General features: G+C 40.7%; 7 protein-coding genes across 7 annotated transcripts in view; 3 read left to right on the forward strand and 4 right to left on the reverse strand.

Moving 5' to 3' along the window:
- Positions 1–27,120: 27,120 nt before the first annotated feature.
- On the reverse strand, positions 27,121–66,239 carry hic2 (hypermethylated in cancer 2). The gene is made up of 2 exons (XM_034170737.1): positions 65,944–66,239; positions 27,121–35,240 (listed from the first exon to the last, which is right to left on the reverse strand). Exon 2 carries the CDS (start codon positions 35,225–35,227, stop codon positions 33,434–33,436), a length of 1,794 nt encoding a protein of 597 aa, XP_034026628.1. The 5' UTR covers positions 35,228–35,240; positions 65,944–66,239; the 3' UTR covers positions 27,121–33,433.
- Positions 66,240–71,535: 5,296 nt separating this feature from the next.
- LOC117509972 (D(1)-like dopamine receptor) lies at positions 71,536–72,813 on the reverse strand. The gene is made up of 2 exons (XM_034169580.1): positions 71,951–72,813; positions 71,536–71,598 (listed from the first exon to the last, which is right to left on the reverse strand). Exons 1-2 carry the CDS (start codon positions 72,811–72,813, stop codon positions 71,547–71,549), a joined length of 915 nt encoding a protein of 304 aa, XP_034025471.1. The 3' UTR covers positions 71,536–71,546.
- A 7,691-nt stretch (positions 72,814–80,504) lies between these two features.
- On the forward strand, positions 80,505–81,368 carry LOC117509973 (G-protein coupled receptor 183-like). The gene has a single exon (XM_034169581.1). It carries the CDS (start codon positions 80,505–80,507, stop codon positions 81,366–81,368), a length of 864 nt encoding a protein of 287 aa, XP_034025472.1.
- Positions 81,369–98,305: 16,937 nt separating this feature from the next.
- LOC117509974 (C5a anaphylatoxin chemotactic receptor 1-like) lies at positions 98,306–99,220 on the forward strand. The gene has a single exon (XM_034169582.1). The coding sequence runs from the start codon at positions 98,306–98,308 to the stop codon at positions 99,218–99,220; it is 915 nt and encodes a 304-aa protein (XP_034025473.1).
- Positions 99,221–106,630: 7,410 nt separating this feature from the next.
- On the forward strand, positions 106,631–107,518 carry LOC117509975 (C5a anaphylatoxin chemotactic receptor 1-like). Its single transcript, XM_034169584.1, has one exon. The coding sequence runs from the start codon at positions 106,631–106,633 to the stop codon at positions 107,516–107,518; it is 888 nt and encodes a 295-aa protein (XP_034025475.1).
- A 5,209-nt stretch (positions 107,519–112,727) lies between these two features.
- LOC117510849 (protease-associated domain-containing protein 1-like) lies at positions 112,728–121,523 on the reverse strand. The gene is made up of 5 exons (XM_034170738.1): positions 121,343–121,523; positions 119,332–119,432; positions 119,072–119,181; positions 113,289–113,456; positions 112,728–113,191 (listed from the first exon to the last, which is right to left on the reverse strand). The coding sequence occupies exons 1-5, from the start codon at positions 121,416–121,418 to the stop codon at positions 113,071–113,073; spliced, it is 576 nt and encodes a 191-aa protein (XP_034026629.1). The 5' UTR covers positions 121,419–121,523; the 3' UTR covers positions 112,728–113,070.
- Positions 121,524–129,573: 8,050 nt separating this feature from the next.
- The window catches only part of si:dkey-88e18.2 (interleukin-12 subunit beta), a 28,459-nt gene continuing 13,853 nt past the window's right edge, over positions 129,574–144,179 (reverse strand). Inside the window, exons 2-7 of the mRNA XM_034169585.1 lie at positions 135,724–135,984; positions 135,090–135,192; positions 134,792–134,982; positions 134,354–134,502; positions 133,468–133,578; positions 129,574–129,825 (exon numbers count right to left, since the gene is read on the reverse strand). Of these exons, the coding sequence (XP_034025476.1) occupies positions 129,706–129,825; positions 133,468–133,578; positions 134,354–134,502; positions 134,792–134,982; positions 135,090–135,192; positions 135,724–135,984 (935 nt within the window). The 3' untranslated portion in view covers positions 129,574–129,705. The remainder of the gene's footprint in view (positions 129,826–133,467; positions 133,579–134,353; positions 134,503–134,791; positions 134,983–135,089; positions 135,193–135,723; positions 135,985–144,179) is intronic.

Raw genomic sequence — 144,179 nt, forward strand, 5'->3', positions numbered from 1 at the left:
GCTCTTCAGCGCGCTCCTGCAGGTGTTCCACCTGCTGCATGTGCCTGATGTTTGGGAAAATGCGCAAGATGAGAGCCGCATGAAGCCACACATCTGGCTCTGTCCTCCTCCTCCTCCGCCTCTCTGCACCACTGTATGGCACAGAGCCCAACTACACATGTAGTCACAAAGTTCTTGTGAAAAACTGGAGCGATCTGAATTCGGATGGATGAATATGGGTGTGTGTGTGTGTGGAGACAATTCACCTCGTTCATAACGTGACAGAACCTAACGATGTGCTGTTACACGCAATAGCACGCAACAACGTGGAACACTATTCTTGACCGTGCGTAATGGTTCCTGATAATTCTCCAGCAACACGTGCCATTAATCGTAACATGTGGTAACAGGTTGCAGCAGTTCCTGAGGACACCTGACGCCTCTGCCCCGAATCATCACATTCGTGATCAGCGGCCAAGATTGTATACTTCGTGGCATTCGTGACTTGTCGCCGTTATGTGTAAATGCAGCATTAATCCTGTGTGCTTACATTCATCAAAGTGCCTGTTGATTGTAGACTTTAACTTATGTCTACATACCTATTCTAGAGTATTCTATACTTGGCTAGATGTTGTAAAGGGGTTTTTCTTCATCAAAGAAAGAATTATGTCATTATTCATTTTGTCAAAACACCATATTGGCCCAAATATAAGATGATCCTGTATTTTTCACATGCACTTCCAGAGGGATTGTCTTATTTGGTGATCTGAGAGTTTAATGTGACTCCCTTGAAGATGATGTAATTCTGTAGTCTGTGTCAAATGAAACAGCGCCACATTAAGGTGATCGTAATTACGATCACAGTGCCCGCCCACTGAAGGCCTATTTGTACAGCACATTAATGTATGTATAATGTCATATGTGAGAGATTAATGTTCATGAGTGATGATCAGGAGTAATTCATCAGCATGTTAATAAATCATTTGTAGTTACTTCCTTGTGTCTGAGCTGGAGCAGGAGTAGTCGAGGAAAATCATGAAATAAGGAGAATGGGGGGGTTGGCTGGATGTTGCTGTGGCAACACTAATGACAGCCATATTCTCTATCTGCTATGTACGTGTGCTGGTTGGTTCTCCAAGACGGCTGCTGCTGAGGTTTGATGATGCAAACTGATGGAAAAATGTTTGAAATACTGTATGTACATGGTTGTTCTGTTGTCTCTCAGCAGGAGAATCCCACCCTATTGTTTTCCAGTAACAGTTAACATTTTCCATCCTGAGGATGTCAGCCTTAAACACTGTAAAATGAGTGTTTTTTTTTCCTTTTACACTGCATTGTTAAAATAACAAAAATTCACTTTCATGGTAAAAATAAATAAATAACTAAATAAAACATACAAGCAGCGGTGGTTGATAAATCTGTAAAAAACAAACAAACAAAAAACCACACACACAGTAAAAAGAAGTGATGATGTTCCAGTGTTAATTTATTATTTTATTAATTTGTGCACTTCTGTGACCGCTCCCTAAATATACCCAATCAAATCAAACAGCTAGGCAGACTGCTGAAAAACAAAGTACTCATTTTTCTGAATGCTGTCATGAACTCAGTTCAATTATGAGCAGGATTTCCATCTAATAAATATATGTAGCCCCAACTCAAACAAAGGACATCGATGCAAGATAACGCAATTTAATTTAGTTGGGATTACATATATTTATTTGATGGAAATCCAATCCAGTGAGTCAGTTATAGGCAAAAACTCAAAAACTACATGGCTCTGCAAGAAATCAGCTTGTCAGGAAACCAAGAGAATCATGACAACGCTAAAGGAGCTATAGGCTTCTGCGGCTGTGACTGGATGACAATGTGCAAGGTGTAACTTATATCTTGTTGCACCACTTGTTGTACAGATTCATAGTGTAGAGGAGCAAAGGAGGATTTAACCAAACAAATGTCCAGCTACAGTGTGTCAGAACGCACATGGGAGACTTTGAACCTATATTTTCATGTACGAAAACAGGTCTTTTTACTTGAAACATAACTGTTTGCACAAAGGACCTAGGATCACATTTTAGGGGATGGATAGTCTCGTTTTCTTTGTACTTGCTAACATGGGCATGATGCATCAGACAGAAGCCACACTACACTATTTAAAGAACATTTCCTGTGAGTAGCGGGCAGATACAAAGACATCCACATCCTGTCTGACTGGGATGAGGTGACTGAGGGGACTGGGCTGTTGGTGTCTACAGAGGCTTAGACCTAGGCAGATTACTGATTACCACAGTTCTGCTGAGTGTGCTGAAGCATGCAGGCTCAAGGGGGGCTGGTTCATTATGATTAAAGGAAGGCAGGGAGGGTGTCATGGATGGGAGAGTGAAACGGGACAGAGCCTTTGAGACCCCACCAAGACTGCTGAGGTGGCCCAGGTACAACTAAGTCATCTCCTTCCTACTGTGGAGATGCCAAATCCCAGCTGCACAACAGGAACCAAGATGCAAAAATACTGTATGTATACCCTGTGACTCTTTGATTTATGTTGGTCCACTGTTTGATTCCTGTGAAGGTATAAGAAAAAAGAAATGCAGGAGCAAATCCTGCCAGTAAGTGTGGTGTCAGGGCGTCTGGTTTTGATGGGAAAATGTTCAAAATAAGACAACCTAAAAGAAAATGTGGTTTCAGATAGCATGAAAGCACATTTTGTTTTTACTTCAAGGTAGGCGCATATCCAGGGACGGGGCCAGAGGGGCATTGGCCCCAGCTGAAATCTAATTGGCCCCTGAACTGCCCCTGTCATCTCAAAATGCCAATAAATTCTTATATATTGTAAATGTACTAAGTGATTCCTAGTTGGGAGCAAAAGGTGGCAATAATGCACAATTAAGCTGGATGCCAACCACAGTAAAAGAAGAAGTATCACCAATAAAAATAATAGAAGAAGATGACTTAACCAAAGACTGGTATCGCAACCCGAATGGTCTGCCCTTTCTTAAGTCTGGACTTTCAAGACTTTCAAGTCCAGACTTAAAACACACTTATGTTCCCTTTCGTATGGCTAGCATACTGGTATAGTTTTGTTTTACGCTTTTTACTCTTTTAATTCATTTTATTAGGAAATGGAACGTGCCGCGGCCTCAACTTTATCTAAATTCTGTGTCTTTTAGTGAAGCTTAGGGCTAGTGGCCGGTGATCACCTTAGTATTTCCTGTTTTTCTTGTTGTTTAATGCTGACAAATTATACTGTATTTCTTGTCTTTCTGATGCCTGATTCTGTTTTTTCTCTCTGTTTAAGGTGCAGCTCCATCCAGAGATGGGTGTGGTATTTGTGCTGGTGACCCTCCTGTCCTGTGCACCAACAGCATTTCCTGTATTCGTTTTGTGAATTGTTTCTGTAATTTATGTCTGTAGCATGGCCCAAGCAGAGGGTCACCCCTTTGAGTCTGGTCTGCTTGAGGTTTCTTCATCAGAGGGAGTTTTTCCTTACCACTGCTGCTCTGGGGGTTAGTAAGGTTAGACCTTACTTGTGTGAAGCACCTTGAGGCAACTCTGTTGTGATTTGGTGCTATATAAATGAAAATAAATTGAAACTGAAATTGAATTCTGAAACTGTAGCCAACAGCAAATGAATAAATGGGCAAGGTGCAGGACCTTAAAGAAATGGGAATTGTGCATAGACGTTGGACATATACTAGGCCCCTCCCTCTGTGTAAAATGTGGCCACTTAATGGCCTCTGACTGTAGGAAAAATCCTAGATTCACCACTGTTTTACACAGAAAACACATGAAAAATGCTGCATCCACCTAAATCCTATGTGTGTGTGTGTGTGTGTGTGTGTGTGTGTGTGTGTGTGTGTGTGTGTGTGTGTGTGTGTGTGTGTGTGTGCAATGATACACAGGGAAGATAGTAAAATCTGTGTGCATGCGTGCAGTGTGTGCTGGCTGTTCTGTCCTCCAGCGGCAGCTCATAATTTTATTGCTCGTCGACTTATTGGTACCGTGTCCAGTAGCTACGAGTGACACCATAATGAAGCTGTTGTTTTATTCTGACAAAGTCGGAAAGTAGGTTCCAGCTTCACGGCACAGCAGAAGGCGACATAAAGGTTCTTTTCTGAACCTGTGCACAGTTGTGTGGAGCTGAAATGCTGGCTGGCACACAAACACATGCCCATCAGAATTTAAAAGACCATAAAGCCTTATACAAGCACAATCGCTCAAGAAAATTGCAGTATCAGATCGTTGCAAGTAATGAGCTGTAGAGGAAAGGTCACTAAAAGGCAGGAGACGCTGTTTTATGTCGACACCATTCAAAGGAAAGTGACCAATGACGTGACATGAGGAAATGCCATAGCATGGGATCTTATGACCAGCAGCCCTACTGCCACACTATAATCAATAATAATTAACTCTGTAGTCATGTTATGGTAATTACACAACATCTCCAAAGCTTTTCACAAAGTCATGCAAAAGAGGAGCTGCTCTAATCGACTGCACAGTCACTCTAGATGTAGCTCCTGTGCTGTAGAAAGGTGACGTCTGTGTGAAATCCACTCCCAGGTTCCAAATCCCAGCATTTTTTTTTACCCTCCTGTCTGCACAACACTCACACAAACACACAGAATCACTGCCAGGCAGGGTGGATTTACCAGAGATGTGCTTCAACTCGCCCGACAACATTCCCCAGAAACCATGGCAACCTTGCAACGTATAGTAAGAGCGTGCGGCGGTGTGTTTACTGGCCTTTAAGGGTCTGTGGTGCCCGTTTCTCACTGGAGCCACTCCACATCTTTCAGGAGCTGAATAGGGTCAAGCCTGCATGGCAACAATCTCCTTCTTCCTTTTGTGGGCCTTAAAAGAAAGCAGGAGGGCATAAGACTCATTCATCGACTCACCCACTTGCTTGTTCTCACACACATGCACGCACACACAGCTGCAGAATGTGTGGGTCTTCTGGGAATGGGAGCGTAAGAGCAATGCAAACCTTAGACTGACCCCAGCGTGAGTGAAGGTGCATGAATTTGTGCACACCTACGCATGCACACAAAGTAAAGATGGACTCAAATGCTGTGGTTTCAAAGGGCAAATCCCATTCTGCTGTTAACCCTTTCTAGTAACGATGGATGTTTGGAGCATCGACGCCTATATGTCGGTGTCTATATGTGCATGACTGTGGATTCCTGAGCAGCTAAGGGTCAGTTTACACATCATTCTCTCTCACTTTGACTCCTCAATTATTCATACCCCATAACATCCTCTGCTGCTCCCATCCAATCACCATAAGCTAAGAATACTAGGAGATGAGGTGTGGGGGAGGACACAGAGAAACTTGGGGGTGAAGATGAAACTGCTTTTGGCGCTGCCACTCACTCACTCACTCACGGCTCCATTATCTCCTGAAGGTATCATACACGGAAGTATCTGATTCCACAGTACACATATGCAAATGTGTCGGCTCATTACAACCAGCAGCTGCCCACCACTCTGCTGCGGCGGCTGTGTAAGCATTAGCATAGCAATGGCATCTCGACTACTCCAGGTCAAGCAAAGCTCTGAGGTTGTCAGAGCCACTCAAGGTGCATTAAAGATCACCCTATCCAGTGATGACTGCAGGGTTACTGTAGACTTCGATGCAACATGTTGGTTCTACACACCGGGGCCGCACCAGCTACTGGATATGAAGCACACGCTTGATATTCAGCTAGGCAAGGCAATCCCTGGGTCTCTTGTTAGACCTTATTGTCTCTACCCATGTGGTAATATTTGTCTATCTGTTTCTCTGCAGGGTACCATAATACATATTGAGTGAATTTCATCGAGATTTGGCAGAGAGGTACCTCTTGGGTCAAGAAAGAGTTCATTCCATTTGGAATCCAATGCAGCCCCTGAACTTCGGAGGCTGCATTGGATTGTTTGTTGTTTGTTTGTAGAATGTCTTCCACTGACTTCCATGTTAATGGTACTTTGGCAAAGCCACACCTCTACCTGTATTTTGACTAAGTTAGGGGCCTATAAGAAGAGGAATGTTTAACCTTGACATGAGTATGTGATCTCTCAGTGTCATCTAGATACTTTCTTCCCCAAGAAGAGAAAAAAGAATGTTCTCGACAAAATTTACAATTTTCTCCAGTAACTGTACTCAGACATAAAACACTTTTTTTAAATCAAGGTTTCAGTTTTATAATGAATGCACAGTCAGGTCCATAGTGACACAATATTTGTAAATTTGTTTCTGTGCACCACCACAGGGAAGTGAAAGCAAAACAAAGATGTGCTTGTAGTACAGACTTTCAACTTTAATTCAAGTGGTTTAACAAAAATATTGCATTAACCAATTATGAATTACAACTGTTTTTTATAATACACAGTCCCTCCATTTTCAGAGTAACTGGACAACCTAAACATAAGAATTATTGTAGTACAAATCATCACTTTTACTGCCAGTGTTCTTTAGACAAGTTGGGATGGATACATGAACATTTCTAAATCAGTGAATATGTGCCGGTGTCGCCAACTGAACAGAAGGGTCCCCCCTAAAAATTGGTCCCCTTGCCTTCACTGTGCATGCGTCATTAGCCGCGGTTCACCGATTATTACCTCGTTTCTGCTTCAAACTTCACTCCAGTCATTATCTATCTCAGCAACAGATATGTCAAGCTTTTGTACAATCATTTCCACATAAATTCAGCATTATTTCATCATAAAAGGCGGAGGAAGCGATCAGAGTGCCACAGCTACACGAGCTGCTAGCTAATGCGTTCACTACGCGTTGGTCATTTCAAAGTGTCACCAAGTATCGTCTCATTTATGCTTAAAATGGCCTCGTTTCTGCTTAAAACTGACTTTAGATTGATTTAGGAGGTTTTACCTTGTCATCTGATGGTTAATAATCCCATTAATCCATTTGATCGTTTTGGGTGAAGAAACTCTCTCTTACACATACGGCTGAGCTCCAAAATGACGCATGCGCAGTGGAGGCAGGGCGGACCAGTTTTTCGGGGCGGACTGTTCGATCTGCGACGCCAGACTTCATTTACATCAATGATTAAGAAATATAAACATTACTATACCAATTGGTAAACATGTCTGGAGTAGGCAATTCTAAAAAAAAACTGAGTGCAAGGAGAGCAGTGAGGGAAGCCACCAAGATACCTTGACAGCTATGAAGGAGCAGCCTAGTCTCACATTTTTTTTTTTTTTTGTGCTCCCGTGACGAAATGAGTCAAATTGTCGTGACGGAGCTTTTTTTAACTCACAATTCATAACCCTACTCCCACCCCCAACCCTAACATTAACCATAACCTAATCTTACTCCTTCCCCCCACCCTAACCATAACCACCCCGACCCGCCCCCCCCCCCACAATATACATATATATATATATATATATATATATATATATATATATATATATATATATATATATATATATTGCATGGTTTTCTCATAGACACCTGCAATATATATATATATATATATATATATATATATATATATATATAAATAATAAAAAACCAAATCTTGGACATCAAGCCTTCTAAACAATGGGACGGGAAATTAATCTGATTGGAGGGGAAAAACAAAACAAAGAACAGATTACACAAAGCAACGCATTCTAGGTTGATTTCTCTTAAATGCGGTGGATAGAATTCTGGGCTTCATACTCCCATCTGGCTTCTGGTGAAGTGTAGCTCAAATTTATCGTCTTTTTTTCTTAAGTCCTTAAACTTCAGAAAGTAGCTACCAATGTGCCAGGGCCACCTGTTGGTTTTGCGCAGTTGCTGGGGATCACAGTACTGAGGCATCTGTGCGCTGCACCACGCTCAGGAAAACACCACGGGACCACAGAGGCACAGTTGATGTTCCATCGTGATGCAACTAATACACCTTTGAGTCTGTCTAATGGTGTCCTGACACTTGCACGACTTTGATCCGCGCACTTGCACGCACTTTGTCGTGACGATCCCACCCGCTGTGTTTCCGGCTGGATGCCGCACTTTGTTTCACTGGCTGCCACACGCTGTGCGCTGGATACTGGGTATATAAAATAATTATTTCGTAGCGAATTAATCATTTTCTCTTGGAGTTGGCTTTTGAAAATGGCTCTAATCCCAGGGAGCCGTTCCAGCTGCAACTTTTCTCTCTTACATGCACATTAGCGAAGTGGAGAACGCATTTGGAATGGTCTAAAAAAGGTAATTATTTGTCATGTTTACATTGTAATGGCTTGGTAAAACAGCTGCATGTTCATTCCTTGTGAGTAGCTGTAAAAGTATATGATAGATTTAACATCACATTATAATCAATCAGACGAGCTGCGCTCTGATGTGGTGCGCTGACACAATCACTCGCACTCACGTAATGTTTTTGACTTGTTTTGTGCAATGTTCACTTGAAGTTCGCGTAATTAATGTGTGATGGAGATTTTGAACATTTCAAAATTTTCTTTGTGCACTTGCTTGCATGAAGCTGTGCACAGTTTTCAGTGGTTTACAACGAATTTGAGACGAGTTTACTCTCGTGCACAGCAGAGTGTGTGCACAGGAGACACAAAGTTAATAGAGCAGTACCCAAAGAATCTCTGATTAGAACTACTATTGAAGACATCCAGTCATCCCCTTACTTCTTTGGTTCATGTCTTTAGACATCTTCATCCAAGTCTTTAGAGTCTATATGATGCCAACATCATATGGATCTGTCACATGAGTTATGACACGAGTTTCCACAGAGCTTTGTGACCTGAGTCAAGTAGCTTTTTTATGTGACCATTTTATTGTAATCTTATGGTGTCTTCCCAAACAGAATAATCAGTAGTCCTTCCTGGGATGAGGTTGCAGACTGATCTCCTTCCCATAATGCACTCTGGTGGCTTCAGGGCATTGGGTGTAGCTCTCTACCACACAAGACCTTTGCTCCTGTCCTGTAACCAATAGCCTTTACCTTTATTTTACTGCTGCTTTCTTTTCTGTCTCTCTCTCTTGCTGCTTTGCTTTTCTCTGTCTTTGAAGAGAACATAAAACGTGAGCGAGGACAACCAAAAGAGAGAAAATGAGGAGGAAAGAAAGAAGAGCAGATCTAATGCTGTCCAATTACAGCAGGAGCTGAGGCGTAAAGGAAAGTGGGTATATAGGGGAAGAAGAAGAGGAGGAGGAGGAGGCGTCCCTGCTAATATGGCCGGAAGGAAAGGAAAGGAAAGGAAAGCATAGTTTCCCATGAAGGCACTATTGATATTCCTCCAGCATATATATTTTAATGAACATATATTTTTGAGACGACAGATGCCTGCACGCTGGTGTGGATAACTGGATTGCTGTGGGACTTCTTTAAAAACACTGCATTTCTTCAGTAATTTCCACAATAAAGAATTAAGGTATTTCCCAGACATCGTCTTCCAAAACAAGAATGTTTTATCATCAGGCTGTGACGATAAATCCAACTGAAACAACATAACAGGTCAGATTAAGACTTTATATTTACTCAGTGTGTGAAACAGTCAGAACACTATGAATGGTCACATCAGGACTGTAGCTTTAACTGCTGAGCCAGTCACTGGACAGCAGTGGGTTAGCGCTTGGTCCATTAGTTTGGTACCCCAGGCTTCGTTTGCGTGGGTGAGAGCAACACAACGTCGTATCTTTTAAAAACACACTGCTTCGCTTTAAATACACAAATAAGTCTATTTCAGGAGACCAGCGCAGACCCTCTTTCTCTTAAAAGGCTTTATTTTACTCAGTGTCCCTTTTTGAAAAGTTCTAGTTTCTACTGTCTGCTACAGTATACTCTATTGTCTTTGTCTGTTTTACAGCGCCACATACAGGTCTGGCATATGCAACGTTTTCAATGTCCCACAGCTGAAATGGAATGTTATTAACCGATTCGGACCATCAGTTTTTGGGGTGGAATCCAAAACCAAAAAAGTTAAAATACTGTTATTAGTTCTTCTTAGATCTGGAGCTGTATCAGGAAGTGGATCGAGTGTTAAATTTGTGCCAATTCAAGATGTGTATCCATTCCAGATCTACTGTGGGGACCCCGAGCAAACAAGAAGAAACTTAAGTAAAGAAAAAAACTGCTCATCAGGCCAACTTCAATGCAGTTACCAATACTGTGATAAAAAGTGGCCACATACTGTATTTTACTCATTTATATCTATTCATAAATATTATATAATTAACAGCTTTTTGTTCTTTTAGAACTTTTATGTCACTCAGTGCATAAATCTCTTTTAGAGAGCAAAGAAGAGAAGCTGGTTCGATGGGCACACTTCATCAAGCACAATGATTTATTGGTGCGTCTGACTATTGGTTTTCGGGAAAACCTCTACGGTGATATTTACTTTTCACATCTCATGTTTCTTTAATGTTCCTTTTAACGAGCAGTGAAAAGGAATTGATGAAGAATTCCTCTGAAATGTCTCTTCACAAAGTTACCGCTTGATCTTCCAAGATTCTTTCAAGCCGCCATCTTTATTCCTTGTTGAATATCCAACCCTGAACATCAAGGGCAAGGTTTGTAATTCTTCTAATTGTTAGCATGTAGGGTTAGACAGTAGTGATATTTATGTGAAACCCAGTTTTTATGTGAAACCTCACAATGTGAGTGCATGTATCATGTTTTAACCGGGTTTGTTTGACTGTGGTCGATATGTCACAATCAGCTCATTAAATAAACATTTATATTTCAGTGTGTGCAATCAGGGAGACTTATCTGATTGCTGTGAATTGCATGTAGGATTACATGTGTATTCAAAAGTTTTAATGCATCCATTATTACACTAATTAACTCTTTGGACAGGCAGCAGATAAATTGAGAGCAACTTTTAATTCACTCTCTTCTGAAAGGATTTTACACACACACACACACACACACACACACACACACACACACACACACACACACACACACACACACACACACACACACACACACACACACACACACACACACACACACACACACTGCAAAGGAGAGGAAATTACAGAGTGAGTGTATACACACAGCATGAGATAAATACATTTAAACTTCTACCTCTTATGGCCTGAAAGCACATTACAGAGATGAGGAGGTGTGCATTTGGGAGAACTGTTTTTAAATGTTCCCTTGCAGTGTAAAAGCTTGCGAAATATTTCAATTCGAGATCACCTCACATGATTTTAGTTGAGCGTTATGTTTCATTTAAATTCAGTAAAATGCACCTCTTGATATGTGTTGTATCAAATTTGACAGTTTAACATATTTGGGACTTACAAAAATCACTAATCCCTTATTTAAAACCACTAAGTTCTCAGCATTCAGGTTCTGGTACAAGTTTTCTAATCTCTGGGTTTCTGTACCTTCAAGTATTATCTTCTACATGTTATAGCTGTTAGTAGTGGTTTGTACTCCTCCTGATATCTCCTCTCGATTCACAAGTTCATGTTGGAGTGGAATAGTGAAAGATTTTAAAACAGGAAAACAGATCAAATCTAACCTCAGGTTTCCCATGTGTCTTCTGGCAAACTGCAGCTGACATTTAACATGTTACTTTTAAAGAACATCCTCCTTTACACATCATGAAGCTGTGTAACAGGTGATGCACCAGAAAAAAGTTGCACCATAGTTTCTCCCAGCACAACCACAGAAGCCTACAACTCCTTCAGAGTTGCCTGGCTGTTTTGGTGGCTTCCCTCACTGGTAGCCATTCAGCATAGTCAGTTTTGAAGAGCCACCTACTTTGCACAGATTTACCATACAGCATGTTCATGTGACCATCCCGACTTAAGAAAACTGGCTGTAAAAGTCATCATTTAAACCTTATATTTAGAATAAATTGCCCTTGTCCAGACTTTTTTTAACATCTCCCAACGAAGTTGGAGGAGGTTATGTTTTCGCCACTGTTTTTTGAGAACAGCCTAGAGCCCACAATTTTCCATATATCATTATGAAATTTAACTAGAGATTCATATCCTGATAGGCAAGAACTGATTAAATTTTCAAGGTCATAGGTCAAAGGGCAAAGCCAGGAAAAATCTTGGAAAATTGGAAAAATCTCTATCCTTTAACACTGAACCAAGTTTCAAAAATTCAGAACTCTGTCAAAAAGATCAAATTTATTTCATATTTGAGACTGTTATGTAGGATGGTAACCTTTAAAGTTTGATCCACATCTGATCCAGATCACAGATTTTGTGCCAATTTAAATTTACTGTAACATTGAAAAAACCCCATTTAATGTATATTTTATATCTTAATCAAACATGCTCCAATCACTATCATATTTGAACGTGAGGTGCAGACTGGTGCTCACTATGACCTGACAATTTTGTGGACATTTGAATTTAATATTCAACATGAGTTTAACTCAGTTCAGTTATGGCTTCAAGCTAACAAATTGCTTCTTAACAATAAAAAATCTCACTCAGTTATTCAAGAAAATATATCAGTAGGTGAGCTTATTCTTACTTCTTTGGATAATATCCCAGTTGTACCTGTTGAGCAGTGTAAATATTTAGGTCTTTGGCTTGATCCTTCTCTTTCTTTTATAAACCACATTCAGTCTGTCACAAATAAAATTACATATCAACTAAACTACTTTATCAGTCAATTAATTGTTTTAATTTTTCTGTAAGAAAGAGGATTGTCATGCAATTATTACTCCCCATTCTTGATTATAGTGATATAGTTTATCAGAATACTTCATCTTCTCATCTTAAACCACTTAATGTAGTTTACAACAGTTTGTGTAGGTTTTTTTTCTCTGCTGCCCCTTTATGACTCACCATTGTGACCTTTATAAGCAGTTGTCCTGGCTCACTCCATCCTCCAGATGAGAATTTCACTAGTTGATATTTATTTTTAAATGCATTAATCTCAGTTATCCAGAATATTTTAAAAAATATTTGACTCCTTTTGGTTCTTCTTATAGTCTGAGACATGCATCTCAATCTTTTTTTGTTGTCCCACGAATTTATAAGGAAATTGGAAAATTTTCATTTAAAAATAAAGCGCCCTATGTTTGGAACAGCCTTCCTTCCTCTATCTGCTCTACAACCTCTTTGTCTGTATTTTAAAGTGCCCTTGTACAACACCTTAAAAACATATGTAACTATTTTTGATTCCACTTGTCCAAAACAATTAATTGTATTCATTTTGTATGGTAGTTCTAATGGAAGAGTGTTGGAGAGCTTTGCGTGTTTGCGTGTGTGGTGTGATTGGTTGTGGGTGTGTGCGTGTAGACATGTTTGTGTGTAATTAAGTGTTTGTAGCTGTATTGTTGCCTCTGTTTGTATAATTTGTTATGTATGTACTGTTGCATCTGTCTTGCCCATTGGATGTTTTTGTTGTTATTATTGAGGACCCCCTTGAAAATGAGATTAGAAATCTCAATAGGGGTTTATCCTTTCAAGTTAAATAAAAATAAATATTGAAAATGGCATTATAGCTCAATCAGAAGTGCCTCAATCGCTCTCATTTGTGACAATGAGTTGCGAACTGGCACTCTCAGTGAATAGATTAAGTTTGATCCACATCTGATCCATACTGAGGATTTGCCGGATATTTGAATTGAACATTGAAAAGCCCTTTTGATCTATATTTTGTATTATATTTTAGCTTATGAAAAAGCCACTTCTAACAGGATTTTGACCTTGAACATTTTTTCCAAGGTAAAAATTTGTGGAATTGGAAACTAGTGTTGGTGGAGGTTTGTGTTCTACAAATGTGACACTCTAGTTTTGGAATGTGTTGCTTGCAAACCTGAGTCCTGTCCAGGCTGTAGCACGCCTCACGCCCCATGACTGCTGGGATAGGCTTCAGCTTCCCTGTGACCCTTGATTGGAGTAAGCCTGTATAGAAGATGGATGGATGGATGGAGACTTGAGATGCAGGAATTGATGTATATTAACAAATGAATTTAAGTTAACCACATATAACAATAAATATGTTGGGTTCATACTGTCTGCAATGAAACAGAACTCAAAGTAAATGTAAGGATCACTACATGTTCTTTTTATCTGCATGATCCATATTATCCCAACATTTTCTGATTTGGGGTTGTATAATACAAATCAATCAAATAAATTTTACATACTCAAAGTAATTTTAATCCTTGAATTATTTGTGTTAACTAAGCTCAAATGATTGAGTTGAAATAAGTGTTTTACAATGTAGATAAATGTTAGGATGTTTTGGCCAAAGAAGGGCTCTTTCAGATGCCTGATGACAATCTAGACATCAGATGCTGTTGGACCAGGCTGGAAAGAGCACAAAAACGTTTACAGATGACCTGAAAATGTTAACCACTGCTTTATCTGAAAGAAATCTGCAGTTTGCACCCAAAAAGATAAAATCTGAAAGAATAAAATGAAGCGAGTCAGCCACGTTGTAATTCTTTTTTAGCACTCAGATGGGATAATGATGATAATGAGTATGATTACTGAGCTGGGCGTCTTGGAGCACAATAATCTAAACTGTCCATCACAAAGAGAGAAAAGGATGTGTGCACTTTTTGTGTGTTCCAGCTTACAGTAGTACTCTGTAAATGAACTGGCATTAGCATGCTCTGAAAGGAGCAGAGCCGGGGTTGAAGGGAGCAGGTGAAAATCTCACTTTGAATCATTTCCCCTCCCAGTCTCTGCTATTGTTCCTGTCCTCACACATGGCAGAGGCAGAAAGAAAGGATCCTATTATTCCAGTCCAAGCCTGTTCCCCTCGTTTATGGTTTAAAGCGGGGGAAGAGAAGGGGAATATTCTGATGGAAAGCAGGGCCTCTGTGGCAGTCGAGCAGTTGTGTGCCAGCTGAAAAGAGTCGGCGGGTTGAAGCTGCGGCGGTGCCCACCACCTGCCGAGTCCTTTCTCCTTCATCTCTCTCTCGCTTTCTCCGTCTTTCACTGTCAAGCACTCGGTGACTCAGCAGACCAGGTTCAATTCAGAGCCAGGCCTTGCCAAATAAAGAGAGACAAGAGAACAGAAAAAGGAGAGAAAAGATTCATTTCTTCAGGAGGAGGATGAAAAGGATGCAAAGAAGCGCGGGCCCAGCAGATACCTAGATACTGTATTTATTTGTTCCACAATGTTCGCTTCAGCAAAAATTGCCTGAACTGCAGCTGGTTCGAGATTCTCAAGTGATTTTCACGGGTGTTGACGAAGGACAGACTATTGAAAACACACTTTTAATTATAGACTGTATTTATGCTGGACAAACCCTCCATCCGTGATGCCAGTTTTTCTAAAGGTTTGAAGCTCAAAAGGTCTCACAGTTTACCAAACAAGCTCAGGCCAATAGGCTAACTTTGGTTCAGGTGTCACACACACACACACAAAATTTAGAGTCACCAGTCCACCTAACCTGTATTTCTTTGGATGTGGGAAGACGAGGAGAACATGCAAACTTCACATGGAAAGGACCAGGTGAGAAGCGATCCCACGGCCTTGCTGGGAGGCAACAGTGCTAACCACTAAGCCACCGTGCTGCCCATTAGTCATTTAATATTATACAAATAATCAATGTTTATGAGTGCAACAATAAGAATATTTCATGTGTTGAAAGATGGAACATTTCATCTTTCACCGAATGAATATTCTTTCCATTGAACAATTTGATATAATTTTATACGAGGTCTGTCCAAAAAGTATCAGACCTTTTTATTTTTTCAAAAACCTTATGGATTTGAATCACGTGTGCTTGCATGAGCCAACCTTGAACCTTCGTGCGCATGCGTGAGTTTTTTCATGCCTGTCGGTTGCGTCATTCGCCTGTGAGTAGGCTTTGAGTGAGCACTGGTCCTCCCCCCTCATTGGATTTTCATTGCGAGGAAAATGTCTGAACAATTGGAGCAGCGCTGAATCAAATTTTTCCAGAAACTGTGAGAGACAGCCAGGTGGAAACCATTCGGAAGATTCAGACGGCTTTCGGTGGCTTTTCAGCTGAGTGAGTATCCGAGGAATTGTGTAAGAGCTGGACATGTCACAACATGTCCTGTGAGACTTCCAACTTCTGCACATCTTTCATTACAAAATCTCCTGTAACAGTGGAATGTGCCGGAAAAGTGCTCATGTCCACCTCTTCTGCAATTTCTCTGGTAGTCAGACGACGTCCTGGATCAACACAGCGTTCACTTTGGAAATGATCTGGTCGTTTCAGCCTGTCGATGGCTGCTCGGAGCGCGGCGCACCCTCCGCCATTGTGTGCCATCTTTAAACCGGTTGTAACACTCCTTAATCTGTGTGATGCCCATGCTATCGTCACGGAAAGCCATCTGAATCTTCCAAATGGTTTCCACCTGGCTGTCTCTCACAGTTTCCTGAAAATTTGATGCAACAAAGCTCCAAATGGTTCCACCTCACAATGAAAATCTAACGAGGGGGGTGGACCAGTGCTCACACAAAGCCTGCTCACAGGCGAATGATGCAACCGACAGGCGCCTAAAATAGATTCTTGTCATTTGATATGTTATTAATTCATAAACAAGACAAAAAGGACTTACTTTTTGGTGTGCTTCACTGGTCCTTTGATGTCAAGAGGTTCCAAACAGTCCAACACAAATGTTAAATAGGAGTCCAATCCAGCCCAAAACTGTTCTCAGTCAACTTGCTAAAATAGTCATACACTTCAAAAACTATCCTGTTGATGTAGTCCATATGTTCCCAAATGTGTCGAGCTCTTCAACCGACAGCGGTTCCACTTCACCTAGAGGCGTCCCAGCGAATACTGCAAATGCCTCCATATGGTTTACAGTGTACTGGGTTTGTTTTTTTAGTGTCAGAAGAATGACGCTGACGCCAGTAGTGTGACTGTGCATGGTGTCGGGGCGTGCAATAGCACGAATTGCATAGTACCAAAACTGCACACTAAATAGCAGGGTAAATTGAACACGATGGCAAATGGTATGAATAATCCATGTCATGTGACATACAAACCACCAAACAAATGACAAGAATCTATTCAGGCATTATATAAATAAATATTATGTATAATATTCTAACAAAATAGAAATAAATATTTTAACTGTCTGGGATACTTAATATCATAACAAGCAATGTAGTCGAAGCATACATAAAAATGTGACAGCAACAAACATTCATTTGCCTTGCCATTTAAAAAATTGCATCCCCCACACAGATGACAAGCAGAGGAAACTAGAGATCCAAACTCTTTTTTATACCAGACTGTAAACATGTTTATTTCTGTTGCAAGGTTGGGGATTTTAACATGGGGAGTCTATGGGGAGTGCAGCCAGCCTCAGGTGGCCATTCAAGGAATGGCATGAATTTTCACTTCCATGATGGCTTCATTTCTCAGTACAGGAGGTTGGAGCTTGGTTTTACTTTTGTATAAATTCATTGTTTTGTTTTCAGCTTGTATACAGAGAGGCTGGAGTTGGCTGCTTTGGCCTTGGACACTCTCCCTTAAACAGACCCAGGTATCGATGTGCTCAGCTGCCGTCAATACTGATGGCTTACTGATGAAGGAGAGAGCGCTGCACCATCAAGAGACCATCAGTGAAACATCTGTCTGTGATGAAATAAGCAGAGAAGAGGTGTTTTCATATAGTGTAGCAGTATACACTATATGTTTGCACATTCACAGGGTAAGAATCAATGAAATCCCACACAAATGAAGTATACATCTCCTGTAGCATTACACTTTTGTGCCAAGACACATGCCTTCCCAGTGGGACAGGATCCACTGCACTCTTCCCTGAGGAAGACGAAGGAGGAGGCCAGTATGGTTCTGCCCATGGACAGAGTTAACGGCCCCACAGGCACATTTCTTTCACCAAAACATCAAATCTAGGCTTGCATCTCGGATGTACCTTCTGGCAAATTGTAGCTGAACTTTCAGGTCTCTTCTATACCACTTCATCATGAAGCTGTATAACTAGTGATGCAAAATGGAAAACTTCTTCTGGGTTGTCTGGGTGTCTTTCTTCACTCTTCTCTTTCTTGCAGACTCCCTCAGGTTTTGAGAAGTGTCTACTCTATGCAAATTTACCATAGAGTGCCACACTGTTTGTATTTCTTCATAATTGCAGTAAATAAATTCCAAGACATATGCAGTGGCTAGGAAATTTTCTTGTATCCATTCCCTGACTTGTCTGAAGGAAACTGGCAATAAAGCTGATTATTTACAGGTATTATACCTTAAAGGGGCCCATTACTTATGGAACCATCATCATAGCTACTAAATTTTTTATTAATTTATATCAAGTTGTAGACATTTGTTTTCAGTTTGAGTTTAAGGAACATAATTTTCCAAATTTTTATATTGAGAAACCTGATTTACTTTTTGTATTTGAAATGGCATAAATTAAAATGCATGAAATATCAAGGGGCCAAATACTTTTGATATATATATATATATATATATATATATATATATATATATATATATATATATATATATATATATATATATATATATTCCCGTGCACATGTTACTGCGGTTACTGAGACATGGTTGAGGGATGAGCACATTGCCTGTTTTTGTTGCTTTCTATTCATTACTTGATAAAATTGACCATATTAACATTACAAACTTCACAAGGAAAATAACAAAGGAAACTATGGGAAATCTTAGAAGGGATTTAATACATCAAAACTGGAGTGACATTTGAGGATGTAGCTCAATCTTACGAACCATTCATTTCTATTGTTTCCAGTTGGAAATAAGCAAAACATTGAAAAACCTTGGATAGCTAAGGGACTTCAGAATGCATGTATAAAGAGAAAGTATTTGCAGTTTTTAAAGTTTAGAACAAATGAAGCTGAGAGAAGACATAAAAACAAACTAACATTATGCGATCTTGTAAAAGGCAGTACTGTAGTGATTTATTGAAAAAAATAAAACAAATATAAAGAGTACTTGGATGTTTTTAAATGAAATAATGAATAAAAAATATGTTAAAGAATATCCTGCTTATTTTTATACAAATACTGACACAACTGTTAAAGACAACAAAGCTATAGCAGATCATTTTAATGGTTATTTTGTTAACGTGGGTAAAAATTTGGCAGATTCAATTGTATCTTCTAAAATGAGCTCTTTGGATCACAGAAAATCAATTAATACAGTTCTGGATTCAATGTTCATTAAAGGAACGGATGAAAAATAAATTATTGATGTAGTTCATAAGGGGAAAAAAGCAACTGATAGTGACAATTTTGATATGTTTTTGGTTACAAATATTATAGATTTTATTGATTGTACTGTTAAGCCTTTATGGTATACCTGTAATTTGTCATTAATGACTGGGAAATTTCTTAAATCTGGTGACAAACTTTTTTTTTTTCAAATTTTCCCTCTTACCACATTTTTCTAAAATTTTGAAAATTTTTGTAATGATGTTAAATTATTTCTTTTTTGTAATGATTTTTTTGTAATGATGATAAATGATTTCTTAATTAAACAGCATATCGTTCGAGCAGCAATGCATTTTTAGAAAGAATCACACTACTTTATTGGCTGTAATGGATTTGGTTGAACCAATTTCCAACATGATTGATATCCCATCACACTTAGCCAGAATGAGGCAGAATGGTGTCAGAATGACGATTCGGCCCACATCCGAAAAATGACAGCCATCTGCGAGAGTCCAGACAGTTGGACAAAATCGGCTAGCGGCCCCAAGTGTGATGCACATGTTCAAAACCCTCTGGGCGCCATTGAGATGGGACACCTATCTGACGGCAGTTCATGTGCAATCTGAGCACTATCTGACCACAATTTACATGTTCTGATGACAGCAAAACAGGATCCGAAATGATTTGAGCGGGTATAAAGGAACATCGATATGGATCTGACACAGCACGTTGTTCTTTTTATGTGGTTTATTATCTTTGTTGTTGTTCATCTGTGTGCCAAAAAAAAAAATAAATTCATATATACACTCAACAAAAATATAAACGCAACACTTGGTTTTGCTCCCATTTTGTATGAGATGAACTCAAAGATCTAAAACTTTTTCCACATACACAATATCACCATTTCCCTCAAATATTGTTCACAAACCAGTCTAAATTTGTGACAGTGAGCACTTCTCCTTTGCTGAGATAATCCATCCCACCTCACAGGTGTGCCATATCAAGATGCTGATTAGAAACCATGATTAGTGCACAGGTGTGCCTTAGACTGTCCACAATAAAAGGCCACTCTGAAAGGTGCAGTTTTGTTTTATTGGGGGGGATACCAGTCAGTATCTGGTGTGACCACCATTTGCCTCATACAGTGCAACACATCTCCTTCGCATAGAGTTGATCAGGTTGTCAATTGTGGCCTGTGGAATGTTGGTCCACTCCTCTTCAATGGCTGTGCGAAGTTGCTGGATATTGGCAGGAACTGGTACACGCTGTCGTATACGCCGATCCAGAGCATCCCAAACATGCTCAATGGGTGACATGTCCGGTGAGTATGCCGGCCATGCAAGAACTGGGACATTTTTAGCTTCCAAGAATTGTGTACAGATCCTTGCAACATGGGGCCGTGCATTATCCTGCTGCAACATGAGGTGATGTTCTTGGATGTATGGCACAACAATGGGCCTCAGGATCTCGTCACGGTATCTCTGTGCATTCAAAATGCCATCAATAAAATGCACCAATAACAGACGCCTGCCCATACCATAACCCCACCGCCACCATGGGTCACTCGATCCACAACATTGACATCAGAAAACCGCTCACCCACACGACGCCACACACGCTGTCTGCCATCTGCCCTGAACAGTGTGAACTGGGATTCATCCGTGAAGAGAACACCTCTCCAACGTGCCAAACACCAGCGAATGTGAACATTTGCCCACTCAAGTCGGTTATGACGACGAACTGGAGTCAGGTCGAGACCCCGATGAGGACGACGGGCATGCAGATGAGCTTCCCTGAGACAGTTTGTGCAGAAATTCTTTGGTTATGCAAACCGATTGTTTCAGCAGCTGTCTGAGTGGCTGGTCTCAGACGATCTTGGAGGTGAACATGCTGGATGTGGAGGTCCTCTGGGCTGGTGTGGTTACACGTGGTCTGCAGTTGTGAGGCTGGCTGGATGTACTGCCAAATTCTCTGAAACGCTTTTGGAGACGGCTTATGGTAGAGAAATGAACATTCAATACACAAGCAACAGCTTTGGTTGACATTCCTGCTGTCAGCATGCCAATTGCACGCTCCCTCAAATCTTGCGACATCTGTGGCATTGTGCTGTGTGATAAAACTGCACCTTTCAGAGTGGCCTTTTATTGTGGACAGTCTAAGGCACACCTGTGCACTAATCATGGTGTCTAATCAGCATCTTGGTATGGCGCACCTGTGAGGTGGGATGGATTATCTCAGCAAAGGAGAAGTGCTCACTATCACAGATTTAGACTGGTTTGTGAACAATATTTGAGGGAAATGGTGATATTGTGTATGTGGAAAAAGTTTTAGATCTTTGAGTTCATCTCATACAAAATGGGAGCAAAACCAAAAGTGTTGCATTTATATTTTTGTTGAGTGTATATAAACTACACACACACACACACACGTTTGATAATACAGTGGCAACCTCATGTAGGTTGCCACTGAGGTGGCAGAGTTGCCAGAGGTGGGAGTAAGTCACTGTCAAGTCATTCTCAAGTCATCAATCTACAAGTCCCAAATCAGCTGTCAAACACTTTGTAGTCATTATGACTTGACTTGAGTCTTGCTGATTCATGACTTGATACCCACCTCTGGTGTATCCCACCTGTCACCCAATGATTGCTGGGATAGGTTCCAGGCCCTCTAGCGCCCTTGAAGAATGCCTTTTTGCATTTGTACCGTAGTTATTGTTTTTGTTTGTTTTATTATTTTGTACCTGGGTGATTCTTTAACTACAGGCACTATTGGCCTTGTAAATGTAGTTTCCACCACACCATTGCCTTACAATATAAAGCGCCTTGGGGCAACTGTTTGTTGTGATTTGGCGCTATATACATGTGCTCTGATGTCACTGTTTATCTCCATAGAAACTACCCAAACAATCTTTCATTCAAACTGTTTAGGGACATTACAGTGTTGTGGTGGAAATTACGGCAATAGTGTGGGACAACTACATTTTGTTTAAAAAAAATCACAACAGTTGTATGACATTGAATACCCCAATTATGTTTTGATTATTTTACTGATATTTTATTCAGAGATATTTTAAAACATTAGAAAAAACATTTCTTTACCATTCATTTTTATCATTGAAGATCAAAAGTCTGGGTGTGGGACAAGCACAAAACAGCAATACTTGCATATAATGATGCTGAAAAAAGGTGAAAAAGTCATCATAGACTACTAGAACAAATTTCTTAACACACTTTCATTGTAAAGATAACTATAAAAAAGTGTGAAATTTCCCCTTTTTTCTGTTTTTCATACAATATGATCAAAGGACATAAGAAGTGCCCGTAGTCTAAGAATCACCCACCTGTCTTTGTAAGTTATGTACGTTTTGTGATCTCTGTAATTCCTGCTGTAATGCCAAAATTTCCTCTAGGGGATGAATAAATTAAAACTATCTATCTAATGCAGTAGAAGACTTGGATGGTATTGGATGGATTTTCAATATCCATTGGCAATATCAGAGTTATATCGATCTAAATTATTGCTCGATCTAACTAACAGTAATAAACCTCATATCAGTATTGTGTTCGATGTTAAGCTCAATATAAAATATCATACTACCAAATAAAGTGATTCAAAATATTTTGTTCTAAAGTAAAGAAACAAATAAAGGGAGATCAAGAGTTTCAAATGTTTGAGTAGAACGGTGGACATTACGGACCGTCTGCTTAACACCATGCAGCCTGTAGGCATGAAGGTCATCTGGCAGTGCAGATAAAAGTGAATGTCGGTTGTTTGTGTAGCACTTAAGAGACATTGTCCAGCTCCCTCACCCATCGTGGGCAGGCCAGGCATCCCTCAGTCACATTCCTCAGATTATAGAAGCCATCCAGGCAAGCAAAGGCAAGCCTGGACCCACCTGGGCAGACCCTGGTAAATTCCACTCATGCACACAGACCCACAGGGATAAGAAACACTGGAGAGAAGTGGGGGCATGAGGCCATTTTTAGGAATTTCTTTTATCTCTTTGCCAGATTAAAGTGGCCTGGATTGTGGAGGCTCCTGCGTCTTTTCAAATAATTTAAACAGCCCTTGGCATGAATGACCCCTGGCAGGCATGGTGGTGGGTAATATCCATGCTGTACACACCTGACCCCCCTTCTCCGTGCTCTCACATTTGTGCTTCCATGGTGCTGATGTTATGGGGGGAGCAGAATAGGGCTATCGACACAAGGCCATTGTTTCTCTCCAACCCCCATTCAGGGTCACTTAGCATGTGACACCTCCAGGGGCACAGTGCTTTTGTAATGGCACAGAAGAGCAATAAATGTGCCAGCTCCCTACACTCAGACATGAACCAGGACTCCAAAAAAAAAAAAAAAAAAAAAAAAAAAAAAAAAAAAATCTGAGGAGAGAAAGAACAAAGGAGGCTGGCAGAGGGAAAGATTGCATATCCTTGTACCTTCTGATCAATCCTCCACTTTATAGATTAACACTTTTTCTTTTCTTTTATTTTTTTGGTACATCACCAGTAAAAATGGCCAACATGTTAGACTATTAGAAATCTTATAGGATAGTTTGAAAAGTCAAAATATTGATGCAAACCGTAGCTGATCTTGGACAAAGTTACTGTGACATGTTACTTAAACATTCAAACCAGCTTTGGAGATCCACATCATGCCCAGAGGAGTTTAACTACATACCTGAGAAAGGTGTGTGTTTACTGTATGTGACTTGTGGAGGTTTTTGCATATCTGTCTGGGCATCAAGGAGGAAAATCTGAGGGGAGGAGTCTCAAGACAGCTGAATGTTTTCTAGAAATTCCGAAATTCATCTTCTGCTGAGAGACTCAAATGTGACTGATTAGAAAAGTTAAAGAAGTTATACAAGGTAGCATAAGAGCCAGTAGCCGCAGTAAGGATCAGTGAAATTATGGTATGCAACCTCAACAATAATGGCTAAAAATATGTAATCAGCAAGGATTAGCTAAAGGGTCCCGCTGCAGAGTGGAGCTCCACTTAGACCAGAAACACTTGACCATTACTCACACTAGCTACACTTGGAGTCAGATGGAAGGTGTTGGGATTATAGTTAAGGTTTGTGGAAGTTTCTGGTCTAAAGTGGACTCTTCTCCATGTTGTACACTCGGATCCTTCTGAAGATTAGTGCCTCCCAAGGACAGCCAATATTACTGATAACAGGCCCGAAGGCCCATTGGTGCCTGTGCTTATCGCCACCTATGACTTCACTGAAATGGGGCAGCAGTCCATCACAGGTTATTGACCCAGCCAAGTTGGGTACCTCCAGTAGTGTTCAGAATAATAGTAGTGCTATGTGACTAAAAAGATTAATGCAGGTTTTGAGTATATTTCTTATTGTTACATGGGAAACAGTAGATTCAGTAGATTCTCACAAATCCAACAAGACCAAGCATTCATGATATGCACACTCTTAAGGCTATGAAATTGGGCTACTAGTAAAAAAAAAAAAAAAAAAGAAACAAAAAGTAGAAAAGGGAGTGTTCACAATAATAGTAGTGTGGCATTCAGTCTGTGAGTTCGTCAATTTTGTGGAACAAACAGGTATGAATCAGGTGTCCCCTGTTTAAGGATGAAGCCAGCACATGTTGAACATGCTTTTCTCTTTGAAAGCCTGAGGAAAATGGGACGTTCAAGACATTGTTCAGAAGAACAGCGTAGTTTGATTAAGTTGATTGGAGAAGGGAAAACTTATACGCAGGTGCAAAAAATTATAGGCTGTTTATCTACAATGATCTCCAATGCTTTAAAATGGACAAAAAACCAGAGATGTGTGAAAGAAAATGGAAAACAACCATCAAAATGGATAGAAGAATAACCAAAATGGCAAAGGCTCACCCATTGATCAGCTCCAGGATGATCAAAGACAGTCTGGAGTTACCTGTAAGTGCTGTGACAGTTGGAAGATGCCTGTGTGAAGCTAATTTATTTGTAAGAATCCCCCACAAAGTCCCTCTGTTAAATAAAAGACATGTGCAGAAGAGGTTACAATTTGCCAAAGAACACATCAACTGGCCTAAAGAGAAATGGAGGAATATTTTGTGGACCGATGAGAGAAAAATTGTTCTTTTTGGGTCCAAGGGCCGCAGACAGTTTGTGAGACAACCCCCAAACAAAAGACAGTGAAGCATGGTGGTGCAAGCATCATGATATGGGCATGTTTCTCCTACTATGTTGTTGGGCCTATATATCGCATACCAGGTATTATGGATCAGTTTGGATATGTCAAAATACTTTAAGAGGTCATGTTGCCTTATGCTGAAGAGGACATGCCCTTGAAATGGGTGTTTCAACAAGACAATGACCCCAAGCACACTAGTAAACGAGCAAAATCTTGGTTCCAAACCAACAAAATGAATGCCTCACAGATGTGAGGAAATCATGAAAAACTGTGGATATACAACTAAATACTAGTGTAGTGAGTCACTTGATTGCTAAAAAAGCAGTTTGAACGTAATAGTTGAGTGTGTAGCGTCAACAGCAGAAGCTACTATTATTGTGAACACCCCCTTTTCTTTTTTTTTTTACTAATAGCCCAATTTCATAGCCTCAGTGTGCATATCATGAATGCTTGGTCTTGTTGGATTTGTGAGAATCTACTGGTACCTTGTTTTCCATGTAACAATAAATAATATACTCAAAACCTGGATTAATCTTTTTTAGTCACATAGCACTATTATTCTGAACACTACTGTATTTGGGTGATTCTTAGACTACGGGCACTTATGTCCTTTGATCATATTGTATGAAAAGCAGAAAAAAGGGGAAATTTCACACTTTTATAGTTATCTTTACAATGAAAGTGTGTTAAGAAATTTGTTCTAGTAGTCTATGACTTTTTCACCTTTTTTCAGCATCAGTATATGCAAATATTGCCGTTTTGTGCTTGTCCCACACCCAGACTTTTGATCTTCAATGATAAAGAAACTTTTTCTAATGTTTTAAAATATCTCAATAAAATATCAGTAAAATAATCAAAACATAATTGGGGTATTCAATGTCATACAACTGTTGTGATTTTTTTTTAAACAAAATGTAGTTGTCCCACACTATTGCCTTAATTTCCACCACAACACTGTAATGTCCCTAAACAGTTTGTATGAAAGATTGTTTGGATAGTTTCTATGGAGATAAACAGTGACATCAGAGCACATGTATGTAGCGCCAAATCACAACAAACAGTTACCCCAAGGCGCTTTATATTGTAAGGCAATGGTGTGGTGGAAATTACATTTACAAGGCCAAACGTGCCCGTAGTTAAAGAATCACCCATCTATGATTTGTCTAATACAGTTCAGAATATTTAACTATGTCAGATGCAGCACATCCTGGTGTGTAAAGAAAAGCTGTAGTTACCACGAATAGTATGATGCATCTTATTGAATTAGTGTATTGGTGAAGTATGAGACCATACTGGTCCTCATAGAATAAAATATCTTCCAGACAGTAGTGAGGATTTATTGTGGATTAGTATCATGGTGCCAGTGATTTGTAGATTTTTAAATGTTTGTATTTTATATTTAAAGAGATTTTAGTATTTTTGCCAATCTCTGGTGGCTACAAACCATATTATCAGCCAAACAGCTTTCAGGAGAAAAGTTAATTTAACGCTAAGAGGAGTAGGGACATGAAAAAATTCTGAAATTTTGATTTTTCTTGCAACAATGGCATTTTCTCTGAAATTTAACTTATTCCTCAGAATTATTTTTCCCCCCTACATGTGGTACTATTCTCTTCCTTACTTTAAACCACTCAATGCTTCCTAAATACTGAAGGTGAATCACTGCCAGCTCATGAAACTCATCTGTTCCTCTGGACTTTTTTTGTTGGTCCATATGGATGTTGGCAGCAAGCATTTGCAAAAGCAATTTGTGACATCTACAAATGTGTGTTAACACATTCACATACTGTAACGACAAACAAGTCTGCATGTTTGCCAGAGACACATACCCCTGAGGCTTATTGCTCAAGACCAAAATGATTAAATGACAAACATCAAATCTGTCAGTTTGGAGATGGTCATCGCACATCACGATCACAAAAAATACAATAAAAAAACAAAAAACAAACTGTGGTTTTCAATCAAGCTTTTAATGAAAAGATCATAAAATAACAGTTTATTTTCCCTCACTGCTGTACATTAAGACTGCAAGGTTGTGAGTGCTGAGGTCAGCTGTATTACACTTTATGACACTTTTGAGTTTTGCGAGCCCCATCGCTGTGCACAGAGGTGGCTCTGACCTGAATACAAGCTCTCTGAAGAGGGGAGATAAAGAGAGCTCAGCCTGGGTGCTGCCAAATGCCACAGTGGGTCAAAAAAACCTCGTCTAACTAATGCCAATGTAGGGATGTATTTTGTTTTTCCTTCTAAAGTCCAGAATGTGGTGTGTGTGCATGTATGCATGTGTGGATGTGAGTACACATACACCTTTAGCATGTCGAGTGAGTCTGCAAACGGCCCTCAATTATTCACCAGCAGAGACCCTGCACGTCCATTCCAGAGACTCTTAGTCCGCAGATACTGATACATTATTAAGAGGCTGATCGGTGTGTGTGTGTGTGTGTGTGTGTGGGGGGGGGGGGTGTCGAGATGAGCAGAGTGTAAGGTCAATACACCCACACCGCAGTATGCTCCACAAATCAACGATTCGAGTACTTGTTCTTTAGCAGCTAATCGGGTCTTTCTATCAACATAGTGCACGCTAATGTGAAAGTGTGCCCTTTCAAAGCCAGTAAACACCTTACAAAAAAAAAAAAAAAAAATTCCAGTTACAGGTGGACGGTTACAAACTAGAAATGCTGAGGTGTCATGACGAAATAGCATGTTGCTGTAAACACAAACATTTTGAGGTAATGCGTTTTCCATTTTAGTCCACTCTGCACAGTATCAATGGACTAGCAACAAATTACATATAAAATTAAATGAAGGGTACCTGTGCAGTAAGATATCGGGAATGTCGAAGGGCTAAAGCGCAGGTTCAGATGTGTCTGAGATAAAGCCTGGGACAGTAAAGCTTCAGCAGGAGGTCATTTTAAAGTGAGCTTTGACTCAGTCTGCCGAGGTAACAACTAGACAGACCAGCCCCGTTACTATACGAAAACACCTGGAGATGAGTGTGGCACAGTAACTACAATGTTGAAAGTGTAACAAGGGGGGGGGAAAAAAAAAAATAACGATGAAAGCTTTAACACTTAAAAGATGAGTACAGTCTCCCGGCAGCAGGTTCTGCATTGTATATTCATTTTAAAGCTTTAGTAACACTGCATAATGATATATCTCAACAAACACGCAGAAACATCAATGAGGTAAGAAGACAAACAAACAGCTCGTTAAATGGTAACCGACATAAGAGTGCCCGGGTTCTCCCAAAGGCTTAAAAAATAAAAACATACAAAGTGCACTTAGTAAAGCTATCTCACGCCACATTTCTAAAACCCTCCAAGCATACAGCAAACTGACATGAAATCATGATGGAAAAGTGGTTTAAGACAAAATATACCAAAAAACAAAAGAATGCTCAAATTGTTGATTATGTGCTTGTTTGTGGTGTATTTTTTAGGTGTCAGAAGCGTGGCAACACCCAGGCAGAGCGGCTAGAAAAATACAGTAGCCTCCATTCTTCACGGGCAAGTCACAGCATCTTGCCACGTGTCCGCAAATGCACACGAAGAATTAAAGTTCATCATCTCTTGGTGTGCAGTCAGTTAGCGAGAACTCAGTGACACATGGGCACAAATGGCCACAGTGAATTACACAAATTAAGTTTGCAGAATGCTAGCTTTAGCTGATGCTAAAGTCTCTGTGATGGAAAGAGAGACAGAAAAAAAAAAAAAAATCAGCTTAACAGACCATGGTTAAAGGGGAGGCTTGACATTTTTAAACCTGCACTCTTTTTTTTAGAAGTTGTTAGGGTCGACTTTTCACTCCTCAAAGGTAACCAACTTATATAATGATGCCTCAGCAGGCAGCAGCACTGCTATAAGGCTAGGAAGCTAAGCTAAGCAGCTAATTGTATAAATCAGTCAAGAGAGGTTTGTGGTTTTTTGTTTTTCCATTTAAGCATTTAGGGAGGTAAACATGCACACATTTGCCTCTATTGGAATCCTACCAAACACTTGTGATAACATTTTTACCTTTTCAGTGCTGACAAGTAGTAGTTCCCAGAAAATGTTTATAGCTAGCCTGGTTCCATTACATTATATAGCCGGTTAGCTCATGACGGTGTTTCTGTTCTAAATTAAGCCTGATTCAATTTAAATTTATTTTTCTCCAAAGTAAGATGATGAACATCACACCTAAAAACAGAGCCCAGATTAAACAATGTCAAATTTCCCCTTTAATGGCTATGTTTTATGTCTTGATTTTCAGCTTGAAATTTTCCAAATGAAAAATTACCAAAAAACAAAAACAGAGTGGGTCCTGCCACCACCTCAGTCTCACACACTGAGCGAAGTCTCTGCAGAGGTGAGGACAGGACCAGAAATAAATACATTCATCACCGACAATAGACATTTGATATTTAAAAAAAAACAAAAACAAAAAAAAAAAAACACTGTCAAGTGTTTGCACCAACTTTAAATGAGGCCCGGCCAGCCAAAGATGTCGCTTTTAACCACAGAGAACAGGCGGTGGGGAAGCAAAATAATAATGAAAATCTTAAAATCAGAAATGCAGAAAAAACATTTACAGTTAAGACTACAAGATAAACCTGTCTGCATGCAGTTAAAAGCTACATTCTCCAGATTTCCCCAAGTACCACTCAAGCACTGTCCATCCACTCATACGTATTAAGAGACCCCAACAACACGGGCAGTCCTCAAGTGCATTTTGGGTAAACACAGACAACACTGAGCTGAAGACACCGGCGAACAATACCTCTTGATTAATATGTCAGAGACACGCTGCCCGACCCCCATCACTGCAGTCTCATCTGAAGACGGGCCAGAGGGCAGGGAGACCGGGGCGAAGGGTCACCCCAAAGCCAGCTGGCAGAGGAGGGGGGGACCCCAAAAAGCGCATACCCCTCCTCCTAATTGAATATGCAGCAGAACGCCGCGTGTTTGACACAGCTCCTTTGTTTTGGCAGCAAACCTCTGTGGAAAAGCATTTTAAAAAAATAAAACGCCTCTCTGCCTGGCCGAGCCTTGACTGAGGTCTGTAAAAAGTTTATGTAAACAATGAGATAAATACATGTTTATTATTTCCTTTCCTTTTTTTTTGAGAGCCACATATGGTTCTATAATCATTCAAATGTGCTTTGGTTTAAAAAATAGTTTGTGGATTTGGGTATGAGCTTTTTTTTTTTTTTCCTTTTTTTTTAATCTACTTAGTTCTTTGTACAACTTTGCAACAATTTGTGAACATACTGTTTTTATGAACTAAAATGTTGACGTGTTTCGAGCTGCCTCGCCTTTGTCAAGGCTCTTTGTGTTAGTTGTAAAATTGCCCGCCCACCCCGACACCCACCCACCCTGTTTAAATATGAAACTAGTGTTCTGCTTCTCCTGTGATTATAGTACAAAGAAACAACAAAAAAAGCTGATACAATACTATGTCTTACAAATGTAGCTGAGAGTCTGCATTCGCAGATGCAGAGCTATCCCTGAAGTATCTGAATAGTAGTAGTAGTACTAGTAGTAATAGTAGTGTGGTCACAGTTTGGAGTTCGTACATTTTCTTCTTTATGTCAAGCAAGCACTCAAATGTGGCTGCAAAACATTTGCAGTGATGGCTAGAAGTCTTGTTGTACCAAAAAAAAATAAAAAAAATAATAATAATAAAAACTGCCTGACAGACATTCTGCTGTACTGCAACCAAGTACTGACAAGTTCAATAATGTTTGAAGGCAAAGTACTGTGGACTCCCTCTGCGAGCAAGAAGAGTTCACAAGCAACAATACATCAGGCGATAAATAACACATTTGACATGTGGTGGGGGAGTGTGAACAATTCATAGATGTACCATGCAACCACGAAACAGAAACTGTCTAGAATGGCAAGACAACATTCACCAAAAACCAAGTGACAGGTGTGGGAGCCCAGGACGCAGGTACCTTATAAAACCATATTGTAACAGTAGCGGCATCCATATCTGAACAAATATTTCACACGCAGTGACATGAGGAATAAAAATCAAATGAAGACAGTACAGAGGAATGCCGATATAGAAAACTTGTAGTGAACGTTCGTGTTCCACAGTGTAACTTAAGAGACCATACATTGGACAAGCTTCAATTAAACTGCAGCGGGAACAGTCCCAACTTCTGATGAGGTAATTCTTTAAGCTTTGAAATAACTTAATGCTGTTTTGTGGTATGATGGAAAGCAATCTCAAAAGAAAGACAAAGATGCTGCATAACACATCACGTTCTCCAGCTGTCCAGTGCACCTCTACTTCTCCGTTATTACGTTTTCACAAGTCTGGCTCAAAAAAAAAAAAAAAAAAAAAAAAAACACAAACTTAACACTCAACTTCACATTAAAACTCTGATTATAATTCCTATCTTTTTCGGTTAGCTTTTTTTCTTTTCTTTTTTTTGGTCTGAACAAAACAATGTAATCAAGTCCTTTTTTTTTTAAAGTAAGAGAACATAAAGTGATAAAGACTCTGGATACAAACAGGAACTTACAAAAAAAAAAAAAAAAAAAAAAAAAAAAACATGGCCAGGGGAACAATCTTTCATCCTTACCCATGTATCTTTGTTGGTTAAAGTTTACATTATACCAGCCCACCAATCAGCACAAGCTTTCCTTGCAAACCACAAAAAGCTGCTTCGGTCATTGGCCAAAATGCCATCAAAACAGTGGATTTCTTTGTCTGGACTTAAAATATAATTCTTAATAAATTGTTTTTTATACAGGAAAAAAACAAAGAAACAAGATTGAAAAACTGAAATAATTTAGTATGCTATATATCTTCTTAAGTACATCTTTTTAAAACTTTGGTTATGAACTTGTCTAGCAATGTTTGTTAGTTAGCTTTGTTCTCAACATTCAAAAGATCTTTGGAACACTATACATCTAGACTAACAGCTATTTACTCCAGGCAGGATGCTACAGTACATTTTGAGGTGGGGGCGCGTTGAGCAGCACACCCGAAAAAGCTATACGTGACAAGTTAAAAAATAAAATGGCTAACAATGGTAAAAGTGTAACATCTATGGGCATTAAAAAAAAAAAACCTGTGTTGAGAGATGGGCAGGTTAAAGCATTTGGTGAAAAGTTACCGTCATCTACACATTTTGTTTTTACAATTAATTACATACAAACTTTCAACTAATCAACATAAGAGTTTGTAAGAGTAATCAGAGGTAGCTAGGTCATAAGCCTATATAAACAGACTTTTTTTTCTGAGGGGAGGAACGCTACACAGACAAAAAAAAAAAACGTACCCAACTGAACGCGTGTTCAGTATAAATCATCCTCTCCTTAGCCAAGAAAAATACCACCCAATACAATCCAAAACCCCTCTCCTACACAAGAAACAATCCTAGACCTTCCAGTTTAAAACATTCACAGAAACAGTAAAAGTTTTTTCTTAAGTAAAACAATTAGGTACCTCAAAGCGTTCATTTTTTGAAGCAGGATTCAACCCTGGCAACAATAGCAGGCAAAACCAACAAATATCCTCTTGGTACTACTGTACCCAGCTGTAAAGAGAGCTCTAAGTATTTGTTGTTTGTAATAAGTCAAATTTGATCCAAAGTCATCCCACCTGGAACCTTCTTTCGGGACTTGCAGATAAAGTGAGAAAATGGTTCCAAACCCCAGTTACCTTTCCTCATACGTCAAGATCCCCATCGTCAATATTCTAAAGGACATAAAGCTGTATGGGTAAAAATAATCTTTAGCGGATTTATTGCCAGTATCGTTTGCATTGGTTTTTGGTCAATATAGCACTGGACTACAAAGGGGATTCTTAACGTATATGTTTGGAAAACAATCAAATGCTCAAAAAGTAGTAGAGAGGAAGGCAACTGAAGAGTATGAGGTGAGAGGGTCTGACATTACATCAGTACTCACATTCACATTTTACAGACATTGACCAGTACTCATGTCGCTCCACCATGGCTTTGTGACTTTGGAGAGAGACAGCGGAGTAAAATGTCCCTCTAGAACTCCTGAGAGGTGAGCAGACATCATCTGATATAAATAAAACCAATCCTTTCATCAGCAAGGTCCAACCGTTACAAAGCACCAGCTACGGCTAACGGCTACATCATTCATTTAGCCTAGGCGCCATGAACTGGAATGCACATGGAACCATTTGTCTGCTTGTCAATGTGTACATGTGCGATTCTTTGCTTTTGAGATGGAAAAAGGTAGAGAAATTTGGGTGGGGGGGGATGTATTTCTTTTCCCAGAGTTCTTTGGCTTGATGCATTTCTAAGAGGGTGAGGTGTGCATTCTCAGGTGACTGATGAGGTTGCGCTGCTGGGTGAACTTCCCGCCACATAGTTGGCATTCATACGGTTTCTCCCCAGAGTGGACACGCATATGCTCCGTCAGGCGGTACTGACGTGTGAAACGCATGCCGCACTCTTCACATGCAAACGGCTTGAGGCCAAGGTGGCTGCGCATGTGACGTGTCATGGTGCCCCTCTGGGTGAACATTTTGCCACAGATGTTGCAGGGAAAGGGCCTGGTCAACCAGTGGCTCTTTTCATGTTGTCTTAGGGTTGCAGGGTCTTTGTAACTCTTACTGCAGACTGTACACTTATATGGGCGCATTTCAGACCCAAAGCTGGAGGGACCCACTGGAGTTGATAGATCCTCTGCCTCCTCCTCATCTTCTTCTTTGACAAAGTTGCTGCCCTCCTCTTTGATGTAGAGCTCATCCTCAGTGTGAGTCTCCACATGAGCGTTGAGCTGCTCAGAGCTGGGGAAGCCCTTACCACAGGGAATGCACACATAGAGGTTGTCCCCAAATGCAGGCTCAAAACCTTCCTGGCGATACACATAATTGGTATTTTGACGTCCCCCTCTTGTGCCCCCTCTACCTCCTCCATTCTCTCCATCACTTTGGCCACTCTCTTCACTGTGGTCCTGGCCATTCTCTCCTCCTTCATCCTCTTCTTTACATTGTAAAGACTGCTCAGAGGCAAATTTGTTGACCCCACCACTAGATGAGCGGCTTTCTTTTGGACCTACTATCACACCATTAACTAGGGGACGGTCATGATCTTCAGACTTCAACCCTGATGTTTCTCTCTTAGGCCATTCATTCTTGCGAGAACCTTGACGGGTTTTCTTCTGGGGTGGAGGGCCATCATGCTGGTTCTGAGTTTCTTCAGTGGCTTTGGAGGAGGGGTTGATCTCCATGGGCTCTGAGACACAGGTGTCTACACCTGGTAAGGTGGTGCAGGAGTCATCCAGTGAGGCACTGTTGGTTGTGGATACTGAGGCAGACTGAGGGGACTCTTGAGAGTTGCTGTGTGGGCTGAGGGCTTCAGTGGCAGTGCCTGCCGAGGGAGGGCTCTTCTTGGACAGATCTAGTCCAAAATCTGGCTCCCCAGCACTTCCACCACTGCTAAGGTTTCCATTGCTGCTGCCATTGCCCCCATTCCCAGGCTTTGCAGAGGTTCCAACAAACATCTCGTCATCTGAAAGTTTGTCCCGAAGGCCTTCATCTGGCTGTGGCTGGTCAGCATCAGAAGGGGTAGGAGGATAGTGGTTGTTGGGGACAGCAGGTGTAGAAGAAGAAAGGCGCTGGTTGTTGAGGCGTAGGCGGCTGAGGGGACCTGGAGTGGAGGGTTTACGAGGCAGGGGTTTACTACCACTGCGCTTGAGCTTCTTTCTGCACAGAGCAGCAAGGTCATGAAGCTGGAGGTAGCTAGCTGCAGTTAAGAGGGCACTGAAGTTCTGATCACTGCTCTGGTCTGATGAAGACAGGAGCTTCCCAGTATAGATGAAGTCCAGTATTTGTCTGAATACAGAGGGGTTAACCATCTCTGTGTCGAGGTTAATAAGGTTATCATGGAGGACTAAAGACTTGAAGTAAATGCTGCTAGCTGCCAGGATATTCTTGTGAGCACGGAAGAGTGCATTTTCCACCACAATGATGACATCACACAGGAAGCCCTTGGCTCTCTGCTGGTTGAGTTGCAACAGCAGTTGTTTGGCATGATTTGGCAGTTCCATTTCCACCTTCCTTCGTAACTTCTCTCTCTTCCTACACATGTAACGCCTGAACCTGAAAAAAGAAATTAAATGTGCTTAATTATGGACATAATATTAAGGCAGTGGCATAATTCATTCAAAAACAACCTGCCCACATTGTCAAAAAGAACTCCAAGCCTTCCTTTTGATGACCAGGTACATTTCTTTGTACCAGGTACATCTTTAATTTTGTTCACACAAGACACACTCAGGTCCTTAAGTAAATGGACAGTGTCCCAGTGTTTGCATTTTTACCTCTCCCCACCTCCACAGTGGATGTGAAATAATCTAGATGTAGCTGTAAATTAGAATGTTATCTTTACTTCAAGGGGTTTAACAAAATATCGTATCAACCACTGAGAAATTATGCCCATTTGTACACATTGTGCCTCCACCTTCAGATCCCGTAAGTCACTAGACAACTACATGTAATAATTCTGAATACAAATCCTCAATTTTACAGCCAGTTTTCTTTAGATGGCTCAAACATTAGATGAAACATTTTCAAGTCACTGAATGTGTGTTGGACTTAATTTCCATCAATCATTAAGAAATACAAATGCTACGGTGTAAGAAATAATCTGTGTCGAATAGGGAGGTCTGAAAAACTGAATGGCCAAACAAGGAAACAAGTGAGGGAAGCCATCAAGACACACAGGAAACTCTGAAGCAGTTAGAGGCTTATGTGGTTGAAAATGGGGCAACTGTTTTTCTTCTTGCTCCTTTTGTCCTTTACTTTTTTTTTGGGGGGGGGGGGGGGGGGGGGGGTCACTACTTTTATTGATTTATGACAGATACCCTTCCTGATGCAACTCGAGATGAAAAAAAGGTCTTGAACCAGGGACTTACGGTTTTAGAAAGAAGTGCACAAACCACTTGTGGCACCATGCTGCCCTGACTGGAGAAACTGTGTATAGTGCAAATTTACATTCACCACCATCCTTATTTAATATTCTGTGAGAGGAGCCTGTTCGGCCACGTGGCTGAGTGTGGACAGTCACAACAACAATTTTTTGTTTTTGCGTTTCCGACCTGGTCAGTAAATCCTCCAACAAGTTTGTTCTGATGAACCACACTATTGCCTTCTGGCTGAAATAGAGGCAAAATTGAAATTCTATAATACCAGAAAGCAAAAACAAACAAACAAACAAAAAATCCATAGCAAATAAATAGAAACATGAAGGGGGCGGTCTTCCGTGGTTTCAGTTTGGTAATATATTTTATGAGAAGAACATAAACAGGTACAAAGGCTACTAAACATCATGTATTTCACATACTTTGTAGAACAAAAGATACGAGGTCTGTTAGAAAAGTATCAGACCTTTTTATTGTTTTCAAAAACCTGATGGATTTGAATCACATGTGCTTGAATGAGCAAACCTTGAACCTTCGTGCGCATGCATGAACTTTTTCACGCCTGTCGATTGCGTCATTTCCTGGTAAGCAGCCTTTGTGTGGGACATGTGCAGTGCGCTCGGCGGATTTTCATTTCAAGGAAAAAGACGACTGCAGCAGCACCGCATCAAATTTAGCCAGAAACTGGGCGACAGCCAGGTGGAAACCATTCAGATGATTCAGACGGCTTTCGGTGACTTTTCAGTCGTGTGACTATCCGAGAAATTGTGGAAGAGGTGGGCATGTCACAACATGTCCTGTGAGACTTCAACACGGAGGCGCTTTTGCAACGCCGTCAGCAGCAGCATGAATTTCACCACCAATCTTTTCATGGCCAAATGTTCTGTCACAGTGGAATGTACCGAAAAAGTGCTGATGTCCACCTCTTCCACAATTTCTCAGATAGTCACACAACGGTCCCGCATCACCACAGCATTTACTTTGAAATGATCTGGTCATTTCAGCATGTTGATGGCCGACCGGAGCGTGGCTCGCTCTCCACCATTGTGCGGACGTCTTTAAACCGGTTGTACCGCTCCTTAATCTGTGTGATGCCCATAGTATCGTCACCGAAAGCCGTCTGAATCATCCGAATGGTTTCCACCTGGCTGTCGCCCAGTTTCTGGCAAAATTTGATGCAGCGTTTCCAGTCGTTCCATCTTTTTCCTTGAAATGAAAATCTGCCAAGCGCACTGCACACGTCCCACACAAAGGCTGCTTACCAGGAAATTATGCAATCGACAGGCATGAAAAAGGTTTGCTCATGCAAGCACACGTGATTCAAATCCATCAGGTTTTTGAAAAAAATAAAAAGGTCCGATACTTTTCTAACAGACCTCATATGCTTAAAAAAGAAAGTTCAGTAACGGTGACATTTTATGTAAGTTCAGTGTACTCTTCAATATATCTCCTCTCGGTAAGATGAAAACAGAACAGATTTTTTTTTTTTAATAAAGACTTGGGAGTACATGCACGTGAGACAGATCTAACTATCAAACAGCATGCAGTGCAACGCCTGCTGCGAGTGCATCAATCTAAGCTTTTAACTCTCAGCGGGAAATTGGCAAACTGTCATGCCACATAATCACACGGCAGCTCCGAAACAGGAGCCCTTCCCTCCCTCTCATCTTTTCAACAAACTGCAACCCTGAAAGTATCAAGTTTTAATTGCATTGTTGTGGCACAAAAGGCAAAGGGGCGGGGAAGAAGAAAGGGCTAACTACTTATCTAAGGTGCCTGCTCTCAGCTTCTCTTCCCATTCGCTGTGGAGTAGGTTTCGGTGAGGTGCCCTCTTTGGAAACTCGTGCTCGTCTCCATTAGTTCATGGTAATGTCAGCCCTGCCCCATTGTTTTGAGGTGGTGGTCGATGGCACTGACAGACCGGGGGAGGGATTAGGTGACACCTGAGCAGGTAAAACTACACATGAGCAAGGGGAGGGGAGTGGAGGGTGTGGCTCTGAAACAACGACTGCAACACCCGATCCCTCACAGAGGTCCTTTTACGGAATTAGCAAAGAAGAGTATGATTCACTGTCGAACTACAGTCTGTACTGGTACCTGGCCATTTCTACTGTCACTGTTTAAATAAAAGGACCCGCCTGGTTTCAGGGTGGAAGTTTCCCACTTGAAACCCCAACCCTATCACATTTCCCCATGTGATGTGGGATTGCGTCAGGAAGGGCATCTTGTAAACTTGTGCCAATTCAACATGCAGATCCATCTTGGATTTGCTGTGGCGACACCAAGTGCAAACAAGGGAGCAGCAGAAGGGACTTACTTCACTGTTAATAATTCCACTGGTCAGAGGAGGACATTCCTTTCTACTGTCAGAGAAAAAAAAAAGTAACTCAAGCCATTAATGTGTTTTAATAGCCATATTTTATAACAGCAATGATGTCTAAACGTAGCAAAACTATCATCTGAAAATGCAGAGAACACAAATTTTCAACATTATCTGAACAGAATTCACTCATAACTAGATTTAACGCTGCACCTAAGTAACACATTTGTTATTAAATATTCTATTTTTGACATACTTTATTTGACGTCATAAAATTGTGAAAACTTGGAGAATTTGTCATTGATTTTTTTTTAACCACAACCAACAGTCCAAAACCTCATTTTACATACATCTCTGATGTCAAACACAGAAAAGCATCACAAACACATATTTAAGAAGCTGAAATCTGACAAGTTGGTGCTTCATAAATATAACTGCATGTGTGTAAGCTGCAGTCCCACCGAATAATGAAGGATGAAGAAGGAGCCACGCACCCTGTTTTTTTTGTTTCGTGAGCTATCGTGGCAGTATAGTGGCTCAGAGTGGCTCTTAGAGGCATTATCTTCAGTTAACAAGGCTCCTCTGAGCGTGGCGCTAATTTCAAGATGTTCAAAATTTAGCAACAACAGCGTGGCGGTTTGTGTATGAGTTACTGCGACGGCTTAGAGGCATTTGCGTGGTGCTTACGAGTCTGCAAAAAGTCCATTATCCGTGCACCTGGCACCTTCGCAGGACCTGAGAGGCTATTTTTGGAACAGCTCTCCTCTTGCACACACAATTCCACCTGCTCTGTGCGCTGGACTCTATATAAAATAATTATTTTGTAGCGGATTAATCATTTTCTGTCAAACCTTGGATGCTGAAAACACCTCTAATCACTTCTGGAATTAATGGATCACATGAGCTCCGCTGTGTGTGCGCACTGAGGCAGTGACTTATCACGCTTCAAACGAGCATTTAGGCAGAATGCCAGCTCACAAAAGAGTGATATTTCAGTCAATATTGGACGAACACAGAGTTAAAATTTGGGTGACTGCGTGAAAGTGGATGTGTGTTTAAAGCCATGGAAGATAATAACTCCAGTGGAGCAGCTAAGAGCAGGAGCTGTGCGGCAACACAGGTGGAGAGCGCGCAAAAGAGCGAAGACATAACACAAAGTTAAAAGTTGTATCATGATAACTTGTAAGCTGCGGAAGAAATAAAGAAATATATATATATATATATATATATACATACATACATACATACATACATATACACACACACACACACACACTGAAAATGATCCACAGGTGAATATAATAAAACGGCCACCTCATTCTATATGCAGAACACAGCACGCAAAAGAGCGCTTTTGCATAAATAAACGGATGAACACAAAGTCAAAAGTGGAATCACGTTGTAAAAATGACTGTGTTTAAAGCCAGGGAAAAAATAAAGCCAGCAAGCCACGGATGGAAAGGAAGCCACTTAGAAAGAGCACAGAGGCGGATGTCCATGAAAGGACAACAGCAGCACACACGCAAAAGAGCGATTTTGCAGAAATAAACAGACAAACAAAGTTTTGTGTGTTTAAAGCCGCAGAAGAAAAGCCAGAGAGCCGCGGAGCCAGCGAGGAGCACAGAGGCGGCTCTCCAGGAACCCGTGGTTCTGGTCTAGCTGGTCTGGTGCATTACAGGTGGACAGCAGCCTGGCGCACAGCGCACAACTGCGGAACTGTGCTGGAGTGTCTATTTTTGGACTGCGTTTAAAAAAAAAAAAAGAAAAAAAAAAAAAAAAAAAAGGACATCTTTAAATGCTGCTGTGAATTGAAAACCCACACTTTGAAGGGACCAGGTGTGGGAGAGCTGGAGGTTTGGACCAAACTCATGCCTAAATGTGTGCCAACATGGCGTTATCATGGCGCTATCATGGCACTACGTGGCTTAGTGTGACTGATGCGAGCCATTCGAGGCTGTAATGACAGGTCAGTCGTGGCTCACTAGAGGCTGCTACGCGGCACATGCGGGGTACAGAGAGGCACATAGTGGCACCTTCATAGATAGATCAAAATGTGGGTCATTCTTCGAATAATCACCCCACACCCATGCGTGGCTCCTTCTTCAGCCTTCATTATTCAGTGGGACCGAGGCTTGTGACGTGATTCAGGATCACTGCAATGCAATGACTGGAGCACTTAAGTGCTCCAATCACAGCCACAGAAGTCTAGAACTCCTTTAGAGATGACTACTGGGTTTCTTGATGCTTCCTCTCTCAATTCCTTACACACACACACACACACACACACACTCAGGTGTTAATGATTGTTGAAAACGGCCAAGGAATCTCTTATCAGAAACCAAGAAATCCTTGCAACTTTATGGACACCGACTCCAGTTTCCTTGGAATAAGAGTCTCGGTTGTCGTGAGAAACACAAATAGCTTTACAACACTACAACAAGGCCACCACCCTATCGAGGCATCAGTGAGCTAGCAGCTTTAACAAGCCACAGAAGGCTTTATTTCTTACATATTCATCGTCATGGCAGAGCTGTTAAAAACGCAAAAAGCAAAGAAATCCGCTGTTGGAGGAAGAGGAAAAGCAGCATGCAACTGAGCAAGGGGTCACACACAGGTCAACCTCAGTTGGGCTTTCTTGGAATAACAAGAGCTGAAAGATGAAGAAGCATGCAAAATGGATGCAGACCTGCTGTTCTTGCTGTTGTATTTTCACTTTCTTGCTTTCTTGACACGGCTCCGTGGATTGCACTCGCCGGCTCCGTTGAAAACAAATGCACATGGAGAGTGATGGGAGGGGGAGGGCTGGCAGTGAGTATTTAACAACAGTTTTGTGACATATGTACTCCCGAGCTGTAGGGGGAGCTCCGTAGAGAAAAATGTGACCCCCCAAAAAAAAAAAAAAAAAAAAAAAAAAAAAAAAAACTCAAAACAGAAAACACCAACGGGCCAAAGTTGCACGGTGCCTCTAAGTTCCATAAGTATCAAACTCTGAGGCCATAGAGTCATACAAATATATTAGGTAGAAATCAAAACACACACACACACGCAACTGGACCTGTTGTGGTACCCCTAATACTCTCAAAGTACTGTGCCACCTACTGGTATAGCTCCACCAAACCTGAACAATATGAAGTTTCAAAAAATAAATAAATACTAATACTTATAATATGAATAATAATGTGATGCCATTTGCTAAATCTGTTAAGGACATATAGCATTTTGTTTAACTAAATGGCTTCACAACCTGTCAAAATAGAAGCCATGAAGTCCACAAAGAAAGTTAAAACAAAATAAGTAAATTTATATTCATGAATCAAGGATTTAAAAAAAACAACAACACAGATTTAGGCTGCACACAGGTTTGGAGAGGTACTGCTTGCATGTTTCACAAAATTACTAAAGATTGTCTCAGGTGGAAATGGGCGTGGCCTATACCATGACAAAGTGCTCATTTCGCCACATTCAATGATACGTTTTCCAATGTGCCACCAACAGATCCAAATTTAGAACTCAACATTTTCATTAAATGCGTAGATGCAAATACAGTGTTGCAGAACCGCTGAGGTGCACCGTGCCACGTGATGTAGAGACAACAATGAGCTGATATATGAAAGCAAGCTCTGTTTGAGCGGTTAAATGAACTGATACAATCAGCTGGAGTGATCATTACTCTCAGGTTCACGCCTGGGCTTGCCTCGTCCACTTTGACACTTCTATTCCATGGTCTAACTCCCCTCCCCCTGTTCTTCCTTTCTCTTCCTTTCTGTCCTCCAGCCACTTCGAAGCCTGCAGATGCAGGAACAGTATGCCGCATCAGAGTCTCTAACGTGAATCCCAATGAGCGTATATCAAAGACCTGTGGTTAATGTCAGCATGTGCTACACGGTGATACAGCATGGGCAAGAATGGAGAGGAAGGCTGCTGGAAAACCAAGAGCCTCAATGCCAACCAGGAAGCCATATATCAGTCAGGGCTCTCACCTCTGCAGGCTTTATGGGGGGGGGGGGGGGGGGTGTTCAAGAGGCTTTTCCAGCAGACCAACATAAAAGGGGGCTGGGCTCAGAGTGGAGAAACCAGCTCTAGAAGGGGAGGGAAAAAAGCCCCCCCCCCCCCCCCCCCCCCCATCTCCTCCTCTTCCTATCATTCCTTTTCTCTCCTGCCCCCATCAGCCACAAGGCTATCGTCGCCCCCGGCCCCTCCAGTGCCGGCTGGATTCCAGGGAGCTGCTAATGGATTACGGCTGATCTATATGCAGTTAGGGTGGGACTAGTGTGGAACCAGCAGCTTCCCTAACAGTGGTGCTGACCAGAAAAACAAGTTTAGTACCACAGGGCAGAAATGGACCAATGCCATCAAAGCAGCAGTTGGTACACTTATCTCCTTTGAAGATACCTGGTTCGAGCCACCCATGTCATCCTCTCCATGTACATAAGGAGGGGCATTTGGTTTAACATACAGATCCATGAAGGATTCATTGTGGCAACACCGAGCAAAACAGGAGAAACTAGAAGAAATTATTGTTGTCACTGTGTGATGGTCCGATCCAGATGCCTCTGCACCCAGAGACATCGACACTGCTTCTGGACAAAGTTAACATGAGGTTTCTTTTCTGCACAGTATAGTTTTAAGTGGCATTTGTGAATGAAACTCTATATTATTGTGCTTGGCAAAGGTTTCCCAAAGTAATCCCTTTCTCATGTGGTTATATCAGCTATTGATGAATAATGGTTCTTCATCCAGTGCTGTCTGAGAGATGGGAGATCATGGTTGCTCAGCTTAGTATTGCACCCTTGCCCTTTATGCAAGGAAATCACTTCAGATTCCTTGAACCATTTAATGATTTTTTTTTGCACTGCAGAGGGCGACGTATGCAAATCTTTTCCTTTCAGGAACATCATTTTTACACATTTGACAGTACCTGTTGACAGTACCTGTTTGAAATAATTATTTAATTTATTAATCTCATTCCAAGCCCTAAACTGCCACCATCCAAACTTTCTGGGAATGTGTTGCAAGCCTGAAATGCAGGAAGGGATGCATGTTAATGAAATGATGTTGACATTAAATATGCTGGGTTCCTACTGTATACCCTAAAATAGAAATCAAAATAAATGTAAGAATCACTACAGGTTTTTTTTTTTTTTTTTTTTTTTTTTTTTTTTTTTTTAAATTGCATTCTCTATACCATACCAACGTTTTCTGATTTGGGGTTGTAGTGTGCTAGAATGTGTATTCTGATGTGGCCATTGTGCTGCACCCCACCAACTTAACAGCAGCAGCGGCAGCAGCTTGCCTCTGTTGGACAGTGCGTATGAACCATGACAACTTTAGAGTTCACGGTTTATACCAAATACTATGGAAACGATGTGCAACACTGCAGTTGTGAAAAGCATGAAGGCCCAAGTGTATTTAATTTAAAAAAAATTTTTTAAATGTATGTGGCTACAGGTACGAGACATTTCCATAATGTGGCACTCCTACATTGAGTACCTACAATAGAAACCAGTTGCATCATGAGGTGATTAACAATGTATTCCAGCACCATTACTTCACAAAAGGTTTTGTAAAAAAAAAAAAAAAAAAAAAATTATTTTTGTTTCCATTTTGTGTTTTGGTGAAAACTGACCTTAATATCATGGAAAATGTGAGATTTCATGTATCAAAAATAGAGCAATCCAGATACAAACATGGATAATCAGCGCACAGTACCACTGAGTTAGTAGTAGCAATGCAATACATTGATAATACTGCTGGGTTTTGTCGTAGCTGCACATAGTACTACTGCTGGACGTGTGCAAAATGTTACATGCTTTTAGCCAGTTCCATTTGAGATAAGAGTCTCATAGCCACTTTCAAAGCAGACATGCCGCCTGATGTTTAAAATATATTGCAATAGGCATTTATTTATTTATTTATTTATTTTTGCCATGTTACCCACTACGACCTCGCACATCTGGATTGTCACAAACAGTAGGACACCTTATAAAATAACACGAATGCATTGAGAATACTGTACATGACTTTTTCACATATACACTGTAGGGCTGAAATGATTAATCGAGTAATTTGAATAATTTGAATAATAATTCGATTACAAAAGCTTTGTTTACAGCTGTAGTACATATGCCAGGCCTGTTGGTGGCACTGTAACACTCCCACAAAAAAAAAACAGAAGAAGACCGTAGAGCATGCCCATAACTAATGTAAGCGCTAATCAATGTAGCAGGCGATGCTACAAGTTTACAAAGCCACATGCTGAGTAAAATAAAGCCTTTTAAGAAAAAGGGTCTGTGCTGATCGTCTGAAACAGACTTATTATGCATTTAAAGTGAAACAATGTGTTTTATATATATATATATATATATATATATATATATATATATTAAAACGTAGTTTGCTCCTCTGGCTGCTCTCCACCTCCGCAGATGAAGCGAAAGGAAGCGCACTTTAAATGAATCATGTTTAACTATTAAAAAAAAAAAAATGCCTATATTCAGATTTGATACGAGTTTTTAATCAACAGGCTGTAGAGTTAATTTATCAGTGCAGCTGTTGTGGAAATGTTGCACTCCACAGCCGTTTTTTCAAAGGCTTTGTTATTCACCAAGTATCCACAGAAAACAAGGAATTTGAGCTGCTCTGTACGGCATGTAGAAATACACACTAAACACTGAATAAATCACAGTAATAAAAAGTGCAAATTAAATGTGCAATAAGAAAAAAAAGAATGTCCTGTCCACAGAGCGCCTGGGCTTATGGTTTGGCAAAGCTCCAAAACTCTTAATAATGTGAAAAAATAAATAATTACCTGGGAAAACAGAGAGAGAGGGAACATCCTAAACTTAAAAATCTGCACAATGGCACAGTAACACTGTGCCATTGCTTAGGAAGAGCCCTGCCACTACTGATAGTTTAAAAATACAAAAGTACTTTTTTATCTGATTACTCGATTAATCGATAAAATACTCGATTCCAAAAATATTCAATAGCTGCAGCCCTAATACACTGCAAAGTTCAGCTGCATAAAGGCAACATTTTCTTGTGCAAAAGCTGATGTGACCTAGCTGGGGGGTTGAGAGATGGCAAGATAGCTGGTCAGCAGGGCCGTAATGAATTATTGACTCTCCAGAAACAAGACATTCTCTGACCAAATATGGAGCCACACACAGAGTGAAGCCAGCACTGGGCTTGGCCTGGACACCCGGGGTAGATGTTGCCCTTCAGGCACTGGATCAGTTTACCTTGAGTGCAGCATTAACCTTTTCAAAAAGTGACTGTGGCTTAATGACAGAGGGAGCATTTTAAAAACAGCGCCCTGCTGCAAAGCCGCAGCCTCGACTCCTTGCGGGAGCTGACTGATGAGCAGAGAGCTGCATTTCCACAGATCAAGACAATATACCTGTACGTTCACTTCAAACAGCAACGCAACGCCACACAGTTAAACTTCGTTGCACCACAGACTTGGGCGATCAGGTTCAACTTCATTTGCTGCATCCTACAAATACATCCCCTTTTCTCTGTGCAGCAAACATGCAAACCCACACGCGGGCTGTGGCACTAATCTACCAAACGGAAAGCAGAGAGCTAGGGCAGGGTTCAGAGGTGAAGCAAAGTCCTGTGATGCAACAACGCCACACGCCCTGCTAACTGCAAGAGGCTGTCTGCCAACAACCTATAGGAAACGCTGCCGAGTGCCATGTTGAAGACATTCAACCGAGTGATCTTTAAACAGCAACGCAGCTGTGACTATGGAAGGAACAGACAGGTGAAACATGTTCTTAAGGAGCATCGTACAGTCAAAGGCCCTGCAGTATGCACGCAAACACACACACACGCATATGTGCTACCCGGTAAAAGCAGTGGGGGAGGGGATGGCAGTGGTACAAAGGCAGTTTGAAATACAAATACCCAGCAACCACCTCCAAGCCTATTTCAACATGTAGCAATGTGCTGCATGTGTAACAAGTTTGATCCAAGCAAGACTCCAAAGCGCAGCAATTGTCAGACTTTCAGTTCTGTTGCTGGCGAAAAGATGCTTTTGAATATTTATGCTACGGCTGTAGGTTGAGCCAAACACTGCACTGCTCCACACCTGTGTAATATCAGGTGTCTCAAATGAGACATCATAGTTATACTTTACCAAAAATCAATATTTAATAAGAAAAATCAACCTGGCCATATTATATTCATCTGGAATAATTTCCCCCTCATAAAATAGAAGTAACTTAAAGATAATAAAGAGACACAAACACAAATTTAAATATACATTTTTTTAAATTATGAACAACAATTTTAAGAACTGGTCGTGTTGTAAAATGTTTCTTTGGTACAATATGGAAACAGGATGTTTTGAACAAGATGTTGACACCACCCAATGAATACTACATGTGTGTTATATACTGGTGAAACTACCCATTTATTGAAACGTCTGGTGCCTGCATGTACAGTCAAGTACTAAAATCTAACACACTCTTGCATTTTTGTAGAAATATTATTTTTGGTTGTTTGCTTCATTTGTCTGTCAGCAAAATAAGTCCGAAATTTGCAAATGTTAACTGATCAAAATAAAAACGCTTCAGAGAATTTTGCCAATTAAATTAAAAATCTTATTACCTTGAAGGCCAACATGGATTAAAGTTTAAAATAAATAAACTGACTGAAATGGTTTTCAGTTTGAGTCAGAAACCTTTTTCTCAGCTGTTTCCTCCTCCTTTTAAAGTAGACCTGCATTGAAATAAATGCAGTCAGATCTTTGGACCAAAAAATGACATATTTACACATAAGATCCTTCTGAATGTAGTAAAGTAAATCTGCAAGCCCAGATCTGTCATTCAACAGAGACAACTTCATTTAAAAATGACAAATTTACAGCTAAAATTTGGTCCTCCGCAAAACTGTCAGCACAACCGGGACGTTGCCGAGACACAAGAGAGAAGACTCTATCCCAGCATGCATTGCACGCGCCAACTGTAATTTGTGGATTTACGTCAGTTTGCATCTCTTACAAAAGCACCTTTTTATTGTCTTATATGGAAGGATCAACTTTTTTTAAAATTTCATATTGTCTTGCGGTACGTTTGGTGAGTATACATTTCTTTTATTTTTGCTTGAAAATTATTTTTGGGGACTTTTTCCATACGCCCATTTGATTGAGTGGTGTCACATTGAAAATCTACTGTCTTTAGCCTCCGGTGTTACTGTTGCGGGGTACGGATGCGGGACCCGCAAAGAATCCAAGTCATTAAAAAGATACAAACCTCTCTCAGTGGCCACGGAGCTCTGCGGCTGCGATTACCGAGACTGTGTGGCACTGTGGATTTTTCCGTAAGAAGTTTATCCTTGCGGGATGCCGGAGCGCTCCACATCAAAACAGCGAGTGTAGTCTCTGGACTTGTTGCCAAGTTGGCCGCACCTCCATTCAGCAGACAGGGAGGTGGTGCTGGAGTTGGCCGCAGCTCTGCACAGCAGACACGGGGGCGGTGTGAGTGGCCCGCTGTGGTGTTTACCGAGCCCGCAGACTTGGTAAGCGCATCGGAGGCAGTGAGAGCACGGCGTAAGGGTCGGGGAAGAACGTCGCCCGCTGTCAATGTCGCCACCGATCTGAGCATGCAGAGCTGTATCTCGCATTCATTGCAGCTTACTTTTGGATGCTGAAACCAGGATGTGTATAACAGTAACATTACTAACAGATAAAATCAATTTCGATGCGGGATAGGACTGAAGGCGCTAGCGCTCCGTCTTCTCCCTCTTGTCACGGCAATGACCCGGATGTACAAACAGTTTTCGCAGAGGGCCAAATTTTAGCTGCAAATTTGTCATTTTTAAACGAAGATTTCTCCGCTGAACTACAAATCTGGGCTTGCAGATTTACTTTACTGCATTCACAAGGGTCTTATAAATACATATCAGCTATTTTTTTCTGAGATCTGACCACATTTATTTCAATGCAGGTCTACTTTAAGTTAAACCCTACATGAAGTGACTGCATAGCAACTTAAAGGGCTACTATAAAATGTAGATAAATGGTGTACAGTGTTTGTTCCCTTCTGCTAAAAAGATTTCAGTATTATTAAATTACAGATATTTCAGTCGCCTTACCAGCCCCCCAACTAACCATTGCTACAGGTTCCTAATGTAGCCATGAAATTGTGAAAAGGCTTTGACCTACAATTCATTTAAACACTCCAGACCTGTAGGGGGCAGCATTTCAATAGCCTTTTCTATTGATTTTACACAATTCCAGCACCATTTGAAGTCTACTTAGAAAAAAAAAACTTTTTGCAACACTTGACTGGTTTTATTCATATTAATAATGACCATTTACACAAATCATTTTTAGTGCATGCTTTTAATATTTAAATTTATTTTTTATCATTTTATTATATCCACCAAGGACATAATAAAATCATGTGTTTATTTATTTATTTGTCTGTGTCTGTCTGTTAGCAGGATTATGTCAAAACTACTGCATGGATTTTGACGAAATTTTCACCACAGACAGATATTAAGCCATGCAAGACTCCATTAAATTTCCAGATTTTGAATCAAGATGTCACTTTATATAAGCTTTAAAGGATTACGTCAAAACTACTACTTAAATTTGCACCACAGATACATATTAGGGCATGGAAGACTCCACTGAATTTCGGAGGTGATCTGAATCCGGATTGGCGGACATCAGAAATCTCTGATTGCTCTTGTTTTAGCTGAATTTATGAAGCTCAAGCTGTTTTCAAAACTGGTGCCAGTAAAAATCTCTCCATTCCTTAATACCATCAGTTCAAATTACAATGGCCATTTATCAATTTACTGCTGATACTTAAAACACAGCAAATTTACCAATATTTTTTTTTTTTTTTGGCCATTTGTTGCACCCAGTTCATTGTGGTGTTATCTATTAAAACCCTGGCAGACCTCACTGATCAATACAAACTAACACGATTTTCTTACCCAAGGCCTTTCTTTCTCACTAATCCACAAGTTTGAGAGTTTTTCTACTTCACCTTCAGTCAACAAAATCTTGTTGTAATCTGCAAAATTTTGGTCACCAACTCCAGTGGTTTTTAGTTGCTTCACCGAAAGGTTCGGGTGAGAGCCTTGTTCTCAATGCCAGCTTCAGTCAAGTAAAAGATTAAAATAAAACTAAAATAAAAAGCTCTCTGGTAATCACGGTCTACTTTCTAAAACAAACAAAAAAAACACACAATAAAATAATGAAATTACCCAACATAATTTCTAACTCCTACCGGCTTTCTAATCTATTTATTGTAAAATCACTGAGCTAGCACTTCGGGGTCGAATCTTACTTTACGTAAGACAGGGAAATAAAATGTTTATTACCGCTGCCAATTAAGTTGGGCTGGAGATAATGTTTTTGTCCTTGTTCATTTGTGAACAGCCTGGAGCTCACAATTTTTCATGTCATTGTGAAATTTTTACAGAGGATTGATATCCTACAGGCAAGAACTGATCAAAATAAATTTTTCAAGGTCATACATCAAAGATCTGGCTGTTGGGACGTGGAATGTCACCTCGCTGGGGGGAAGGAGCCTGAGCTTGTGCGGGAGGTTAAGAGATATCGACTAGATTTTGTCGGGCTCACCTCCACGGACAGCTTGGGCTCTGGTACCCAACTCCTGGAGAGGGGCTGGACGCTTCAATTTTCTGGCGTTGCCCACAGGGAGAGGCGGAGAGCTGGGGTCGCATTGCTTATTGCTCCCCAGCTCAGTCGCCATGTGTTGGAGTTCACTCCGGTGAACGAGAGGGTCGCGTCCCTACGCCTTCGGGTCGGGGACAGGTCTCTCACCGTTGTCTCGGCCGACGGGCCGAGTGGCAGTGCAGAGTACCCGACCTTTCTGGAGTCCCTGGGAGGGGTACTAGATAGCGCTCCGACTGGGGACACCATTGTTCTCCTGGGAGATTTCAACGCCAACGTGGGCGGCGACAGTGAGACCTGGAAGGGGGTGATCGGGAAGCACGGCCTCCCCGATCTGAACCCGAGTGGTGTTCGGTTGTTGGACTTCTGTGCTAGTCACAGTTTGTCCATCACGAACACCATGTTCGAGCACAAGGGTGTCCATTAAGTGAACATGGCACCAGGACACCCTGAGCCGGAGGTCGATGATCAACTTTGTAGTAGTATCATCTGACCTTCGGCCACGTGTCTTGGACACTCGAGTGAAGAGAGGGGCAGAGCTGTCGACCGATCACCACCTGGTGGTGAGTCGGATCCGCTGGGAGGGGAGGAAGCCGGTCAGACCTGGCAGGCCCAAACGTAGCGTGAGGGTCTGCTGGGAACGACTGGCGGCAAGGTCTTCAACTCCCACCTCCGGGAGAGCTTCTCCCAGATCCCGAGGGAAGTTGGAGACATGGAGTCCGAGTGGACCATGTTCTCCATTTCCATTGTCGATGCAGCCGCTAGTAGCTGTGGTCACAAGGTCTCTGGTGCCTGTCGCGGCGGCAATCTCCGAACCCGGTGGTGGACACCGGAAGTAAGGGATGCCGTCAAGCTGAAGAAGGAGTCCTACTTATCTTTGTTGGTAGGTGGGACCCCAGAGGCAGCTGACAGGTACCGGCAGGCCAAGCGTGCCGCAGCCCGTGCGGTCGCAGAGGCAAAAACACGGGTCTGGGAGGAGTTCGGGGAGGCCATGGAGGAGGACTATCGGTCAGCCTCGAAGAGATTCTGGCAAACCGTCCGACACCTCAGGAGGCGGAAGCAACTCTACACCAGCACTGTTTACGGTGCGGGTAGGGAGCTGTTGACCCTGACTGGGGATGTTGTCGGGCGGTGAAAAGGAGTACTTCGAGGATCTCCTCAATCCCATCGTCACGTCTTCCGAAGAGGAAGCAGAGACTGGGGACTCAGAGGCGGACTCATCCATTACCCAGGCTGAAGTCACCGAGGTGGTTAGAAAGCTCCTCGGTGGCAAGGCTCCTGGGGTGGATGAAATCCGTCCTGAGTACCTTAAGTCTCTGGATGTTGTGGGACTGTCTTGGCTGACACGCCTCTGAAACATCACGTGGCGATCAGGGACAGTGCCTCTGGATTGGCAGACCGGGGTGGTGGTCCCTCTGTTTAAGAAGGGGGACCAGAGGGTGTGTTCCAACTGTAGGGGGCTCACACTCCTCAGCCTCCCTGGTAAGGTCTATTCCAGAGTACTGGAGAGAATTCGACCTATGGTCGAACCTCGGATTCAGGAGGAGCAGTGTGGTTTTCGTCCTGGTCACAGCACACACTGGACCAGCTCTACACGCTCCATCGGGTGCTCGAGGGTTCATGGGAGTTCGCCCAACCAGTCCACATGTGTTTTGTGGATCTGGAGAAGGCGTTCGACCGTGTCCCTTGGGGCACCCTGTGGGGAGTGCTCCGGGAGTACGGGGTCCGGGGTCCTTTGCTAAGGGCTATCCGGTCCCTGTACGACCGCAGCAGGAGCTTGGTTCGCATTGCCGGTAGTAAGTCAAACCTTTTTCCAGTGCACGTTGGCCTCCGCCAGGGCTGCCCTTTGTCACCAGTTCTGTTCATTATTTTTATGGACAGAATTTCTAGGTGCAGCCAGGGTGTAGACGGGGTCTGGTTTTGGAACCACGGAATCTCGTCTCTGCTGTTTGCAGACGATGTGTTTCTGTTGGCTTCGTCAAATCAGGACCTTCAGCGTGCAATGGGGCGGTTTGCAGCCGAGTGTGAAGCGTCCAGGATAAGAATCAGCACATCCAAATCCGAGACCATGGTTCTCGACCGGAAAAAGGTGCTTTGCCCTCTTCAGGTCGGTGGAGTGTCCTTGCCTCAAGTGGAGGAGTTTAAGTATCTCGGGGTCTTGTTCATGAGTGAGGGATGGATGGAGCGTGAGATCAATAGACGGATCGGTGCAGCATCTGCTGTGATGCGATCACTGTATCGGACCGTCGTGGTGAAGAGAGAGCTGAGTAGGGGGCAAAGCTCTTGATTTACTGATCGATCTACGGTCCGATCCTCACCTATGGTCATGAGATTTGGCTCATGACCGAAAGAACGAGATCGCGAGTACAAGCGGCCGAGATGAGTTTCCTCCGCAGGGTGGCTGGGCGCTCCCTTAGAGATAGGGTGAGGAGCTCGGTCACTCGTGAGGAGCTCGGAGTCGAGCCGCTGCTCCTCCACGTCGAAAGGAGTCAGTTGAGGAGGCTCGGGCATCTTTTGCCGATGCCCCCTGGACGCCTCGCTGGAGAGGTGTTCCGGGCACATCCCATTGGGAGGAGGCCCCGGGGAAGACCCAGGACACGCTGGAGGGACTACATCTATCGGCTGGCTTGGTAACACTTTGGGGGAGGTGTGTGTGGATTGGGAGGTCTGGGCGGCTTTGCTTGAGCTGCTGCCCCCGCGACCCGACTCCGGATAAAGTGGAAAAAAATGGATGGATGGACATCAAAGATCAAAGTCAGGAAAAATCTTGGAAAAATCCCTATCCTTTAACATTGAACAAATTTTCAAAAAATTCAAACTGTCAAAAAAAGATTGAATTTCTTTCATATTTGAGAGCGTCATGTAGGATGATATACAAATAATGAATGTTTGAGTTCAATGGTACAAATATTTCATCAGGTGAAAGCTGGAACATACCAAACATCCATTCAACTCGGCTTCGCTTCGAGTTGAATGGTTTGTTCCAGCTTTCACCAAATTAAATATATGTTCCATTTCATTCCAACTTCCTGCCAACAGCCTCCAGACAGCACAGTGGATCCGTTTTGTGTGTGCATACAAAATACCCACCCACCAACACAATTTTTTTTTCTTCAGAGTGGAGTTTCTGGATTCCAACTGATGGAAATCCATCGTAGCAACGGACAAATGTAGTCCCTGCTAACAGCCCAATACATGATTCCATAAATACAACAAATGGGATAAGAACTAAGTTTCAAATGTAAACAATCAGATATTTATGGCTTTTTTCCTAATCTAAATGTAAAACTCGTTTTTTCTTAGTTGATGTCTAGTTTTAAATTGTTTTATGTAACATTTTAAGTTTACACTGTGTGTATATATATATATATATATATAAATTATATTGCTGTGTTAAATCAAATTTCTTTGTTATTGATTTTGGCAGAATTTTGTTTTTAAATGTGTGTTGATATTTGTTTGTGTTTTTGCACAATATGATATGTTTGTATAAATAACAAAAATGTAATGCACTTAGGATAAATGGATTATTGACAAAGAATTTTTAATTATCCATAGTTATAGCTTGTGTACATATATAATTAGTTAAAACACTCTGGACTACCTTAACTTGCAAAAAGTATTTTTTAGTTCTGAGGTGGAAGAAACGTTGCTGGCTTAAAGGCATGCAAAGTTCACAAGCAGTACAACAGCCTGGTTACTCCAAAATCAATGTTTACAGAGAAGAGGTGAATAATCCAGTTCATGTTACCAGGTTTTGAGTAGATTTAAAGGCCAAGTCACTCTCTGATGGACAGAGCAAAAGGATTAGTTATGTATTTAAATATTTTGTCCGGTGACAAATATGTCAGCCTCCCATGGAGTTGGGGCGCGAACAGACAAATGATGTTGCAAATCCAGAGTTCTGTGCTGAGCAGAAGGATTTTCCCAGTTAACAGACAAATATCCTGTCTGAGCAGAGTGTGGCACTCTGAAAGCATGATGTCATGTTTCCTCAGCTACACCATGTTTCCTCGCAGACCGAGAGAGAGAGAACTGTTCATTTCTCCAAGACATGTAAGTGCGCTCACTATGTTGGTCCTTTCTCTGCTTGTTCTGGACTTTTGACCAATCAGAATGCCAGAATGAACAGACACACAGCCATAAGAAAAATAAATGACAAGCAGAGGACAAAACAGAAAAAAAAAAAAAAACGTGCAAGCAGCAGCAAAGTTCTCTGCCTGATATCCACTCAAAGTTTTGAACATGCACAAAACTTTCTGGTAGACATTAGCTGATAAGGTTTTGTGGATGTGAAAATTATTTTGTCAGACAAAAAAAAACAAACAAACATATACAAACAGTTCCTCATATGCTTCCTTGATCCATCACAGTGTGACTGGGGTTTAAGGAATTATAAAATTGCAGACACCAATAACCTTAACACATTACACATCAGTCACAGACATATCACACAAACTCCAACTGAATTGTATAAACCAGCCAAAGTGGTTCGAGCAGACCAAGGTCATTCAACTAGGTGAAACAGGGAGCTGAGGAAACCATACACAGGGTTTTTGTGTGGCAACCAAGTACTTCAAGAGGTGAAATCATCTGTGAAGTCAGCTGCTGTGGGCTTACTTTGGTGGACATGAAAACCAGCCTGTACTCTGCCCAACATAGCAAAGGGCTGAATAGCTCTGATGCACAGCACCAGCTGGAATTCTGGACACCGATCCAGTTCTGGAGGTAAACCTCTTCGCAGAGCCTGCGTGAGGCACGTCCTGCTGCACAAACACTTCGAGACTAAAGACAAACGCTGATCTGACATCTGACGGGTTCCAATTCCTCAAAATATTTCAAAGGTAACAGGTGTCCGAGAGTGGAAGTGAATAAATCACAGTATGACTGCTGCAGCAAAGGTACAACACAACCAGTTAACACTCAATTCGTGTCAGGTTGGTCAGCCATGTTGCACATAAATGGTGCCCTGCCCAGGGTGCACAGGAATGAAAACAAAAATGAGTTTACAGTACTAACCCAACTCAAGTCTGGGAGCATGCGCTGGTGGTGTGTTTCAACACATCTATGATGCCACAGAAAGGTTTTGTGACCTGGATGGCAAGTACCCAATCAGACAACTAGTGCATTCCCATATCTCTAAAGTCACAATCTATCTGCTACAGCCAGATACAAGGTGGGCATCCCCTTGGCCTTCTCCAGCCACTGGGGTCCTCAACACTCAGGCACTTATTATGAAGGACTATGCATACACAAAAACTCACCTTATAGCTTAAATATCAAAGTTGAAGCTCCCTCATAATACAAGTGATGCTCATCATCTTAGAGCCCCTAAGTAACTGTTTTTTTGATAGGTTACAAAGTCATTTAGGGCTGCAGCTATCAATATTTTTGAAATCGAGTATTCTATCGATTAATCAAGTAATCGGATAAAAAGTACTTTTGTGTTTTTAAACAATTTCCTTACTGGCAGGGCTCTCCCTAAGCAATGGCACAATGTTGCTGTGCCATCATGCAGATTTTAAATTTTTGTGGGTGTTGCCTCTCTCTCTTTTCCTGGGAAATTATTTATTTTTTCATATTATGAAGAGTTTTGGAGCTTTGCCAAACCATAAGTCCAGGCGGTCTGTGAAACCTTCAGTCTGCGGACAGGACATTCTTTTTTTTTCCTCTTATTGCACATTTCATTTGCACTTTTTATTACTGTGATTTATTCAGTGTTTAGTGTATATTTATACATGCCACACAGAGTGCAGCTCAAACCAAAGTCAAATTCCTTGTTTTCTGTGGATACTTGGTGAATAACACCACCTTTGAAAAATGGCTGTGGAGTGCCGTGTTTCCACAAAAGCTGCACTGATAAATCAACTGTATAGTGTGTTGATAAAACTCTTATCAAATCTGAATAAAGGCTGTTTTTTTTTTGAATAGTTAAACATGATTCAATTAAGGTGCACATTCTGCGGAGGTGGAAGCGCAGCCAGTGGACCAAACAGTGTTTTTTTAAATATACAAACACATTGCTTCACTTTAAATGCACAATAAATCCATTTCAGATGATCAGCACAGACCCTCTCTCTTATTTTACTCAGAGTGTGGCTTTGTAAACTTGTAACATCGCCTGCTACATTGATTAGCTCTTACATTAGTTATGCGCATGCTCTATGCACTTTAATAAAGTTGTCTGAATCTATGGTCTTCTTCTCCATTTTTTGAGAGAGCATTACAGCGTCCCATACAGGCCTGGCATATGTACTACAGCATTAAACGAAGCATTGAGGCAAAGAATTTGCCTTGGACATTTTTGTAAACAATTTATTCGAGTTACTCGATTAAACGTTTCAGCCCTAAAGTCATTCCAGTGGTACCCAAGATTGCTCCAAAGAGACTTGGCACCAAAGTCTCTTTGGACCTTAGGTCACTGGTTAACATTCCAGTCTCACAACCATACAGTAAGACAGGCAGCAGCAGGACCATAAAAACTTGGACATTTGTTCTCCTGCAATGATATCAACACTGGCATACACCTATGACCTCATGACTCCATAAGCTTTTCCCAAGTGTCTCACAATCTGAATGAATGAGGACCCATAGACATGAATGAGATAAGTGAACGTCTCTACAAGTTCAACACTTTCACCACATATAGATACACTTCTGATGGCTGAGTTCAAAAGTCATTGAAGGCCTGGCTCTTAGTCTTGATGTAGTACAATTGCAAATCCAGATACTCCCACTCCTCACTCAGCTTTCAAGTGCTGCAATCAGAGTATCCATCAATTCCACAAAGATCACAGCATCACCTGAGAAGTCAAGGTCAGTAAGCCTTTCCTCCGTCATAATGGTGGGTGTCGTACCGCAATTGACCGCAGGAATAGTAGGGCTGTTCATGTTATATAGTGAAAAACTAAAAGTTGTGAGAGACTTCGGGCCACATGATGTTTTTGTTCCACTTGGGGTTTTATAGGTGCAGACCAAATTTGAAATCAATCAGATAAAAATTAGAGGTCCCCTAGAGTGACACATTTTCCTCTCCCTCCACTAGCAAGGCAACGTCACCCTAACGGGAGAAGTCTCTGACGCAATTAGTTTTCTTTTACAGGTACATGTGATGGCTTCTAATCGCAAAAAGTGGTGGTTGATTGGTCACGCAAAGGAGAACATTACTGGAAGTTGTCTCCCGTTTTTGCTTGTTTGGGGAAAATTGTTGCTTTGTGGGGGACCCCTAAACAATGTCCAATTACAATAAAATTTGGCATAGATCTTTTATTTTATTACTGGAACAAGAACAACATGTGGCCCAAAAGATTTTGTAACATTTGACATTTTGAACAGGTGTACTGCGCCACCACTGTTCGTGGTCTTTTTTTTCTGGACTAATTTGTCTCTCAATGACCTCCACTTCTTTGTACAATCAACGTCCAAACAAACGTCACGTGCAATTTCCCTCCAATGAATTGAGGGTCATTTGAGCATCTTTGTAGTTTTTCGACTACATGTTGTAAAGTTGGTCATATTTGCGGACTTTTCTTCCAAACATTCCTCTATTTGATCCATGATCGAAATTTAATTGACGTCCACACTGCAAAACCTTTTAAATCTGATGGGAGAGGAAGGAGTGAGAACTGGAAAGGTGACCAATAACGACCCTTGCGGCCTCCTTTGTTTTGATGTGTAGCTTCAGTTTTTGGGAGGTGCATGGCAGGCTACGGAGAGGAGCTCCGAGAGGGTACGGAGCTGGAGAAGCATGAATCACACTTTAGTAGATGGTTTCCACAATCCTACACAGCATCCAGTTCATGCAAGCATTAAACAGTATAGGAGCCAGAACACCAGTTTGACCAGGAAAGCCTCAGTTTCTGGGCCCACTCCGTACAGCACTCACAATATCTGTTGGCTATGATGTCCAGCAAAGTTATGTTGACACTTGCATGAATTTGATTCCCGCAATGGCACGCACTCTGGTGTACTAGTGAGTAAACTCATACCTGCATGTGAACTGAGCATGGCTGCGAGCCAGTACGCAAAGAAAATTTTGAAATGTTCAAAACTTCTGGCACGCATTAATTTTGTGAGCTAGTATTAAACACTGCCAACGTATTCGAAAATGCTGTGTGTCAATGCGTCTCATTGCCTCAGCGCATCTGAACTATTATGATGAGATGTTACATCTATAATAAACAGAATTTTACAGATACATTATCAAACTCGTAAGAATAAGAAAGATGTCAGCATGTAAAACTAATATTAAAGCTGTACAGCCTTTGAAATTTCACAAAACTGACAAAATCTAGTTTGTACCAAAAGTCAATCTGACCAATCACAGCAGCACCTGCTGCCGCCTTTGAAGGCAAAAAAGTGCACCAAGTGCTTGCAGTACTGCTACTGACAGAACACACTTAGAAGTGAGAGGTTTTCTGGAAAGGAAAGGCATCTGCATGAACACGAATTAGCTGGAACTGCAGACATTACCTTAAAAGTTGCTATGAAAGTTGGATTAATGCTTTTGTTAAAGCCCTTAACACCCATTACATTAAATACTGTTTTTACTCATATTAAAAGCCCCCCAGATTTTTTGTTTGTTTGTTTTAGCATATTACATGTAGTGAAATTGTGAATGGAGAGAACAGAATGAAATGGAAGCAAAATAGTCCTACCTAATTGCCACGAAATCTCATCAAGGCTGTTCTGGTTTCCATGTTGCTTATGCAGCCACAGTGCCTCGTATTTCAGACTCTTCCCTGTCACACGAACGCCTGCCGTTCTCCTTTCCTGGAACCATTTCATCATCTCCTCTTCAATGTCCTGATAATGCACTTTCCTCCCCCCACCACGTAGCCATTTTTCTGTTTTGGCAGGGTTGCAAGCTTATTGTTGTTCCTACACCACTCATGGACACATTTCCTATCGACTACGAAAATCGAAGCAGCGTGGTGCGTCGTCCCTTTTCACTTCTGCTTCTTTTAGCTTGAACCCTGCCGAGTACCAATGTTTGTGTGGAGCGATTTTATGCAATTGTGTAGCAGCTACTGCATGCAGAAAAACATACCTTTTGAGCCTGTGCTGACTCTCTTGCATGCAGTACACATGTCCGTACGTACTGTAAGGCCATACTGTGTACAGCATGCATGCAAGTTCGCACACGCAAACGATCATCAGTAACCACCCCCTTCACGAAAATAGCAGGCCCCCGGGGCGTTTAATAGAGTAAATACGGCACATGTCACTGACCACTCTGTGCCCATGACTGGACGTAAATGCAGCCATTTCTGCTTTTGAGTTGGACCTCACATATACATTCCTGAAAGAATGGAACAACAATGTGAATGTGACATGTAGCCAGTCAGAAAGTTCAGTGACAGAAGGAAATCCAAAATTGCTTACTCCAAAGTCACGCTTGATCTCGAGAGGTTTTGTGAGATTTCTCGTGTGACCTGGGAATGTTCGTGAGCGAAATCTGTGCATGTGTGGTGTGTTGTCTTTACCATGTTGTTGCACACCACACACTGTACAACCAAAACTGTTATATCGTCATGTGTATTGAAAACCTACCGACAATTTTAAAATCTTGCCAGGCATTAAGAACTGTTCAGTCAGTCTTAACTGGAAATTTGCCCTCATGCGTTTTGCCGTCCGTACTGTGATTGAGTGAGATTTTATAATGTGTTTGTACCAAACACAGGTTGCTACACATATTACAGATGTATTATCAGCAGTCTACATTTACATTTCAGACCATGTGTAACATCTGGCAGGGCTGGTGGTGGCCAAGTGGTTAGTGCACTTGGTTTCAGTGTGGAAGGGTCTGGGTTCACCCACCCCTGCCACATTTCTCCATGTAATATGGAGCTGTAGTAAGAAGGGCGTGTGGCGTAAAACAGGTGCCAATTCAACATACAGATCCACCTCGGATTTGCTGTGGTGACCCCAAGAACAAACAAGGGAGCAACCAAAGGGACTGATCCCCCCCAATCCACCCGCTCCATTTGGAAAAAGAAAAAACCATAACCAGCTATTAAATATTGTTTTATGTTTTTAAGATTTGAGCTTTACTTATATTTTTGTTGTTGTTGTTGTTGCTGCTGTCAATTTGGTTTTGTGGTAGTTTGACACACCAATGTGTATCGGTGTGTGCAAGTTTGTTGTGAACCTGTCTTGTGATGTTCTCACTATTGCGCTCTTTACACACAACAAATACACTGTACTGGACTTTGCTCCAGTTTGGCTGGTCTATGGTGAAAATGCTTTGTGTCTGACCACATTTCACTTTTTAAGACCAACATGACCACATGAATGCAAACGGATGTGTGATTTAGACAATGTGGGCATAAAAACCTTTGGATTGTCAGGTGGAAACTAACAGAAACAGTTACATTGCACAATGTGTCACTTGGAAGACAGGGCCGCTTGTATGCATGTTTAGTGTAAACAATGTAAAGGGAATGACATTTCTTGAGGAAACAGGACACCGACTGCCAACTTTACTGAACAAACCAGTTATCCTGGTCTGTCAAGGGCTACATACACTACATACATTTAAACTGGCACATGCACTGAATCTGTTAACTTTTCTGTTCAAACGGAGCAACTATTCAAGTTTACCAGTCCGTATAAGCTAGCTATAAAATTAACCAACACAGGAAAGATCTGTTTATTATTAGAATATTTAAATATACCAAAAACTAACATTTATGAGACTGTGCCCCCCTTCTGATCAAAAAGTCAAATCCAATTATGAAAGTAATAATTAGTTAAAGCCTTTAATTCAACTTCATTTGTTTTAATGCAATTTATAATTTAATAACACCCCACTTTTGAATCTCTTGCTTATGTGTGAAATGTGGAGTAAAACCAGTCAGTAATTGCTACAAAACAAGCAATGTTGAGAATCAAACACACCAATAGAAGCTTGATTTTTTTTGTTTAATGAAGATTAAAGTGCAATTTTAAACTACAATAAAAGCTTAAAATTTTTTTAGATCAAGCCTGAATACACTTTTTTTTGGCCAGCCCACCTGGTAACTAATAAAATAAAAAAAACTGATCTTGTGCCACATTTCTGTGTAACTGCACAAAGTGAAGCAATCAAGCACTTCAGTAAGAAGTCAACATATGATTGGTTTGATAAGATGACCTCTGTCTTGAAAGAATGAACTCTGATGAGATAACCACATGCCCCTCCCTCTGCAAAAACCCACATGACCCGGTGCCTATAATGCTCTGACTAAGACACAGAGGGCATGCTGGGAAAGAAAGAATCATATATAGTCCAAGAGTGTTTTAAGAGAACAGTCGGCCCCTCTTCCTCCTGTCTTGAAACACTGCATAACCTTCTGGCAATCTGCACTACATTCCACAGACTGTTTCTTCTTCTTGGAGAACAACAACCCTGCCCCGAGGAGTTTCAGCCACAGAGCATCCAATCTGCCCTCAAAAGATCTGCACAGACACACAAGGCCAACACAATCTATAAGTCCTCATCCGACATGTCAGCAGAACATATAGCCTGAGTCGTCGTCTTACTGCACCGTGCAACCCACATGGCCCCAGAAGCTACCATCACATAGGAAATGTACACTGGAGAAGAGACGGTTGGGCGAGAGCAACTGGCCGATGGTCAGGATTGCACGGCACATATACACAAGCCTCACGTTTCCCTCCAGGCTCCACTATGTGGTCCACAGTAATCAATAAAGCACAGTCAACCTAATGGGTTAATTTAACCTCTCCATCTACACACACACACGTTTAATAATATTTGAAAAACACCATAAACGAGTAAACTAGTAACAATGTAAAGTGCATCGGTACTTTTAGTTTAAACCTGAAACATTTAATCAAAAGAATTTTATTTGATTTAAAAAAAAGCCATATTTTCACAGATTTAGTGTGCAGGATTCAGGTGTGTTTACTGGAAGAAATGGAATATAACATTTACAGCTGCCACAAACGATTATTCTGATAATCAACCAGTCACCGATTATTTTTGCGATTAGTCAAATAATCGGATCATACGCAAATTGCGGCTTAATGCACCAGCATGCAGCTGCTCCTATATAACCATCATTAGCTTCAAGCCTGAAGCTTAAAGATAATTGAAACCTTGATTGCCAACCATGGACAGGGGTCTCATGTCAAATCACTGACATGTTTGAGACTGCTTCAGTCAGAACATTTGCTTGCGGAGGTGTCCATGTTGTTGGCTTGGCAACAAAGTCCTCCATTGAAGAGGAACACATTTTTTAACACTGTAATGTACGTAGCGTTATCAAACATTAGTGTTATCACATTTCCTATTCAAACATGACGTCACTGTTATAACATTACAGCAAACACATAATGTGTGTGCTAAGGCTAATTAAATAGTCATTGTTAACATTTACAGCGGCTAACTAGCCAATTATCTTACAGAAACAACCGTTTCTCTTCGTCAGCATCTGCCACAACGTGCTTCCTTCTCAGATGCTCCTGCATCGCTGTTGCGCTGCTGTGGAAGGCACGTTCTGCCTTGCAGATTTTGTATTGCACGTTTTTCTCTTTAATTTGGGAAATGTTCCCAAACTTTTGAATTCTGTTGCCAGTTACTCATAATAATGTTTGGGCATAACTTTTCTGATGACATCACGACTGACCCCGATTACCACTACTGCGCATGTCCATCAAGGACAGAAAGGCAGCAGAAGGTACAGCAGCAGTTTTGAGAGAAAAACAGAGGTTAAAAAAATAAACAATGACGTTGATTATTAAATTAGTTGCCAATGACAACAGACATAACCGTGCAACCCTAATAGCATTTTATGAGTGTGCAATTAACTGTGAGAACAAATCGATGGGTATTCATAAGTTTAGATTGAGACCTTTATAGCTACATGGGAGAAAGCCTATCATAAATAGCACCATGTTGATACAGCAGCCCAAAGGGGACATACTTGGTCCACTTTTGCAGTGCAGCTGGAAGACTGAAGACTAAAATAAGTAAGTAAGTAAGTAAAGTTTAGTTGTATAGCACCTTTCAACATAAAATCACAAAATGCTGTACAAGAATTTAAGAACACAGAAACAAAAATAGAGAAACTAAAAACAGCAATAACATAAAACTAGTTAAAAGCAAGTCTGTACAAATAGGTCTTGAACTTCTCCTTAAAAGTTCCAACAGAGTCCACGGAACATAGGTGTAGTGGCGGTGCATTCCACAGTTTGTGTGCCACAACCGTAGAACCAGCAATTACTCCTCTATACACAGTCACAAAGTGGTTGCTACTGTATGCTAAGTTTGAAAACCCTCATTTTCGTAATTCATATTGATTAATTTAAGAAAAGGCAAGGGTGCATGAATTCCCGTCACGAAAAAAGTGAAAACATGAAAGGAACCTAAATCCTGACTGTCAACAGCATAATGCAATCTGCTTCCTCACCACTTGATGACACTAAATCCTACACACTGTAGCTTTAAGTGTTTAACATGTCAGAGTATGTGCTGCTCTTCTCCCTTTTGATATCATTGTGGAATATTATCAGCCACTTTTGGTTGGATAAAATGGGACATAAAGCATGAGATATTTAACAAATAATATATTGTAATCGCAATGAGCATATGGGTGGGGGTGTTTTAAGAGCAGCGCTAAACTTTATTAGTCACTTTTGTGTTTCCATAGAAACAGCACCTTGCCACAATATGGAGAAAATGCTTTCAGTGATATTTAATTTACCATTTCTAGTGACCACTGAAAATACCACATGGTGTCCACAGTAAATCAGCTTCTACAAAAGTGATAACACTCATGACAGATACTAGCTGCAAAACTCCGGCTCCACTTTAACAAAAAGGTTGGCATTTTAGGTTTTATAACACACTGCATCAAATTCTTAGACCAGAGTAATGGGAAACCTTATTCCAGTTTTGGAAATAAAAACAACTTAAACCAACATAACTTTAAAATGTATCTGGATGTACAGTGAACATGATGTGTTTTTATACATTCTTGTTAAGGAGCAACCAGATACATGGCCTCATGGGTAGGGCTATAGCCAAACAAAATGCAGTTTTGTTAGATTTTAGCACCTCTCGGTCTTAAACTGGAAGAATAACTGGATCCAAAAGTCTCCAAACATATGCCTTTTTACACTGACATTGGAGTTTGTCTCCCATCTTAGTTACATTCAGAAATCCTGATGTAACAGGAAGAGCACATGTGATTACAGTCCATCATAAACAGTGATGATGATACACACACACATACACACAACTGTGGTAAAAATGACTCAAATCTCTCATACTTTAAACAACACATACGAAAACAACAAATTAGGACTTTTGGTTTCTTCTCTCCAACAAACCTCCAAGAATTACTTTTATTTTTACTGTACATGTCTGTCTTATCCATTAAACCTAAAATATAGACTACCAGAGTTACTAATGTAATACATCTTTTCTGAAGGTTTGAAATATACTAAACAAACTTAATATGTGGAATGCTTTGACAGAACTAAACATTAGGTCACACATAAGAGATCTACATTACTCACATTCTTACAGCTCATTATCTCCATATCCGTCAGTGCTTTAACAACACTGATCAAACAAGACGTCCAACTATGTTCATAGCTGGGTTTATTGTTTAAATGCTGCTAAATCTGGATTTGACATTCTTCCTCCTTAAAAAAAGTAAAAACTAATTTTGTATTTATTTTAACTAACTTGTCTCTGCCTGTCTTTCTGTTTGCAGATACTAAAACTCAAAACAGTGGTTTCTAGATTACATATACATTTTGATGAACAATCCTTGACTCAAAACAGTTAAGCAAATATTTTTCCTTTTATTAATATCTTAAATGTCTTTACCCATTGCTGGGGTTCCTTTCATTGATTCTATAGCACTGTCACTTTTATGACATCACAAAGGTCTAATGGGAATAAAAGCCAGAAATGTGACTGCCTCCACTGTCAGTTGAAAGGTATTTTACCTGGACCCTGCAGGATACTCTGAGTGTACTACATGAACATTAGAAAATGTTATTTACTGTGAAACTGGACAGTTTTGGGTCACTGGGGAACATCACGCCCACACTGTGGAGACGATCACAGGGAGGATCAATGCAGCTCACATGTATTAGGACATTAAAAACAAACACACACCTCTTACATCCACAACATTAACGCTCAAAAAAAGCAAAGTGTGAGCAAACAAAGTCGTAGGTTAGATTTGCAAGTTAATTGTCATTAAATCAATTTAATGAGCCCTACCGAAGATCAATGTAGCCTACATATAAACAATGAGGACTGCCCCTTTTACCAATCAGCATGTTGCGCAAAAGCGTGTTGGCAAAAAGCAGATTGTGTTTATTTTTAATACATTAATTTCAAATTTCTGCGATTTGCATTTTTAAACTATGATTATATAACGGCGACCGTCTTAAATTGATCCGTAAATCTGGCATAATTGTAAACAAATCCTTCTACGCATTGACTGTAAGAGAAAAATCGCGGGGAAGTGGTTGGAAATTCATTATCCGTCGAGCCCCGTGGATTCCTTTCTGTCTTTGCCAGCTTGGTAATTATTTGATCCGCTCAGCCCCCGTGGGCATCTCTGGAAGCGATCCACGCCGATTAAACGCCACAACGTTTGCTTCTTGTGTTTTTTGAACAGGAGCCAATGCGTGTCGTAATAAACTTGATTTTTTTCTTGGTGGAGTTCGTTTTTTTTTTTTTTTTTGTGGGTTTTTTTGGGCACGTCGTGGAAAAACGGTCACACACACCAGCATACGCCGAACCCTCCCCCGCCCCCCCCCCTTTGCATTTGCTGCAGCTACGAGAAAAAAAAAACTATCCGATCCAAGCGGCTATTAAAATCCACGTCCATATGTGTTTCTAAGCCAACTTAAAGAGGAAGAAGGAATTTGAAATACCTTAATGCATCGGTAGGACCGTTCTCAAGCGTTCGCTGCCATCCTCCTGCTCATCTCACAGCCTTCGGGACGCCATGTTGAAAGCTTATGACGTTAGGCTTCTTCTTCGTCGTCTTCTTCTTCTTCTTCTTCTTCTTCTTCTTCTCCTCCTGTCGAGTTTATTGGCGGTTTGCAAACCAACACGGTGGACGTTAGGCTTCCTCACCCCTGACCCACATTTGAATAGAAACCAGCCCAGAGTGCGGCAGAGAAAACATCACGCTGTGGGAGGGTTTCTGTGCACAGGAGGAACCCCCGGAAACTTCTACCTGAAAGCCTGCGTGCACAGAAGCGTTCTGTTTCCACACCGTGGACAGGCATTCTTCTGTACCTCCAAAACGACTTTTTATTTTTCTACAGAAGTAAAAAAAAAGTAAAAGCATGATCAATAACAGGAGTGACGTCACAAAGTCAGAGGAAGGAAAAAAAACGCAAAATTTCTGCCCAAAATATATCGAATCTACACTTAATATTAATTAAGTGTTAATCACTGAACAAGTAAAATTTAAGCTTTATATATATACTAATATATATATATATATATATATATATATATATATATATATATATATATATATATATATATATATATATATATATATATATATATATATATATTTAGGGTGGTCCATAAAAATGGTCAAAAAATTTTTTTCAAAAAACTTCAAGTCTCTCCCTCTAAATTTGTTGTACCTAACATAAAAACACATCCTGTACAATTTCATAAAACTCTAATAATTTTTACTGGTAGCACACAGCCCTTAAAGATTTTGCTGGCAATAACTTTGTCATATAGTATGGTCATTTCCAGATATTTCCAAATTATTTCTGTCAGTTTAATATTGATATGTCAGGACAGAAATTATGGCAATACATTGGAAAATCAAATCTTTTCATATCCCATAAAATAGTTAACACTAAAACATGAATTGTGAGATGCAGTTTTTCTCGTACATGTATCATGCTCCTACAATACCTACATACTGGGGTAGCGAAGATTTTGTAACAATCAAACATTGCATTTTCATTTTATTGATGAAATACTTTCATTATTGATAAATTTAAATAAGTCTATGCTTTATATATTTCCACATATATTTTGATCTAGCTCCAAACAATAATATTCTTTATGCCTTGCAGTACTTAATATTCAAAAATGTATGAATCAGCACAAGAACCAATTATACAGCTGTGTAACATAAGAGAACATCCTTTACATGATAATGATATTTAAGTTGCTTGTATCATGACCAAGACTTGCTGCCGTTTCAGTCAGAATATAGGTGGCACTTCTGTCTGTTGTTTTGGTCCTATCCAATGCTGCTGCAAGTCCTGGTGTTACAACAGCTTTAATTTTACTGGCTTTTTGTGGCACTAGCATAACAAATTCTTCATCTGGACTTTCTGTGTTCTCTTCACTCTGGCTGGAGACAGTGTCAGGTAGTGAGACATTAGATGGTCCAGGCTCCTCCAGTTTCTCTTTGTATTTTGCTTGGGCAGCTTTCCTTTTTTCTGCTCTTTGTTCTTTGGCAGTTTGTATTTTATCTATGCCTGTCATGCATCCTCTACCTTTCTCTCGCTGAGCAAGTAGGAACTGTCTGTCATCTTCAAACTTTATCATTGTGCCATGTCCTGATGTGCCATGTCAAACAAGTCCTCCAAAGATTCACAAAACACTGTTTCATCTTTCTTCTGCTTGTCTGTATTGCGATTCTTGGTCTTTTTCAATGTTTTCCGAACACCTTTTCTAACTTTATGATCAGATGCTGCTTTGCCCTCAGTGGGATTCTAGCTCTCTCCCAAAAAGGAATTGCCATGTCTATAGAGGTCACAGCAGCATCATGGACAGTTTTCTTCAAATCAGTGTGTTTGAAGAAAAATACCTTGAGTATTTGCCCATTTGAGGGCAATTTGTTTCCCTTTATTTCAGTCGGTGGAACCAATAAGGTATACAAATGTTCTACTTCTAGTAGCTGACATGTTTTACTGAAGTTTCCAGTTAATGGTTAGGCATGTTAAGTCAGCAAGTGTCTCTTTTTACATTTATCTCATGTTAGATTCACCATCACCAAAGATCTGAAAGAAAAGAAGCTGTGAATTGAAGCAAAATTTTCAGCTTGTAGCCTAAAATAACATTTTTGAAAGTATGTTGTTTGTGAGAAATATTTAAACCCAGTTATAGTTTTAAATTGAATATAAAATTATACTTCAGTTACACTCAGGTGGTTAACTTCTATCCTCTTTATAAGTGATGTGATTAGATACTGGATAATGGATAACCTATTGCACGGGCACTCGGGCAGCGATAATTGATATATTTACAACCTTCAGCTATGATGTGCTACCTCTAAATATTAATGTATGACAAAAATATTTGGCAGGTTTTCTTTTTTCCCAAAGCATCATAAAATGAAGGGGTGAGAGTAATGAATTTCCAACTTTTATTTTTTTGAACCACCCTAATATATATATATATATATATATATATATACACAACCCCAATTTCAGTGAAGTTGGGACATTGTGTGAAATGTAAATAAAAACAGAATATAGTGATTTGCAAATCCTCTTCAACCTATATTAAATTGAATACACCAAAAAAACAAGATATTTAATGTTCAAACTGATAGACTTTTTTGTTTTTGTGCAAATATTTGCTTGTTTTGAAATGGATGCCTGTAGCATGTTTCAAAAAAGCTGGTACAGTGGCAACAAAAGACTGGGAAAGTTGATGAATGCTCAAAGAACACCTGTTTGGAACATTCCACAGGTGAACAGGTTAATTGGAAACAGGTAAGTGTCATGATTGGGTATAAAAGGTGCATCCCCAAAAGGCTCAGCCATTCACAAGCAAAGATGGATCACCACTTTGTGAACAACTGCATGATAAAAGAGAATCTGGAAAACTTTCTACACCTAAGCGGCAAGGCCGAAAACCAACATTGACCTTCGATCTCTCAGGCGGCACTGCATTAAAACAACATCATTGTGTAAAGGATCTTACCGCGTGGGTTCAGGAACACTTCAGAAAACCATTGTCAGTTAACACAATTCGTCGCTACATCTAAAAGTGCAAGTTAAAACTCTACCATGGAAAGTGAAAGTCATACATCAACAAGATCCAGAAACGCCGCCGCCATCTCTGGGCCCGAGCTCATTTGAAATGGACAGACGCAAAGTAGAAAAGTGTGCTGTGGTCTGATGAGTCCACATTTCAAATTGTTTTTGGAAATCATGGACGTAATGTCCTACAAACAAAAGAGGAAAAAGACGATCCAGATTGTTACCAGTGCAAAGTTCAAAAGCCAGCATCTGTGATGGTATGGGGGTGTGTTAGCACCCATGGCATGGGCAACTTACACATCTGTGATGGCACCATCAATGCTGAAAGGTACATCCAGGTTTTGGAGCAACACATGCTTCAATCCAAGCAATGTCTTTTTCAGGGACGTCCCTGCTTGTTTCAGCAAGACAATGCCAAGCCACATTCTGCACGTGTTATAACAGTGTAGCTTCGTAGTAAAAGAGTGTGGGTACTAGACTGGCCTGTCTGCAGTCCAGACCTGTCGCCCATTTAAAATGTGTGGCACATTATGAAGCGCAAAATACAACAACGGAGACCCCGGATGGTTGAACAACTGAAGTCGTACATCAAGCAAGAATGGGAAAGAATTCCACCTACAAAGCTTCATCAATTAGTGTCCTCAGTTCCCAAATGCTTATTGAGTGTTGTTAGAAGGAAAGGTGATGTAACACAGTGGTAAACATACCACTGTCCCAGCTTTTTTGAAACGTGTTGCAGGCATCCATTTCAAAATGAGCAAATATTTGCACAAAAACAATAAAGTTTATCAGTTTGACATTAAATATCTTATCTTTGTGGTGTATTCAATTGAATGTTCGCTGAAGAGGATTTGCAAATCATTGTATTCTGTTTTTATTTACATTTTACACAACGTAACAACTTCATTGGAATTAGGGTTGTATATGTATGCATGTATGTATGTAATGCATCCAGAAAGTACTCACAGTACTTCATTTTTTCCACATTGTGTTTGTTACAGCCTTAGTCCCAAATGGAGCAAATTATTTTTTCCCTCAAAATTCTACCCACAACACCCCATAATGACAGCATAAAAAGGTGTTTGTTTTTGCAAATTTATTAAAAATAAAAAACTAAGAAATTGCATGTATATATGTATTCACACCCTTAACTCAGTACTTTGTTGATGCACCGACACCCCCATCCAGTATGATATAGAGTGTTGATGCACAGTCATGTTTAAATCTCTCCAGAGATGTTCAATCAGATTCAAGTCTAGACTCTAGCTGGGCCACTCAAGAACATTCACAGAGTTGTCCTGAATCCACTCCTTTGATATCTTGGCTGTGTGCTTAGGGTCATTGTCCTGCTGAAAAATGAACCATCACCCCAGTCTGAGGTCAAGAGCACTCTGGTGCAGGTTTTCATCCAGGATTTTAATATTCAGTATATTGAATATGTCTGTACATGTCAATGCAAACAACAGCCATTCAGAAACTAGTTGGGGTTAACTGAAAATAAAACAAATTACAGTGATCTCTGTTCACAGACAATATAAAGTGCTTTTTCCCTAGTTTATCTGATTTATTTATTTATTTATTGACAAAGTTAATGAAGACAATGTAAGATTCAGGTTTTCTGTTGTATATATATATTTACTAGAGCTATAATCCATACACAGTAAAGTCTCAGTAAGATCAGGTACCAGGTGTGTGTGTGTGAGTGTGGCTCCACTTTTCCCAAGTTATCATTTGTTGGCCTCACAGACATGAAAATGATGACGTCACCTGCGGGCTCTCTTCATTGCTGTCTGTCATTCAGACGGTCGCTTCACTTTGCGGATGATCTGAACTCGCTGTCTGTCTGTAGGTGAGTTACGGGTTGAATGGCGCAGTACCAAAGTGCTCTTCTGACGCTGTGTGGTTGGCAGCAGAAAACGCACCCTGTGCAGTCCGCCGGCGCACACAGGCGCATGACGCACGCTGCATGTGCGCGTTTGCAAGACTGGATTCAGTGGATTCATTCATTGGAAATTTAAACAAGAATGAAGGGGGGGGGGACATTAAAAAGCAAATTAAAATTAGTCAAAATGGGAATTTGTAGCTTAAATTTTATTAAAATAAAACAACGCCTGCTCCGATCTCTGAGGAAATAATTATTTCCCAATCATCATGCACGTTTGACTTGCTGTTCTTCTCTTATGTATAGTTTCACAGTTACCACAGCAGGAGATAATTTACAAAGGGGGTTATAAAAATATGACAGTAAACCCGTTTAGGTGATGCTGCGAGGCAAAGTTCCTCCGCAAAATATTATATTACTTCCACTCCCACACACCGGACAAAACCACGGATATATGTGACTTTACTGACGAATATTCAATTAATATTATTTGTGTAAAACCCAAAAGAAAATCAACGAGTTAAACAGAAGTGGGTTTTATTATTTCAGTGGTACTATAAGGATAAACATTTGAGTAAAACTGTGAAAATAAAACAGACGCACACTGCGATAATAAAGTTCAAGATGCGGAGACTTTGACAGGTCCAGATCTTCTGTCTTCTGGATTCACCCTTTATATATAAAAAAGTGAGGGGAAACAAGATACAAAATAAATAAATAAATAACTGTAAAGAAACAATAAAAATATTATTTTTAAACATTTATTAGAAAACAAAAAGTTTGAATACATTCTTAATCTGTTCTGACGAAGGATTCAGATTGTTGTTACATTAAAAACGTGATATCCAGTCTGTGACTATGAAGCTCTAAAATCATTGATATACATTTCTTTCAAGGGTAAACGTGATTTTTGCCTGAGTGCGTAAAAACTGCTGCACCAACTGCAGCTTTGGGCGACACAGACGAATCTGTCTTCTATCTTTGTGATCATTTCAGATTGTGTGTGTATGTGTGTGGTCTCACCTGTGTCTGCAGCACAGCCTCCACACTGTGGTGAACAGCGTCACCCTGAGGGGGGCGCACCCGCGGGCGTACAGGAGAGGGGTGAGCGCGGCGTTGATTCGGGGCAGAATACGAAACGGGTCACTGCCTTCATTCTTAAATTTGTAACAGTGCAAATAAAAAAAATTACACACCATAACGTAACCAAACAGAGGCAGCCACGTGGCTAAGAAAAAGGCAGCGACCACGAGGATGAGGTGCACGGAGGAGCGGCTGCGCTCCGTCGCCTCAGCCGGCCGCTGCCTCCTCAGCTGGAACCTGGCGATGACGAACAGTCTGATGTTCAGCCCGATCATAATGATCACTGTCAATATGTTCGCCGCGAACGTGCCCACGCTCATCATCCTTCGCGCCACTCCCACCCCGACCACGTTGAAGACAGCCACGACGAAGAAGGCGTAGAGCCAGTAGCTGAGGATGACCAGCAGGGTTCTGCGCAGGGTCATGCGCCGGGAGTATTTAAAGGGTGACGCCACCGCGTGGTACCGGTCAGCCTGAGCGGCCAGCACGGCCATGAGGGACAGGCCGAGGAACGTGGGCACGATGAAGTAGGTTCTAGTGGGAGAGCTGAGGTCTTCGCTCACGTCCAAGGTGCCCACGTAATAATAAGACACGCCGGTGCAGAGGTCACTGACGCACGTGCTCAGCATGTACATGAAGCGGTTCTCGTTTCGCAGCGCTTTGTTCAACAGAATGGACAGACACACGGATGCGTTGAGGAAAACGATGGTAGATGCCAGCGTGATGCTGAACACCAAAAGCAACACGCTGCAGAAGCTGGTGAGGGGCAGGACTGGAGACAGAAGCGCGCTGCTGTTACGCATCTGGCGGCGCGGCGCTGTCACTGCGCAGCGTCTGAGTGCGCGGTGCTGATTTAAAGAGGTCATTTGACAAAAAGTCAGCTGGGATGACGGGAGGATAAAACAGGCGTGGTCTCATTGTCTGAGGGCCCTTACAATCCAGTTATTATCATTTAATGTACAGTGCCAAATTTGGCAGGCCTTCCTGTCCCAACAGTTATAGCTGAGGGTCTGTGACAGAGAGGCAAAACGCTGCAATGTTCTAATGGTGGCAATATAGACAACCAAACATGGAAGTGCGGGGTCAAGTGAAATTGGAAGGCCAGAAACAGGAAGTTAAGCTACACGAAACAAACACGGAAGAAATGTCCAACTAAAAACAGCAGAGATTAAGAACAATAATTTTCTTCTTCCTGTTTTGGCTGCTCCCGATATGTCGCCATAGCAGATCAATCGTTTCCATCTCATCCTGTCCTCTGTATCTTCCTCTGTCACACCATCCAATTGCACATCCATAAACCTTCTCTTTGGCATGTCTCTTGGTGGCTCCATCCTCAGCATCCTGGGTCCCTGCTCTGCACATGTCCAAACCATCACAGGAATACTTGGAAAAAATGCCAGAAACCAAATAATGCAGACATCATGCCTACAGTGCATCAGAAAGTATTCACAGCGCTTCACTTTTTCCACATTTTTTTATGTTACAGCTTTATTCCAAAATTAATTAAATACACCCCCCTTCCCTCAAAATTCTACACACAATACCCCATAATGACAATGTGGGGGAAAAAAAGGTTTTGGAAATTTTTGCAACTTTATTAAAAAAAATGTAAAAACTAAGTAAGCAAAATTTATTTATATATACTTTTCAAGATACAATCACAAAGTGCTTCACAGTAAAAATTAAAATAAAAACACAAAGATTAAAAAAACAGCAACAACACAATACTAGGTGAAAACAAGAAATAAGTCTCAAGTTTCTCCTTAAAAGCTCCAACAGAGTCCACAGAGCACAGGTGAATTGGCAGTGCATTCCACAGCTTGGGAGCTACCACTCCAAATGCACAGTCTTCCTTGGTTCTCAACCTAGACCTCACCACAGCCAACAAGTTCTAGTCTGAGAGGACATTTTGTATCACCAGTTATAGCTTCATGATGAAGTGGTACAAAAGAGGATTTTCTTAAAAAGAAGACCTGAAAGTTTTGCTACAAATTGACAGAAGGTACATCTGAGATGCAAGCCTAGATTTGATCAGTTTTGGTGAAACAACATCCTTCTCTGCTCCACTCCACTATGAAGCTAAGAGTGGTGATGCAAAATTTGCACTGTGCACAATTTCTCCAATCACAGCAAGCCTATAACTTTGTCTGGGTTGTCTGGGTGTCTTGGTGGCTTTCGTCACTTTTCTCCTTCTTGCACAGTCACTCAGTTTTTGAGAACTGTCTACTCCATGCAGATTTACCACAGAGTGTCACACTGTTTGTATTTCTTCGTAATTGAAATCAATAAAGTCCAAGACATATTCAGTGGCAGCTTTACCGAGCCTCATCCACAACGACAAAAGACTCCAAGCTGTCATTGATGTTAAAGGGGGCAAGAACGGGGATATGTAAACTTTGGTCAGGGTAATTTGGTTAGTTTCTGTTGTCATTATGATTTAAAAAGAATAAACACAATTGTTTGACAATAAATAGCTTCACCCAACCACTAACCATGAGTGGAAAAAAAAGGTTTTTTGATTATTCATATTCTCTGAAAAATCCCCCCCCAAAAAATCTACCAGAGTATGTAAACGTTTGAGCACAACTGTATCTTGGCTGTATGCTTATGGGGTCATTGGCCTGCTGAAAGATGCCGCAGCAGGTTTTCATCCAGGATGTCTCTGTACATTGCTACCTTCATCTTTCCCTCAATCCTGATTAGTCTCCCAGTTCCTGCTGTAGAAAAACATCCCCATAGCACGATGCTGCCACCACCATGCTTCACTGTAGGGATGGTGCCTGGTTTCCTCCAAACATGACACCTGGCATTCACTCCAAAGAGTCCAATCTTTCTTTCATCTGTCTAGAGAATTTTGTTTCTCATGGTCTGAGAGTCCTTCTGGTGCCTTTTGGCAAACTTCAGGCCGGCTGCCATGTGCTTTTTACTAAGGAGTGGCTTCCATCATGGGAACTCTACTATACAGGCCTGATTGTTGGATTGCTGCAGAGATGGTTGTCCTTCTGGAAGGTTCCCCTCTCTCCAAAGAGGAATGCTGGAGCTCTGACAGAGTGACCATTGGGTTCTTGGTTACCACCCTGACTAAGGTCCTTCTCCCCCTATCGCTCACTTTAGATGAGCGGCCAGCTCTCGGAAGAATCCTGGTGGATCTGAACTTCTTCCATTTATAGATGATGGAGACCACTGTGCTCATTGGGACCTTCAAAGCAGCAGAAATGTTTTTGTACCCTTCCCCAGATTTGTGCCTTGAAACAACCCTTTCTTGGAGGTCTACAGACAATTCCTTTGACTTCATGCTTGGTTTGTGCTCTGACATGCACTGTCAAATTGTGGGACCTTATATGTGTGCATTTCCAAATCATGTCCAATCAACTGAATTTACCCCAGGTGGACTCCAATTAAGCTGTAGAAACATCTCAAGGATGATCAGTGAAAACAAGATGCACCTGAGCTCAGCTTTAAGTTCATGGCAAAGGCTGTGAATACTTATGTACATGTGATGGCTTAGTTTGAATAAATTTGCCAAAATATATAAAAAAGTTTTCACATTGTCATTATGGGGTATTTGTGTGCAGAATTTTGAGGGAAAAAATTAATTCCATCCATTTTTGAATAAGGCTGTAACATAATATGTACATAATATAACATAACATAATTTCAACCTGGTCTTACGGCAAGTCGTGATTCAGCAGCACGAAATACACATTAATCAATTGGTTCGTGACATTGTGATGAAAAGCGTCTCATTTTCGTCACGGCAGCACAAATTCATTGGAATTCATTCCGTGATGGCTGCACGAAATTAAAAGTGAAGCCGGGGGAGAGGGGTGGGTCGGGCTGGTTATGATTAGGGTTGGGGGAAAGAGTAGGGTTAGGATATGGTTAAGGTTAGGGTTGGGGGTAGGAGTAGGGTTAGTAATAGTGAGTTTAAAAAAACCCTGTCATGAAAATTGGGCTCATTTTGTGACGGGAGCACGAAAAAAACATGAGACTGGGCTGCATAATTTCCGTATAGGTGCCAAAGGTGCCAAAGATAGGTGTGCCAAGCTCTTGGCATCATATTCAAGACGACTTGAGGCTGTAATTGTTGCCAAAGGTGCATCAACAAAGTACTGAAGGTGCACTGACACAAGCATGCCTGTGACTCATGCAATAGCACAAATGACAATACCACCCGCTGTGTTCACAGCTGGACGCTGTTCTTTGTTCCACTGGCTGCCACATGCTCTGCGCTGGATGTTGTATAGATAAAATTATTTTTTCGTGGCAGATTAATCTTTTTTTTCTGCAAATTGGCTGTTGAAAACGGCTCTAATCGCATCCTGAATCACAGAGGAGGCTGCAGACGGAGCCATTTGCGTGGGTACGTGCGTGCCTAAGCAGTGGTGGGTACAGTTCTGCTTAATCAGCTAATTATCGAAGCTAAAGTTTTCATTAGCGGATTATCTTTTCAGATAACTTTGAAAACCATCATCGGACCAATTATCTTCCTTTAAGGTTTGGTCTGATAATTTTTTTGAACTGCTAACATACGTGTATATTTGGAGGCGTGGTGAACAAAGCTTTATAATTACAAACATTTTTTACGTTTAAAATCAGTTTAATACCTACCTGTTAAATAACTGCTCTATCCTCTGCAGGCAAAGGAAAACTGGTTACAAAAAAGAAAAACGTCCTTTTTTTAATCCCATATCTATATACTGGCAATATCACCCAAGTCATCCAGTGGCATACAGTTTTAACTTATGGTTAAAAGTTTAACCAAACTAATTTCGGACAACTTATTTAAATTAACGTCACGTCTGAACTTTCATAAAGTGAAAATATCAGCTATATGTTTTAGTGTGTGGACATGCTGTCTCCAGGTGCATTATGGGTAATGTCAGTACAGTCGCGACAGAAGAAATGCATTTGAGATGCTCTGATCAGGCTCCACACGGACAACAGCATTAAACCCTTTATATATTGTGCCTAAAACTCTCATGAATATATTCTCTGGGTTTATAGACATTGTTATTGTGTTTATGTCAAAATGCTAGAAGAAGCCCAGGTTGCTTCTCCATTAGTCGATTCCTGTTTGCTATTTAGAGTTCAGTTTATGAAAAACACTGTCTGTCGTCTTTGTTCCAGAGTAATATATATAAGATGTCTGAAATTCAGTTTGCGTTTATTAAATTCCACGCATCTTAAAGGTAGCAGACACGGATTATGTGGAATTTTGTTTTGGCAAGTTTTCACGGTCTCTACTGCCATCTACTGGCCAGTAGTGTTCATGGCAGCATAAGCGTCTGGACACCAGTAGATGGAAGTGTTCTATTTATTTTGACCCTACTTATATCAGACGGTTGTCAAAATAACAACTTGACTTTTTGGCTTTTGGAAAATGGCTTTTTTTTTTTTTTTTTTTTTTTTTTTTTTACAAAAAAGGCATATTTTACAAAAGCACATTTATATGTAAACACCAACACACACACCTCACATTAACGTGTTGGTGTTTACATAGAATGAATGAGTCAACCAATCAGCGTTAGCAATGGCACATTTTACCCATAATCCTTTTGGCATCTGTCTGTGTTTGTTACAAAACTTCAGAATTAGTGCATTATTTAAAATTAAAAGATATGTTATTTTTTTAACTTTGTAAAATTACAGAATTGACATTAATTAAGTTATTCTATCTGTATTAATTGTATTCATAAATTAAAACCATAAGTCAGCACTGCTTTATTTTCCAAGACCTCCACCTCACAGTGACAGTGCTGTTGAGTAGAGAGTTGAGCTTCACTGTTTCTCTCGGCTGCTTCCCTGCTAGAAGCTATGTAGTAAACAGGAGCTTCCAGCAGTGAGCATGGCACTCAAAGACAGAAGTGCTGACTCATTTTTTGGGTCTGTGGTTGCTTCCCTTATCATAAAATAGTACTGATAAGTATATAAAAAGTAAACTGGAAGTATACTTGAAACATACTTGCATGTACTACTTTTTGGTAAGGGTTTTGATGCTACCAGAAGCTATTGTAGTGTTAAAACTCAAAATCAATTTGTTAGTAGTTGCAAGTGTACTGGAGACAATACTGGAAGTTATTGGTTAGCTGCAGCTTCCGATAAATTTTTGGGTGGTTTATTGGTTTAGCTTTATAAAAGATAACTCCCTACTTAGCTGATTATCTGTTACTGAAGCTAACTTTTTGTTAAGCTGTGCCCACCACTGCGCCTGTACCTGCAAAAAGTATTTTGAGCTGTCTAAAAAGATCATTATTTTGTTGTGTTTACATTGTTATGGCTTGATAAAACAGTTGAGTGTTCTATCCTTCTTGTGTGCAGCTGTTAAAGTATGTTTATAACAGATTTAACTTCTTGTTATAATCCTTCAGAGGAGCTGCCCTCTGATGTGATCTGCTGACATCACCACTCGCTCTGTTCACTTCTTGTTTACTTCATTTGACGAGCTGCACGTAGCGTTGGAGATTAGGTCACACCACGTAGCACAAGATTTGTACATGAAAGATTTTTTGAACATTTCAAAATTTTCTGTGCCCAATAGCATACACCGGCGCTTCTCACGTCTTGTCTGTACCCATTAAAGATGAGTTTACTCTCCAGCACGACACAGGTCATGCTATTGGGTGAATCAAAGGCATGCTCATGTCAGTGGGCCTTAACTTTGAGAAGTTACTTTATTAATTACTTTATGCATTTACTTCACAAGCAGCTGTGGACAACTTGTCGACAGCTGCTGAATGTAACTAATAAAGTAACCAGTAATCTAACTTGGCTATTTTTAAGATTGAGTACTCAAAAAAGTAACGATTAGTTACTTTGCTGATTAGTTACTTTCCTGATTACTCAATCTTTAGAGTAACCAAGTTAGATTACTAGTTACATTATTAGTTACATTACTTATTAGTTGCAACCGATCTACGCTGGATAATTATTTCACATTTTAGGGCTTTTTAAACACTAAGTAATAAGTAATACTGAGCAATTTCAACTCAGAACTAAAGGCAGTTCCAGGTGGCTGTTATCTAAAGTTTAAAGCAGTGGGCTTGTGATCAGGGGATCTTTAGTTCAAATCCCTGAAAATCTCAAAGTGCCTTTGGACAAGGGGCCCTTGTTCCTGTTGTGCAATTAATGTGAGGCATCGTTGTGAATTTCTTAGAGCTATGTTATTCTGCTTATCCTTTAGTTTCTTTTAATACAAATAGGAATGTTTGTATTCCCAACTTAAAGTAGTATTTCCAGTGTTGTTAAATACAGAAATTGATTACAGTGCAGTCTATATGTTTGGATCAGCCTCAGTCTAATTTCCAAACTGCTTTACTTCGAATCAATTTCCATAGGTTGGAGTCTTAAAGTGGTTATTTTGTGATAAACAATATCTGAATCTGAAAACAGAACAGAGGAGTTGTGTTTAATATATAATGGTGCTGCACATATATCACAAGACATTTTTTACATGTCTGACTGCACCTCGAATAATAAAAGCACAATAGCGGAAAAAATAAAACATATTTGAGAAGCATCACAAATAACATTGATGTCAAAAGTGAAAATTGGAATTCAGTTCAATTCAATTGTCAATCCCAGTATATATTTATTTATTTGCTTGTCTGTTTGTTTGGTGAGCTGGGATGTTTTAATGTGAAATTAGCTTATCGTTAAATGTGTTATATAATCGTTGTTTAAATATACAACACGCTGTGTATATGCAACACAGAACTGTGCAAACATTTTAACCACCCCAATTTTATTAAATGTGCTTTCTAATGTTTATCTTTACGTGTATGTCATGTAACATTTTCAAAGGTTATTTTTCTTTTTTTAATCCAATTGTAACGAAAATGCCTGATTTATTGAACAAAGCTATTTCTTAAAGAAAGCAATAGATCCTTACAGATGAATAAAAAACAGATCCATTTCTTACAGCTTATACATAATTCCACAAGGGCAATAAAGAAGAGACAAAAACAATAATAACAACAAAAACAGAAAAACAACAACAACAACAGTAATAATCGAACTGTGATGTTGATAACCCACCTATAAAATATTTGGTCTGTCTTTCAAGTATTACTCGTTGTCATAAATGATATTAAATTAATAGACTTTAATCTTGCAGTATCTTTGATTCATGATGTTTTTCTTCTCATGCCTAAAATTTATACGGGCAGTTCATAAGTGAAAATTGATAATGAAATAAAACCAGCAGTTATAACTGAGGAAAATGAGTCAAGACCTGAGACTTAATTTGTCGCGAATTTCCAAAATAAAAAAAAAAAAAAAGCATCTTGACCATCCTGCTTGAAAAGTTGTTTATTTGTGATAACACAAATTAATTTTAAGAGCCAGCGGCCTCGAGTCCACTGACTGATGATCAGTATCATAACTTCTCAGGAATTCATTCATTCGTCGTGCGTCACGGGTGCGAGTGAAATCCTTTGCGCCTATTTGATCTATAAAAGCAGTGTTCGCTCGCGCTCGTGGGGGGAGCGTCACAATGCTCCTGAACGTCACCGTGCCTCTGTCGGTGGACTTCGACCGTCCAGAGGATTTTCTCATCTTCATTTTCCACATTGTGTTCGCCACCAGCGCCGCGCTCGTGGCTGGCTCGGTGGTCGTGGGGATTTTGTGCACACGATCCCTGCGAATCCAAAACCGTTTCGTGTTCATGCTGAACACGAGCATCAGTGACGTTCTGACCGGCGTGTCCGTTTTCTACGTCGGCATCTTCGATGTGGACGAGGGCTACCCCTCCAGGAACAGCACGTTTTACATCGTGCCTTCTTTCTTGGGCATCAACGTGCTCACGTTCCTTTTTGCCCAGATTGACCGTTACCTCGCCGTGTGCCATCCGTTTTTTTACAACCGCTGCGTCACGCGGTCCTTCGTCATCGGCGTGTGCGCGTTCAGCTGGGTTTACACCTACACCATGCTGGCGGTGCTCAACTTGGTGCCGCTTTCAAAGGCGATGCAGATACGCGCGTTTGGCGTGTTGGTTCTGCAGCTGATAGTTGTCACCAAAGTGCTGATGACGATTAAATTATACGTCATAGTCAGAAAGCAGCTGGTCAGAGAGCCGCCCGGCGCAGACGCAGACAGCAAGCGGGAGTCGCTGCGCATCGTCATCTTTGTGGTCATCATCTTTCTGGTTCTGTGGTGTCCTTCCTTTTTCAACATCATCGTCAGGCAGTTGACCGGGAGGGGGCTCAAGTTTAGGAACGAGGCCACGAATTTGTTCGCGATCTTGGCGCGCATGAACGCGCTGGTCACTCCCGCGGTGTACCTGTGGGGCAGCCCGGCGCTGCGGGGCGCAGTGTGGAGGTGGAAGAGGGGCTGCGGCCCCACGCACAGAGTCAGGTAGGAGTCACCGTGGAAACGGCAGCATCGTTACCCATGATGATTATTATTCAGCTCAGGATTTTACTCCTGGACAATTTTGTTAAAATAATAAAATGTGACTTTATGACTGTAATTGTGTCTTTCAGAATTGGCGTTAACGATGAAGGACGGAAGAAATAATATCAGCACGAGCAGGAGTTCACGTCTGGTCACGCTTTTTTTTTTTATTTCAGTGTTAAATCACAAACTTGACATTTTTAATGTCATGAGCGCAGTGCACCAGGGCGGACAGCAGCCTGTGCGCTTCCCCTGTGGAGGGGAAAACATCTTGAACAGCTATTAACTTCATCTTGATTCGAATTTAATTATTGAGATTCACATGCAGCTGCTGCTTCGAGCTCATTCGAAGAAATGGTGTTATGAATGATGATAATAATAATAATAATAATAATAAATATCCCACAGGATGCCGGCACCTTTTAAAACCATTTAAATAACAATAATAATAAGCCTTTCAAACATTTTTTTCTGAGCACATGCAGGTGTCACTCAGGTTTTGCAGATTAAATGGAACTGAGGCTTTCAGATGTGTCAACGTTGTTGACTGCAAACAGCAAAACTTCAGAAAATTCAAGTAAATGATTACCTGTTTTTATATATTCAAAAAATAAGTTATTACACCGTTAGTTAACCTATTTTCTTTAAGTAAAATTAATTTCAGTTAAGTCAACTTAAATGAGTATGCAATATACATTTAAAAATAAATCTTAAACTGCTGCACCATGGCAGTTAGGTTTAGGAACAATTCATTCCTCTAAAATCACAGGTGCTATTAGTTGATACTATCTTGTCTTCCCTTAAGATTAAAATGTCTGACAAAAGACTGACCCTTAATCAACTCTCCCTCTCTCTTTCTGTGTTGGCTTACACACACACACACACACATACACATTTTGTGCCCATGCCCACAAAAAGCTCCCCATTTTTGTGACAATACATGCACGAACCCATAGACTGACTTTTCGTAGTGCCATCAAAAACTGCCATGAGACTAGATTGTATTTTTCTTGCTCCCATCACGAAATGAGTCAAATGTTTGCCGTGGAGCTTTTATATGGCATGTGGCATCTTGGTTGTCCATCCATCTGTTCTTCCATCTGCTGTCTGTCCATCTGTCTGTAAGTCCATCTGTCCAGTCGCACTTCATTCGGTACTTCGCATGGGTTCGAAGGCCAGTGACCTTGACCTAAATTACCAATAGTTGCATTTGTTCAAAGGCTACCGACTTTTTATGGTCACTGTTGGCCACATCCTCTAAATAAATATAATGACAATCTCCACTTTTTCCACTGTGTATCCCAGTTTACATCAAACACATGAGGTTTCAACCAAATACCTACCCCACACATGTACATATTACTGCACTTTACATGGAAAATAGTACTTCACGCGGGGCTAGGGTTAGGGTTCGTGATGAATGTCTCTAGTTTTTATATCTCACGGCATGTCGTCATTCAGCATCACGAAATATACGTTAATCTCTTGGTTTGTGATATTGTCGCAAAATTTTCATAAGGAGAGCACAAATTTATTCTACATTTTCTGAGGGGTGCACGAAATTAAAAGTGCTGCGGGGGGGGGGGGGGTATGGTTAAAGGAAGGATGGTTAGGTTATGTTAGTGTTGGGGGAGGGGTATGATTAGTAATAGTAAGATAAAAAAAACAAAACATCATGAACATTTGACTCATTTCGTGACGGGAGCACAAAGAAAACTTGTGAGCCTGGGATGGAATGAGAGTAGCCAAAAGCAAGAAAGACCGCAACAAAAATATTGCACCTTGAATTGACTGGTATTGCGTGTGTCCTCTGCCAGTTCACATGGTGTCCAGAACACACCCAGGGAGCCAGAGATTAAAGAAGAATAGAAAAATATAAGAAATGTTATTGCATGTATATGGCATACAAATAATTCCCACAGTTCAGTTAATTCATGTGTATGACATAAATACTGAAATAATTTTGGCAGAGCAGGTGGATAAGACATTGGAAATGCAGGTGCTGGCTTATGTGTAGATTTCCCCTCTGAGTACATAAAACCTATTCTTACTCACTCATCTTCAATTGCTTACTCCAATTAAGGGTCATGGGGGACTGGAGCCTATTCCAGCAGTCAGAGGGTGTAAGGCGGGATACACCCTGGACAGGACACCCCTCTGTCACAGGGTTGCACATTCACACCCGCACGCACCCATACAGACAATTTATAGTTTCTAATTCACCTAACCTGCATGTCTTTGGATGTGGGAGGAAACCGGACCACCCAGAGAGAGCCCACGCAAACACAGGGAGAACATGCAAACTCCACACAGAAAGGCCACAGGTGGGAATCAAACCCATGACCTTCTTTCTGTGAGGCAACAGTGCTAACCACTAATCCACCATGCTGCCCTAAAACCTTTTCTGTGCTTAATAAATGTATTTCTGTGTTTGTTAAACACTGAGTAATATGGTCTGTCATGCAGGGTATTATTTTCCATCTCCATTTTCCCAATATTAAGCGAGATAAACGCATATGAAATGTATATAAAATTACTTAATGTATTAGAGACCTCGGAACCACAGACCTGGACAGACAGCATTGGTTCCCGAGACATGTATGAAATGCATATTGACAAATATCAAGTGAGATGAATGCGTATGAAAACGCATATGAAAGAAATGTGACTGAGCGGCATTTATGGCCAAAAACCTTTGACTATAGGCACCTTGACACTTGCACGAATTAGGTCTCTGCAATGCTGCGCGTTTCATCGTGCCAATGCATCCCACCTTATCCCGCTGGATGCCACCCTGTATAAAATAATAATTTCGTAGGAGATGATGCATTTCCTCTGAGAACTTGGCTGATGAACCCATTTTCTCATTTCTCCCAGAAACAGAGAAGTTATCTAGGTGCAGGTTGTCTTGTGCACGTTGTGTGGTGGAGAACACATTTGGAATCTTGTCTCAAAGGTAATTATTTATAATATATATTGTAATGGATTGATAGAACAGTTTCATTTTCATTCCTTCTCATGAGTTTAGATAATGCATCTGTAAAATTGTGTTTATTAAAGCTGTAACATCTCGTCATAATTGTCCAGATGCCCTGCTCGCAATGACATGCATTGTTTTTTGAATAGGCTGCACAATGTTCACCAAATGAATGCATGCCAGAAGTTTTGAACATTTCAAAATTTTCTTTGCGCACTGGCACACAGCCACACACTGTTTACAAAGTTTACAACATGTTTATTCACTGGCACACCAAATTCTGTGCCAGTCCGCAAATCAAATTCATGCAAGTGTCAAGGTGCTTTATCTCTTGCACAGGAATGAATCAATCATCATGTGTGTCACAGTAGCATTTAGAGGGCTACATATTTTTTCAATTTGGTTTTCTCTCTGGACACTTTAGGGTTTCAAAAACAGAAGCATCCATCTCCACCTCACACTATGAGAAATCTGACCATTGGTTACGTAAAAAATTACATAACATAACTCAATAGATATTAAGTTCTATAATTTTGATTAAAAAGTATTGAATGCATTAACCAAACTTAAACAAAAAAGATTAAGTATAAAAGCAACAATTGAAATGTGTTGGACACAAATGATGAGTTATATCGCCAAAAAAAAAAAAAAAAAAAATACTGAATTTCACAAGAGAAGATTAATTTATGTATCTGAGCAAAAATAATTTAGATTCACTAAATATCTGGGGGAAACTGATTCATATTTGGAAGTCCCAAAAACCAGTTTTATTTGTTGTTATCTATTGTCCACCTGGTCGTTACTGTGAGTTTCTCTGTGAATTTTCAGACCTTTTGTCTGACTTAGTGCTTAGCTCAGATAAGATAATTATAGTGGGTGATTTTAACATCCACACAGATGCTGAGAATGACAGCCTCAACACTGCATTTAATCTATTGTTAGACTCGATTGGCTTTGCTCAAAATGTAAATGAGTCCACCCACCACTTTAATCATACCTTAGATCTTGTTCTGACTTATGGTATGGAAATTGAAGCCTTAACAGTATTCCCTGAAAACCCCCTTCTGTCTGATCATTTCTTAATAACATTTACATTTACTCTGATGGACTACCCAGCAGTGGGGAATAAGTTTCATTACAGTAGAAGTCTTTCAGAAAGCGCTGTAACTAGGTTTAAGGATATGATTCCTTCTTTATGTTCTCCAATGCCATATACAAACACAGGGCAGAGTAGCTACCTAAACTCTGTGAGTGAGATAGATTATCTCGTCAATAGTTTTATATCCTCATTGAGTGTTGTGTGGGCTGCCAGAAGAGGAGGTACTGCTGGCCCACCACCAGAGGGCGCCCTGCCTGAAGTGCGGGCTTCAGGCACAAGAGGGCGCTGCCGCCACGGACACAGCCGGGGGTGACAGCTGTCACTCATTATCTCTTGACAGCTGTCACCCATCTACTCTACATCATCTCACTCCATAAAGACCGGACGTCATCTCCACCTCGCTGCCGAGATATCATCTACCTGTGACGGTAACTTCTCTGCTGTATTCAACTCTGGCAAATAGTCTGAACTCTTTTTGCAGACGTTTTCCTGTGGTGTTGCCTTATTTGGGGAATTGGCTTGGTGTGATCAGCAAAGGCTTCGCTTCACACTCCAACCAGATAAGTGGTTAGACAGGAGCTGCACGAGTGTGTGATTAGAGGTGGAGGTGACTTTCCACCTTCTGACTGTTTTTGTTACTGGGTGTGCACACACCCACATCTCACTGTTTGTGCTCCTCGCCAGCAGTACCAGATCCGACAGTCGGGGACGGTGATCACCTGGGAATTCGGGACTTGGCGGCTCCAGTATTCACCAGGTTCTGTGGCGGTGGAAATCGTGTGGTCCCGGCTCTTCTCAGGACAGACGTCTTCTATCCTCGAGCCTGCCCACACGTCACCTTGGTGTATTGACTGCTATCAGATTCTGTGATTGTCTGTATAATCGTTGTGCACATTCACAACATTAAATTGTTACCTTTTGGCTCATCTATTGACCGTTCATTTGCGCCCCCTGTTGTGGGTCCGTGTCACTACACTTTCCCCAACATTGAGGACAACTTTGGATGCTGTAGCTCCTCTGAAAAAGAGAGCCTTAAATCAGAAGTGCCTGACTCCATGGTATAACACACAAACTCGCAGCTTAAAGCAGATAACCCGTAAGTTGGAGAGGAAATGGTGTCTCACTAATTTAGAAGATCTTCACTTAGCCTGGAAAAAGAGTCTGTTGCTCTATAAAAAAGCCCTCCATAAAGCTAGGACATCTTACTACTCATCACTAATTGAAGAAAATAAGAACAACCCCAGGTTTCTTTTCAGCACTGTAGCTAGGCTGACAAAGAGTGAGAGCTCTATTGAGCCGAGTATTCTTTTAACTAGTAATGACTTCATGACTTTCTTTGCTAATAAAATTTTAACTATTAGAGAAAAAATTACTCATAACTATCCCAAAGACATATCGTTCTCTTTGGCTGCTTTCAGTGATGTCGGTATTTGGTTAGACTCTTTCTCTCCGATTGTTCTGTCTGAGTTATTTTCATTAGTTACTTCCTCCAAACCATCAACATGTCTATTAGACCCCATTCCTACCAGGCTGCTCAAGGAAGCCCTACCATTAATTAATGCTTTGATCTTAAATATGATCAATCTGTCTTTATTAGTTGGCTATGTACCACAGGCTTTTAAGGTGGCAGTAATTAAACTATTACTTAAAAAGCCATCACTTGACCCAGCTATCTTAGCTAATTATAGGCCAATCTCCAACCTTCCTTTTCTCTCAAAAATTCTTGAAAGGGTAGTTGTAAAACAGCTAACTGATCATCTGCAGAGGAATGGTCTATTTGAAGAGTTTCAGTCAGGGTTTGGAATTCATCATAGTACAGAAACAGCATTAGTGAAGGTTACAAATGATCTTCTTATGGCCTCAGACAGTGGACTCATCTCTGTGCTTGTTCTGTTAGACCTCAGTGCTGCTTTTGATACTGTTGACCATAAAATTTTATTACAGAGATTAGAGCATGCCATAGGTATTAAAGGCACTGCACTGCGGTGGTTTGAATCATATTTATCTAATATATTACAATTTGTTCATGTAAATGGGGAATCATCTTCACAGACTAAGGTTAATTATGGAGTTCCACAAGGTTCTGTGCTAGGACCAATTTTATTCACTTTATACATGCTTCCCTTAGGCAGTATTATTAGACAGCATTGCTTAAATTTTCATTGTTACGCAGATGATACCCAGCTTTATCTAAGCCAGAGGACACACACCAATTAGCTAAACTGCAGGATTGTCTTACAGACATAAAGACATGGATGACCTCTAATTTCCTGCTTTTAAACTCACATAAAACTGAAGTTATTGTACTTGGCCCCACAGATCTTAGAAACATGATGTCTAACCAGATCCTTACTCTGGATGGCATTACCCTGACCTCTAGTAATACTGTGAGAAATCTTGGAGTCATTTTTGATCAGGATATGTCATTCAATGTGTTGTGTGGGCCGCTGAAGAGGAGGTACTGCTGGCCCACCACCACCAGAGGGCGCCCTGCCTGGAGTGCGGGCTCCAGGCACCAGAGGGCGCTGCCGCCTCACAGGAGCAGCCAAGGTGACAGCTGTCACCCATTAACCAAAACAGCTGACATCCATCAGCGGAGGGGTATATCAGCTGGACGGCATCTCCACCTCATTGCCGAGATATCACTCTATCAAAGAGGTAACGATCTCAGCCAAACGTGCTATTAACTGAAGCCGTAATACTTGTTGCTTGTTTGTAGGACAGCTGACTACTGGACTGGACATATTTGGATAAGTACTCACCTTCCTAGATTTCCATATTGTTTTTGACGAGAGGTGGAGGTGGTGTCTCCACCCTCCGTGTTGCTGGGTGCAGCCGCACCCACACCTGACTGTTTCTGTTCCTCGCCAGCAGTACCAGATCCGACGAGCGGAGGCAGTGGCCACCTGGGAGTTCGGGACTTGGCGGCTCCAGTATTCCTGGGGTTCGGTGGCAGAGGAAATCGGGTTGGTTCCGGTTCGACTTGGACAGACGTCTCCTATCGTCGAGCCTGCCCACACGACACCGCTGTAATTGGACTCAATCTCAATATTGTAATCGGTTGTGTTTGTTGTGCCTATTTCACAACAGTAAAAACAGTGTTATTTGACTCCTCCATTGTCCGTTCATTTGCGCCCCCTGTTGTGGGTCCGTGTTTCTACACTTTCACAACACAATGCGCATATTAAACAAATATGTAGGACTGCTTTTTTGCATTTGCGCAATATCTCTAAAATTAGAAAGGTCTTGTCTCAGAGTGATGCTGAAAAACTAATTCATGCATTTATTTCCTCTAGGCTGGACTATTGTAATTCATTATTATCAGGTTGTCCTAAAAGTTCCTTGAAAAGCCTTCAGTTAATTCAAAATGCTGCAGCTAGAGTACTGACAGGGACTAGAAGGAGAGAGCATATCTCACCCATATTGGCCTCTCTTCATTGGCTTCCTGTTAATTCTAGAATAGAATTTAAAATTCTTCTTACTTATAAGGTTTTGAATAATCAGGTCCCATCTTATCTTAGGGACCTCATAGTACCATATCACCCAATAGAGCGCTTCGCTGTCAGACTGCAGGCTTACTTGTAGTTCCTAGGGTTTGTAAGAGTAGAATGGGAGGCAGAGCCTTCAGCTTTCAGGCTCCGCTCCTCTGGAACCAGCTCCCAATTCGGATCAGGGAGACAGACACCCTCTCTACTTTTAAGATTAGGCTTAAAACTTTCCTTTTTGCTAAAGCTTATAGTTAGGCCTGGATCAGGTGACCCTGAACCATCCCTTAGTTATGCTGCTATAGACTTAGACTGCTGGGGGGTTCCCATGATGCACTGAGTGTTTCTTTCTCTTTTTGCTCTGTATGCACCACTCTGCATTTAATCATTAGTGATTGATCTCTGCTCCCCTCCACAGCATGTCTTTTTCCTGGTTCTCTCCCTCAGCCCCAACCAGTCCCAGCAGAAGACTGCCCCTCCCTGAGCCTGGTTCTGCTGGAGGTTTCTTCCTGTTAAAAGGGAGTTTTTCCTTCCCACTGTCGCCAAGTGCTTGCTCACTGTGGGTTGTTTTGACCGTTGGGGTTTTTCCGTAATTATTGTATGGCTTTGCCTTACAATATAAAGCACCTTGGGGCAGCTGTTTGTTGTGATTTGGTGCTATATAAATAAAACTGATTTGATTTGATATTTACTGATAGTCTAGGTGAAACTGCGTTATATTTATTAATTATATGGGTGAAATTGATTTACATTTACTAAATATCTGCATAAAAATTATTTGGATTAAATAAATAACAAATTATATCAACTCATATTCTAGCACAAAAGTAAGTAAGTTTTTTTTTTTTTCCAGTGTATATGCACAGCTCTGTGTGTCTTTCTGGGCCTCAGCCAAGTTGAAAACATGTTTTCTGTTGCTGAGCATATTTTAAATTATTTTACACTGTAAACTGTTGGGAAGGTGTCGTAGCACGGACCCACAACAGGGGGCGCTAAAGAACGGACAATGAATAAGCCAAAAAGTAACAATTTAATGTTGTGACAACACACAACTAAACACACAAAATTTGTAAAGTCAATTAACACCAGGTGACGTGTGGGCAGGCTCGAAGATAGAAGACCCCCGACGAGAGAGAAGCCGCGTCCCACACGGCTTCCACCACCAACGGTCTGAAGAACACCGGAGCCGCCAAGTCCCGCGTCCCCAGGTGGCCTGTTGTGTGTGGGCCGCCAGAAGAGGATGTACTGCTGGCCCACCACCAAAGGGCGCCCTGCCTGAAGTGCGGGCTTCAGGCACGAGAGGGCGCTGCCGCCACGGACACAGCCGGGAGTGACAGCTGTCACTCATTAATTCCTGACAGCTGTCACACATTCTTCATCATCGCACTCCATAAAGACCAGACGTCATCTCCACCTCATTGCCGAGATATCATACTTCATTGGAGGTAATACTCTCAGCCTTTTTGTGAGATTTATAAATCTGTTATTGTGAGTGTTTGCAGGAGAACCGGTCGTTTTTGCGGAGGCTGTGCAAGACGGCGCTCCTTTTCATCTGAGACCGCTGCAACATATTGAGTGAGAGGTGGAGGTGGCATTCCCACCGCTGTTGTTACTGGGTGTACACACACCCACACTTGACTGTCTTTGTTCTTCGCCAGCAGTACCAGATCCGACAGTCGGGGACGGTGATCACCTGGGAATTCGGGACTTGGCGGCTCCAGTATTCACCAGGTTCTGTGGGGGCGGAAATCGTGTGGTTCCGGCTCTTCTCAGGACAGACGTCTTCTATCCTCGAGCCTGCCCACACGTCACCTTTGTAATTTAACTGTAATTATATTCTGAGATTGTCTGTATGTTCGTTGTGCACGTTTCACAACATTAAATTGTTACCTTTTGGCTCATCTATTGACCGTTCATTTGCGCCCCCTGTTGTGGGTCCGTGTCACTACACTTTCACAACAGTGGCCTCTGTCTTCGGCTGTCGACCCTGGTACTGCTGGCAGAAAGCAGAGACAAGATGAATGAGTGTGAGTCCACACACTCAGTAGTCCACAGTCTGTACACAGTTAGGAGGGAGCACCTCCACCTCCAATCACACACTCGTGCAGCTCCTGATTAACCAGTTATCTGTTTTGGGGTGTGAGGCGAAGCCGTCGCTGTCACACCAAACGCCAATTCCGCAGATAAGAAAACCCTCCAGGTTCAGATTATTACACAAAGTGTCAGTCAGCAGAGAAATTACCTCTTGGTAGTCGATTTCTCAGCGGGGAGGTGGAGTTACAGTCCGGCTTATGTATTGGTGTAGATGAGTGACAGCTGGTGCGATGAGTGACAGCTGTCACTTCCCCTGGGTCTGGTGCCCTCTCCTGCTTGGAGCCCGCACTCCAAGCAGGGCGCCCTCTGGTGGTGGTGGGCCAGCAGTACCTCCTCTTCAGCGGCCCACATAACATAAACCCAGATAAATTCAATTTACTTGAAAAAAATCAGTATACCAGATAGAACATCAATCCGTCCGCACGTCTTTCATTAAAAAATCTTTAACAGTGGAATATCCGGATAAAATGCTGAAACCGACTTCTTCTGAAACTTCTCTGTTCTCTCACGACGTCCTGGATCAATAGAGCCTGAAATGTGGAGGTTTTCAGCTTGAAACAGGCTGACAACGGCGCCTGGGAGTGCTGCGCGACGTCCCACTGCGTGGGAAGTCCTTAAAGCGACAGTATCACCTCAAAATCTCTCATCAGCCGTTAAAATTTTCACCGAAAACCAGCTTAATTTTTCGAACCGTGTCCACTTCGATGTGCCTCACAGGTTTAGAAAAAAGTTTGATCAAACAAAGCGTCAGTCTCTCAGCAACTTCTCAGACAAAGGAATTCCAACGAGGGGCTGGACGACTCCTCCCACAAGGAGTGCTCACAGGCGAATGACGTCACCGACAGGCGTGGAAAAACTCACGCATGCGCACGAGGGTTCAAGCATGTCTGACGTAAAAACATATGAATGAAATCCATATAGTTTTTGAAAAAAAATAAAAAGGACCATTACTTTATTGACAGACCTGTTATGTGTCGACGCGGGTTGAGGAGCGGACCTGCGTCTGACGGAACCCAGCGCTAAAACAACCAGAAAGCGGTTCCAATAACAAAACAATTTATTTTCCCCCTTTGGTGCATAACAAAGTGTACAAACAAAAACTGCGTCGGTCTGGCGGAGTGAAGGACGGCACGTTCTCCAGCGCCAAAAAGGATCGAAGCCCGGCGCTTCTGGACCCACGTTCACCGCCAAACACCCCCCAGGTGGACACGACAAACCGACTCTGTGAAGGATAGAAAAGGTGAGGTAAGTCAGCAGCTACAACTAATATCCTTCAAAAGGCACACACTATCAGCAACACATTCAGGTCCGAATTCAAGCTTTATGTAAATGAGCAGCTTCTCACAACAGGTGGAAGATCATCAGTCCGCATGCCACGGCAGTGAGAAGCGAGCTGCACAACTCTCATCAAAGTTCGTATACTGCGTAACAAAATACCAAGTTACTGTTAACAATTATTCAGATAATCAATCACCTCTGATGTGTGCTGACAGCATGTGTCCCTCACCCTTCCTCCTTCACAGGCACGATGTGTCAAACCCAGGCGCGTTCCTCAGCATCTCACAAACGAACATCACAAGGTCGAGTTCCTGGCAATTCTGCTTGAATCACACATGACTTAAATGCAGAATGCCATCTCATTATCTGCTTCAGCTGAAAGTCTTTAAGGTTGCATGTGAGCACCATCCACAGGTGCTGCACATCATGTTGATGAGGGTGAAGGACTCTTCTGCCAGCACCTTCTCCACAGACAATAAATCAGTTTGCATACCACCTGGAGAGCAAAGAAAAGAAAAGAACACCAAAATGTCCAGCCACACCCCCCAACACACAACAAGACCTGTATAACACCCCATCAAATATTTAAGTTGAATGTGCTTAGGTTTTCATGACACATGACTTAAACTTTTCAAGGTCAAGGTCAAGGTCAACTTTATTGTCCCATTAGGGAAATCTGTCTTACGTGTTTTTTAAGGCAACTGGTTTCCTAATTTTTTTATATCAATTGACCACGGAGGCGCTTTTCATCATGGCTTAATTTTGCTGTTTATCCCTCTTCTCCTAAATCGAACCCAACCCAGTGTGCTCCTGCTACGAACTCATAGATTAAATGACTTTTCGTAATGCCATCACGAACTGCCGTGAGACTGGGTTGGTCATACAGTGTAATGAAATGCAGTTCTAAATTTTAATTTGTTGTTATGGATGTGAAGATTTGTGCTACAATCGTGTATTATTGACAGTTTTTTTTTTTCTGCTCCTGAAGACGGCACACTACCAGTCAAAAGTTTGGTCACACTTTTCCATTTTTACTGGTGCTGTAAGGTCATAATTACTATTTATTTATTATTTATTTTTCACATGCGTAGAGAGAGTCTAACGTTAATACATACGAGAAAAATCCGTCTGACGTCGCGTGGGAAGTGGCTTATGCCAACCCGCTATAAAATCGATACATAAACGAAAGCGCGCTCTTGGAACGATGCGCATCTCCAACGGCACAGGCTTTGTGAGCGGAGGCGTTCCTCCATCGGTGGACTTCGACAGTCCTGAAGATTACTTCATTTTTATTTTTCATCTTTTATTCGCTACATGTGCGTTTCTTTTCCCCGGCTCGGTGGTCGTCGGTATCTCGGCCACCTATAACACTTGCAAAATATTGTTCAAATTAATTTAGTAAAATACAGCAGCCTTTGCGTCAATTAATCACAACTCTCCGACTGTTTTGAAGTGCCTGATGTGGCACCACAGGAATTTGTGTAAAGTACATTTTATCAATGATTTTTTCTCTTCTTATATATATTGTTATATTGCAGCCTGCGAGAGAAAAGTTGAGAAATTGATTCCCAGCTTCTCAAAAAAAAAAAAAAAAAAAAAAAAAAAGTCGCCAGAATATAATGAATTGAGTTAAGGGTTTATTTCTGTGTTAACTCAGAGGGAAAAATAAAGAGGTGGTTTCTCAAAACGTTTCAAGTAAACGTGTTAGATTTTCAGTGTTTGTAATCGACGAGGTGTGAACAAAATATCCATGATTTTGACTGTTTGCTTATTAGTGTTTTTTGTAACGGTGCTACCGCTTCGATCACGAACAGGGTGGATCAGGACCACAGACAGCGCCACCTACTGTTCCGGAAATGACCAATAAATGTGGAGGTAACGAACGGTTATTTCTGTTCACAACTGACACGTCTACACGTTTCATTTTGTTTCCTACGCAGTGGGATCGAGTTTGTAATGATTTAAATATGGGAAAATGTGATGTCCCTGATGGTCTCTTCAGTAAAATAGCTTTTTAAAAAGTACACTCAACAAAAATATAAACGCAACACTTTTGGTTTTGCTCCCATTTTGTATGAGATGAACTCAAAGATCTAAAACTTTTTTCACATACACAATATCACCATTTCCCTCAAATATTGTTCACAAACCAGTCTAAATCTGTGATAGTGAGCACTTCTCCTTTGCTGAGATAATCCATCCCACCTCACAGGTGTGCCATACCAAGATGCTGATTAGTGCCTTAGACTGCCCACAATAAAAGGCCACTCTGAAAGGTGCAGTTTTGTTTTATTGGGGGGGGATACCAGTCAGTATCTGGTGTGACCACCATTTGCCTCATGCAGTGCAACTCATCTCCTTCGCATAGTTGATCAGGTTGTCAATTGTGGCCTGTGGAATGTTGGTCCACTCCTCTTCAATGACTGTGCGAAGTTGCTGGATATTGGCAGGAACTGGTACACGCTGTCGTATACGCGGTCCAGAGCATCCCAAACATGCTCAATGGGTGACATGTCCGGTGAGTATGCCGGCCATGCAAGAACTGGGACATTTTCAGCTTCCAAGAATTGTGTACAGATCCTTGCAACATGGGGCCGTGCATTATCCTGCTGCAACATGAGGTGATGTTCTTGGATGTATGGCACAACAATGGGCCTCAGGATCTCGTCACGGTATCTCTGTGCATTCAAAATGCCATCAATAAAATGCACCTGTGTTCTTCGTCCATAACAGACGCCTGCCCATACCATAACCCCACCGCCACCATGGGCCACTCGATCCACAACATTGACATCAGAAAACCGCTCACCCACACAACATCACATACGCTGTCTGCCATCTGCCCTGGACAGTGTGAATTCATCCATGAAGAGAACACCTCTCCAACGTGGCAAACGCCAGTGAATGTGAGCATTTGCCCACTCAAGTTGGTTACGACGACGAACTGGAGTCAGGTCGAGACCCCGATGAGGACGACGAGCACGCAGATGAGCTTCCCTGAGATGGTTTCTGACAGTTTGTGCAGAAATTCTTTGGTTATGCAAACCGATTGTTTCAGCAGCTGTCCGAGTGGCTGGTCTCAGACAATCTTGGAGGTGAACATGCTGGATGTGGAGGTCCTGGGCTGGTGTGGTTACACGTGGTCTGCGGTTGTGAGGCTGGTTGGATGTACTGCCAAATTCTCTGAAACGCCTTTGGAGACGGCTTATGGTAGAGAAATGAACATTCAATACACGAGCAACAGCTCTGGTTGACATTCCTGCTGTCAGCATGCCAATTGCACGCTCCCTCAAATCTTGCGACATCTGTGGCATTGTGCTGTGTGATAAAACTGCACCTTTCAGAGTGGCCTTTTATTGTGGGCAGTCTAAGGCACACCTGTGCACTAATCATGGTGTCTAATCAGCATCTTGATATGGCACACCTGAAGGGTGGGATGGATTGTCTCAGCAAAGGAGAAGTGCTCACTATCACAGATTTAGACTGGTTTGTGAACAATATTTGAGGGAAATGGTGATATTGTGTATGTGGAAAAAGTTTTAGATCTTTGAGTTCATCTCATACAAAATGGGAGCAAAACCAAAAGTGTTGCGTTTATATTTTTGTTGAGTGTATGTAATAAGTGCCATTTTTCATAGTAGACATTATTTTTGCTCGTGAATTTGTAATGAAATCGTGCCAGCTGCAAGCCTGCTCTTAATCCTGCTGATTAACTGCAAAATGCAACAGCAAAAGCATTTGTTTGTCCTTCTCCTGCTGGTAAGTTTGAAATAAAGTTCAGTTTATTAATTGTCAAAACATGACAATCATGAAAAAAACCCGTCATGAAATTAGTAAAATTTTCGTGACGGGAGAATGAAAAAAAGTGAGACTGGGCTGGCAATTTGCACTGAAACAATATTGCCAATTAGCTCTGGTGTCACATATAACACTATTAGAGGAGTTGTTTTTTTTTTAAATTGATGTCATGAAAAATGGTAGAAAAATATGTCCCTAAAATAAATAACACAAACAGCAAAATAAAACACACGAAATGTGATACAGAATTTACAAACATTAGCAAAATAGAATGACGAAAAACAAAAAAAACAAACATTAACAAACAACAAAAAAAGGGCTTCTTTTAAACTGGAATGAAATCAAAATGTGTTTTTTAAACTGTCGTGGGATAAAATACACATTAACAACACATTTTTAATTATCATTCAAAGGCACAAACTGAACAAAATGTAAGGCAACATTAAAAGAATTTAACAGAGGAAATAACAATAATTAACAATGCTTAAACGAAAATTAAAGTTTCCAAACTATTTAAGCGAGAGACATGGTCAGACTTTTAAATTATGCCGATACTTTACATTTTGGCATTCATAAAAATAATTAATTGGACTTTAAGCTCTTGTTTAAGTTTTAAGAAAGATGATACTTTCGAATAATAAATCACAAATTGGTGATTTGAATGCAATGTATACTTTATAACTCTTATTGGACTTTACTTTTTCCACATTTTGTTATGTTACAGCCAGATATGGGACGAAGTCACCAGCAAGTCATTCTCAAGTCATGAATCGGCAAGGCTCAGGTCAAGTCTCAAGTCATAATGACCACCAATTCTTTGCAAGCTGACTTGAGATTTGCTGATTTATGACTTGAGAATGACTTTGTCCCACCTCTGGTTACAGCCTTATTCCAAAATGGCGTAAATTATTTATTTATTTATTTTCCCTCAAAATTTGACTCACAACACCCCATAATGACAATGTGAAAAGTTTTTTTTTTTTGCAAATTTATTAAAAATAAAAAACTAAGAAATCACATGTAAATAAGTATTCACACCATTTGTTCAATAATTTATTGATGCACCTTTGGCAGTGACAGCCTCATGTCTTCTTGAATATGATGTCACAAGCTTGGTGCACCTATCTTTGGGCAGTTTTTGTCATTCCTCTTTGCAGCACCTCTCAAGCTCCATCAGGTTGGATGGAGAGCATCAGTGGACAGACATTTTCAGATCTCTCCAGAGATGTTCAATCGGATTCAAGGCTCTGGTTGGGCCACTCAAGGACATTCACAGAGTTGTTTTGAAGCCACTCCTTTGATATCTTGGCTGTGTGCTTAGGGTCATTGTCCTGCTGAAAGATGAACCGTCACCCCAGTCTGAGGTCAAGAGCGCTCTGGAGCAGGTTTTCATCAAGGATGTCTCTGTAGATTGCTGCATTCATCTTTAGCTCAATCCTGACTAGTTTCCCAGTTCCTGCCTCTGAAAAACATCTACTGAGCATGATGCTGCCACCACCATGCTTCACTGTAGTAATGGTGCGAATACGACGCCTGGCATTCACACCAAAGACTTCAATCTTTGTCTCATCAGACCAGAGAATTTTGTTTATCTTTTCTGTAACAGAAACAATAGTATAAACATCACACATTACAATACAGTACTGAGAGAATGTGTGTGTGTGTGTGTGTGTGTTGTGTGAATACGTTTGTATCATTCGTGTTAGAACCATGAGATGTGTGATGAAATTAGGAGTTGCTTCAGTGCCCCATGGCCCCAACGCCACATAAGGGCCCCCGGCCACACAGACACTGGACACGGCGGGTGGCCCACATCAAATGTTGTTCCCAATAGTGTGAATATTACACAGCAGGAGTGGACACACGAGGTGAGGACAGGAGGCCAGAGGTCAGCACCGTGCACCATCAGGAAACCTAGACCAGTGTGGCGGTGCATTTTAGTCATAATTTTATTATTAGTAGTATTAGTAGTAGTAGTAGTAGTAGTAGTAGTAGTACTACAGCATCACATAAAATAATGAGGTTAAAAAAAAACTTATTCCGGCTGTTCTTTAAACTTGCATAATTTTAACAGTAATTTCTGGGGAAAGGCTGGAGACGACACAAACTCCGCCTCCAGCTGACGCACGTATTAAACGCCGTCTGGCGCTTGGACATTTGCGCATAAAACGATGCGCCTCTCCAACGGCACAGGCTTTGTGAGCGGAGGCGTTCCTCCATCGGTGGACTTCGACAGTCCCGAAGATTACTTCATTTTTATTTTTCATCTTTTATTCGCTACATGTGCGTTTCTTTTCGCCGGCTCGGTGGTCGTCGGTATCTCGGCCACCAGAGCTCTGCGTCTCCAAAACCGCTTCATTTTCATGCTGAACACCAGCATCGCCGACACGATGATTGGATTGTCGGTCTATTATCTCGGTCTGTTTGACGTCCAGGAGGGATATCCATCGAGAAACAGCACGCATCACGTTTTGCCTGCACTTCTCGCCATCAATCTCTTAGTATTTTTATTCGCGCAGTTTGATCGATATTTTGCCGTGTGCCATCCGTTCCTCTACGCGCGCTTCTTCAGCCGGCAGCTGGTGATCGCTGTTAATATTTACTGCTGGATGCACAGTTACGGTTTCGTGCTCGTGCTGAATTTCCTGCCGCTTTCCAAATCACTCCAGCTGTACGGGTTCAGTGTGGTTGTGTTACAGTTCGTCGTGCTCACCAAAGTGGTGATGACCGTGAAGCTGTACCTTGTTGCCAGATACCAGGTGGACAGAGAGCCGCCGAGCGCAGACAAAGAAAACAAGAAAGAATCACTGAGAATCATCATTTTTGTTGTGGTCAGCTTCTTGGTGTTGTGGAGCCCCTCGTTTGTTAACATCATCCTCAGACTGCTCTTTAGAAGAGGACTGACTTTCAGAAACGAGGCCACCAATCCGTTCGCCATCATGGCGCGTTTGAACGCCGTGTGCACTCCTGCAGTGTACATGCGGGGGAGCCCGGCCCTGAGAGAGGCCGTGATTAGGACAGTGTGGGCCAGAGTGTGTCCACCGTGGAGGAGGATTGAAATTAGCGGCCAGACAAAGAAAGTTTGAGAACAAACTGCAAGAAACGCAGGCAAACTGCTAAATTCTGTTGAGGCCTTTGTTTTTTTTTGGGGGGGGGTTTGTGGGTTTTTTTTAACGCCTTGACCTAGAAAAGTTCTGTAACAAAAAGACACTGTTGCCTCGTCGCAAGAAGGTCCTGGGATCGCTTCTCACCTACTCCTTTCTGTGTGGAGTTTGCATGTTCTTGGTTTGCGTGGGTTCTCTCCGACTGTTTCAGCTCCCACTTCCAAAGAAGGGAGAATGTGTGTGTCGGTCCGGTAGACTGAGGTTCTGTCCGGGGTGCAGCCCACCTCTCACCCGGTGACCCCTGGACAGGATCCATCTCTCCCGTAACGATTAATTGGAATAATACGAAATTAATGAATTGTTGTTGTTGCAGATGTAATAACACCTGCAAAATATTGTTCAAATTAATTTAGTAAAATACAGCAGCCTTTGCGTCAATTAATCACAACTCTCCGACTGTTTTAAAGTGCCTGATGTGGCACCACAGGAATTTTTGTGAAGTAAATTTTATGATTGATTTTTTCTCTTCTTATATATATTGTTATATTGCAACCTGCAAGAGAAAAGTTGAGAAACTGATTCCCAGCTTCCAGTGAATGCAATACGCTTCCGTACGTTTCAAGTAAACTTGTTAGATTTTCAGTGTTTGTAATCGACGAGGTGTGAACAAACCATAACCATAAACAGTCATGATTTTGACTGTTTGCTTATTAGTGTTTTTTGTAACGGTGTTACCGCTTCGATCACGAACAGGGTGGATCAGGACCATGGACAGCGCCACCTAATGTTCCGGAACTGACCAATAAATGTGGAGGTAACCGAACGGTTATTTCTGTTCACAACTGACACGTCTACACGTTTCATTTTGTTTCCTAAATTCAAAAATTTAAATTCAAATTTATTAATTTATATAGCGCCAATTCACGACGAAATCGTCTCAAGGCGCTTCACACAACATAAAACAACAAAAACTGAATTAAAAATTTAAAACACAATAAAAAGACGAGCATAAAAGAATACAAGAATAAAAACACATCATAACACTAATGATAAAACAGGGAAAACAAATGAGTCTTATGACTTAAAAGTCTCCACAGTATCAGACTGCCGAATGTGTGCCGGGAGATCGTTCCACAGAGCTGGGGCACGGTAGGAGAAAGCTCTGTGACCGGCAGACTTTTTATTCACCCTGGGAACACACAAAAGTCCTGCACCCTGTGAACGCAGGGCCCGAGCTGGTACATAGGGGCTTACCAGGTCAGCCAGATAGGAAGGTGCAAGTCCATGAACAATTTTATAAACTAATAACAGTACTTTAAAATCCGATTTTGCAGCAACTGGAAGCCAGTGCAGGGACGCCAAAACGGGCGTAATGTCGTCAAACTTTCTGCTTTGTGTCGAAAGTCAGGCAGCAGCGTTTTGAACCAGTTGAAGACCCCTAATCCTGGACTGCGGTAAGCCAGAAAATAGAGCATTACAATAGTCCAATCTAGAAGAGACAAATGCATGAATCAAAGTCTCAGCATCAGCCATAGACAGGATGGGACGAATCTTCGCTATATTTCCCAAATGGGATCGAGTTTGTAATGATTTAAATACGGGAAAATGTGATGTCCCTGTTTCGATGGTCTCTTCAATAAAATAGCTTTTTAAAAAGTATCTAATAAGTGCCATTTTTCATAGTAGACATTTTTTTTTACTCGTGAATTTGTAATGAAATCGTGTCAGCTGCAAGACTGCTTTTAATCCTGCCGATTAACTGCAAAATGCAACAGAAAAAGCATTTGTTTGTCCTTCTGCTGGTAAGTTTGAAATAAAGGTCAGTTTATTAATTGTCAAACCATGACAATCATGAAAATGCATTCATCAGCATCTTTTACTCATAATAATAATAATAATAATAATTATTATTATTATTAAATATACATTAATCTATTGGTTCATGATATTGTCACGAAAAGCGCAACATTTTCGTCACAACAGTACAAATTCATTCTAATACATACACTCTTAGGCATAAAATGTTGAATTTAATTGATAAAGTTAAGGTAACTTTTTCCACATAACATTGTTAATTAAGTGCAAAACAACATTGTAGTTGAAATTAATTAAATCTAATGAAACATTATTACTTAAATCCCAATATTGCTTTGCACTTAATTGACAAAGTTATGTGGAAAAAGTTACCTTAACTTTATCATTGGCTGCCCTCTCCCCTCCCTGATGGACATTTACAGCTTCCGCTGCCTTAGCAGAGCCCTAAACATCACTAAAGACAGCTCCCACCCTGGCTTTGAACTGTTTGACCTGATGCCCTCAGGGAGGCGCTACAGGTGTATTAAGACCAGAACAAAGACTCAACAACAGTTTCTTTCCCAAAGCGGTAACCATCCTGAATTCCCGCATACATTGACTATAATTTGCAACATTCCACAATGTGCAGTATTTATAATTTTTAATAATGTATATAATAACATACTTATTCTGCAATGTACATACCATCCAGGACCGTGCACCTTACCACCTTACCTTCTAATGTTTACATATATATATATATATATATATATATATATATATAGAGAGATATATATAGATAGATAGATAGATAGATAGATAGATAGATAGATAGATAGATAGATAGATAGATAGATAGATAGATAGATAGATAGATAGATAGATAGATAGATAGATAGATAGATAGATAGATAGATATTTGATACATATTATTTGATATCGCTGCTTTTCTTCTCACTTGCCTGCACTGATTTTGGAGTTGGCTTTTAATCTCGTTGTACATCGTATAATGACAATAAAAGGCATTCTATTCTATTCTATCAATTAAATTCAACATTTTATTTCTTACAGTGAATAATTAACAATGCTTAATCGAAAATTAAAGTTTCCAAACTATTTCAGCGAGAGACATGGTCAGACCTTTAAATTATGCCCGATACTTTACATTTTGGCATTCATAAAAATAATGAATTGGACTTTAAGCTCTTGTTTAAGTTTTAAGAAAGATGATACTTTCGAATAATAAATCACAAATTGGTGATTTGAATGCAATGTATACTTTGTAACGGTTATTGTTCAAATGTGATTTAAAAATAAAGCACTAACAATGACTAAATTTACATAAAAAGTTTTTCTTAAGTTTCATATGAATAGTTTGAAGTAGTTTTACAAAATAGTTTTATGAACGCTAAACTATAATTTAATACAGGACACAAATCATTTGAAAGGGGATGTACGAGAACAGATACAACAATAACACGTAATCTAAAAGCAGTGATATTGTTTTTAACCAGGGAACACAGTGCATCCAAAAAGTATTCAAAGCAAGACGTGGGACGAAGTCACCAGCAAGTCATTCTCAAGTCATGAATCGACAAGTCTCAGGTCAAGTCTCAAGTCACAATGACCACCAATTCTTTGCAAGCTGACTTGAGATTTGCCGATTTATGACTTCAGAATGACTTCGTCCCATCAGCCTTATTGCAAAATGGAGTAAATTCGTTTTCCCTCAAAATTTTACTCACAACACCCCATAATGACAACATGAAAGGTTTTTTTTTTCAGATCTCTCCAGAGATGTTCAATCGGATTCAGGTCTGGGCTCTGGTTGGGCCACTCAAGGACATTCACAGAGTTGTTTTGAAGCCACTCTTTTGATATCTTGGCTGTGTGCTTAGGGTCATTGTCCTGCTGAAAGATGAACCGTCACCCCAGTCTGAGGTCAAGAGCGGTCTGGAGCAGGTTTTCATCCAGGATGTGTCTGTGCATTGCTGCATTCATCTTTAGCTCAATCCTGACTAGTTTCCCAGTTCCTGCCTCTGAAAAACATCCACTGAGAATGATGCAGCCACCACCATGCTTCACTGTAGTAATGGTGCAAATATGACACCTGGCATTCACATCAAAGAGTTCAATCTTTTTCTCAGCAGACCAGAGAATTTTGTTTCTCATGGTCTGAGAGTCCTGGCAAACTGCTGGTCAGCTGTCATGCGCCTTTTACTAAGGAGTAGTTTCCATCTGGCCACTCTACCATACAGGCCTGATTGGTGAATTGCTGCACAGATGGTTGGTTCTCCTCTCTCCACAGAAGAATGCTGGAGCTCTGACAGAGTGACCATCGGGTTCTTGGTCACCTCCTCCACTGTGGCCCTTCTCCCATTGCTCAGTTTAGATGGGCGGCCAGCTCTCTGAAGAGTCCTCGCGGCTCTGAATTTCTTCTATTTACAGATGATGGAGGCCACTGTGCTCATTGGGACCTTCAAAGCAGCAGAAATGTATCTGTACCTTTCCCCAGATTTTTTGCAAAATGCAACAGAAAAAGCATTTGTTTCTTCTCCTGCTATTAAGTTTGAAATAAAGTTCAGTTTATTGTCAAAACATGACAATCATGAAAATACATTCATCAACATATCTTCCTCATATTATTGTTAGTAGTAATAGTAGTAGTAGTAGTTTTGCCATCATCCATCATTTCGTGAAGGGAGCACGAAAAAAGTGAGACTGGGCTGAAATGTGCACTGAAACAATATTGCCAATCAGCTCTGGTGTCACACATAACACCTTTAGAGGACTTTTTTTATTGGTGTCATGAAAAATGGTAGAAAAACATGTCCCTAAAATAACACAAACAGCAAAATAAAACAAACGAAATGCGATACAGAATTTGTAGACAAACATATTAGCAAACAAAATGACAAAAAACTAAAAACAAACAAACAAACATTCAAAAACAATTAAAAAACAATCAAAGGGGCTTCTTTTAAACTGGAAGACAATCAAAATGATTTTTTTAAACTGTCGTGGGATAAAATACAAATTGACAACACACCTTTAATTATCAGTCAAAGGAACAAACTGAACAAAATGTAAGGCAACATTAAAAGAATTTAACACAGAGGAAATATATTTAACAATAATTAACAATGCTTAATCAACAATTAAAGTTTCCAAACTATTTAAGCGAGAGACATGGTCAGACTTTCAAATTATGCCCGATACTTTACATTTTGGCATTCATAAAAATAATGAATTGGGCTTTAAGCTCTTGTTTAAGCTTTAAGAAAGTTGATACTTTCAAATAATAATTTTTTTTATGTTTGCAAATTTATTAAAAATAAAAAGACAAAGAAATCAAGGGTACATAAGTATTCACAACATTTGGTCAATGCTTTGTTGATGCACCTTTGGCAGTTACAGCCTCAAGTCATCTTGAATATGATGCCACACGCTTGGTGCACCTACAGTATCTTTGGGCAGTTTTGCTCATTCCTCTTTTTCAGCACCTCTCAAGCTCCATCAGGTTGGATGGGGAGCGTCGGTGCACAGCCATGTTCAGATCTCTCCAGAGATGTTCAGTCGGATTCAGGTCTGGGCTCTGGCTGAACCACTCAAGGACATTCACAGAGTTGTCCTGAAGCCACTCCTTTGATATTTTCAGCCCAGTCTCACATTTTTTTTATCCTCCCGTCACAAAATGATTCAAATTTTCATAACTTTTTTTTTAAACTCACTCTTACTAACCCCACTCCTACCCCCAACCCTAACCATAACCCCTCCGCTGCACTTTTAATTACGTGCACCCATCACGGAATGAATTACAATAAATTTGTGCTTCCAATGATGTAAATTTTGCACTTTTTGTGACAATATGACAAACCAATAGATTAATGTATATTTTGTGCTGCTGAATCACGATATGCCGTGAGACTGGGTTGGATATCTTGGCTGGCTGTGTGTTTAGGGTCATTGTCCTGCTGAAAGATGAACCGTCGCCCCATTCTGAAGTCAAGAGCAGTCTGGAGGTTTTCATTCAGGATGTCTCTGTAGATTGCTGCATTCATCTTTAGCTTAATCTTGACTAGTTTCCCAGATCCTGCCTCTGAAAAACATTCACTGAGCATGATGCTGCCACCACCATGCTTCACTGTAGTAATGGTGTGAGCATGATGCCTGGCATTCACATCAAAGAGTTCAATCTTTGTCTCATCAGACCAGAGAATTTTGTTTCTCATGGTCTGAGAGTGCTTCAGGTGCCTCTTGGCAAACTGCTGGTCAGCTGCCATGTGCCTTTTACTAAGAAATGGCTTCCATCTGGCCACACCTGATTGGTGAATTGCTGCACAGATGGTTGTCCTTCTTGAAGGTCCTCCTCTCACCACAGAGGAATGCTTCAGCTCTGACAGAGTGACCATCAGGTTCTTGGTCACCTCCCTCACTGTGGCCCTTCTCCCTCAATTGCTCAGTTTAGATGGGCAGCCAGCTCTCGGAAGAGTCCTCGTGGATCTGAATTTCTTCTATTTACAGATGATGGAAGCCACTGTGCTCATTGGGACCTTCAAAGCAACAGAAATGTATCTGTACCTTTCCCCAGATTTATGCATCAAGACAATCTTGTCTCAGAGGTCTACAGACAGCAAAGGCTATGAATACGTGTAAGTTCTTAGTTGTTTTTTATTTGTTAATTTGCAAAAATCTAAAAAACAACAAAAAAAAAAATATTTTTTTATATAACCATTATGGGGTATTGTGGGTAGAATTTTGAGGGAAAAAATGAATTTCATCCATTTTGGAATAAGGCTGTAACATTGTGGAGAAAGCGCAGCGCTGTGAATACTTTCTGGATGCTCTGTATTTAAGTTACAATTGCTTAAATGTCACAGTTTATCTGGCTTATACCATTAAGAATGTATAACATTATTTTCATTTCACAACACAATATTGCTCTTCTCATCCCTGTTTTTACTTTGTTACAAAGAAATTAATAAACACTGAATATAACAATAATAACCATTGTCCTTAACAGAAACAATAGTATAAACATCACACATCACAATACAGTACTGAGAGAATGTGTGTGTGTGTGTGTGTGTTGTGTGAATATGTTTGTATCATTCGTTTGAGAACCATGAGATGTGTGAAGAAATTAGGAGTTGCTTCAGTGCCGCATTGCCTCCAAGCCACATAAGGGCCCCATGGCCCCCACGCCACATAAGGGCCCCCAGCCACACATACACTAGACGCAGCGGGTGGCCCACATCAAATATTGTTCCCAATAGTGTGAATATTACACAGCAGGAGTGGACACACGAGGTGAGGACAGGAGGCCAGAGGTCAGCACTGTGCACCATCAGGAAACCTAGACCAGTGTGGCGGTGCACTGTAGGCATAATTATTGTCATCATAATTTTATTATGATTATTATTATTACTACAACATCACATAAAATAATGAGGTAAAAAAACGTATTCCGGCTGTTCTTTAAACTTGCATAATTTTAAAAGTAATTTCTGGCGAAAGGCTGGAGACGACACAAACTCCGCCTCCAGCTGACGCACGTATTAAACGCCGTCTGGCGCTTGGACATTTACGCATAAAACGATGCGCCTCTCCAACGGCACGGGCTTTGTGAGCGGAGGCGTTCCTCCATCGGTGGTCTTCGACAGTCCCGAAGATTACTTCATTTTTATTTTTCATCTTTTATTCGCTACATGTGCGTTTCTTTTCGCCGGCTCGGTGGTCGTCGGTATCTCGGCCACCAGAGCTCTGCATCTCCAAAACCGCTTCATTTTCATGCTGAACACCAGCATCGCCGACACGTTGATTGGATTGTCGGTCTATTATCTCGGTCTGTTTGACGTCCAGGAGGGATATCCATCGAGAAACAGCACGTATCACGTTTTGCCTGCACTTCTCGGCATCAATATATTGGTATTTTTATTCGCGCAGTTTGATCGATATTTTGCCGTGTGCCATCCGTTCCTCTACGCGCGCTTCGTCAGCCGGCAGCTGGTGATCGCTGTTAATATTTACTGCTGGATTCATTGTTACATTCAGGTCATCCTGTTAAATTTATTACCCACTTCCACGGCGATTGATTTGTACGTGTTCAGTGTGGTTGTGTTACAGTTCGTCGTGCTCACCAAAGTGGTGATGACCGTGAAGCTGTACCTTGTTGCCAGATACCAGGTGGACAGAGAGCCGCCGAGCGCAGACAAAGAAAACAAGAAAGAATCACTGAGAATCATCATTTTTGTTGTGGTCAGCTTCTTGGTGTTGTGGAGCCCCTCGTTTGTTAACATCATCCTCAGACTGCTCTTCAGAAGAGGACTGACTTTCAGAAACGAGGCCACCAATCCGTTCGCCATCATGGCGCGTTTGAACGCCGTGTGCACTCCTGCAGTGTACATGCGGGGGAGCCCGGCCCTGAGAGAGGCCGTGATTAGGACAGTGTGGGCCAGAGTGTGTCCACCGTGGAGGACGAGTTAACAGGCCAAATGCTAATGTGATCATCTCTGATGTTTTTAGTCAGAACAAGTTGAGAAATGCCAAATTAATTTGGAAATAAATTAAAGTTTAAAGGGAGCATGGGCGGATTAATTCCTGCATGGTCATCCTCAGCAATGTGTGTGTGTGTGTGTGTGTGTGTGTTTTTAAACTTTAAGAACGCAGGTTCCAGGACCTGACGGGAGAATCAGCACCATGGTCAGCGTCACAATGTGCTCACAATGGGCCTCATGTATCAACGTGCGTACGGCGATATTTGAGCGTATATGGGGTGTACGCCAAAACGGCTGCGCTACTTGGCATTTATCAATGTGGTCGCTGGCGTACGCTGCGCTGAAAATATACACCAGGTCGAGAGGTGGCGTAAATTATACGCCAAAATGAACCAGCACTGGAATCCACATAAAAATGAAAATGATCAGCATGATAAACAGTGCCATCATACAAATCAATGCATATGTTACATAAATAACACTTTCCTGATTATACTACATAATAATCAATACAAATCCCGCTTTTGCGGTATTGCTGGTCTATCGAGCACGATCCGTGACCACAGCGCTGACCGCAAAGAAAGCGCTGCTCGCCTTTTTCTCCACAACCTGGAGCCAGAGCAGCGCTGAGCTTAACTTTATGTGGTGTGATCGTGTTAGACTATGGAATTGATAACAACTGTAGTGTTGTCATTCCCTTCGCCCGTGCTGCAATCAGGTTTTGTCGTCTCCATTCGTTTGTTACAATAAAATAAATAAATACATTTTAAAAATAAAGAAATCTGACAAATTAGGCGTGTCTTATTAATTGAGCGAGCAAATATCCACGTCAAGAATTATTGACATGTGAAAAGAGAATACAGTGGTCCCTCGCTATAACACCGTTCACCTTTCGCGGCCTCGTCGTTTCGCGGAGTTTTTAGTACAATTTTGCATGCCTTTTTTTTTTTTTTTTTTACAGTGTTCTGTGTGTCTGTTTATAAGAATCTTCTCGCCCAGAAGAAAAAAGAGCGCCAACAACTACTCTTAACTGTGTTTGTCACTCGGAAACAGACACCTGCAGCCAGGTGTGAGTGGAAAAAGGCGCGGCGTCAGGACGCAGAGGCGCGATCTGTGAAATACTGGTCAGTCACTATTAATAATTTCTTATGTGTCCAACCTCGTAGGTTGATCGTTAAAATTAAATTCGTTAGTTCTAAAAGCCATCATAATTATTTATAGGAAAACGTTCTATTTTTATTTCTCAAACAAATGTTTGGGCCTGAAAACAGTTTGGTCTTATTTTTCTACTCAGGTTTGAACTTTGAGAGTTTACACACGAGAGAAAAGTGAGAAAATGTTCAGGCCTGATTGAGAAAGTGTATAAAGTGGTTTTACAGCTTTAAAACGTCTATAATAATTGTAAAAAATAACGCTCGCGTATTACAGGGTATTTTTTAGAACGTAACTCCCGCGATAAACGAGGGACCACTGTAATACTTTTTTGATTATACTACAAAACAATTAATACGACGGCCGCTTTTGACCTCTATTGGCACGCGTTGTGATTGGTGGAGTTCTTTTTCATTGCCGTCTTCCTGGCTTCCATGTCGTAAAATGAGGGTGTGTCTGAAGCAGAGTCTGAATATTTATGGGCGTGTTTATTATAATTACGATTGTTTTCACCCGTCGCATTTATCAAGGTCAGGTCAGGCGTACGCCAGAAATGGGCAGGTGCGCACTGCTTGATACATGTCACGGCAACTTTGGTGTACTTCAAATTTACACCATAAATTTACGCCACAAGTGCGCAACGCTGATACATGAGGCCCAATGTGATCAGGTCCAGGTAGCGTCAGATGAAGGTGACCTTAACCAGAAAACAAGTGTTAAAATATAAAAAAAATATATATATTTATTTAGAATGCTTGAGGAGGCTAATGATGAAAAATTTCATTTCCTGCAGCAACAGACTGCTTAACTTCTAATTCTAATTGTATTAACACACATCAAAAGAGTAATTATTGCTTTTATTGTTGACGTGACAATAAAAATACTCAAATTTGTACTAACTGCTGTTTTTCACTGTAGACTTTTTCATTGTTTTTTAATGAGTGCAGCTGCAGGATTCTGCTTTTCATCCCAGGAACACACTGTTTAATGGAAAAAAACAAACAAACTGTGTTTATGCTGCTGTCTATTCTCAACGTACAATTTATTCAATTTGAAAACGCAAAGTTAATGGTCAATAAACCCTGGGCCTCATTGGTAAAACTGTCAAATCATGACAAAAACTGTGTACATACAAAAGCAAAAACTATGAATACATATTCTTTAACCCCAGAGTTATAAAGGTGTGTGTGCACATGGTTCTTTATAAAGCTCAGCGTACATATAAATATATATTTATAAATCTCAGCGTACATACCAACATGCACAGACTGTTATCCACTCCCATTTTTTGCCATGATTTCAGACATTACCTCAGATAGTCATTTGCATATAAAACCTGTTGACTGTCACTCAAAACATGGACACTCACAAAATGAATATCCCTCCGTCCATCCATCCATTTTCTTCCACTTTATCCAGAGTCAGGTCACAGGGGCAGCAGCTCAAGCAAAGCTACCCAGACCTCCCGATCCGCACACACCTCCCCCAGCTCCTCCAGGGGAACCAAGAGGCGTTCCAAAGCCAGCTGCGTCGTCCCTCCAGCGACATGCCCAGAACACCTCTCCAGTGAGGTGTCCAGGGGGTATCCGGAAAAGATGCCCGAGCCAGCTGAGGTGGTTGAATATCAATAATTATAAAAAAAAAAAAATGACAGCAAATGTGAAATTGAAACTGATCAGGCAGCTTGATTAAAACAACTGTGTTTCATGTGCTTGCCTTGGTTCTGCAATCATGATCAAAAGAAAATTAACTGATAAAAGTAAGAGATGGTCACCTCCTGCAACATGCTGCTGTGACCACCACACAATCAACCAATAACAACGGCTCAAAGTTTATATGCATTTGCTGCTTGAATAGTAAGTTGTATATACAGTATTGTACATGAACAGAAATATTGTAATAAGAAATGCACGCTCAAGCACATTGACTCCTTTATTTTACATTAAATTACATTTTGCCTTTTTCCCCCCTTCCATCACATCAGGCTTCATCTGCTCTGGAAAAATGAGTATAAACCTGGTATGAAGACCGGGTGATGTACACACATTCTGAATGCACGTGTGTACACATCTTTTATAAACAAGGCCCCACATATCTAACAGTGCAGGACACCAAATAAATGACAAGAACAAATACTGTATATTTATTTACATAGCGTTTGCTAGTTTAAAAATTGTTTCCTGAGAGTCAGGTCCTGTCAAGATGACACTGGCGAGTCAACACAATTGTACTTTATAAAACTGAAGATGCCAATTTGAATGAGTAGAAAAACCTGAAGACCGTCTCACTGTTTTCAACTTTTTTTATCTATTTAAAGTATTTGTTTCTTTACTCCTCTTTGACAGTAGAGTTTTTTAGGGTTGTGGAAGAAAACATTTCAGGGCATGATACTGGGTTTGGAAAACACTGATGAACATTTTTCATCACTTTCTGACATTTTCTGGGTGAAACAACTAACTGATTAATAAAGAAAGTGCTAGAGAGATTTATTAATAATGAAAATCATCAATAGTTGCAGTCCTATATCACGGTGGTCATGCATAAACTTGACATGATGTCCAGCAATTTTGTATTCTGGAAATTCTCAGAATAAAAGCATCCTGATCATGCTTATGGGGAAATCATGGAATCAATGAATGCACACTGAGGTAGGATGAAATCAGCGATTGGCTTTTTGGGTGTGAAACCAGACTGCCCTGAGCTGCAAACAGTAAGCAGGAGATCCTACAAAGAGTGACAAGTCAAAGTGACTTTCGTGGCATCCCTGCCTGTAATACCCGAGCTGTTATTGCAATTCAGGTTAACACACTTTTCTTTCTAGAGACAGGCAAGTCCTTTCTTCCATCCTGTTTGGATGATATACCTCTCCAAACTGAAAGCAAATGGAACACAATGAGGGACAGCTCTACCCACAGAGTGGTGCCAATAATTATGCCCACAGTATTTGTATTACTTCACCCTTTGAGTGTTTTGTACTGTGTGCACAATTACTAGGCAAGTGAGTATTCTGACTTGATAATTTCCATGAATATTTTCCAGCTCAAAGCAAAAGTGAATGCTTGAGAGTTAAGCATTCTCAGAGGTGATATTCATTTATGTAATGAGGGAGGGTGTGGCCTAAAATAATTAACACTCAATATCAAGGTGTGGATAATTATAAAGCAGCTTTATTCATTCACTTTCTACACACACTTATTGCAGTTAAGGGTCAGGGGGAGCTGGAGCCTGTCACAGCAGTCACTGGGCAAGAGGCTGAGTACACCCTGGACAGGCCGCCAGTCACAGCACCAGATTTTCACAGACAAATACATTTACACCTACATTCAATTGAAAGTTTCCAAATACACCTAACTGACATGTTGTTGAAGGAAGCCTGAGCACACGGAAGGAAACTGCACAAACACGGAGATCAAGAAAACTCCATGTTGGAAGCGATCCCAGGATTTTGTGTGACCATGCCTCAATAGCAGAGTTATTTTAGAAGTGTTGCATCTCTCTGAAAGGCATTTTATTTTTTGACTTTTCAGCATCTGTTAGTGGTTAGCACAGTTACCTCACAGTGAGAAGTTTGTGGGATCGCTTCCCACCTGGTCCTTTTGGTGTAGAGCTTGCATATTTTCCATGTGTCTGCATGGGTAATAATGCAAATTAATTTCAGCCCAGAGAAATATATATGTTATGGCAACAGGCTAAAAAGAGCTAGCATCTTCTTCTGGGGTTCTTCTACGGTGTGCTTTTTGCTACTTATGGTGCTGCTCCCCCCAATGATAAACAAAAGGCAAGCAATAGTAAAAGCCTGAAGGTCTCTACCATATAGACAGACACACATATATACAGTATTGGCACAGTGGAACAACAATGTGGACATAGAACTGATGGCATATAAATGATACCAAAGACAAACATAAAAAAAAGTTTTAATTTCTATTTTGTGCATGTCCTCTTGTCCAAGATCATGCAGAGAAATGTTTCCTGCATGTCTGCACTGACAATTCCCCCCGTACACATGAAGTCTAGTGTGCTGTCATGGCCCACATTTCTTTTCCACACAACTGATTGCATTACTGGAACGGAGAGAGCAAACTGTACACAACAAGGTGTGGTGATTTTTTTATACCATGTTATTTTCCCCCCTGAAGTAACCATGATTACATACAGCTGGAGGCATACTCAGTGAAAAACCTCATCACCTTAACAGCATCATACGCTCCCCAGCCTCTGCCCCTTCTGTGTGTTTTTGTTGCGTTTATAACCCAAAACTAAAGTATGCAAATCTGTTGAACTGCCACCAGATAATTTTCCTGTAAGGCCTGTGGGTCTATTCACTGTTGACAGGATGTAAACTGATGACTGACTGACCATTAGGTGTGTTTGAAGGAATGTGTTATTTCACCACAGTGTCCACGGGGGTTGCTTAAGAGGAAAAGAAGCCAAAGAAGAAACATTGACAGGAATTGAAATGACAGCCCACTGCAGTGCTTGTCTCTGAAGTGACCGTCTGATCATCATCCTAGATGACAAAAATCATCCATGACCACAAATGTCTGTATGACCTTGACACATAAAACAGACATGAACAATGGTGTGTTTTTCTGTGTGTGTCTTACCCGTCACGTCCCAGCAGGAAGAGTGCGGGTATACTCGGTTTAGCAGCACTCCCATCAGTGATCATATCGAGATACTGACTGTCGTTATCCTCCACATTATCTGCAATTATAACAGCTTTGCCTCCTGCTTCCTCCACATGCTGGGCCTTTTGTATAAAGGAACAACCTCTAGAGTACACAAAAATATGCAAAGCCAAGAGACAGGGTATGAGAAAATCGGCAAATGTCAAGGAGTTTGATTTTCAACTCTATATGGACCAACAGTGGCAGAGGTCAACCTTTTGGATGAAGGTCAAGTTCACTGGGATCAAATGTCAGATCACTGTAACTCAGTGGTGGGCACAGTTCTGCTAACCGCTAATTAGCAAAGCTAACTTTTTTGTTAGCGGATTAGCTTTTCAGATAACCTCAAAAACCATCAGCGGACCAATTAACTTCTGCTAAATTTAGTTCCACTAACGTTTTTTTGCTGGCATAGTTAGTAAAGCCGAACAGTCAAAAACATTTGTAAACCCTAAAATCACACATTGGTTCCTGTCTGTTATGCAGGGCTGTACGCTTAGCTTTTTTACTAGCAGCACAGGTGCTCCTAAATGAAAAAATTTAGGAGCACAATGATATTTAGCCACATCACTTATTGTTATACAACACTGTCCCAGACAACAGAGAGTACTTTGAAGCCCCTGAAATCTCTGTTTAAGAGAACTTTAAAAGTTTTAGATAGAAAGCCTTTAAATGATCATTATTGTAATATTTAATGGGCTGGCCCCTCCACCTCTAAAAACATTTATTGATAGGAAAAACAATAACAATGGAATGGGCACCAGAGCATCAACAAGAGGGGACTGTATTGTTCAAAGATGCAGGACTAAATTTGGCCAAATGGTGGTGTTTATCAGAGGAACAAACTTATGGAACGCTCTGCCAGAGCATATCAGAAACTGTGGACAATATTCAATTTTCAAATAAGCTCTTAAAAATTGGTTGAAAACTAACCAGTCATGTAGCCATAGATAATTATGCATTTTGGTCTTTTTTAATTTTCAGATTGATCCTTTTATTGTAAATTGTTTGCTGTCAAGTTGTGTGTGTCTGGTATAATGTCAAATGTCTGTGTTGTCAGATTTATTGTTAAATGTTTGTACCTGCCTTAGGACAACGGATGAAATTTAGCTCTTGTGCTAACTCTGGCATATTTATGTTGACGCTTTTGCTGACGCATTGATTAATATGCACTGTCCTAATTCAAATAAATAAATGAAATAAGGCAATAGTGACCATGTGATATTTAGGCGCTATTCACACTGCCATCCAGTAGATGGCAGTATTATATGCATTTTGACCCATCTACTGGATGACTGAATAGCGCCCAAATATCACAAGGTTGCTATTTGTTGTGCTGAGTCACACTTAGGCTCAGGCTAGGAGCCTAGGGGGGAAGGAGCCTGAGCTTGTGCGGGAGGTTGAGAGATACCGACTAGAGATAGTCGGGCTCACCTCCACGCACAGCTTGGGCTAAGGTACCCAACTCCTGGAGAGGGGCTGGACGCTTCATTTTTCTGGCGTTGCCCACGGGGAGAGGCGGAGAGCTGGAGTCGCATTGCTTATTGCTCCCCAGCTCAGTCGCCATGTGTTGGAGTTCACTCCGGTGAACGAGAGGGTCGCGTCCCTACGCCTTCGGGTCGGGGACAGGTCTCTCATCGTTGTCTCGGCCTACGGGCCGAGCAGCAGTACAGAGTACCCGACCTTCCTGGAGTCCCTGGGAGGGGTACTAGATAGCGCTCCGACTGGGGACTCCATTGTTCTCCTGGGGGATTTCAACGCCCATGTGGGCGGCGACAGTGAGACCTGGAGGGGGGTGATCGGGAAGCACAGCCTCCCCGATCTGAACCCGAGTGGTGTTCAGTTGTTGGACTTCTGTGCTAGTCACAGTGTGTCCATCACGAACACCATGTTCGAGCACAAGGGTGTCCATAAGTGCACGTGGCACCAGGACACCCTGAGCCGGAGGTTGATGATCGACTTTGTAGTCGTATCATCTGACTGGCGGAACCCTCTGTCAGCGAGGTCTTCAACTTGGAGACATGTAGTCCGAGTGGACCATGTTCTCCACCTCCATTGTTGATGCGGCCGCTAGTAGCTGTGGTCGCAAGGTCTCTGGTGCCTGTCGCGGCAGCAATCCCCAAACCCGGTGGTGGACACCGGAAGTAAGGGATGCCGTCAAGCTGAAGAAGGAGTCCTACTTATCTTTGTTGGTAGGTGGGACCCCAGAGGCAGCTGACAGGTACCGGCAGGCCAAGCGTGCCGCAGCCCGTGCGGTCACAGAGGCAAAAACTCTGGTCAGGGAGGAGTTCGGGGAGGCTATGGAGGAGGACTATCAGTCGGCCTCGAAGAGATTCTGGCAAACCGTCCGACGTCTCAGGAGGCGGAAGCAGCTCCAGTCTGTTGACCCTGACTGGGGATGTTGTCGGGCGGTGGAAGGAGTACTTCGAGGATCTCCTCAATCCCATCGTCACGTCTTCTGAAGAGGAAGCAGAGACATGGGACTCAGAGGCAGACTCATCCATTACCCAGGCCGAAGTCACAGAGGTGGTTAGAAAGCTCCTCAGTGGCAAGGCTCCTGGGGTGGATGAAATCCGTCCTGAGTACCTTAAGTCTCTGGATGTTGTGGAACTGTCTTGGCTGAAACGCCTCTGCAACATCACGTGGCGATCGGGGACAGTGCCTCTGGATTGGCAGACCGGGGTGGTGGTCCCTCTGTTTAAGAAAGGGGACCGGAGGGTGTGTTCCAACTATAGGGGGATCACACTCCTCAGCCTCCCCGGTAAGGTCCATTCCAGAGTACTGTAGAGGAGAATTCGACCAACAGTCGAAACTCAGATTCAGGAGGAGCAGTGTGGTTTTCGTCCTGGTCGCGGCACACTGGACCAGCTCTACACGCTCCATCGGGTGCTCGAGGGTTCATGGGAGTTCGCCCAACCAGTCCACATGTGTTTTGTGGATCTGGAGAAGGCGTTCGACCGTGTCCCACGGGGCACCCTGTGGGGAGTGCTCCGGGAGTACGGGGTCCTTTGCTAAGGGCTATCCGGTCCCTGTACGACCGCAGCAGGAGCTTGGTTCACATTGCCAGTAGTAAGTCAAACCTGTTTCCAGTGCACGTTGGCCTCCGCCAGGGCTGCCCTTTGTCACCGGTTCTGTTCATTATTTTTATGGACAGAATTTCCAGGCGTAGCCAGGGTGTAGAGGGGGTCTGGTTTGGGAACCACAGAATCTCGTCTCTGCTGTTTGAGGACGATGTGGTTCTGTTGGCTTCGTCAAATCAGGACCTTCAGCGTGCACTGGGGTGGTTTGCAGCCGAGTGTGAAGCGTCTGGGATGAAAATCAGCACCTCCAAATCTGAGGCCATGGTTCTCGACCGGAAAAAGGTGCTTTGCCCTCTTCAGGTCGGTGGCGTGTCCTTGCCTCAAGTGGAGGAGTTTAAGTATCTCGGGGTCTCATTCACGAGTGAAGGACGGCTGGAGCGTGAGATCGATAGACGGATCAGTGCAGCATCTGCAGTGATGCAGACGCTGTATCGGACCGTCGTGGTGAAGACAGAGCTGAGTTGGGGGCAAAGCTCTCAATTTATCGATCGATCTACGTTCCGATCCTCCCCTATGGTCATGAGATTTGGCTCATGACCGAAAGAACGAGATCGCGAGTACAAGCGACCGAGATGAGTTTCCTCCGCAGGGTGGCTGGGCACTCCCTTAGAGACAGGGTGAGGAGCTCAGTCACTCGGGAGGAGCTCGGAGTCGAGCCACTGCTCCTCCACGTCGAAAGGACTCTGTTGAGGTGGCTCGGGCATCTTTTCCGGATGCCCCCTGGATGCCTCGTAGGAGAGGTGTTCCGGGCACGTCCCATTGGGAGGAGGCCCCAGGGAAGACCCAGGACACGTTGGAGGGACTACATCTCTTGGCTGGCTTGGGAATGCCTTTGGGGTTCCCCCGGAGGTGGTGTGTGTGGATCGGGAGGTCTGGGCGGCTTTGCTTGAGCTGCTGCCCCCGCGACCCGACTCCGGATAAAGCGGAAGAAAATGGATGGATGGAGTCACACTTAAACAGAATTTTCAGTTTTGCAAATGCCTTTTTTTTTTTACAAATAAAAAATTACATATTTACAAATACACTTTTTTTTTGTAAAAACCAATACACACATTGTGTGTTGTTTTTTTTACAAATAAATAAACCAACCAACCAGTGATGAGCAGAGGCTCATTTTCCCATAATGCTGTCTTTCAACAGATCACAACGAGGAAGCTGCTCTGCTACTTATGACACCCTGACCCAGAATCAGGTTGTCTGCAAGTGATTTAGCACCAGGTTCTCCACAAGCATGAGGTGCAAGAAAGGACAGGAGCGGCCACATATCTGGCCCTGCCCCAGTCCAGTCCCGAGCAGCTCTTCTCACCGGGTTCAATCAAGGGCCAACTGAAAATCCACAGCGATTTGTCTACGCAGGATTCTGACTTAGAGGCGTTCAGTCATAATCCCACCAATGGTAGCTTCGCACCACTGGCTCCTCAGCCAAGCACATACACCAAATGTCTGAATCTGTGGTTCCTGTGGTACCGAGCAGGATTAGTATCGAAACAACTCAATGTCGATAAACTATCCGGATTAATTTGGTTTATAAATCAAACTATAAGTCAAACCTGCTTTGCTTTTCATGTCTACTGCCACACGTCTGGGGCAGTGTATGTTGAATGTAAATGACTCTTCCTTACAGCAGTGTGCAGGGCGCACAAAGACAGAAGCTCTGACTCGTTGTTTGTGTTGGATTTGTGGTTGCCTTTGCTTGTACTCAGAAGTGTCTGCAGTAAACTCAAAACTGGCTTGTCAGTAGCTTACAGTGTACTGCAGTCAATACTAACGGTTAGCGGTTAGCTGTAGCTTCCGCTAAATGTTTTAGTGGTTTATGGGTTTAGCGTAATAAAAGTTAACTTTTAAGTTAGCGGATTTGTGGTTAGCGAAGCTAGCTTTTTTGGTTAGCTGCCCCACCACTGCTGTAACTGTTACTGTCTTCATGCCAATGAGTACTACTTTCTAGTAAATGTAAACTTGCACAAAATCAAAAACTGACCAAAAAAAAAAAAAAAAATCTTTGCACAAACAAATCCTCTGATTTTGTTACAGTAGGTATGCAGAAAGAGAAAGGTTGGGAAATTTTTAAATTCCTCTCTCTCTTTCTCTATGTATGTATACGTGTGTGTGTGTGTGCGGGCGTATGCATATAATGTACAATTATTTTATAATAAATTTGTCGTTATCCAACAATTAACACAAAACATCAACATCAGATATCCAAATGTCACATGGGTTTACAAAGTAGGCTGAAGCTAAAGCTTATTAAGCTAGCCCCTTTTCACAAGTAATATTCAATGTTTTAGTTTACTCTTTAATTACATTAAAACAATATTACTCTAAACATGGAGTGGGGGGAAACTTCAATGCACATAAGAAAACTTTCAGAGCATAATGAACACATTGATGAGTTTATATTAAAGTCACTTTCACTGAAAAGGTAAAAGGTGGAAGTCAAGACTTACTAATGCCACTTCTACATCAATTCCTTATGAATTAAACAATCACCTTTAAACTGAACTTTTCCGACCAATTCACCACAAATAAACAACAATTTGCTATGAAAACCACACACATCCATCCAAAACCTGACAGAATAATAAACTCATCATATTTAATTACCATAACCTATGCAATTTTTACAGACATGCATATGCGTACCCTCTTTCTACGAGGATTACTTGTCCATTAATAATTTTTTGGTCCTTCAGGTCAGAGCAGCCATCTGCTGGGTCTGCTGGCACCAGGAAAATTTCCTCATACGTTGAAGTCTTTACAATGGTAGCAAAAAGGAGGGATGGGGGACAAAACAGAACAAATGGAAGAATGCAAGTTACAATGATGGGTGGGTGAGTGAGTGAGTGAGACCTGAAGATTCTGGGTAATAAATCACGCACAGAATAAGAGCGGACAGCACTTACAAAACTTCCTCCAAAGTCTTTCGCCGGTGCAGCACTGAATATGTACCCAATATCCTCTGGACTGATGACCCGAAAATATAGCAGCTCATTGATTCCAAGACCTGAAATCAAACATATTGGAAACAAAATTAGGTTACCAAAAATAAATAAATAAATAGTTACAGCATCAGAATTATAGCTTATTAAAGTGCACACAAAGTGATTGGCAGTAGAGGTTTTTGGCACAGGCAAACCGGGTAGCCACCCAGGGTGGCATTTTTTCATGACATATGAGGGGGCGGCACACATACTTTAAAAAAACAAAAACAAGATCTGTACCACAAAGCGGTTTTCTATTATGTGTCATACCACTGTGTTTAATTGGCAAATTGGCGCCCCCTGCAGCTGAGAAGGTGCACAGAAGAAGTGAGAAGTGTAAGGGGGAGGGGCGCATAATGAGCTGGAGGAAAACGGTCACATGACTTGTGGTGCCATCTTGGGACCAAATTTGCATTTGCTGTTAAGCTGTTTGCATATCAAGTTTATTTATTTATTCACTGAAAATGTCAGGTTGCTGTGCATTTGGATGCACAAATAGTGACATGACAAGGGGTCCAAGATGTACAGATTCCCTTCAGATCCCAACAGATGAAAAAAATTTGGGAAACTAAAGTCAGCAGTGCGGGATGGAAGCCAACCTCATCATTTGAAGTAAGTGTGTGTGTTTGTTTTTATGTATGTGTGATTGTACCTGTACATGGATGTGTTGCTCATTGTGATTACCATAATAAATAAAAAAATGTTGAAAAGGTTAATTTACTGCGTGCATCGACCAAGAGCCTGTGTGTGTGTTTGTTTATCCTTTGTGTATGTGTGTCTTAATGTGTTATGTCTGTATGTATGAGTTTATTTGCTCTCTGAAAACTCTTTAAACTTTAAAGAAAAAAACAAAAGGTGTATTTTTAAAGCCCCTCCTATCCAGTTAATCAAAAGCAGTTAAATCATTTTAAGTTCCAAGCCCTACTTTGTTACATGTCATATGTTCAAATGCTCTCCAGGCATCATGACATAACCCAAATTATTATTGCTACTATCACGGATAATTACATGTATTCACAATCATCAATCTTCTCATTTCTTATTTGCTGCTCAACCATTCACACAAACCAATATCCCTTTACAAGCAATCCGATATCTGAGCTAATACTCACAGACTGACCTCTCAGGTATCCATGTCATGAATGAAGGGCTGATGTTAATTGGTGGCATATGGACAGTATCTTGACTCCCAAAGCTTACAAATTGTTTGGTACAAGTGCAGGAATTGTTTAATGAAAGTGACTACTCGCATGTAGCTGTATTAATGATTTCAAATTCTCTTTGTACATAGCAAGGACTTGTTAGGGTTTGTGGTTATCACAGTTTAGGAATCTACGTATCAATAGCAAATATATGTACAAGTGTGCAGCCTCATAATCACCTGACCACATACAAACAGAATTTCAGTATACAAATACAGCTACATCTTGTTTAATGTACTTTACAAAAAACAGAACCTAACCCACTTAAGATACATTAATGTGGACAGCCATTAGACAGCTGAGGCAGGTTTAGAACATGGACAGGTTCTGCACTAGGAGCACTTCCAGAAATGGCTGTCACATTTGCGCTCCTGAACTTGAGCATTCCTTGTTTCTGTGGTTGTCTCAGCTGCCTAACAACCTTGTAAATTACTTTTTCTTCAGTGATTTAAGGTAAGGATTAGGTTATGGTTTAACTTCCTGAAATGCATTAAAAGTTTAAAAGCTGAACAAATACTTCAACATCTGGACTACTGCTTCGCGCACTTCCAGAAGTCTTAGTCCAGGTCCCACTTGTGTGACACATTTCACTTTTGCATCTCACGTGGAAAAGCTACATTAACAAGCCACAGCAGTAGTACAAAATAGCATTAACTGACAGTGACGCAGTACACCGACCTGTCTGTAATATAACTAATAATGGACGGAAACGAGTCTATTACGGTTCTCACCTGTCGTACGGCTAAAGTGCACAAACAAACTCCAAAGAAAAAACGCCACAGCTGACGTCAGAAGAATCTTCTTCATTTTCGCTACATGTGTGAAGCTCCGTCGTGCAGCACAAAGCAGACTGCGACAGTGATATAAGAAGCAAAGAAAGACAAGAAGCTCTGATATCTTGGAGAGCTTCCACAACGGGTGAGACTAACGCACGGGCTGAGTATGAAGTGTCGGCACAAACCATTCGGAGGAAGCGGGTGTCAGCGCTCGGTGGCGAAAAAAAAATACCTCCCATGTAAAATATGCGTAATGCAAAATAAAATACATAAACCAAAATTATGACTAATATCCCTCCTCAATGTCAAGGATGATAAACGTAAAAAAACCCTCTCTCATCAATGTCAGTGATGATAACCTTTTTTTATTGTTTGGGGGCGGGGGCTATATTGTTCCTAAGGCTACTGTCGCTTATGTGTGCAAACTGTTTCTAACAAAATAATAATAATAATAATAATAATAATAATAATAATAATAATAATAATAATAATAATAATAATAATAAAATGCCTCCCTCATCACTTTTTTTTGTGATGCCAAGGCTGATCAACTATTTTGTTTTTATGGAGCCTAATTGTTATTTTGCAGTGAAACTTCTTAAAATGTGCAACGTGTATACGCACACACACTCTCTCTCTCTCTCTCTCTCTCACACACACACACACACACACACACACACACACACACACACATATATATATATATATATATCATCCTTGACATCAGAAAAAAGTGATGAGGGATTTTTTTTTTTTTTTCTTACAAACAGAGTACAAAGAATACAATAAAAATCTGAAGTTGGGTAATCCCCCTTGTAATATTAATTAACATAAATTCATGGCACTCATTTCATGTCATTCTCAAGGATTCACCGCCCTGGTTCTTCTTTCCTGAAGCTTGCGGCCATCAGCAAGACAATATTTATTTATTTAATTGAACACAATAAAACAATATAGAAAAACATACATCTTCTTGTAGGGACTATACATTTTCATACAATAAAAGTGTCAAAATAGAAATATAAACGAAGAATTACAAAACAAAAAGAAGAAAGAAAATGCAAGAGGAGATATATCTCCACAGATCTTTCTAGCTATTTTTTTGAAGCAGCAAGACAAGCTGCACGTACAAGTGATAAGTAGCTCATCTTGTCGGGACACCGGCCGTTTTCGCCACCGAGAGCTGACACCCCATTTTCCGAATGGTTTGTGCCGGCACTGCACACTCAACCCGTGCGTTAGTCTCACTCTTCGACAACAGCAGCAGGTGATGACGTCATGTAGTTGGCGCATGCGCATTGCAGACACGGAGGACAGTTTTAAAGAGACAGTACCTGAGTTCGGCCACAAACCTGCCGCCGTATTACCTCTCGCGTGTACCGCTCCTGAGCGGTCTTTTTTTTGTCGATCTTTAACCAGATGCAAGCAATTTTATTGTTTGTGATTTTGACAAAAAAAAAAAGCCTTCATGTGCAGCTATAAACTGTGCAAATCGCCAGTTCAAAGGCTGTGGGCGAACATTTCACCTGTGTGTATGACTGAAATGGAAAGTAATGAACAAAGAGTTCTATCCCTTATTCCAGCAATAATAATAATAAGCGGCTTGTGCGTAGCCACATGTTGAGTTTTGTGTCGGATGAACTATTTTAAGACATTTATGGGGTCTGCTTGTGCAGTTTTGGAGCTTAGAGTTGCTATGAGCTTTATTATTAATATTAGACTGAAGCTCACAGAGCTGTGCGTAATAAATATTGTCATTGCAGGGAAAACTCTCCTGTAGCTAGTTTGGTGTTTTATTCTTTCAGTGCATCTATTAAAAACATCCACTATTGCTATGTTATCCGTCATGACTTTTGTTATCCATGGGGAGGTGATGGTCTAGTGGCTAAGTGTTGGGCTTGAGACCAGAGGATCCTCTGTTCAAACCCCAGCCTGACCGGAAAATCACTATGGGCCCTTGGGCAAGGTCCTTAATCCCCTAGTTGCTCCCTTTGTGTAGTGAGCACCTTGCATGGCAGCACCCTGACATCGGGGGGTGTGAGTGTGTTTGTGTGAATGGGTGAATGTGAGGCATAATTATAAAGCGCTTTCAGCATCTGATGCAGATGGAAAAACCCTTTATAAATGCAGTCCATTTACATCCACTTTTGTTCATAATATGGTACACACACACACACACACACACACACACACACACACACACACACATATATATATGTGTATATGTGTGTGTGTGTATATATATATATATATATATATATATATATATACTGAAAAGCCACGAAAAGCCGTCTGAATCTTCCGAATGGTGGAAGAGGTGGGCATCATTTTTCGGAGTCCAGCATGTCCGATACTTTTCTAACAGACCTCGTATAAATGAAATAAACTGAAATTAAATTGAAATTGAATTGAGTGGGTGATTAAGTGAGTGAGTGACAGCACTCAGGCGAATCCGTCTGGTAGTCTGAGTGCTTTGTTTTTGACTCCGGTGCAGACTGGCAGCAGTCCGTGTCTGTGTACTGATGTCTGACAATGTTTGGGCTGCAGTCATGCAGGTGTGCACGACTCAGTCCAGACTGGATCCGCCCACATTTTACGTGGTCATCTGGCAGTCATACATGGCTGTCTGTCTGATTCTGCTTGATTCCTGCTCATAGGTGTTATGTGTGATGGGGGTCTTACTTCCAAGTTCTACATGACAGTCAGTAAACATCAGACAGCTATCACCGCGCTTGTGTCGTTTGATTTGTGTTGCTTGTGTTGCTTGATTGTTTCATTTTTACATCCACAGTCAATTCAACCTATTGAGGTTTCAAATCTCGCAAAATCTCAGGGAGTTCCGCACTGTGCAAGATGTCAACAACATTGAGAAATGCACTGAGGCGGTCAGATAATGCTGCAATTTAACCGCTGCATACGGAAAATAGCATCAACATTGCAAGGTAAAACTCTTCGTATTATACAACCCCAATTCCAGTGAAGTTGGGATGTTGTGTAAAATGTAAATAAAAACAGAATACATTGATTTGCAAATCGTCTTCAACCTTTCCTTCCAACAACACTCAATAAGCGTTTGGGAACTGAGGACACTAATTATTGAAGCTTTGTAGGTGGAATTCTTTCCCATTCTTACCTGATCTTATGACTTGAGTTGTTCAACAGTCCGGGGTCTCCGTTGTCGTATGTTGCGCTTCATAATGCACCACACATTTTCAATGGGCGACAGGTCTGGACTGCAGGCAGGCCAGTCTAATACCCACACTCTTTTACTATGAAGGCACACTGTTGTAACACGTGCAGAATGTGGCTTGGTATTGTCTTGCTGAAATAAGCAGGGGCGTCCCTGAAAAAGACGTTGCTTGGATGGCAGCATGTGTTGCTCCAAAACCTGGATGTACCTTTCAGCATTGATGGTGCCATCACAGATGTGTAAGTTGCCCATACCATGGGCACTAACACACCCCCATATCATCACAGATGCTGGCTTTTGAACTTTGCGCTGGTAACAATCTGGATGGTCTTTTTCCTCTTTTGTCTAGAGGACACGATGTCCATGATTTCCAAAAACAATTTGAAATGTGGACTCATCAGACCATAGCACACTTTTCCACTTTGCGTCTGTCCATTTCAAATGAGCTCGGGCCCAGAGAAGGTGGTGGCATTTCTGGATGTTGTTGATGTATGGCTTTTGCTTTGCATGGTAGAGTTTTAAATTACACTTGTAGATGTAGTGACGAACTGTGTTAACAGACAATGGTTTGCTGAAGTGTTCCTGAGCCCACACGGTAAGATCCTTTAAACAATCATATCGGTTTTTTGCTGCCTGAGGGATCGAAGGTCACGGGCATCCAATGTTGGTTTTAGGCCTTGCTGCTTTTATGTAGAAAGTTCTCCAGATTCTCTGAATCTTCTGATTCTATTATGGACTGTAGATGATGGAATCCCTAAATTCATTGTTCTTAAACTGTTGGACTATTTTTATCATGCAGTTGGTCACAAAGTGGTGATCCTCGCCCCATCTAAGCTTGTGAACAGCTGAGCTTTTTGGGCATGCTCCTTTTATATCCAATCATGATACTCGCCTGTTTCCAATTAACCTGTTCACCTGTGTTCCAAACAGGTGTTCTTTGAGCATTCATCAACTTTCCCAGTCTTTTGTCGCCCCTGTCTTTTTTGAAATGTGTAGTAGGCATCCATTTCAAAATGAGCAAATATTTGCACAAAGACATCTATGAGTTTGAACATTAAATCACTTGTCTATATTCAGTTGAATATAGGTATATTCAATTGAATATACGTTGAAGAGGATTTGCAAATCCTCTAATCCTCTTCAACCTATATAAACATAATAAAAACAGAATACAATGATTTGCAAATCATTGTATTCTGTTTTTATTTACATTTCACACAACGTCCCAACTTCATTGGAATTGGGGTTGTATTAACTAGGTTTTTAGAGATTGTTACTGTGTTTGTTTTATGTAAACACGCAAGAATCTCAAATGATTTCTCCATTATTTATGATGGGAATTGCCGTGAGCCGCGATTGCTTCCTGTTCAGGTCATTGTGGTGGAAAGTGAAATTTGCTCTTTAACTCCGTGCTTATTGTCTTTTACAACACTGTTAGTGTTGTTTGTTCCAGAGTAACATATATAAGACGTCTGAAATTCAGTTTGTGTTTATAAAGTTCCACGCAGGTTGAAGGTAGCAGACACTGAATATTTGGAATATTTGTTTTAGCAAGTGTTCAGGGATCTCGTGCGACAGCCTCTTATAAATGTTATGAAAGGCATAAAAATTTACATTTTGGTAGTATAATGTTCATTTACAGTTGTTGTCACGTGGTTTCTCCATGTTTTTTTGATTGCAGTGCCTCTCTGGCACGCAAGGGATTATGGGATATCTCAGTAGGGCGAATAAACAGGTAACATTGCTAATATGAGATGGCTGACATTAAAAGGGCAATGCATTCTGGGTTGATTTTTCCTATATGCGGTAGGGAGAATTGGGTACATGTTGCTAATAATGATTGCTGACTCTGTAGCCTCCTCCCAGTTTGGTACAACCCCCAGGGATACAAACTTTCCCCCAGTACCCATCATCTCCCTCAAGGTGGCCACAGGCCATTTAGATCTCAGTGCTCACCCCCTTTCTCCCATGAGAAGAGAGAGATCTTCCGCCATGCTTAAGGTTAGGGTTTGTATTGTTATGGTTAGAGGACCGGGTGGAACCGGACTGTATCAGGCAGTGGACCCAAATGCTAAGAAGCAGGACACAGGAAAGATTACAAATGTCCGTTGTTTACTGATTAGCTAAAATCACCAATTTCTCAAAAAATATTTTTCCTATCAACTTTTGTTTTTCGCAGTATTCATCCTTGACCCAAAGTACATAAGCATACCAAACGGCAAATGTCAGCTGTCCCCACTTTCACCGTGATTGAAGCCATACACATGCACTCACACATGCCTGCACGCACAGAGGCCACTTGGCTATTATAACACAGACTGACTGAATGAATTAATTTTTATTTCAAACATAAAAATAGAAAAGAAAAAAAAATACAATTTTGAGAAAATGTAACAAAAGACATGCAAAAAATAATAACAGCATAGTTAATCCAGTTAGTAATAAATGAGTGAATTAACTCAGTTTATTTTGAACAAAGAAAACACAAAGGAAAGAAATAGTGATGATGATCCACAAAAAAAATGCCAACCAAGAGCCAGTGCTCGAAAAGGAGTAGGAAGAAGTACACGCTTCGACACTCCTACCTCCTTCTCACTATTCATATCTTAAAATAAATGACAACTTAATTACACCACCACATAAATCCAAGATATTTATACCCCATCAACAGCCCCCCCCCCCCCCCCCCACTGGAAAAAACTCCATAAATAACTAAATAAATCCAACAATTTTATATATATATATATATATATATATACAGTAGTGTTCAGAATAATAGTAGTGCTATGTGACTAAAAAGATTAATCCAGGTTTTGAGTATATTTCTTATTGTTACATGGGAAACAAGGTAGCAGTAGAGTCTCACAAATCCAACAAGACCAAGCATTCATGATATGCACACTCTTAAGGCTATTAAATTGGGCTATTAGTAAAAAAAAGTAGAAAAGGGGGTGCTCACAATAATAGTAGCATCTGCTGTTGACGCTACAAACTCAAAACTATTATGCTCAAACTGTTTTTTTTTAGCAATCCTGTCAATCACTAAAATAGTATTTAGTTGTATAACCACAGTTTTTCATGATTTCTTCACATCTGCAAGGCATTAATTTTAGTTGGTTTGGAACCAAGATTTTGCTTGTTTACTAGTGTGCTTGGGGTCATTGTCTTGTTGAAATACCCATTTCAAGGGCATGTCCTCTTCAGCATAAGGTAACATGACCTCTTCAAGTATTTTGACATATCCAAACTGATCCATGATACCTGGTATGCGATATATAGGCCCAGCACCATAGTAGGAGAAACATGCCCATATCATGATGCTTGCACCACCATGCTTCACCAACACTGTCTTCACTGTGAACTGGGGCTTGAATTCAGAGTTTGGGGGTTGTCTCACAAACTGTCTGCGGCCCTTGGACCCAAAAAGAACAATTTTACTCTCATCAGTCCACAAAATATTCCTCCATTTCTCTTTAGGCCAGTTGATGTGTTCTCGGCAAATTGTAACCTCTTCTGCACATGTCTTTTATTTAACAGAGGGACTTTGCGGGGGATTCTTGCAAATAAATTATTTTCACACAGGTGTCTTCTAACTGTCACAGCACTTACAGGTAACTCCAGACTGTCTTTGCTCATACTGCTGATCAATGGGTGAGCCTTTGCCATTCTGGTTATTCTTCTATCCATTTGGATGGTTGTTTTCCATTTTCTTCCATGCGTCTCTGTTTTTTTTTTTTTTTTTTTTTTTGTCCATTTTAAAGCATTGGAGATCATTGTAGATGAACAGCCCATAATTTTTTGCACCTGCATATATGTTTTCCCCTCTCCAATCAACTTTTTAATCAAACTACGCTGTTCTTCTGAACAATGTCTTGAACGTCCCATTTTCCCCAGGCTTTCAAAGAGAAAAGTATGTTCAACAGGTGCTGGCTTCATCCTTAAATAGGGGACACCTGATTCACACCTGTTTGTTCCACAAAATTGATGAACTCACTGACTGAATGCCACACTACTATTATTATGAACACCCCCTTTTCTACTTTTTTTTACTAATAGCCCAATTGCATAGCCTTAAGAGTGTGCATATCATGAATGCTTGGTCTTGTTGGATTTGTGAGAATCTACTGAATCTACTGGTACCTTGTTTCCCATGTAACAATACGAAATATACTCAAAACCTGGATTAATCTTTTTAGTCACATAGCACTACTATTATTCTGAACACTACTGTATCTGTATATATATATATATATATATATATATATATATATATATATATATATATATATATATATATATATATATATAATAGAAGTCTTATAGACACTATTTCTATGCTATAAGCCAAGTTGAGTCTCTATGATGAGACTGTGCAATCACAATGAAGTGATTTATCTCAAGTTTCATTAATATGAAAGAAGCATGTGCATGTGTACTCTTTACTGTCTAGTTAGTAAACATAGTGAACAGTGGCCGTATTGCATAGAAATGCTGACTTCATAATTTTTCAGTGTGGTTTCAGGCTATACCTACTTTTGCTAATAATAACAAGAATAATGATATTCATAAAGCAATTTTGTACTCAAACTTGCTTTACATGCAGTTTAATCAAAACAGTCACATACAGCAAATAAACAACATTATACATTATCAGTGCAATAATGTAAGTTTTAAGAAGTGATATGAAAATAGGTAGGTCAGTGTTATGAACTGAGTGATTTATTGTGGGCATGATTGTGATTATTGCTTTAGTGCTGAGGTTTAGATGCTGCAATTGAAGTGGTGGTGGTGGTGGTGGTGGTGGAGGGGTAAGGTGATGGAGATCTTGTGAGGAAGGGGGGGACATCTTGCCTATACCAGATGTTTGTACTTTTGATCTTCTATGATGTACAGATGTCTACACTGAACAAAGTCAATAATACATTCAATGTATCTGCGTTCATGCAAAAAAATCAACTTAAATGAATAAAATGGTTACTCAAGTAAGTAAAAATAAAACACAAAATTACACATGTATTTGTTTGAACAACAAAACAACATAAACAACAACAAAGAATTCCATCCAGGTTGCAATTGATGTTTTCCCTGAAAGTATTTCTGGGAACATCCGTGGCTCTGGTCCATCACCTTATTTTGTCTTCATATTTGTCTTTTTTCTCCTTCTCTTGCAGTTGTGTATTTTCCCCAACACATCTAGGCAACAATATTTTGGTTTTTTGCATTTGCATTGCTTTTTTCTTGGAATCACCTGCAACAAGGTAACAAATGATTAAACTTTCAACTAAAGTTGTGACTTGGCAGAAGAATGCATTCTACAGAATTTACCTCTAGTTTTTATTTGTTTATCTGAAAAACCTTCTGATGAAAACCTTCATAAATTTGACTAGCTTATAAACTCATGATTACACGACTTTACAGATCACTTGAAAATAATTAAATTTTTAAATATTGTCTTGTCTAAAAATCTGTTGCTTTTTCATGAGCAATGAAAAACGAGGAATGAATATCAACTGCTCTTTAGAGTTCTTTATTATAAATTAAATTATGCTGAATTATAACAGAAACAGACAAAATAAATGCATGGGATCATCAGTCTTGTCCAAATGTGACAGCTGTGTTTGCTATAGCACTACAGGAATGAAGTCAAATATTTACTCCAAAATAACATGTTCAGCAGGGATGGGAATTGAAAGGTTTTTATCTATGTTGATGCTTTTACTGATTCTGCTTATCAGTGTATTCTTTATTATCGATTCTTCATAATATTTAAGACTTTTGAAATAACTACCTCATGATTTACGATTACAAATTTTAGATTCAAAATTTAAGTTAAATTAATATTAAGTGTTTTGTTATTTATTATATTTACAACAAGCAATCAGTAAAAAACACTATGAATGTGGACAGTAAAATTCAAACTCAAACACATTCCACGCCATGTGTCCAAACTGTTGAACAGCAGTGTAAATGAAGAAACAACATGCATACTGTACAATGAAGGAAACACAAAGCTTCTTTAATTGTGCTTTTTGCAAACAGGGACAAACAAAATACACAAAAAAGCCAACACGTTGATAATGAAATAACAAGGACAAGAAATACAATGAAGAAAAAAAATACATGTTTGGCTAAACTCTAAATTAAAAATTAGATTCATGTTGAATTCTGTTTTCCACAGGTTTTTACTGTTCAATATTTTACTGTTAATCATCCCACATGGGTGAGACTTAAGCAAACTCTTTGGTTAAATCTGGTAGCAACAAACTTGTTTTCCCCCACTGATAAATTGATACAAACTTATCACATTATAATGTGATACTAATTATTTCATGAAAACATGAAAGTTTTCATATTATCATGTAATAATTATCACATTAAAACATGAAATGTTTGACATTAAAATGTGATACTTAATGTTAATAAGTGAAGCTTTTCACAGTATACGTTTTTCTTGTAATAATATACAAAGGTCTTGTTATAACATGATGTTATATGTATGTATGTATATTAGAAGATATACCTTACTGAATTTTCATGAACAGTTTCACATTATGTGCTACAGTTGTCACATTAAAACATGAAGCTTTTCACATAAAAATGTGATAAAAAGTGAAACTTCATATTACACGTCTGTCATATTATAATGTGAAAAGATCTTGTTATAACATGAAGAGTTTCAAATTATAATGGGATACTGATATGACATTAAAACATGAAGTTTTTCGTATTAAAATGTGAAACTACATTAAAATGTAATACTCATCACATTAAAATGTGAAACTTTTTACATTAAAATGTGATAGTCATTACATTCAAATGTGAAACTATTTGCATTTTAATGTGATACTCATCACATAAAAATGTGAAACATTTTGCATTAAAATATGATACTCATCACATTAAAATGTGAAACCTTTCATGTTAAAAGTGATTTCTATCTCATTGCGACAAAATGTGTAAGAATACATTCACTTTAAATATAAAAATGTTCCCATTATAATGTAGAACTGATAATTAAAAAAAGTTTTTTTTCCTGATATGGCAACATTACGCTTCTGTAAAAATAACATTATCTACAGTGTGGGTGGATGTTTTCATTTATAAGTAAGTAGCTAAGACTTTTCTTTGACCGTTTTTGCACATTCATAAATATGTCAGTGGTCATGTTTACTTCAAATAAATAACATTGTAATAAATAAAAATCTTATATAAAAAATGAAATACCATTAAATTAAGGTGTTATGTGTACGCTGCATCTGGAAAGTATTCACACGACAGCATTTCACTTTTTCCACATTTTGTTATGATACAGCCTTATTCCAAAATAAATTCACTTTGTCTGTCATAATTCTACTCACAACACCGCATAATGACAACATAAATTTTTTTTCTGCAAATTTGTTAAATATAAAAAACTAAGAAATTACATGCATGCGTTGAACACAGCAGCAGCTCAGCCCAGCAATGCAGCTTAATAGCGCAGATCTGTGTAACTTTCAACACTAATATTTGGGAATGTGTGAGTGTCAGAGTAAGTTTAATATTTTCCTTACATAATTTAATGTTAATTAATTTTACTGGCTCAATATCCAGGTCAGAATTTTAATTAATTTTTCTTTGTTCAATCATGTATCCCCATTGAAAATGCATTAACATCCAGGAACTTCGTCAATATTTTGCCCGGTTAGGAGGTGTCATGTCGCTGTCCATGAAGGGACATTCGCGTTTAGTGGGCAGCATTGGGAGTGCAGAATCTAGTACACATATATAACCTCTTTGGTATTCATACCCTTTGCTCAATACTTTGTTGATGCACCTTTGGCAGCAATTACAGCCTCAAGTCTTCTTGAATATGATTCCACAAGCTTTGCACACCTATCTTTGGGCAGTTTTGCCCATTCCTCTTTGCAGCACCTCTCAAGTTCCATCAGGTTGGATGGAGAGTGTCGGTGCAACAGAGCTCCAGAAATGTTCAATTCAGGTGTGGGTTCTGGCTGGGACACTCAAGGACATTCAATCCTGATTGGTGGCCTGCTGCAGAGATGGTTGTCCTTCTGAAAGGTTCTCCTGTCTCCACAGAGGAATGCTGGAGCTCTGCCAGAGTGACCATCATGTTCTTGGTCACCTCCCTGACTAAGGGATTGCTCAGTTTAGTTTTGGCCAGCTCTAGGAAGAGTCCTAGTGAATCTGAACATCTTCATTTATGAATAATGGAGGCCACTGTGCTTATTGGGACCTTCAAAGCAGTAGAAATGTTTCTGTACCCTTCCCCAGATTTGTGCCTCGAGACAATCCTGTCTCGGAGGTCTACAGACAATTCGTTTGACTTCATGCTTGGTTTGTGCTCTGACATGCGCTGTCAGCTGTGGGACTTTATATGTAGACAGATGTGTGTCTTTCCAAATCATGTCCAATCAACTGAATTTACCATGGGTTGACTCCAATTAAGCTGTAGAAACATCTCAAGGATGATCAGTGGAAACAGGGTGTACCTGAGCTCAGTTTTGAGCTTCATGGCAAAGGCTGTAAATACTTATGTACATGTTATTTCTTAGTTTAAAAATAAATAAATTTTCAAAAATCTAAAAAAATAATTTTTCTGATGGTCATTATGGGGTATTGTGTGTAGACGTTTGATGGAAAAAAAAAATGAATTTACTCCATTTTGGAATAAGGCTGTAACATAACAAAATGTGGAAAAAGTGAAGAACTGTGAATACTTTCTGGATGCACTCTATGTCTTGGCCATTGGTGTGTGACTGTTAAGACACCCAGCAGCTGTGTTTGAAAGGAGAAAGCAGACAGCTGGTGGACACGTGAGAGGACACTGATTGAAACAGGGGACAGCACAAGGAGATAATGTTGGGTTGGAATAATATCAGTAGGTTACATTTTTCCATGGGGTCCACTGGCTCCAAGCTGAAAGCACCAGCGAGTCTCTGGAACGAACTCTCAGCTTGCTAATCCTCTTCGGTATCAAATCAGATGTAGAGTATTCACTCTGAAATCAGAAAGATTGAACAGTCAAAAAAATTAAAATAAAGCACTACAGAAAAATAAAACGCTATGAGACATTTTAATTCAGCAGACAGTATGAAAGTTTTAATGCTGCAAATATTAATCTATTATTAATTGATTAGTAAATTAACTGTTAACTATTGTGAAAATTGATTTGTACTTTTGTGCCCTTTTTAAAATGCCCATATTATCTGATTTCAGCTTCTTAAATATTAATATTTTCTGGTTTCTTTACTCTTCTGTGACAATAAATCAATATCTTCAGGTTGTAAACAAAACAACACGTGACAACATCATCCAGGGATTTGAGGAGATTTTTCTTTCTTTTTTTAATATATAAAATGGACCAAATAACTAATCAGTTAATCCAAAAAATATTCTTTAATGAATCATGAACTTATAGTGAAAATAATGGTTACTTGCAACCTGATTTAATGTCACAAATTTTAATTTTTTATTTTGTGTTTCAGGTAGACATAAATCTGCATGTAAGAATTATCCCCTTATGGCACCTTATATGTTTTATATTTTTTCTTTTTTAAAATTGTAAAATAAATACTTCTTTTGACAAAATATTTGAATACAAGGTTGAATTTGTGGCTATGTTTTACTGTTAAATTAGACAAAGGATTGATCAACTCATCTGAAAATAATCAACAGAGTGAGTGAAAAAAAATAGTTAGATTAATTGATCAATTAAAAAAATCAACAGATTATAATAAAAAAATTGTGATATTCAGGCCCAGTATATTTCATACCTTGCCGTTATCTTTATACACATATTCAATCTGGTGCTCCAGAGTGAAGAAGCTATGAGGACTGGACCAAGTGGATGGTGGGTCAATGGTCACTTTGAGGTCCTGACCCTCCTCCTGACATCCGACTATCAGTGGACTATCTGGTTGGACTGGACAGAAATATAAAATAAACAAATTAATGTAACCTGCATTAAAGTGTCAATGGATTAAAAAAAAAAAAAAAAACTAAATATGAAAATGTGTATGAAATGAGTTAGTCTTCAGTCAACATTTCAAAAACTTACAATTTAAAATGTTATAAATATCCACACATCATTTGTTACTCATCTGAAATGTTATTTCTGTCAGTGAAAAATACATAAAACATAACAGTAATCTTCTACAGTTAAACTCAATTGAAATGATAATGCGATACACATTTTGCTTGGTTCATCTTACTGATGTCTCTGAGATAAAATGCCTTGGTCATTCTGAGAAGGTAGAGATTATAAATGGCCTCAGCAGTGAGTTCAAGCCTGGTGTTTTCTTCGGCGTAAGGTGAGAGGGAGTGCGACAGCTCAAAGTGAAACCCCCCAACGAGTTGACGGTGCCTGCTGCCGACCCAGCGGCATGACTTCTTGGCTTCCCTGCTACAGAGGGAGGCACCAAAATGGATTCAGTGGGAAACACGAACCTCAGAAGGTGTGCAGTTTTGAAATGATACATATCTTCTCTTTTTTCTTTCTTTTGGTCTTACCATTCAGGGCCCAGTCCAAGACGCACTGCCGTGTACTCGCTGTTGGTCCATTCACAGCTGAAGGTGCAGCCGTAAGACTTTGACCGACAACTGAACAGGGAATCTGTGATGATACATGTTTAGCTTTTGTCACATTATACACTGAAGAGAAAATATCACTGAATTACAGACATTGGAGAGAGTATCCCCCCCCCCACCCCCCAAATGTTTACATAAGGTACATCTTTGTCCTACATGTTCCTTAAACTAGTGTTTCCTATTAGCACATCACGACGGACTGTATATATGCCCAGCATGTTCATATTAGCCGAAGGTCATGTCTGTCTATCGGTTTGCTGGCTGACTCCTCCCACTTCTTTTTTGCTGATTTCTACCAAACATATGTCAGTAAAGGTTGATCCTGAAATTGCCATTCAAGAATGAATTTTGGTCAAGGAATTTATTTTTCAACCCAGTGTGGGCCAAAAGTGGCACATAACTGCCCTGGCAAAGTCAGCCACAGGTCAGTCATGTGGGTGAAAGTTAAGGTCATTGGGGTCAAATGCGAAATTTCTGTAAACCTTAAAGTCTTCGTGCTCTCTGGTACTATTACCATTAACAGAAGAGATAGTCAAAAGAAACAGCAGTATCTCACCTAAGTCCTTCTTGTCTTCAGCCTCCAGCAGCAGATGAGTTGATGATATCTTTTGCTCTCCACTCCAGCAGCTGTACTCTCCCAACATCGGTGTGTCCACTTCTGTCACCATCAGATTCTGACCGACTTGCCTGAAGTTATCTCCAAAATCCAAGTCCTCGATCATTTCATTCCTCTCAAACTTCCATGTGACAGCCTCATGGATGTTTGTATTACATGTCAGTGTGACTGGATTTATGTCATTCTTTTTTGCCACCACAACTTCAGACACAAAGAAAAAATTGTACAAATTCACAGAGACATATGTTGTAAAAACACTGAAAATGAACGTATTAAAGATGTAGCTGATGTAAAACCACTGAAGCTGTGGCAGAAGAAATATAAATGCATGCTACATAGCTCATAAACAAACATACAACTGTCTGGGAAGTTGTTGAGTCCATGTGCTGCTGGCAGGCTGATGAACAGAAATCCCAAAATGACCAAAGTCCTCTGAGGGATTCAAAGATAGAAAACAGAAAAGTCACTCACACACACACACACACACACACACACATATAAAATTGTATAATTGTACTATTTAAATGTATTAAATTACCTTTCAAAGTGTGATATTTACATATATGCAAAATGTGTATTTTTAGTATTTTAAGATTAGCGTCCAAAACATGCTTAAAATACAATTAAGGGTATACAGATTGTTATGTGTGTTTATATAGTTTTAAAGTGTACTTGCATGTATTTAATTGTAAACAATTATAATCTAACATACTTAATTACTTCTCCAAGTGTGATGTATATATATGCAAAATGTGTATTTTAGTATATTTAGATTATATTAGTTTCAGAAAGATGTCTAAAAATCCAAGTGTATACAAAATGTTATGTATGTTTACATTTGGTATTAAAGTGTATATTTATATTTAATTTTAAACTTGATTATAATCTAATAGTGTACTAAATTTTTAAAGAGATATTTAAATATATGCAATCTGTGTATTTGTGTCTAAAAATGTTTAAATATAGAATTAAGTGTTTACAAAATAGTATGTATATTTAGATTTAGAATTAAAGTATACTTCAATACATTTAAACATAATTACAATCTTAGTGTACTCACATTTGAAAGTGTCATATTTACACATATGCAAAATGTGTATTTCACACAATATGTTTAGATTTAGTGTTAAAGTTATTAATAGTAAATATTAACATTTAAATATATTTGAATACAGTTTCAATATGTATTACAATATAACAAAAAAGTAGAGTTAGTACTAATAAAGTAGAACAAATATAATTAACACAATAAATACAACTTAAACGGGCTGAAAACAGTACACTTTAAGCTCCTTATTGATAAATGCATAAAAATTACACTTAGTATATCTTTAAAAAAGTGTAACATAAGTTTACTTTTTATCTTCAGGGAATGATCACTACACTTCTACCAAAAACTAAGAAATAAATGCAAATGGTTTTTGCTAAAAGTATTGGGAAAATGCTCTGTAAATAACAGTTGATGATTCCTTTTAATATCACTGCAATAAAGCACATGTATGTTAAACATGGACTTCCCAGATTTGAGTGTTGCCAGGCTTTTCTTACCATTTGGTTGAAGTTGAAATAACGCTGACAGCAGAAGTTGAGTTTTGGCAGTCTTGATGATTGTGTTCCTTCACTTGCTTGCAAGCATCATTTTTATATTGCTGTATGGCCTAGCCCAGCATACATCATCACAGCATCTTTAGCGGGGGTGAAACAGAAACTGCATTGATAAAGCAAACTGATAAACGCCCATTGATGAACTCATTGCTTTATGCTTATTTTGCATGTCAAATTTCAGATCAACAGATGGCACACTGAGTGTGAACATTCGGTGTGGGTGTTGGGGAGTTACCCTACAACATCTATCCAAAGTGCTGTATCAGATAAAAAGGCAACTGAAGGACAGTTCAACTTCTCTCTTCACAAGAACAAAAATTTGTGACTAATTCTATTTCTAAAACCATAAAACATATAATCTATAACTCAACAAACAAATAATATCCTCGAATATATGAGAAACATATAGAAATACAGAATTTTAAGTCTGTTTTATGAATAGATAAGTATTTATGCAAGGAATAGAGAAATACATTGTGTGTGTGTGTGTGTGTGTGTGTGTGTGTGTGTGTGTGTGTGTGTGTGTGTGTGTGTGTGTGTGTGTGTGTGTGTGTGTGTGTGTGTGTGTGTGTGTGTGTGTAAACCTCATGCATCTTGTCCTTGAATTTTTTTTTAAATCCATTGGCAGAAGCTCAGCTTTCAGTTTGAACCTCATTCGATCCACAAATTTATTTGAAACACAAAATCTATAATCACTTTTAATCTTACCACTCCTGAGCACGCACACACACACACACACACACACTTGAAAAGAGGACTTCCCGCACTATCCGTTCATCACCAGATTTAAGGACATGACTAAATGTCAGCTACTGAAGCATTAGATCATGCAAAATATGCTGTGTAAACAGCAGAGGCAGTGGCAAAGTGGTTATGTGCGCTTGTTTTCAGTGAAGAATGTTTCTGTTTTAAAACTTACCCCTCCCCATGTAATATGGAGTTGTGTCAGGAAGGGCATCCCCTGTAAATCTTGTGCCAAATCAACATGGAGATCCACCTTAGATCTGCTGTGGCAACCTGGAATGAAAAGAAGGGAGCAGCCAAAGGGGCTTACTTATTCCAGTGTGTAAATGTGAACAAATGCAATGCCCTTTATTGTCATTATACAAAATGTACAATGAGATTTTACATTTACATTGTACAAATGATTGTATAGATGACCACAAAAATGAGATTTGCTTTATCTGGTAAAACATTTTCTGTCTTGTTATAGTTCATACTCTGTTAAAACAGAAATAATATGAGTATTTTTATATAATGTAGCATTTTCATGAAACTGTTCTTTTTATATTGCAATGACCATGAGAACCTAAAATTCTGTGAAAACTATTAGGTCAGTTCAACAAAATAAAGCTGTCTGAGAAGTCAGTTTCAGGCTTCAGTTCCTCAAAAGCATAAAAAGCACAAGTCATATTGAAAGGTGACTGAAAAGAGGAAAACCCAAAACATCTTAGGATGTTGGGTCACCGCAAGCCACCAGACAGTGACGGCACGACAGACTTTTCCCCCCTTATTCATATCGGAATGATGAATGAGTAAAAGGACAACTAATGTTAGCATTGACAACTGAAACAGTAAATCTGTGTGAGCGCTGTCTTAATGGGTCCAACAGTAATCCAGCAAATGTTTAATGAGAAATATGTACAGATTTTAGCTGGACTGCTTCCCAACAGGATCTCTGATAGCATATGTTAACTAGCGGTGCCTGCTGCCGTCATTCTACTTCAGTTTTACATAGTGGGGTTTTTTTTTTGTTTTTTGTTTTGTTTTGTTTTTTGACCAGGTGACAGAATAGAGGAACATCACTGTCACTGTAACACCAACCACAGAAAGCGTGTAATGGCATCTTGTTTTTGTATTTTAACTCACATGGGTCAAAATTGTTTCCAGACAAGACAAATTTTGATCAGACTGCCAACAGATTGTGAAGTCTTTATCTATAAATACTAAACAGCACAATTAAAGCCATGCCAAAAAGAATTTTATGAGCTAAATGGTTAACAATAGTGCCACGGGCATTGTAGCTCACCCAGACGATACAAGACATCACAGTTTCAGATAGAAAAGTGGGCATGGCCAAACTCCAAACTTCGTATCAAGGTCAAAATTAAAAAATCTTTAAGACCTGTTGGATATGTTTTGGAGCTACCTACTAGCTACTCTTGTACCACATTTCAGCTCAATATCTTTAAATATAATGCAATGCTAAAATACCCTCGACCATATGAGCAATGCATTCTTTATAATTTACAGTTGTTTAATCAATTATTAAAATCCTATTGTTTGTAGAATTTGTACATGTTCAATAAAGCCCCTCTATCAATCAGTCAAAATAATATTGACGTTTTAATGGTGTCTGCAGGAGTTGCGTGTACATGTGTGTACATGAGCTTTGACAAGAATGGAAGTTGTGCAAATCAAGGAAAATCCGTAGTTCACCCTCTGTGCATTTGCAGGTATTAATGAGACAAATTTAACTCCATAGGACGTTAAGCTTTGAGTTAGCCAAAGTTACTGTACCTGCTAATGTCCACAAAATGTCTTGTAAATGACTCCAGAGGTGCTTTCAGGTTACAAACACAGCACCTTCAGTTTTAGAAGTGTTTATTTCTCGCTACCTTTTACATATATGACTAAGAAGTTATATTTACACACAAATGAAACAGAGTTTTGCAGCTAGCTAACAGCCTGTGACATCACCATGCTAACGTCCATGAAATAATAAGCTCAGAGGTGTTATTAGGTTCCAAAAACAAAGTTTTCAGTTTTAGAAGTGTTTATTTCTCTCTAGCTTTTACATAATAGATGAGACACATGTATATAAACAGACAAAATGGTTTTGGAGAGAGCAGCCACTGACCGCACGGTGCAGCTCTACACTGATTGGCTGTCACCCCCACTCAAAAACAAACAGAACAGATTGAAACAGAACGTGATGTTTTAACCTCTTAAAATCCTTGTTAAAATAAATCAAGGTTAGCCATCTTTGAACTTGTCCAAGGTCTCTGTCCCAAGAATGTTCCCTGTGAATTTGAAAACTGGCAGTAATAGGACTGGACTTATGCTATGCACAGACAGACGGACGGACGCAAAGCCTTCTCAATACCCGATGGCCATATTTGATGGCCTCGGGTAAAAACTGTTGACCAGTGGCTCTATGTGGCATTTTCAATATGGCTGCCATATTTGAAATCAGTTCAGAACACCTCGAACAAACTTTGGTGTTCTCATAGGTAGGAACAAGCACACTAAGTTTCAGATTCAGTGGTTTCTGAGAAGATGTTTACATACGCCGATGCTAACGGACAGATGACTCACGACGTAAGCCCACTGGACCTTCGTCCAGGTGAGCTAAATACAGGAAGGGACTACACCTTTAATGTATGTACCTGCCCATCTCTATTACAACATTGACCATAAGTAATCTGTATTTAGAGTCTCTGTCCTTCAGCAGGATTTGTCACGATGGCAGAATCTATTTTGAGGAAGTGCGTCAAAACCACTGCTGCCACCCCCATTCATCTAACACTTATGGCTCTTTCTCTGAAAAATAACAATAGCTATCTCATGCAATGATGACATTGCCCTTTCACAGCAAAGAACTGCTGCTGCTGTTATTTTGACATTAAAAGGTTGACATTATGACATACTTGGATTTCCCCTCACAGTCCAGAAAAATGTAGGCCTGTGAACTGTCACTAATGCCCACAGTGTTGGGGAATAATTAGTTACATGTAACAGAGTTAAGTCATGAAATTACAAAATAAATGTAACCCATTACAGTACTTAGAAAAAAATGTAATAAAATTACAATTTCTAGAAAAAATATTGGTGATTACAAAGGGATTACATTTGGATAATATGTGGCTTTGTCTACCATTGAGCAAACTTGCAGCTGTTGTCGCTTTGCTCATATAATAATAATAAACCCCCAAAAATTGTTGTATGGCTGGGGGGGCCTGGCTGCCGGTTTGTTTGTCATTTGGTTTCCTCCCAGGTGGCGTGCATTTGGGACTGAGTGGCTGTGTTGCTGAGGCTGTTAGGACTTCACCCTGATCACCTGCGACTCGTCAGGACTCACAGCTGAGGTGCATCTGGAGGGATTGGAGTATGTTGGCATTTAAGACTGAAGTGCACAGTGTGCATTTGCCAGAGACTCGACCTTGTGACCAGACGGGTGAGATCGTCGTCTTGGGAGCCATCTCATCAGCAGCGGACGCTGAGAATGTCCAGGTTTGATGCACGGTCTGTGAAAGAGGAGAGGGTGAGGTCTCACGCTCGTCAGCACACTTCCTGAGGTACGTTGGATTTTGCGACTAACAGTTATACAGTCAGTAAATGTGGTGTCCCTCACACCTTATTGTATTGAGCTGTATGTTAGTCATGTATCAGCTTCCCCTGCGGTGGTGATTTGTGAACGGGATGTTCCATGCCTGCAGGTTGGAAGCTGATCAGTAATCAAGCCAGGAAGTGTTTGCTGTTTGTACACCTTTAAGTGTTCTGTGTGTAGAGTGTGGACTCACATAATGGTTCCTTCTTTCACAGACTCGGTTGTTGCGGCCACCTGGGGGGTGTCGGCGGGGTCCTTGGGTCCGAAACAGCTTCTGGCTCCGGACCATTAGCGCTGCTGGGAGCGCACCACGCCAGACCGCACTTTTTATTATTATTATGATCACTGTTATGTATTAAATTCAGTTAGCCTTTGTACCGTGCTCTGCTTATTTCATACTGGGTCCTTCAAACGCTGGTCGGTTCTCCGAGCTGCGTCCGACACATAACAAAAATCTAATATGTAAAATTTTGGCTGAGTGGATAGCACTCAGGTAGTCAAACAGCTCCACAGTGGCAAGGCCCCGGGGGTTGATGAGAGCCGTCCAGAAACTGAACTGGAAGGCTCTGGGTGTGGAGGAACTGTCTTGGATGAGACGTCTCTTCAACATTGCGTTGAGGTCTGGGACAGTGCCTAAGGAGTGGCAAACTGGGGTGGTGGTCCCCATATTTAAAAAGGGGACCAGAGAGTGTGTGCCAATTACAGGGGCATCACACTACTCACCTCCCTGGTAAAGTCTACTCCAGGGCGCTGGAAAGGAGGGTTCGGTCGATAGTCAATCCACTGACTGAAGAGGAACAATGCATGTTCTGTCCCGGTCCTGAAACAACTCTTCACTCTCACAAGGATCCTGGAGGGGTCCTGGGAGTAGGTCCATCCACTCTACATGTGTTTTGTGGACTTGGAGAAGGCGTATGATCAGGTACCCCGGCCAGGAGATACTGTGGGAGGTGCTGCGGAAGTATGGAGTGAGGGGGTCCCTTCTCAGAGTTAGGACCATCCAATCTCTGTAGTCACAAAGCGAGAGCTGTGTTCGGGTGTTCGGCAGTAAGTCGGGCTCGTTTCCGGTGGGGGTTGGTCTCTGCCAGGGCTGCGCCTTGTCACCAATCCTGTTTGTGATATTCATGGACAGGATATTGAGGTATAGTCAGGGGGAGGAGGGTTTCCAGTTTGGTGGGCTCAGGGTCTCATCACTGCTTTCTGCAGATGATGTGGTCCTGTTGGCTTCATCAGCCTGTGACCTTCAACACTCACTGGATCGGTTTGCAGCTGAGTGTGAAGCGGCTGGGATGAGGATCAGCACCTCTAAATCTGAGCTCATGGTTCTCAGCAGGAAACCAGTGGATTGCCTACTCCGGGTAGGGAATGCGTTCTTGTCCCAAGTGAAGGAGTTTAAGTACCTCAGGGTCTTGTTCAAGAGTGAGGGGACAATGGAGCATGAGATTGTTTGGAGAATCGACGCAGAGGGACGGTATTGCATTCACTCTACCGTACTGCTGTGACATAAAGGGAGCTGAGCCAAAATGTGAAGCTCTCGATCTACTGGTCAGTCTTCATTCCTACTCTCACCTATGGTCATGAGGGTTGGGTCATGACCGAAAGAACTAGATCACGGGTACAAGCGGCTGACATGAGCTTCCTTAGGAGGGTGGCTGGTGTCTCTCTTAGAGATAAGGTGAGAAGCTTGGTCAGCTGTGGGGAGCTTGCAGTAGAGTTGCTGCTCCTTGGCATTTAAAGGAGCCAGCTGAGGTGGTTTGGGCATCTGGTAAGGATGCTCCTGGGTGCCTCCCTAGGTAGGTGTTCTGGGCATGTCCATTTGGGAGGAGACCCAGTGAATGATCCAGGACTAGGTGGAGACATTATACGTATCTCCACACTGGCCTGGGAACGCTTCGGGATCCCCCAGTCAGAGGTGGTCAATGTGGCCTGGGAAATGGAAGTTTTGGGTCCCCTGCTTGAGTTGATGTCTCTGTGACTGATCCCGGATAAGCAGTTGAAGATGAGTGAGTGATGAGTGAGTGGATAGCACTCCCGTATATATATATATATATATATATATATATATATATATATATTGCCCTGATATACCAATTAAACAACTCCAAATTGGAAAGATTTATTTACTTATTTGTTTTGATATAAATTTGCAAAAATCTAAAAAAAAAAAAACTTTTACATTGTCATTATGGGGTATTGTGTGTAGAAGTTTGATTTAAAAAAATGAATTTTATCCATTTTGGAATAAGGATGTAAAATAACAAAATATGAAAAACTGAAGCAATGTGAATACTTTCTGAATGCACTGTATGTCTTGGCCATCAGTGTGTGACTGTTAAGACACCCAGCAACTGTGTTTGAAAGGAGAAAGCGGATAGCTGGTGGATACATGTGAGAGGACAGTGGTTGAAACAGGGGACAGCACAAGGAGACAATGTTGGGTTGGAATAATGTCAGTAGTTTA

Source organism: Thalassophryne amazonica, chromosome 5 (genome assembly GCF_902500255.1).
Source record: "Thalassophryne amazonica chromosome 5, fThaAma1.1, whole genome shotgun sequence".
Lineage (NCBI taxonomy): Eukaryota > Metazoa > Chordata > Actinopteri > Batrachoidiformes > Batrachoididae > Thalassophryne > Thalassophryne amazonica.

Coding starts and splice junctions, on each gene's coding strand:
- LOC117509975 (XM_034169584.1), top strand. CDS start 106,631: ATGCGCCTCTCCAACGGCACGGGCTTTGTGAGCGGAGGCGTTCCTCCA.
- hic2 (XM_034170737.1), bottom strand. CDS start 35,227: ATGTGTAGGAAGAGAGAGAAGTTACGAAGGAAGGTGGAAATGGAACTG.
- LOC117509974 (XM_034169582.1), top strand. CDS start 98,306: ATGCGCCTCTCCAACGGCACAGGCTTTGTGAGCGGAGGCGTTCCTCCA.
- LOC117509973 (XM_034169581.1), top strand. CDS start 80,505: ATGCTCCTGAACGTCACCGTGCCTCTGTCGGTGGACTTCGACCGTCCA.
- LOC117510849 (XM_034170738.1), bottom strand. CDS start 121,418: ATGAAGAAGATTCTTCTGACGTCAGCTGTGGCGTTTTTTCTTTGGAGT. Junction 113,457..119,071: donor GTAATCCTCGTAGAAAGAGG/GTACGCATATGC, acceptor TGTGTACTCTAG/AGGTTGTTCCTTTATACAAA. Junction 113,192..113,288: donor TTCCTGCTGGGACGTGACGG/GTAAGACACACA, acceptor TTTGTCATCTAG/GATGATGATCAGACGGTCAC.
- LOC117509972 (XM_034169580.1), bottom strand. CDS start 72,813: ATGCGTAACAGCAGCGCGCTTCTGTCTCCAGTCCTGCCCCTCACCAGC. Junction 71,599..71,950: donor AGGCTGTGCTGCAGACACAG/GTGAGACCACAC, acceptor TTATATATAAAG/GGTGAATCCAGAAGACAGAA.